This window comes from Camelus bactrianus, chromosome 4, assembly GCF_048773025.1.
Source record: "Camelus bactrianus isolate YW-2024 breed Bactrian camel chromosome 4, ASM4877302v1, whole genome shotgun sequence".
NCBI classification, from domain to species: domain Eukaryota; kingdom Metazoa; phylum Chordata; class Mammalia; order Artiodactyla; family Camelidae; genus Camelus; species Camelus bactrianus.
Window position 1 is genome coordinate 75,025,107 of NC_133542.1, and position 140,694 is coordinate 75,165,800.

The 140,694-nt window shown below is 57.5% G+C and overlaps 2 protein-coding genes and 1 non-coding gene across 11 annotated transcripts; 1 reads left to right on the top strand and 2 right to left on the bottom strand.

The window, feature by feature from the left end:
• Positions 1-9,499: 9,499 nt before the first annotated feature.
• LOC123617122 (U2 spliceosomal RNA) lies at positions 9,500-9,689 on the top strand. Its single transcript, XR_006725200.1, has one exon. It is a non-coding gene; the product is annotated as a U2 spliceosomal RNA (small nuclear RNA).
• Positions 9,690-14,604: 4,915 nt separating this feature from the next.
• NACC2 (NACC family member 2) lies at positions 14,605-81,035 on the bottom strand. 7 transcript variants are annotated; one of them, XM_074362512.1, is made up of 7 exons: positions 80,265-80,795; positions 44,848-45,276; positions 44,325-44,481; positions 23,543-23,707; positions 21,511-21,616; positions 21,092-21,189; positions 14,605-19,674 (listed from the first exon to the last, which is right to left on the bottom strand). In XM_074362512.1, exons 2-7 carry the CDS (start codon positions 45,211-45,213, stop codon positions 19,169-19,171), a joined length of 1,398 nt encoding a protein of 465 aa, XP_074218613.1. In that variant the 5' UTR covers positions 45,214-45,276; positions 80,265-80,795; the 3' UTR covers positions 14,605-19,168. The 7 variants fall into 7 exon arrangements, with proteins under 7 accessions (XP_074218613.1, XP_074218608.1, XP_074218611.1 ...); XM_074362507.1 differs by adding an exon at positions 56,781-57,055 and having other exon boundaries at positions 44,325-45,276; positions 80,265-80,794; XM_074362510.1 differs by lacking the exon at positions 80,265-80,795 and adding an exon at positions 80,829-81,035 and having other exon boundaries at positions 44,325-45,276.
• A 14,571-nt stretch (positions 81,036-95,606) lies between these two features.
• On the bottom strand, positions 95,607-99,605 carry TMEM250 (transmembrane protein 250). Of its 3 annotated transcripts, XM_074362514.1 has the most exons (3): positions 99,272-99,605; positions 98,413-98,604; positions 95,607-97,881 (listed from the first exon to the last, which is right to left on the bottom strand). In XM_074362514.1, exon 3 carries the CDS (start codon positions 97,774-97,776, stop codon positions 97,357-97,359), a length of 420 nt encoding a protein of 139 aa, XP_074218615.1. In that variant the 5' UTR covers positions 97,777-97,881; positions 98,413-98,604; positions 99,272-99,605; the 3' UTR covers positions 95,607-97,356. The 3 variants fall into 3 exon arrangements, with proteins under 3 accessions (XP_074218615.1, XP_074218614.1, XP_010954226.1); XM_074362513.1 differs by lacking the exon at positions 98,413-98,604; XM_010955924.3 differs by lacking the exons at positions 98,413-98,604; positions 99,272-99,605 and adding an exon at positions 99,000-99,252.
• Positions 99,606-140,694: the final 41,089 nt, after the last annotated feature.

Sequence of the window (140,694 nt, forward strand, 5' to 3'; positions counted from 1 at the left end):
CTGCCCTTCACTGCTCCCCACAGAGGCCTCTCCATTGCTCTGCCTGGTGGATGGTGGGTGGGTGCCCCTTGCCTGCCTGCCTCCCATGCTGGGGGAGGGCCGGAGGGGCCTCGATCTTCCTGAGTGTTTGGGCCAATTGTGTGTGTGTGTGTGTCCAGCCGTAAAGAGGCTCTGCCGCCCCCAGATCACCTGGGACCCGAGGAGCCCATCTGGGCACTGGCCTTGGGATGGGACCCCCGGGAGGATCCCTGGGCAGCCTGGAGGGTCGGGGGACTCCAGCACAGGGCGGGGATGAAGTGGCACAGAGCAGGAGGGAGAGAAAGAAGGGGGGGTCTAGGCTCCAGCCTGCCTTCCCCTCCTGGCCTGCTTCCTAACCTGCAGTAGGTCAGCAGCGCCCCCTCCCCTGGCAGGTGTCCTTGTTCTCAAAAGACAGGCTGCAGCTTCTCAGTCCTTTAGAGGACTGGGCCCCACCCCCTGCCCCAGATCCCCATGGACCCGGAGGAAACCTGAACCCCCACAGGAGACACCAGGGAAGTGGGGAGGCGGCCCCTTCAGGGAGAACTCGGAGGGTGCGGGGGGTCCCCAGCACTGGTGTATGGGAGGCCTGGGGGTTGGGGAGCCCCTATAAGCAAAGACAGGTGGCTGTGGGTGACTGGGAGGATTTACTGGGTCAGAGCCCCGGCTCCCCTCCCGGCACAGAGAGAGCACTCAGAAAATGATCGCTGCTCTTCCTGTGGTCATTATTATTATTTCTTTAATTAGAAAAAAAAGAAATCATAGACACAGGCAGTTGCTGCGTGACTAGTGCTGCTGTGCACACGTTGGGAGGGGGTCAGGGTGGAGTCCGAAGAGCCCAGCACTGCATCTCCATCTCCGCCTCCACTGAGGAGGTGGATGGGCAGCCCCCTCCCCTCCCCTCCCCTCCCCTCCCCTTCCTTTCCCCCTCCCCCTCCCCTCCCCTCTTTTCCCCACTCCCCCTCCCCTCCCTGCCCGAAGGTCAGGCCATCAGGTCCCTGTCCTGTTGGATGCTCCCCTACAACTGCAGGACAGAACCCTGTATAACCTCTTCCTTTGGCTTCCCAGTTTCGGGGTGCCCCCTGTATGCTGGGGACCCCTCTGTGGTGTGCTTCTAGCTGGACAGAGACCCCCCTTCATCTTGCACTTTCAAGTGGGGGGTCGGGGGGGCAGGGGACCAGCATCTGTGCAGGTGCCTCCTTTCCCACTGGCCTCTGCTGGGTCCCATCACCCTTGTGACTTTGTCGGTCCCCGTACCCCAAAAAAAGCAGGCAAGATGACTTCGGCTTTTGTCACCAGGAACCGGACTTCCCAGGCAGGCAGCAGCATCCCCACCTTTACAAAGGAGAGGAGCCTCTGAAGGGCTAGTCCTGGGCCTGCGGGGGGCAGGGTGCCCCGGAACAGCGCTGTGCCCGGCCCAGGGCTGGACAGCCGCAGACAGGTCCAAATCACGAGTTCATGTAAACCATGCTGAGAGCCGTCAAGGAGAGATCCTCCATCCCACCTGGGGATGTGACCAATCGGGGATGGGACGCCTGCCTGGCCTGCAGGTGGAGCAGGGCAGCCAGGGCAGAGGGTCTAGCGTGGGCAAAGGCCCTACAGCAGAGAAGAAGAGGGGCCAGAGCATGAGAGCAAGGGGCTGGGACAGCACAGAGCCAGGGGGTTGCCAGATAAAATACAGAATACCTGGTTAAAGTTGAATTTTGAACAATGACTTTTTTTAAGTGTAAGTACGTCCCCAAATTGCATGGGACACACTTATTTCTTGTGAATGTGAAATTCAGTTTTAATAAGGTGTTATGTTTTGTTTGATAAATCTGGCCACCTAGCCAGGGAAGACAGACACTCAGGGCGCCCACCTGGCTGCAGGGCAGATCCCCGGTGCACACCGTGCCCCTGCCCTGGGGGTAGACACCAAGGGCAGCCGCCTCTCTCCCGGCTCTCCCACACCCTCACCCCACGGTCCTTTCCTGGAGGTGACTGTGCGGTGAGAGGCAAAGGCTGAGCCAACCGGCCCCTTTCGCGGAGGAAACACAGGGCCTCCCTCCCTGTCCCTGGAGGCCCTGTTCCAGGTACCAGGAGGCCAGGTGGGTCCTATGCCCTCGGCCTCTCGCCCAGCCCTGCTGGGCACCTGCTGGACAATGGGCCACACACAGGTTCCCACCTCACCAGCCCACCCGCGGAGGCCACTCTGCTCCCCCTGAATGCGGGTGAAAAACGTTTGCTTTTAGGGCCAATGGACTGATTATTAATAGCGCAGCTGCCAGTTACAGGAACTGCAGCGAGGGGTGTTAATCTGCCCGAGGTTGGGAGAGCTGGTTTCCTGCAGTCTGGAGACCAGAGGGCCCCTCCCTTCTGTCTCAGGAGGGACAAAGTGACCAGATTTATTGCGGCCACGAGAGATCATCATGCACTTAGCAGTTTCCAGCCCCTGATTTGAGGGGAAGTGGGGGGCTCTGGGGGCTGAGGGGGCAGTGAGGGACCCCCATACTCCCAGAATCGCCCCTGGGTGGGCAGGATTCAGGAGGAGGAGGAGCGGGGAGCCTGGGAGGCCAGAGCTGGGGGGTGCACAGCACCCCTCCCCCAACTATCCTGGCTCAGAGAGCTTTTTTCACCAGGCTCTGGCGTCCACCTCCAGTCCCCTGCAGGTCCCCTCCCAGGCCCATCTCCTCCCTGGCACTGCGTGTCCCTCTCTCCCTTTCCCTCCCCTCTTTCCCTCCCCCTCACCTCCCCCTGGCCCCAGGCAGCCATGCAGAGTGGCCTCTCCTCTCTGAGCCTCAGTTTCCTCTCCTGCAGCGTGAACACAGTAGGAACACCGTCTGGAGGATTCTGTGACATCCGCCAGGCCGGCGAAGGTAGCTCCTGGCCCCGACGGGCTAGAGCATGGGGGCTGTGGTCAGCTCTGGAGGAAGGCAGGGGGACAGGGCTTTGGAAACTGAAGTCCGTGCAGGGAGGCAGGTGGGCACGGGAGGCTGGGACGGGAGAGCCATGCCTGCCCGCAGCGCACACCCCGAGCCATCCCTGCAATTAACACTGCAAGTGATCAGACGAGGTACGGCTGGACCTCAATACCCAGAGAATCATCAATGGGTCTTTAATTTCCATACAATAACTGTCTTATTAAATCTAAATTTAATGTGCTTTTGGAGTCCTTAATTGAAAGTGTTACTGCACCGCCATCTGCTCCACTCTCCAAGTACAACTGCGGGGAGCACGTGACTCAGAGCAGCGTCAGAAACCAGGTGCTGGGACTGACAGCACAACTCTCACTCCTGGAGGTGGGCCCCTCCTCCCGCCAGGCTGGCCAGCAGGGCTCTCTCCGGGTGGCACAGCCCCAGAGCTGGCCGAGGAGCCCGACCGACTGGGGAGGGGGACGTTGCAGGCCGGGCACTCACAGCTCTGGGAGCTCCGGATCTCGCCAGGGCTGAGGCTCACTCGGCCACCTGCTCAGAGCAGCTGGCCCTGGGCCCATCCTTGCTTATGCTGTGCCTCTGCTCCGACATCCTTCAGAGCCGCTCTGGGACACTGCCATCAGGAAGGCTTTCCTGACCCCTGACCGCTGCCCAGAGCGCCCAGGGGCCTCTGCCCCTCCCTGTCACACGTGCCAAGGTGTCCCTGGAACTCGTTATGGGTGCCTGTGGGCACTGGACTCAGCCCTGGGGCAGGTCTTGGCTTCTCTTCCAATTGTCCATTACGGTTTGGACCGCTCCATTAAAGGGACAAGGCACTCACTTCCCAGGTGGCTGAGGGGCCGAGGGGGATGGGAGCATCTTCCTCTCACTGACTGGGGAGCTGGGGTTCACAGGCAGATGACTGAGTTAGGAGTCGGGGAGGTGGCGGGTGGGGCGTCCACTGGCTCTGAGGTCCCTCCTTTCCCTTCCCCTGCTGCTTGGCTGCCTCACCCCCCAGTTTTCCTGAAGTTGTCCTGGAAGCCCCCCAACCCAGCCCAGGTCATCCGTAGTCTGGAAGGGGGCCAGGTAGCCCCTCCTGGGTCCAGGGTGCCTTGGGTGGGTTCTGTGCTGCGGCACATGCCTCCTTCCCAGCTCTCCTGTGCCAAGTGTCCCCACGTGGGCGAGTCACCCTCAGCCATATTTCGGCACAAGCAGGAGCAGACCGGACACGAGCACAATTAGGGCAGAAGTGCTTGTCGCCGCCTCCGGGATGCCCATCTGGGGAGTAAAGTGACCCGCTTGCTGCTCCCTCTGCTCACAGCGCAGGGACCCTGGGGCCAGCAGGACCCCCACCTGCAAGCCCCCACCCGCATGAGTGAGGCACCCCACCTGCACAGTGGGCCGCTCTGCGCCCAGTTTCCTGTCTCCCCTCCACTACTCACTGGCCATTTTGTTTTTTCCCAAAATCATGGTAAAACACTAAACATACAGTTTACCATTTTAACCACTGTAAGCTGAACAACTCAGTGGCATTAAGCACACTCCTATGATGCTGTGCAATCAACACCACTGACTCGTGCCAGAACCTTCCCCCTCAAAGAGACCCTGTACCCATTCAGCAGCCACCCCCCATTGCTCCCTCCCTCCCCTGGCCCCTGACGACCCTCCACCTGCCTTTGCCTATTCAGGTCACTTCATATAGAGGGAGTCATAGTCTCTTGTGTCCAGCTTCCTTCACTCGGCATCGTGTGGTCCAGGTTCCCCCACGTGGTAACGTGAGTCTGCATTTCATTTCTTTTTATGGTTGAATCATATTCCGTCATGCGGATGGACCACATCTTGTTTATCCTCTGTCTGTTGATGCTCATGTGGGTGGTTTCTACTTTTGGCTGCTGTGAATATGTGGCAGTGAGCAAGGGTGTGCGATTTGGTTTAAACATCTGTCTTCAAGCCCTTGGGGTGTAAGCCTGGGAGTGGAATTGCTGGGTCAGGTGGTGATTCTATGTCCGGCTTTTCGAGGAACCGCCAGACTGTTTCGTGCCGCAGCTGCACCTGCTGTGCGCTGCTCTCCCGTTCTTAAACGGGCTGTGCCGGTGCTCCTGGGAACCCTGCGTTCTCGGGTCAGCCAATGAAGCCATAACAGTCGGAGTCCTGTCTGGGGGCCCCTGCAAGGCACCAGCTGCTGAGTTTGCTGCACGGAACAGTTACTCTATCAGTACTGAATGGAGAGGTGATTTCTGATTTCCATGACATCCTAGCAAGACAGAAACTGTTATCTCTATTTTATGAAATCTCACATAAGTGACTTCGAAAGTCCTCCGGAGGGTGGAGCTGGGAGCTGGTCACAGGCCCACCGGCTTCCCGAGTGCAGGGCCAAAGTGCATCTGCATGCAGGTTGTTCACTGGACCAGGGTGTCCAGCAAGGGGATGGAAGGAAGGGGTGACCCTCCAGTCCCCATTCTGCTCCCCCACTGTGCACAGCAGAGGCCCTGCGAGGGCTGGTGGAGGCCTGGGTAGGTCCTTGGCGACAGAGGGGGATGCCCACACTGTGCCAGGACCATCCAGGGAGCTCTGGGCTGCCCCACTGCTGCACATCAGTGACATGGGTACAATCCACTTCTGTTGCAGGAGTAGGCGGAGGCTAGAGGCAGACCTGCCTCCCTGACCAGGGCCCGAGAGGACCTGGACCCCCAGACTGGTCCAGCAGCCCAGAGGAATCACTGGGAGAAGGCAGCACAGACAAGTGCCAACCTCCATGTGGGGGTGAAGGCTGAAGTCCAGACCCTCCATGTTCCCACTCTCAGCAGAAGGGGACCGGGGAGAGGCCGCTATGATCATGCTCTGACATCGTGCCGCTCGCCTGGTGGACATCACCCCTCCTCCCTCAACAGCTTCAAGGTGGGACTTACTGCTCCATTTATAGAAGAGGAGACCGAGGTTCAGAGTGGCCAGGCTAAGGCGCACAGAGCATAAGTCCAGGGTCCTTGCCTTCACAAGGCTTGTCTCCGATGTTACTTGTCCCTCATGTAATTGGCTGTGGCTGCTGGACCCAGCTTTCCCTGGATACTTGGTACAGAATCACCTGCTGAAATGCTCCAGGGCTCCAAGTGTGTGTCTGCTGGGAGCTGAGTGTTTGCTCCGCCTGAGAACCCACCTGGCCAGCATTCATCGAGTTAATGCTATATACCAGGTGCCAGTGGGCTTTTTGTGACCATGGCCCCTTCAAGTCCCCCAAACCCTGTGAGGCAGCACCAGCATGACCCCATCTTATGGAGGAGAAAACTGAGGCGGCCAAGCACTTACCAAGGCCAGGCAGGGAGTAAGCAGCAGGGACCCCTCCTGCTGGCCCATGGGGTGGGGGCAGGGCAGGGGTGCTCTGGGGAGGCCCCAGCCACGCCCCCGCCCCCAGGATTGCAGGCGTTTCCTCAGAAAGTTTCTGGTGTTGTGCGGAGCTGGGTTCTGCCTGGAGCGCAGCCTCATCACTGACTGCTCTCTAATCAAATTGATTTCCATTCCAATGAGCCCTGCCTGCCGCCTCCATTCCAGGAACCCTATTTTGAACACAGATGTATAATCAAACGACAAAAAGCAGAGGGCACTGTGGACCTCTCTGCCAATCGAATAAAAGCTAAATGGCCCGAGCTTTTAGGCCTAATCACTTCTGTGTTCCCGCTTGGGGTGGGTCTGCAGCAGAGCCAGGCGGATCCCCCGCCCGGGCTTATCTGCATTTCAGCGCCGGACGGTGGGTCGGTGGGGCTGCAGTGATTTGATTTTCCTCGCAGCCAGGCTGCCTTGCCAAGGCCAACACCCGCTTTGCTCTGCTCCCTTCCGCACCGTCCAGCTCCCCTCCAGAGGGGGCTCCACCACTCGGTCTTGGAGGCATCACTCTGGGCCCAGGACTGGCAGCCTGCTTCCCTGGCATGTCCCTGGCAAATGGCGTGGACGCAGAACCTGGACCCCCGCTGAGGCCAGGGCGCTGCAGGTGCTCCAGTTCGGGCTGCCTTGGGGTCTACAGGAGCCGTTGATGGGGTGGGGAGGGGGAGTCCCATAGCCACCTGACTGCCCATGCCCCGCGTGGACACAGACCACAGCACCTGGCTCTGTTCCCCTCTGCAGCCCCCAGGACCCCTGCAGCCCCTCCCTGAGCCCACAGGGACCCTTATCAGCAACACCCACTGCCGCCCCCCCCCCCCCCCGTGTCCTGGGGATGGAGGATCCAGCTTCTCCCTCCTTCTCTGCCCTCCCACCTCCCACCTCCCCCAACCCTCTCCCAGCCCCATGCCCCTGTGGGGCCTTCATTTCACAAACCCCCCACCCCCTATTCCCACATAGCTGGGCAAACCAGTTCTGGAGCCCCTCCCGGAGGGTCGGAGTCCGTTTGGCCCAGGGCACTCCCACCTGCCCAGCTCCCCACCCTGGTGCCCCTTCATCCTTGTGGTGCTGGCGCCCTGAGACAGCCCCTCTGTGGGCCTCTACAGGGCAGAGCAGGTGTTCAAGGGCGTGGGCCTCCTTCCCACCCCGCTGGCCAGCTGTGAGCTGTGGCCGCGGCCCTCTGCAGGCCTCAGGCTCCTGTCCACGTGGTGTAATGGGGGCTGTGACCGCAGGTCATCGCTTCCTTGTCAGGGATGGGGTGCCTCATGGAGCTGGGGCCCTTCTGGAACTGATGAGGGCCCTGGCTGCTGAGTGGCAGAGGGCTCAGAGGGCTCCGGCCCCTCTCCTCCCCCTGCCCCACCGGAAGGAGCTCTCAGGGGCCATGGTTTGTAATGGATGTGGTGTTGCCCTCAATGCATTACCACTGATCGCAGTTGGTTCCTCTTGACTCTCAGCTGAGGCCCCAGGCTCCATTCCAGGGATTCAGCTCCCATCCTAGAAGCTGAAGGCAGAACAGGGGCAGGAGCCCGTGCGGGCTCCCATCTGAGAGCGAGCTGCCCGGGAACCTGCCCCTGCACACTGGGACACAGAGGGGCTATGTCCCTTCCAATTCCAGGTCCAGCCGCCCTCCCTGGCCCTCAGCCCTGACCCTGCGCTCTCGTCTGTCCTGCCCTGCAGTGGACAGATGGCTCATGCCTCCCAAGCGCCCTGCAGAGCCTCCACTGGTGGCTCAGCTGGCAGTGACACCAAGATGGGCTTAGAGCAGTCCTGCTCCAGGGCCAGCCAGCCCTCCCTCCCCTGCCACCTTTGTCCCCAACCAGACGGGCAGCTCCGGGTCTACGGAACCAGTTCTAGTGCAGCCACTTAACTGAGGCAGTGGGGCGCCAGCCCCACGGTAAGTCCTGCTCCCCATAGTCAGCAGCCGGTGGGAGACCCTTCCCCAGGGGAGGGGCCTTGGGGTGCCTGGCCCTCCCTCCCACCTGAAGGGGCCTCCAGCTCCACAGACGGGGACAGCCAGATTCTGAGTCCAGGAGAAAGCCTCAAGGCACGTTTCTGCCTCCTGGGTCGAGGAGGACTGCAAGGCTGTGGACAGAAAAGTTCAGAGGCTCTGTTTGGCCATAACCACCCCTCCTCCACCCCCACAGAGGACACAGCGGGCTGGGGCTTTACAGGAAGGCTCCTCAGATGCACACGGACAGGGTAACCCCGGGTCAGAAAATGGGGAAAGACCTGAGAGATGCTTCACTAAGGAGGAGACACCGGCGAGCTTTGTAGGAAGCAGAGTGTGATTTTCTGCCTATGGATCTGACGAAAGTTGAAACCACTCCTGCACGCTGGCGTCTGTAAGAAGGGTGGATACCTCCCCTCGGAGCACCCGGGAGCCGAGCCACGAGGAGCCAGCAAGGATGCGTGGACCACAGCAAGAGTCTGGACCACTGCTGGGGACCCGGAACGCCAGACAGCGCGCTGTCGTGGGCGCCAAGCGTTGTAGACCCGTGGGCCACCTGACATGTCGAGCCTGCACTTGGCATCCACTCCATGCCCCATCTGCGCATCTAGACCCGCATATTCTCTGATTCTCTGCACGTGGGGCTAAATGATGAGTCGGAGTCTGTCCACCAGAATACATGAGGTTAGAATGCAGAGTCCCAGGCCCACCGTAGCCCACAGAACCACAACCTGCATTTTACCAAGGTGCCCAGGGGATCTGAGGCACAGCTGAGTTTGGGAAGCATGATCTAGCCCACCCTTTTGCTGGACATGTACGGGAAACTGAGGGACAAAAAGGTGGCATCGCACAGGTGTTTTACATTCAGTTTGGGGCACTTCCCACCGTGCCAGGCTGTCTTTCACAGAGGAAGTGGGGCTGCTGGGTGGGCAAAGCTGCAGTTGATGGGGGCTGCGTTAGGGAGGGAGTGGGCACCAGGGAGACCTCGAGGAGTGGGGAAGGGAGAGGATTCCAGGGCGCTGACTAAGCAGGGCTGTTGTGTGGAGCCCTGATGTGCAAATACCTGGGCACTGGGACACAGGGCTCTCTCCAAACCCACACAGGCTACCTGGAAGGAGGCTTCCAGAAAGGGAGCGGCTTGGGGCTTCCCTCAGCTATCTGTTACAGAAAGGAGCCCCTGCCCTTCCCCAGGTTGGTGGCTCACCCTGGTCGTCCCCCCAGCCCCAGCCCACCGTCAGCATGAATCTTGGTCTGGCTTCTAAAATGGCGTTCAATCGCTTCTTGGCCTTTTGGTGAGATCGAGCGTAGTGTTTGTTCTTATCAGTTTAATAACTGCTACGTCACCTATCCCAGGACAATCTATTAAATGGATTTTGGGAGCAGGGAGTTGGAATAGGAGCTTGTTCCATCCATGTCACACATCGACCTGGTATTGCAGAATGTCCAAGAACAGTGCACCTTCTCGGGGAATAAAGCCGACTTTTAAAAAATAAAAATAAATAAAATGGTATTCAAGGCTGACTGACTTGGCCGATCTGGCCTCGGTGCACTTGGAACCCCTCGGGGTGAGGCCAAGGCTGAGCCAGGCTGTCTGCCCCGACCCATGTTTCGCCAACCCCACGTGGGTGCCCAGGGCAGGTGACTTCAGCTCTGGGCTCTTGCCCCCACACAGGTATCCCGGGTGAGTCAGGTTGTAATGGGGACTCTTGTCCCAGCTGCTCTCCTCTTTCTCAGGAGCCCTCAGTCACCTCAGAGGGCAGGCAGGGGCCTCCCCTTGCAGTTGGCACCAGGCCGTCCACACCCTGGTCTGACAAGAGACGCAGATGGGCAGGTGGCGCTTGGTGGTAGGAGGAACCAGACCACCCCTCTGCTGGTCCCCTCTGAGCCTATCCAACCTGCCAACCTGGGGATGCTCCCTCCGCTGGGCCAGGGGTGCTGTCCAGAGCAGGGTCAGTGAGGTCAGTGCCTGGTTCAAATCCTGGCTCTGCCCCCTTCCAGCTGTGCCCAAGTGACTTCCTTAACTCCTCTGAGCCTCTATTTCCCCGTCTGAAAAATGGGGCTAGAATTGGACCACCTCACAAGACTGTGGTGGGACCTCAATGAGGCCCCGATGGGCAGCAGGCCGGCAGGGTCAGCTGGGGTCAAACTCGGCCCCCTACCCCTACAAGGCCCCAGGCAATGCTGCCTCCAGTCAGGGGACCAGAAGACATGAGGACAGGGGGTCGAATGCAGGGCGTCCTTAAGTGCTGTCCCTCCCCCACCCTCCCCATCCCCCCTCGGGTTCCTGGTCCTGGCCGCCTCTGCGTCCATGTTTCTGTGGATGTCGGTCATAGAACAATCCCTTCGCAGCCAAAGTGAATTCCCAGAGCCTGAGCACAGCAGCCTTTATGTTTTGGGCGGGCGGTGAGGCTCCGGGCCTCAGGGCTCAGAGGTTCCGGACACCCTGCCCTCTGTCTGGGGTCGGGGCCCAGAGACAGGCAGGCACGTGCCCCCTCACAGCCTTGGCACCGATGCAGACCTGGAGCCCAGGCCTCGTCCAGTCCAGAGTCTTCAATGGGACATCACTGGGGATGGAGGACTGGGACTTGGGAAAGGGGTGTGGCTGGGGAAGAGGAAGGGGATGGATGGTTGAGCAGCAGCGGTCTCACTGTGCAGGGAGCGCTGCACTAAAGCCCAGGGTGTTTGGGGGCCTCCAAGCGGCTGAGTACCTCAGGTCAGGAAGTGCCCCCCCAGCCATGAGCTGTGCCCAGGCCCCTGGGCCAAGGGGAGGAGGGGGCGCTGGACACTGACAGCTCAGGGAGGACACCCAGACCACCGGGCCTCTGGAGGTCAAGTCCCCCATGCCTGCCTTGGGACTGTCCCCTGGGGGAATGCCCAAGGAATCTCACCTAGGGGCCTGCTTTGAACACTTGCCACTAGGGGTGCCCTCCTCTCTCTCCCTCCCAAGTGCAGCCCCCCAGCTGGGGGCCATGACTGCCTTCTTGAGGGGAACCCCTGCCCCTGCTCCAGGGTAAGGGCTGCCTGAGGGCCTAAGGGTGGTGAGGGTCACAGAGCTGGATGCCCAGAGCAGGCGGCTTGTCAGCAGGCATAGCCTGTATGGGGCACCTGTGCGGGGCTCCGTGGAACTTCCTTCGCCCTGGATGAGCTGCCTCCTAGTGCCCCGACCTCCCTGCAACGGGCCAGTTCTGTCCAGAAGCTGCTCAACCACAGGGAGGCCAGAGGGGCAAATGTGGGGGGCTCCTCCCCAGGGCTGCTCTGTCCTCACCTGAAGGAACCACACCTGGGCCAGCCCCTCCCTCACACAGGAATGGAACCTGAGCCCAGAGCTGGCAGGCCCTAGGCCACCCACCCAGCTGGGGGCAGTCCTCCCGGGCCCTGGTCACGGCCCCTGATGGAGAACCAGGCTGCCTTTCCTGGAAATCGGGGCCTCTGCACCCCTCCCTGCGACGCAATGCGCCATCCATCTCCCAGCCCCGCCTGCCTGTCTGCAGCTGTTAGTCAATTATGGTCCCAGGAGGCTGGGACCAGCTTCCCCTTCTCAGCTCGGTGAGGCCTGCGTCCCGAGGGAGGGGAGGGCAGGGCACTCAATCTGGACTAGACCCCCAGCGCCTCGGATGCTGCCTGGGCTAGAACATGCACACTCCAGGCCCCCCCCCCCGCCACCGCCACCCCTCTCTCTCTGGGGCCTGGAATCACAGACTTGTGGCTGATCCCTGCCTCTACGAGGGAGCCTGGGGAGGGGAGGCTGGGCAGGACCTCAGGTGGAGGGGAGCATTCCCACCCCAGCCGCCACCAAAGGGCCTCCCTTGGCCTCCACCAGTGGCCCACCCCTCCCCACAGGCCCTAGGGGAAGGACAGCCCTGGGCAGAGGTCCCTGTCCAGGAGCAACCCCCACCCCCATGACAGCCCCCTCAGGCCCCCTCCCAGCTCCAACCCTTGCTGGTGGCCACAGACGCCCCAGGGAAGTGGGGCCCAAGGAGGGAGATGGCCTCGTGGTCGGTCAGGGTCTCACTCTGTCACAGCGAGAGTTCTGTCGACACAATGTCACCACATCCACCTTCTCTCATCCCTTATCCCCGTGTGCCCAGGCCTGGGTGGGACCACAGGTGGCTGAAAGGCCTGGGAGCTGGGTGCCCCCGGACAGCACAGGGAGGCACTGCCTCCTCCTCCCCTGTCCACCCTCCCTTCCCAGCCCAGGGCCCTAACCTGCTCCCACCTGCCACCCCTCTTTCCCTCTACGGATGAAGACCCCGCAGCAGTCCCTTGACGAGCGTCCGCGTCCACTTCCCCGCTTCCAAGTGCAGCCTCCTGGCCAGCCCTCTTGACTGAACGGACGTGGCACGGCCGTGACTGACCCACCCAAGCTTCCTCGGCAACAGCAGATGGACCAGGACCCCCTCTCAGCTGGGCTCAGCGAGGGGTGGGGGGCAGTTGGAGACCCCCCAGAAGCCTCAGTCTCCCCTCTAGGGAGCAGAGATGCCCATCCATGGGGATGCAAAGGACACACCACTGAGGGCTCGTGCATCATGGGGAGGAGCTGGAGGATGGTGGTCACCCCTCCGGCCGGGCCCTCACCCCGCCCCTGCCTCAGCCGTGCACAGGCCGGCGGGAGCCCTCCCCCGCCCAGGCTCAGGACCCCACCCCCACCCGGGCTCTGACCCTTTGTTCCGGAGGACAAAGGGCTCAGGGCTGAGCCTCCGGGTCCTGCTGACTCCGCACCCCCTCCCGGAACCGGACAAAGGGGTGGGATGCAAAAGTTCTGATGCCTCAGCCAGTTTCCGTGGTGGCTGCAAGGGCAGGGAGGCTGCTGAAGGACGGAGGCGGAGGGGACAGAGCCAGGCTGGCAGGTGCCCGGATCCCTCCTCCTTGGAAACTAGGAGACTCACACGGAGAAGGGGCTGGACTGGGCTTGTCCCAGGGGAGCCAGCAGGACACTCCCCATCCCCTCCCACTCCTGAGCCTTCAGGTCTCCCTGCTGTGGGGGCTCGGGCATGCCTGAGTGGGGTCACTGGGAGGCTTATGAGGGGGTCTGGGGCCTCCCAGAGGTGCGGCCTGTGGCCCAGAGGCCAGGTGTCTCCACCAGCCTGGGGCAGGGGTGGCCTGGAATCCACCCATCCAGCAGGGCTGATGCCCTGGGCGGGAAGGGGAAGGGGCCTGCATAGACCGAGTTGGTGGGTGAGCTGGGCTGAGGGCAGCAGGGAGCAGCTCTTGAGAAAAGACTCAGGCCCTCACCCATCAGGGCTGGGCAGTGGGATGGGGCCAGGCTCCTGGGGCGTTTCTGGAGTGACAGTGTGATGTCTTTGTGGGAGGGGCCAGGCTCAAGGTGACTCCAAACCAGCACCCCCACTGCTGCAGGGGGCCCATTGGAAACCATGTCCACCCATTCTAGACTTTGTGCCTGCTCCATGCTGGCCATGGCTCGGGGGCCCCTCCTGGGGATGGTGCCCGAAGCAGACCTACAGACCCCGCCCCCGGGGAGGCCAGATAAACAAGTGAGCAAGTGAACCCATCACAAGCTTGGGAGGGGCAGCTGCTGCGAAGGCCGAGAAAGGGGGTGGGGCTGGGAGTACTTCTAGAAGCAGGTCAGCAGTGGCCCTTCTGGACAAGACCCTAGCAGGACAGAAGGAGGAGGGAGCTGCCACCCAGGTGTCTGAGTGTGGGAACCTCACGTGAGGGCCGAGGCCGGACCCATGTCTGCAGGACACACTGACGCAAAGCCTCGCCGCCGCCGTCACTGGGGCCCAGGGAAGCCCAGCGGGGGAGCAGAGCTGGAGACAGCCACCAGGCCTGGATCCGAGAACCCTAGCCCTGGGCTGGCCTGGGGGGACAGTTCCAGAGATGGTCAGTCGGTCAGAAGATGTAGTGGACTGGCCTGGCCCTGGGGGTTTCCACTCAGGCCAGCCAGTAGGCCCCACCGACTTGCAATTCTGCTCACCTGGAGGCAGCCCTGGCTCAGGAGGAGGTGGGGGGAGGGGAGGGGGCGGCAGCACATCCGGCGGGTGGCAGACAGGTGAGCCAGGTGAGGTGGGTGCCCCAGTTTGCAGACAATAAAAATAGAAAGTGAGCCCCCCCCCACCAGTTCACATGGAACTCAGGGCCCTCCCCCAAGCACAGCACCCCTCAGGACATCCTGCCCACGAGTCCCTTTCCCTTGTAAGATATTGGGGGAGGGAGAGGTAAGTGGGCTAGGTGTGGACAGTAGGCAGCAAGCCGGGGATGGCCCGTCCCCCCAGCCAGGGCTCCTGGGTCCTGAGGGTGTCCCGGGATGGTTGGTCACCCTGCCCCCAACAGCCCTCCCGCCTCCCCCGCCCCCCTCCCCACCGCCCGCTTCTCAGAGTCGCCCCCCAACCCCACTGGCCCAGCAAAACGTAGGCAAGCTGGGTTTGAACTGACTTTATTATTCTGTAAATGTGAATTTTACAAAGCGCTTTACAACGAACAATCACATCCTTTTGTTTGTTTGTAACGGATTTCCACCTCCTGAAACTGGCTCTGAGCACTGGAAGCCCCTCGGTTTCCTGGTCGCTGGCGGATTCTGTGGTCTGAGTTACGATACGGTGTCAGCCGTGGCTAAAAAGCGACAGTCTGGACTCTGCCGAGTAGCAGCAAAAGGAGAGGGAGGCGCAGGAAGAGCAAACAGAGGCTTCCTCCTTCTTCAACCGAAAAAAAAAAAAAGAAAAGAAAAAAGAGAAAAAAAGGTAGCCTCTTCTGTGGCTGAAATTAAACTCAGTGTTACTGTGAAAAGAGCCTCTTTTATTACAGCACAGGGACAGTTCGTTTATTTATTCATGTTTAACAGTCGTGAGTTACAGTACTACTTAACTCCTCCACAGACACTTTACGACAACCGTCTCCTTTTTAAAAGTCTCTTTTTTCCAAACACTCCGTCCGAAGGATGAACGGTCTATTTGCACCCAGTGCCATCCAAATGTTCAAGTCAAAAATATTTAGACGTTTTATACGTAGTTCTTATTTTTTTTTGTCTGCTAAAAATAGTATTGCAAGTTTTGGCTTCTTTTGACATAAAAATTACAATCATGTGCAAAACACTAACAATGAAGCGACTGATCAGAATTCAAGCAGGTTGTCCAATCTGAATGCTTTCGATTCTGCATAATTTTCCTTTTCACTTTTCTCCCCCAAATAAACAAAAGACAAACAAACACACAAAACCCAGAAACCCTTGCCAGATTAGAAACCTCTGGTTCCGAGCCCCGCCGGTCTCCGGCCCCCAGCAGGGCCGGGCTCGGAGCGGGCTGGCTGGCGTCACCGATCTGTGCAGCAGCAGCGTTCTGAAACAGTAGTTAAAGCTCAAGATGGCTATGAACTCTCAGTTCTGTGTTTAGGATTTACTGCTGGCAGAGGCAAACAGGTTTTCTCTGAGTTTTCAGTTGGTTAATGGGCCATAGGCCTTTTTCTACTTGCAGCAAGACATTGCCATAAAAAGAACCCGTTAGAGGGGAATCTAAGCACTAAATGGCTGGGGTGGCACGCACGGGGTCAGTGCCAGAAGGTTCCGGCCATTTAAGGGGGACAGGTCAGGGCCAGGCACACCAGAGTCCCCCCAGACCATGGAGCAGGCTCCGTGGGCCGGCCTGCCCCTGCCCCTCCCGGGCCCAGCCTCTGCATCCCTCCCTCCCATCCCTAAACACAATCACTGCCAAGGAATCAGTTTTCACAGAGGAGAAACACACCCAGCTCCCAGAGCCCCGGCAACAGGACAGCGGGCTATGGCCACAGGCTGCACACCCAGAGGCCTCTCCCCTGGTCTCTCGTCCACATTCAGGGGCAAGGTAAGACAATCGAGTCAAATGCAAAGTGAAGCAACCACAGAGAACTCTGGGCGAGACCAGACACAGTGCAGAAAGACAGGATTCAAGTACCGAGGCGCGCCGGCCGGGCGGCCCCCAAACTCACAGTATCTGTCACATCTCCCGGGCCCTCCTCCTGGACCTTTGCACTCGTCCCAGCTACCTCCTGCCGCACACCCCGTCCTGCTGGGGAGGGCAGGAGAGGGCGAGCGGCTGCTGCAGCCGCCGGGACGCGGCCCAGCCCTTCTTTCCTCGAAAGGCGCTGATAGGACTTAGCTCTATATAGACTAAGTAGTATATGCGTATTGCTAACAGCCAAGCTTAGGGATAAAGGTGCACACATCTTACAAGTACTGAGTGGCTCGTCTCTCGGTCTACAGGGTCTGGGTGAGTCAGGACCACGCTCACAGGACAGGAATTAGTTGTCTTGTAAACAGAGGGGGGGAGGGTTCGGTTCTCTGAATTGGATTTCCTTGGGAAAAATGATTAAAAGATGCTAAGGCACTCTGGAAGGCCGCTCCGAGCCCAGGCCCGCCGCCGCCTGCCCCGCGGAACATTCAGGACGCGGAGGGAGCGCCCCGGCAGATAGAATCAACAGCCATGCCCGTCTGCAAACGCTCCCCACCCACGTCCACCGCGGGACACATTAGTGCAAAAGGCTCGGCCTGGCCCACCCGGGGCGCAGGGAGAGCGCAGAACCATTCACATTTGATTATTATTAAAGTTTCACCTACAGCTCTTGCCTTCCTTACCCAGAACAACAGAACAGACGGCGATTATAAAACAAGTAAAGGACAGAGGTCACGGGGACATTGTGCTGGCCTGAGCGGAGAGGGGGGTGTCAGGCCTTCTCCGGAGGCCACCGCCTCCTCTGCCCGCTGAACCCCTCCCAGCCTGGCCTCGGGTCGGGGCGTGCCCATGTCTGAGGGAGGAAAGGGGAGAGCGAGCCCTTCTGTCAACAGCCGGATGGGCGGCCAGCTCCTGGAGGTCCCCAGGGGTGGTCAGACAAAAGTGCAAATGCGAGGCAGGGGCAGATGAGCTGATCCGGAGGGGAGATGGTGGGGTCAGGGCGGCCTCACCACCACCAGTGCCCCGCCCCACCCCCTGAGGACCTGGGGGGCGTGGCCCCCTCCCAACTCCAGGAGGGCTTGGTCCTGGTCCTTCCTGGGCTGTGGGCCGGGCTGTGCCCACTCCAACCCCACCTGGGCCTGAGACGGAGCAGGCCTCCTCCCAGAGAGAGGGCCGCCTCTGGGCCAGGTGGGGGGTTCACAGCCCCAGCAGGAAGGAGCTGTGGCTCCTGCGGGCCGGGACCCCAGGGCCTGGCCTTCCCTGTGCCTGGGCAGGGAGGGGAGGGTAGTGGGGCTGATTAGCCCCCAGGTGCCCATCCAGGGCCCCCTGCCCTGGTCTGGAAGCCATGAGAGCTTTCTGGAGGACAGGCATGCATATGCCTGGCTGGAAGGCACCCCTACTCCTACCCCACCCCTACCCGAGGTCTCCCAAGGGCCCGCCATACGGGAGGGTGGCAGTCAGCAGGACGAGGAGCCTGGGTGGGAAAGCACCCAAGCCTTTGCACAGGCTGTCCCAGGCTGGGACCCGCGGGGGGCCAGGCGCCCCCTCAGCTTTGCAGGTCAGGGGGGCCAAGCCACATCTGTCGGGCAAGGGGGCAGGAGGAAGCAGCAGGGGGTGAGGGGTGCCTCTGGCCACACCTGGAGGCTGCCTGGGACTTGGGGGAAGGCAGCCTCTGAACAAATGGACACCAACACTTGGGACAGCCTGTGCCCCTTCCCCAAAGACATCAATTAAATGCCACAGTGAGCATTCCAGCCTCAAAGCAACAACTCCTACACCCCACCCCATGCATTCCCAGCCTTCTGCACCTGTACCCCACCCCAGCTCCACGCCCACCCACCCACTGCCTCAGAGGCAGGCACACCCCAAGGCTCAGAGCACGTATGGGGGAGCCCAGCACTGAGGGGGCCTTGCTCCAGCCCCAGCCTGGACTCCAGCTCCCGCCAAACAGGGCCCCACCCCTTCCTCCATTGCACACCCCGATGCACCTCCCTGGGACCCCTGCCCCCAAAGGGAGGTGAATGGGACCTGGCCCAGGGCTGGGGTGCGAATAGGGGACATGGTAGACAGATGGACCCAACCCTATGCCATAGTGGGTTGGGGCAGGGACACCCAATCTTCCCCAATTTTTTTGCTCTTTTGGGTTGGAAAGTTTCCAAACCATATATGAAATAGATCTGAGTTAAGACGAAAATGAATAAACAAACACAAACCCAACGTGGCTGAGGGCTGCGTGGGCTGCACCAGGGGCGGTGGCCCCACCCCACAGGATGGTGGACGGCCAGGCAGGTGGCCAGGTGGGAGCCAGTGGGTGCTCAGTCCCAGGTGGACATAGGGTCTGTGGAGCTGCAGGGGTGGGGCAGACCCCACGGGCGTGGGGCAGGAGAACAGATACAGCCAAGAACACTTTGTCCACGTGCAGTGACTAGCAGGACCCACCACCGTGCCATCACCACTGTTCCCTGCACACGGGCTCACACACGCTCACACACGCTCACACACTCCCACACACGCACCCACATCCCACACAGTGGACACGGCAGGCCTGGCTCCGGAGTCTCAGAAGGGAAAACGAGGAGTTTGGCCCCTGGGGGCCCAGCCCTGGCCCGTGGCCCCAGAGAGGTGAGGGGGTCCCATGGGTAAGGAACAAGGGTCCCGAGACACATGCTCCCACAACAAGGCCCCTGGCTTCGTCCCGGGCGGGCGGAGGGAGCAGGAGGGGCGGGAGGCCGGCGGCGCTGAGTCCCAGGCCAGGCGGCCTCTCGCCCCCTCCCCACGACGGGGAGGGGAAGCTACAACTTGGAGACTAACCTCTCGAATATCAAAAAGGAGCCCCGGGACCTTTCTCACAACTAGGTCGCCAGTGGCCTAATCGTTTACAGTATAACGAATGCATTTGTTTCCTTCATAAATTTTAAATACAAGCAGAATAAAAATCACATTTTTTTCAGGCAACAGTAGCAGTCCAGTAGGTAAGTGGCTTGATCACATTTGTCTGTATTAGTAACGCATGCAAGCAGCTTCAGTACCAGCTCCGCGCCGGGTCCTGGCCTTGTCGTCGCCTACAAGGTCCCCGAGTACGGGCCCTCCTGTCTTCTGGCCGCGGCCGGCGTCGCGGGCCGGCTGGTGCTGGCGCTGCCCTGCTCGAAGGGCTGCGGGGGGCTCTGGCCGTCGGCGGGCAGTGGCTCGGGCGCAGCCACCTCCTGGATGACAGAGCCGGCCCCGTCCGCCTCCTCGCCGGCTTCGAAGGCGGGGTTGGTGGAGGCGCTCAGGTCGACGTTCACGGCGTCAGTTCTCAGAGCCACGATGGTGGCTGCGTCACCCCGCCGCTCAGCGTAGATGCGCTGCTCGAACACCTGCGCCGCGGCGGGCGGGAACTCGGGGTCCAGGGGTGTGCTAGCGGCCGAGGCGCCCATGACCGTGCGGTACATCTCCACGCCCTCAGGGAGCATGGACTTGATCTTGGGCAGCCAGCGCTTCCGGACGCGGCGGGCGTTGGTGCACATGTCTGCGGCAATCACGTTCATCTCGCTCTCCTTGAAGCTGGGCGCGAAGTTCTGACAGTATACTGCGAGGACAGGGTGCGGGGAGGCGGCGTGAGTGGCCACCCACCTGCAGGAGTCCCACGATGCTGACCCGCTTCCTCCCAAGGGGCCCCAGGACTAAGATGTCCTGGACAAGCTGGAGGTCAGAGCGCTTCTGGGCCAGAGCGGCCACTGCTGGGCCGGTGTGGGGGTAAGGGGACCTCCAGAGTCTCCTCCACCGCTCCCCTCTGGCAAGGAAGACCACGTGGCCACCCAGGCCTCTCTCGGGTCAACTTTAAGACCAACGGTCACCTTTCTCACTGTGGGTTCTGGAGGCCCCACCCTGCTGCTTTGGGACGGTCTCTGGCTGGGATGCTCAGAGCACATGGGGCACAGGCTGTGGTCCAGCAGGAGCACAGAGGGCCTGGGGCTCTGGCCCCTCCTGACCACTGGTTGGCTGTGTGACCTTGGGCAGGCCTCCATCTCTGGGCCTCACTTTCCCACTCTGTCCCACCCACCTTGTGTTTGAGGGTCTGGTCAGACAAGCCTGATAGCATCCCTGCCCTGGCCGGAGTGGGAACCAGACCAGGACCTGGGCACCCACCTAGCTGTGAGGCTCAGGCCTCTCCCGGCCTGACTGAAGGAAGGCTGGTAAGGAGTGAGGCGGCAGCTGGTGGACACCTGTCCCAGCCTGGGGTTCCCAGCCAGAGACCCTAGCCCAGCAGCAGTGGCACCATCAGCAGCAACGGTAACAAAGCTCCCTCCCTTCCTCTCTCCACCAGGACCTGTGAGGTCCCGGTCTCCAAACAGCAGGGAACCCAGAGGCAGGTCCCCAGAGTGAGCCCCTCACACCATGAGCCCTGCTGTGGGGCAGCATCAGTCACACCCCCTCCCTGCATCTTCCCAGAGCCCCTGCAGGCACCCCCACGCTTCGGGATGCAATCACCGGCTGCAAAGGCCTTTCTTTGCTCTAAAACAGAATTAGTCTCAGGAGTGATTTTTTTTAGGCGAGAAAACTAAGACAGTGCTTTGGGTGCTGACAGCTACCGGAGGACGTGCTCTTGGCCAGTCTGGCCCATGCGTGCCGGGCACCAGCGGCTTCCTCCTCATCTGGGGGCCCGGGGGCGGCGGTCTGCTGCGGAGAGGGACTGGGCTCCGCCCCCACACGCCCAAGAGCGGAGGCAGAAGCAGGCTGAGCAGATGGCAAAGGCTCAAAATAACCCCAAAATGTAAATAAGGGGTTTTGTTCAAAAAGGAAAATTAGATCTATTTCACATATTAAAATAGTTTCGCAGCTGAATTCATCACGCTTGGAAACCTACCAAGAACGTTAACACCTCGCAATCGGCCCCCGCGAGCTGCTCATTTCTCCCCCGGTGCTGCCGCCCAGCCCGCCCCTGGGGGAGGTGCCGCCGTAAAGGCTGAGACCCGACCCCCCGGAGACCCCAGCCCTCTTCTTACGTTTCACAGCGTTTAGGACTCGGCTGTCCAGCGGCTTGCGGCTCGGGTCACTGGTGGAGGAGCGGATGCCCGTACCACAGCTGTTGGCCAGCGTGTTCCTGGTGGACGGACGGGAGGGGAGGCTACATGAGGCCAGAGTGATCACCAGGAATGGGGTCCTGCCTGCATGCCTGCCCACTTCACCCTTAGACTGGTGTTAATTTCCTGGGGGCTGGGGTGTAGGGTGGGGAGCACCCCGCCCCTTAGGGGAAGGAGCCCCCCAACCCGCCATGACACGGAGCCTTCACTTTGGGGGGCCACAAGCCCTCCCCAGATCCAGGTCCTCCAACAGCCGGGGGCTGACAGCAGTGTGAGCTGGGAAGGTGTGGGGCCGTAACGCAGCCTCACCTCAAGGAGGTCCCAGAGGTCTCTGCGCCTACCTGTCAAAGAAGGTGGCGAGCAGGCGCCGCAGCAGGACCTTGTGCTTCACTCCTGCGCACAGGTGGCAGTTCATCAGCTGGCCACGAGTGATGTAGACACCAGAGCCTGCGGCCACCAGACACGGCAGTGAGGTCCCCCACCCAGGGCCACGGCTGCCCCGGGGTCTGTGGGGCCCAGAGAGGCTACTGCAAGGCGAGGGGGGCTGAGTGGGGCCCCAGAGGCCTTCCTGACTTCTAAGAGCAGCCCCTACCCCAAGGCCCTCCCTGCTGCGCTGAGGTTCTGTCACCAGGAGGAGGCAGCCTCGGTCACATGCTTCAAAGGGCTGACCCCAAACTGCCCTCCCCGCCTTGAGGGCACTCCTGGATCTGCCCTGGCTTTGGGAAACACTCATCCCATCTCTCAGCTCCTTTCCAAACACCAAAGAGCCACAGCAGTGATGGGGGAGCTGGAATTATGGAGGTTGGGCTGAAGCTTCCCCAGCTCCAGCACCGACCTCTCCCCGTGGACCTGCGGAGAGGGAAGAGTCAGCCCAGGGCAGAGGTGGGACCAGTGATGCTGTTTACCCTGCAGGAGGCTGGCAAGGCCAGCTCCCCACCCTCTGAGCTCAGGCCGACAAAGGACGGGGACAACAGCCAGCTCCGACCCGTCCCCACCAGAGCCACAGGGAGGCCTCTGTTGACCAGGACGTTGCCCTGGAAAAAGGAGCTCACGCGAGCGTCATCTGGGCCAGCTTGGAGCAGCCATGCTCGAGGAACCTGAAGGGCCCATGCAGAGCTCCCAGGGCACACTGGGTCCGGGAACCTCCACAGTCTCATGTGGGCCTTTCTCTGTGATCTGACTTTTTACAGAGCCATACGGAATCTTCTTATGGGGATACAAGGACCAGGCAGCGTTCCTTTCTTGGGGGGCAGGGCAGAAGGTGCAAGGACCCCAGGGAAGGCTGCCACTCCAGCTTTGGGGGGCCTTCCCCAGCTTAACAATTTGCTCACCCTCCCCACATGAGGCAGGTCTCCAGGGAAGCCCGCAGCCACTGGTCAGGAAGCGCGTGGATGATTCAGGCTGAAGACCACCATCAGGCGTCTGCTCAGCATGACCCCATCATCCCTGGCCACAACATACCAGGTGCCCCAAAGGCCTCACGTCCATCCCTCTCAGGTCCGCAGAACCTCAAACCCAACAGGAGAGCAGCTCACCCTGAACCACACAGGCCAGACAGCCCCTCGCTGGAGGCAAGTCTGTAAAGCGGGGCTTAGCAGGAGGCCTGGGGCAGTGGGGTGCGGCCAGGGAAGGCGCCGCCCGCGCCCCTCCCAACCCCAAACTCTGGCGTACAGACCTCCCTGGGGACCGCCTGGAGCACTGAGGACGAGGGAAGGCACTTCCCCGGCCAGCCTGCGCCCAGGAGGGGCCCGGGTGAACCAAGGGAGGAAGTTGTGGAGGATGAGCGGCTCAGGCCCAGCGGCCCGGGTGCCAGACCCATCAGTTCTCATCTGCCGGTCAAACAGCCTTAAAAACCCACAAGGCGCCGCAGGGCAGAGTGACTCCCAACACTGAGGAAATAAGCATTTCCAACAGGCACCAGCCCTAATGGGCTTTGGACCCCAGTGTGTTGTTTGTTTTTACAGAAGAAATTAGTCCATTTCTGACTGGGAGCTGCCGTCTGGAACCTCTGGTCATTACCACCCCCACAACGTGGCAACTGGACACTTGGGGGGCTGGGGGTGGGCGGGGACACTAGTAAACTGTGCGGGACTTGGCTTTATCTGCGACCTAAATTGAAACACAATCGTGATTGCAGCCCCTGCCAATCAGAAGTACGACCAGCCCAGGGGATTCAATTAAAATGCTAAATTAATTCAATTGAATAACTCCTCTTAATGACACATTCTTCTAAAAGGAAATTAGAGGAAATTTAAGATGTTCTTTTTTTTTTTTTTTTGACTGATTGGTGATGAGTACATTGTTCATAGCTCAGAAGAAAAGCTAAATGGGAGGACATTTGCATACAACGGACAGGGTCGGGCGAAGCCTCACCTGCCACCAGCTCCAGCTTCTCGCCAGGGTCCCCCTCAGAGTAGAGCTTGGGGTGGCAGCGGTACCCAATCTGGCTGATGAGGCTGGCGGGCAGGGCCACGAGGTCGCGGCGGATGAGGACGCAGGAGCGGCTCTCCAGCGGCACTGGCTCCGGCTTCTCTTGCACTGTGAACACAGAGCGCACCCGATGAGGGGTGTCCCAGCCGAGCCCCGGCAGGGACAAAGGAGAACGGCTCTCCTGCCCACCCAGACCTGGCCGGGTCAGACCCGCTCCCTGCCCACCTGGTGCAGCCCTCTGCAGAGAGGAATGGCATGAACGTGGGAGCAGAGAAAGCAGGTGAGGGAAACCCACCCAGGCTGGTGCCCACCAGGCAGAGGCCTGCAGGGCAAGCAGGAATAAAGCTCAGGGCTGGGGGTAGGGCTGGAAGGGGCAGCACATTTCAGGGCGCTGGACAGAGGACGGCCCGGCTGGAGCAGGGCGGAGGCTGGGAGGGGAACAGACTTCGTACTGTCACCCCCTCCCCCGGCCTGTTTTCTCACAGCAGCCCCCGTTCCACAGGTGGGGGGACAGCCCCTCTGTGAGCGGGCCCTTCCCCAGAGGCTGCACCATGTACTCCCGGCCAAGAGCAGCTCCATAAATATTTGCCCGCAGTAAAGCCAGGCGGTGGCAGAGCCTCAGGGCAGACACCATGTCTCCGAGGGCCGGCTCCAGCCCTCCGGGCTGTCTGGGAATGTCCCTGACAAACCACTGCTGGGGGGACATTTGGGGACCCCTGAGTGTACCCAAACCTGCAGTTGTGATGGGGTGCTGGGCTCAGGGAGTGGGGGAGGCCCCCTCTGATGTCCCCATGCCACACGTGGGCACAGGAATGGCACACAGGACATCGGGCAGATGACTGGCCCACCTGGAGCCTCCTACCCATCCATGCACCCACTGGCGGGGGAGCTGAGGACTGCCCCTGGCCTGCAGGGAGTGCCCAGCCCCCAGGGGGTCCAGCAGGCAGCCAGGCAGGGTGAGGCCAGAAGCCACATAGAGGCCCCCATGGTGGACAGGACCCAACCTCACCAGGCTCCACACACCAAGACCCTTCAAGCAGGCCCCCAGTTCCTGCCCTGCACCTTCCCTGCATTTCCCTGCCACCCCCTCCTCATTTTCTTGCCGAGGATCCAGCCGCCCCTGGCAGTGTCGCATGACCGCTGGCCACTGCAGGGTCGGCGAGAGGCCTGCACAGAGCAAGGCTCCCTGCAGATCCACTTCCTCACCAGCCCTGCAGCCTCCCCCTTCAGGCTCGCCCGCTTCACCCTGTGGCCTGCACTCAAGGCCGTCCCGCCCAGACAGAGGGCAGGGGCCCTGCCTCCCTCATCTGTGTCCCCAGCACACGGGAGACTCTGCGTCACCTCCCAGGAGGGCCACCTGCTCCCGACTGCTGCTGCCATTGAGAAATCACAGCTGCCCCAGGGTGGGCCCCCGCCCACCTGGCTGGGCAGCAGGGCTTGAGGTGAAGGCCCAGGGCCTGTCTCCACCTCGCCCACCCAGCCACAGGGTGCCCAGGCGGGGTCTGCAGGCTGGAAGGGCCCCAGCTGCTCGGATGGCCTCCCAGGGCTGGGTTTTCCTTGCTGAGGACACCGGCGCACGTCAGAAGACTTAATGACCCCTAGGCGGGAGGGCGGCTTGTAAAACCTCCCAGGGCTCAAAAACCCAGAGGTCGAGGCCAAGTTGGAAGCTGCTCCTCCCTCAGGCTCAGGGCAGTGGCTCTGCTGGGAAGAGACCCAAGGCCACTCAGAGATGGTCAGAGGCAGGTGCACCTGGCCCCTCGGGCTGGCTGGTGTCCTATCCTCTCTTTACTGTGACACCCCCTGAGGGGTCACAGGGAAATTCAGCAGAGGCACCTGAGCCTGGGAGTAGGGGAGGCCAGGTAGGACCTGGAAGCCACGTGAGGGTTGTTGTAAATGGGCCTCAGGAGGGAGGGTGGCAAGGAAGGGTCCCCAGTCCCAGACTTCCAGAACTGGGGACAGTGTGAGCGTGAATTAGTCCCAAGTTATCTTTGCACCAAGCTCTCGTGGAATAAGGGTCAGGGTTGCCCAGCCCCTGGACGGTGAGCATCCCCAAACCACAGGATGGTCAGTTCCAGTCCTGAGGGTGGGCTGGGGGTGCCGAGACCCACCTGCTGCTCTAGCCTCTCCCCATCCCCCATCAGGGACCCCCAGGCCACCCTCCACCCTGTCTTCTCGGGGTTCAGCCCCTCCTGGGTTGGCACTCGCCAGTGTGCCCAGGATGTGGGTGGCACCCTGTGACTTCCGTTGCCTGCAGCCAAATTCCGGACGAAGGAGGCAGATTTCCCAAGTGAGCAGAGCCCCGGGGGTGGGGGGGGGCTGCAGCACCGATCAGGGCAGCCATCAAGAAGGGTGGCCCCTCTGGGGTCAGGGAGCATTTCCACCCAGCACTCTGAGGAAGGCTGGTGGGGTAAGATCAGCAGAGAGCGGGCAGACTCTTCCAGACCCGGAATTACCCAGGGGCTCAGGGAGCACAGGAAAAAACAACCAGGGTGGTATTTTAAAACATAATTGCCCGGCTGCCCCCCCACCCCCCAGCCTGCTGTGACTACGCAGACTCGGAGAGCGGAGCGCCAACGCTGGCGCCATGGCATTTACAGAAAGTGTGCTCACCAGCATAAATGATCCCCATCCACAACTCCTCGTCCCGCCATGCTTCTCCAAACAGCAGCAGTTGTTTGCGCTCCACGAGCACGGCCCCCCCCCCCCCCCAGCCCCAGCCTGGCTCCCCGAGAGCCAGAGGCTGTCAGATCCAGAACAACCGAAGGAGCCTCTTCTATTTCTGCTGTGCCACGTGCCGGGTCCTGCGCCAGCTAAAAATACCCTGAACAGCGTGGCTCATCTGGAAAGGTGCTCTGAATGGATCCACGCACCCCTGCCCCTTCCCAGCCCCAAATGCCCCCTGCGGCCAGAGCTGAGCTTCCAGTGCTCCTCCTTCTAGGGAACAGGTGCCGAGTGACAAGGAGGTTCTGGAAGCCCAGAGTGACTTGCAGCGGGCCACAGTGACAGTCCCTCGAGTGTCCCTGGTGGCCTCTGGGCGGGTCACTCCAGTGCCTGATGGCAAGGGTGGCGGGAGGCCCCCCGCTGGGCTGTGGGCAGGGGCGCGACAGCCTGCAGAGACTCTGGGGGTCCCACTGAGGTCCCCCTCCCCCTCGGAGGCCTCCTGATGCCCCAGGACCGTCACTGAGGCCGAGTGGTCACCTGTACCCCCAATGGTCCCAATTATAACCAGCAATGTTGGTTTCCAGGATCGAGAGCTCCAAACATTTAGGCATGTGAAGTCTGGAGAGAAGCACATGAAAGCAATTAGCTGTTTGTATCAGGAAGTGAGTAATCGCTCTGCATGTAGGAAAGGTGAGTCACGGTCACAAAGGTCTCGACAGAACGATCTAGAGCAGCAGCTAATCTGGGCAAATGGGCAGCAGAGATTGAGGGCAAGCAGACAGCTTCCCTGGGACCACAGGGGCCCAGGAAAACGTGAGTGTGTTCACGGGGTGTGGAGTGGGCCCTGCAGGGGATCCGACCGGGGACCAAGAAGGGTCCCTGTTGTGCCTTCAAGGCCCTGCTGCATCCAGCTGGTGACACTCCTGACCCACGGCGGAGGGACATCACGCCAAGTGAGGTGAGCCCAGCACAGAAGGACACAGTCTGCAGGACCCACTCACAGGATGTCCCTGGAGGAGTCAGACCCACAGAGACAGGAAGTGGACAGGGGCCGGGGGCTGGGGGAGTGGTTGAGGGGAGTGTTCAGTGGGGACAGAGCTTCAGTTGGGGATGATGAGAAAGTCCTGGCGGTGTTGGCTGCACAACAATGTGAATGTGCCTGATGCCTCTGAGCTGTGTCCTTAAAAGTGGTTTTAACGGTAAATCTTACATTATGCATATTCTACTACAAAAAAAAAGTTGTGTTTTGTTTTTTTTTTTAAAGAATGAATGGAAGGAGGGAAACCAGGAGAGTCACGCTGGCCTCAGCCCTTGAACTTTCGCAACCTCCTGACTGGGAATCTGAAGAAAGTACTGGACCCTCTCCCCAGGCAAAACACCAAGATGCCTGCCCCCGGGGGTGTTGTCCGTCCGGGAGGCCCCACGGGATGAACCTTGTTCCCACCCGCAAATGCACAGAGTTTGTCCTGGGGAATCACCACCAGAGACAGCCAGGCAGCCCCCACCCTCAGAAGCCCCCAGTGTGGGTGGCCATCAGCAGTGACCGAGCCACCCTGGTACAGCCGTAGTGGGGCTCCGTGGAGGCTGGGCAGGCGGTGGGGTGGACAGAGAAGGTGACGCCCGGTCTGCAGAAATGTATGCCATTTGTTAAGATGGTGGAGTAAGAAAACAAACCCTTACTCCTTAATTATATAGAAAAATACAACTGAAACAAAATGGCAAGGAAAAGGCTGCCACACAGTGCCTGATGCCGGCTTCCTACGAGGCACAGTGACCGCACCTGCCGGGCGCAGACTCACGTGGTTGTGCTTGGCAGGCCCGCGACAAAGGTGCCCACGTTCTCTAGGAGGAGGGGAACGGTACCGAGTTGTGGGTCATACACAGGCACAGCCGAGCTGAACTTCGTGCCTTATACAGAGAGGAACATGAACGAGACACAGACCGGGGTGTAAAACATAAAACTACAAAACCTCCACGAGAAAATCTGTGATCTCAGGTTCAGCTAAAAGCTCAGCCGTGACCTCAAAAGCACAGCGCCTAAATAAACTGGACTTCACCCAGACGAAACCTCCCTGTCTGTGAAAGATGAGAAGACAAGCCAGCACCGGCCGTGGAGGGATCTGCGAACACTGCATCTGGCAGAGCTTTGTGCTGAATATCTGCGGAGGACTCTCAAACTCAACAGAAGGAAGGTAAACAGCCCAGTTTTCAAAATGGGCAAAAGATCTGAACAGACACCTCACCATGAAAAGACACCCAACAGCATGAGCCACTGGAAGACTTTGATAAACTGGGGGTTCGAGATCTGCAGATACTCACTACTACATGTAAAATAGAGAAAAAACGAGGTCCTACTGTGCAGCCCAGGGACCTGTATTCAGTATCCTGTAGTAACCTGTAATGGAAAAGAGTCGGAAAAGGAATATATAAACGTACGTGTATAGTGAATCGCTATGCTGTCCACCAGAAGTTAACGTTGTAAACCAACTATATTCAATTGAAAATGTAAAATAAAATTAAAAAAGAAACATACGAATTAGAACCACGCGGAGACACGACTGCTCATTGACTAGGACGTTCAGTGCAGGACCCCGAGCCCAGCAGACGTGGGGGACGCGGGGCCAAGGGAACTATGCAAAACGGCCGGAAACTGCATGGCCGTCGTCACAGTCAGACACACACTTGGTGGACGGGCCAGCAGCTCCACCTCTAGGTGTTTATCCAGAAGTGAGAAATGAGGGCTGGCCTCACGGAAGCCTGAGCATATCCACACCGGCTCTAGTCACAAATGCCCCAGGCTGCAAACACCCAAATCCCGCATCAGCTGAAGAGATGGCTGGGTTGCCACCCACACCACGGGTCACTCCAGGACCACAGGAAGGCACAAAGCACTGATGCACAACGTGGGTGGACCCCAGGGTCACGGCGCGCAGTGGAAGGAGCCAGTGTCATGAGGTTTCCTCCTGGGGGGCTCCACATGCAGGATGGGCTCCCAAGACACAGCCCTGGGGACAGAGAACAGTTCCAGGGCTGCAGTGGACGGGGCGGGGTGACTATGGAGCAGCGCGGTTGGGCCCTGGGGGTTGACGGAGCTGTTCTGTGCAGTGGGCACTCACACCACACCACTCCGAGCCCAGGCGGCCACCCAGCCCTCCCCAGTCCCCTTCTGCTCAGACCGGGTGGCATCTACTCACAACAGACACACCGCAGGCGATGAACTCCCTCAGCAAGAACGATTCCAAAAGCTGCATTTTAAAAAGTTGCATTAAAAATAAAGTTGCCTGGACTTGCAGGGCCAGACCCGAGAGAGGGACCGGCCGCTGTGGGGCTGGGCAGGGAAGGCAGCAGGGCTGAGGGTGTGCAGAGACTGGAGGGGCCACGGCCCGGGAACTGGCCCCTAGGCCTGACTTCCCAGCTTCCCTTCGATGTATGTGCTGACCACTAAGCAGCACATGTGCAGGCCCAGATGCAGAAAGCTCCAGCCAAGAAATGAAAACACAACCTCAGCCGAGAATGCGGTGTCTCACCTATGGGTCAAACACTGCACTTCGGGGCCTGCCAAGGAGGCGGTGCTGTGGGCAACACCAGGCTTTACGCCGAGACCCAGAAACAACCTCGGCCTGGGAGCAGGGCAGCCAGGAGCAGCCGGCCTGACTTAGCCCAGGAGGTCACATCCCTGCTGGACAAACTGAACAGCTTCTCACACGACCTCTGACAACAGCTCCCAGACCCTCTTTGGAACAGAGCTTCCAAAATGTCTTCACACAATGTCCAGTATTCAATAAAAAATTACCAGGAATAGGAGGAAGCAGAGCCAAGGGATTTAAGAACAACAACAAAAAAAAAGCCCACAATTTACAAAAAGACATTAGGGCAACCTGCGACAGAGAACAGGCAGACACCATCTTTCAAATAACAGCTCAATTCGTGTGAGAAATGTACAAGATGGATAATTTCACCAGAAAACCAGAATCAATAAAAACAATCAAATCCTAGGTAATATGACTGGCTTAAGAGGAAATTAAACAGAGCAGAGGAGAAGATTCGTGAACTGGAAAGTAACTCAATACAAAATATCCAGATTCAAGCAAGAGAAGAAAAAAGAAACAGAAAAGTCAGAAAACAGAACAAAAGTCACTGGGAACCAGCGGGAGGAGGTGAAACCACAACCTGTGTGTAAGGGGAGCCCCCGGGGGAGGAGGGAGGGCGTGTGGGAGGCTACGACGCCCGAGGTTCCAAGCTGATCAGAGACCTGAAGCCTGGTGAAGAGCGGGCTCCCAGACGAGAGGGCGAGGGTAAGGCAGGGAGACACAAGAGCGCTGGAGAAAATAATATGCAGATAAATGTAAACACGGCTATTTAAAATGGCGACAAAAGGGCTGGGACAGCTAGAAATGTGCACAGAACTAAAATACCCACACTCAGCACGACGGGGGTGGGGCACAAAGGAGGAAAAAGTGACGGAGGACTTCGTACAGGGTAGGGGGCGTTGAAGGGATGCTGTGAGTCAATGAATGTTGAAATCTCTAACCCTTAAGAGAACAGTATACAAACTTACAACAGGCATGGGAAGGGAAATAAACAGAATAAAATGCTTGATTAAACAGAAAGGGGGGAGATAGAAACAGAAAATCAGAGGGGACAGAGGGAAAATAGTGACGATGGCAGATGAAAGAAACCCTAAGACCTCAGTAATTACATGAAAGGTAAGTGGACTACACACTCCAATTAAAAATTTAGACTGTGTGAAAAGACACCTGCACCCCAGTGTTCATAGCAGCACTATGTACAATAGCCAAGACACGGAACCAACCTAAATGTCCATCGACAGATGACTGGATAAAGAAGTAGTGGTATATATACACATACAGTGGAATACTACTCAGCCATAAAAAAGAATGAAATAATGCCATCTGCAACAACATGGATGGACCTAGAGATCATCATTCTAAGTGAAATAAGCCAGAAAGGGAAAGAAAAAAATCATATGATATCACTCATATGTGGAATCTTAAAAAAAAAAAAAAGGACACTATGAACTCATCTACAAAACAGAAACAGACTTGCACACTTAGTAAACAATCTTTTGGTTACTGGGGGAAGAGGGTGGGAGGGGATAAATTTGTGTTTGAGATTTACAAATGTTAGCCACTATATATAAAACAGATTTTTTAAAAAGTTTCTTTTGTATAGCATAGGGAACTATGTTCAATATCTTGTAATAACCTTTAACGGAAAAATATATGAAAACGAATATATGTATGTATATGCATAACTGGGACACTGTGCTGTACACCAGAGGTTGACACACTGTAACTGACTGTACTTTAATAAAAAAAAATAAAAATTGGGGTCAGTTATAATTTCTATTCTCAAAAGAGAATAAATAAAATTCACTGTAATTATAAAAAAAAAATTAAGATTGGATAAAGGAACAAAACCCAAGAGACGACCTTAAACAAAAGGACAAAGAAAGTTTGAAAGGAAAAGATGCAAAAAAAAGATGCAGCATGAGGACACCGCGCAGGAGGGTGCTGGGGCAGCGCCGCGGACGCGAGACCACGCCGACCTCCACACGCGGACTTCGCAGCGCTGCCGACTGCTTCGCGGTGCTAAGAGCACCAGTCGACAGGAAGATGAAACAGCAGGCACCCAATCAAAACCTCATAACAGCTGGCGGAACTGAAAGGAGACACGGCGAATCTGCAAGCACGCTTGGAGATTTTTATATCCCATCTCTTTAGCGATACAAGAAGATGAAAACAAATCTGAAAGAGTTTGCAAGATTTGCCTTGACTATAGGTGCCGCTTACTAGGCTGAACAGTGCAATTTTCCCCCAGTGCACACGGAACATTTGCTGGGGGGCACAGTCCGTCTCACCAAACGTCAGGGCAGCGAAGTGGTCTGAGTATAGCCTGTGACCACGGGAAATTTAATTTAGAAGTTATCACAAAAAAGTGACCAGAAAATGTAAAACATGTTTGGAAATTTAAGCAATACACCACTACATAACCCAAAGGTTAAGGGGAAAAAAAAGTCACTAAAGCATTATGAAATATGTTTAACTGAATGATGATGAAAATACGACATATCAAAATGTGTTGGACAGAATTAAGCTATGCTGACTGGGGAATGAAACGGGCAGCTCTAAGTCCATATAGTTTAATTAATTAATTAACTAAATTAATTAATTTTGAGGGGGAAGTAATTAGGTTTTTATTTACTCCCCCAAGTGCATGTATTTTAAAAGGCTGAGAAATCAGTGATCTAATGATTGATGACAAAAATTAGGAAAAGAATAGCAAGTTAACTCAAAGAAAGCAGAAATAAATTGAAGTTAAAACATATGTTTAAGCACAGTTGACCCTTAAGCAAGGTGAGGGTTAGGGGTGCCAACCCTGCACAGTCGAAAGTCCACATGTAACTTTCGAGCCCCCCAAAGGAAACCTCAGCTACTAACCAGAGGTCGTCAACCAGAAGCCTCACTGATTATAAGTCAGTGAACACACGTTTTGTATGTTATTTTGTATTTATACTATCTTCTTATGATCAAGTAAGGTACAGAAAAAATTGGGGGTGGGGGGAAGGTCCAACTTCAGCGGTAGAGTGTGCGTCCAGCATGCACGAGGTCCTGGGTTCAATCCCAGGGAGGGCACCCCTGCGGAGCCAGGGGCTCCGAGCTCAGGGTCTGGCCAGAGGCAGACTGCTAGACACCAGGCACTCTACCCACCTCCAGGAGGTGGGCACTGAGGAGGGCGTCACAGCTCCGGAGATCCCCCCACCCCTAAAAAAGGGGCCAAAAAAGTTAGGAAGCCGAATCCAGAGGTCTGCAAAAAGAACACAACATCACAACGAGGCTGAACTCATTCCAGGAATGCAAGGTTTTTTAATATTCGAAAAAGCAGTTTATAACATTAACAGAGCAGAAGAGGAAAACTATATGACCACGTAAATATTTAGAGAAAAGCTTTAGTTAACATGCAACACTTATTTACGAAAAAAAAAACAAAACCTCTTAACCTAGGAAAAGAAATTCCCTTAATGTGATAGGGTATCACAAAAAGCCGAGAGCAGATATCCTACTTAGAGATGAAATATTGGAAGCGTTTCCTGAGTTTGGAAAGGAAACAAAGATGAATAGGAAGCTCTGGCCAGGATAGTTGGGCAAGAAAGTAAATAAAAAGGTTAAGGATAGAAATAAAGAAATAAAACTGTCACTCTTAGCAGATGACATGACTGTACACAGATAAAGTCCAAAAGAATCTGCAGATAAACTATTAGAATAAACAAGTGAACTTAGCTAGATAGCCAGATTTTTAAAAAAATAATCAAATTTGTTTCTATATACTAGCAACAAACAATAAAAAAAAAGAAACTAAATGTCATGTAGATTAAAACAAAAAGTGAATTTCAAGGAATAAATCTAGCAAAAGATGGGCAGAAAACTACAAAATATTTACAAGAAAAACTGAAAAACACGTAAATAAATGGAGAGATACACCCAATCTTGCAGGCATCAGTTCACCGCAGACTGACCCACAGAGTCAATGAAATCCCAACCAACTTCCAGCAGAAATTGTTGTGTGGCATATGACAGACTGATTCTGAAAGGCATATACAAAAAAAGTAGCCAAAGCAAAGCAGCAGTAAGGAACAAAAACCTGGAAGATTTACACTACATACAAACTAAGAGCATGAGTAGTGGCACAGGGATGAGCAAAGAGACTGAAGGAGCAAAACGGAGTTCAGACAGAATTCACACATTTTACAGACGTCTGGGGTACATCCCAGGGGACACCGCGGTGCAGTCGTGGAAAAGATGGTCTTCTCAATAAAAAGGGGTAGATCACCTGGAAAGTTATACAGGGAAAAAGTAAAACTTGAGCGCCATATCACACCACATCAAAATAAATCAATTCCAGATGTACTATGAGAGCCTTCATAAGAAAACAGGAGAGTCAGAATCTCGACTGTCCGAGGAGAAAAGCAGATGCAGGGAAGACAGGAAGCTGGGAGAAGTCTAGGACGTTGCATTTGATTTAAATTTAAATATATCAATTCCAAGAGATTTATAGATATTAAATACTACATATAAAACAGATAAACAGCAAGTTTCTCTTGTATGCACAGGGAACTCTATTCAATATTTTGTAGTAACCTATAATGAAAAAGAATAGGAAAAGGAATATATGTAAGTACACGTAGGACTGAAACATTAGACTGTGCACCAGAAATTGACATAACATTGTAAACTGATTATAATTCACTTAAAACAATTTTTTTTAATCAATTCTGAGCTCTGACTACTAAAAGGGTATAAAAAAGGACACCCCAGTAGCAATAAGCAAACCTCGCACCAAGATCTTGGTTACTAAACACCATTCCCCACTGAAAGGGAAACGGGCACACTCCACAGCTGGGAACATGAAGTCTAAGATGCGCCTGGGACGTTCTGCCAAACAATACAATACGAAAAATGCTTAAAAAACCCCACAACTCTACACTAACACTAAATAAATAAGAACAATAAGTGAAGGAATACAATGAATAGGAGGGGATGGGGGGTGCCCTTCCCTAAAAGACCGCCAACTGATAAACACAGGCGCTACAGAACTCTGAGGCTAGATCACCACTTTGCAATCGTCAGAGCAGCAATCAATCCAACGAGAGCCATCAATAAGTACTGAAAGGGAAGCACGGATCTTCTCTCACAGCGACTCACCTGGCAGGGGTCACCTGAACCAACTGATGTAAGGGACCGCCATCAACGCTGGCCCAGACCGGGGCCGTGTGCCTCCTTCCACTGCTTCTGCAGAAGCCCAGCAGAGACGCACACCACGTACCTGGTCGTGAGGCGAGGCCTGGCAGACCCAAACGGGGGCACCTTCTACAAAAAAACAGCCCGGGTTCTTCTAAGAGGGAAGTGTCACGAAGGAGAAAGGCTGAGAATCTATTCCAGGATAAAGGGACTACAGAAAATAAGCTCAAATGCAATGTGTGACTGAGCCGAAAACTGGATCAGAAAACACCCAACACAGGTACAAAGGACACTATTGAGACAACTGGAGAAATCTGAGCACTGATTTATGGAGGACTGTGTCAGGATTGACTTTCCTGAGTTTTGAACACTGTTTGAACTCTTGTTTAGGTAAGAGAATGTCCTGTTTGTAAGCAATGCTCAATATTTTGGGATGAAAAAGCGTAATATCTGCAAGTTGCTCCCAAATGTTTCAGGAAAAAAAAGATGACACCTATAAAGAGAAAAACAATGCTAAATCAAATGTGGCCAATTCTTCCAGCTAGGGAGTCTCAGGGAAAGGTACACAGGAGTACTTTGGACTTACCTTGAAACATTTCTGTAAATTTAAAATGATTTCAAATCAGAAAAATTTTAAAGGATACACAGAGGAACATCACAATGATCCTGAGGTAAAGGAAGATTTCTTTAAACAAGACATGAAAATTGCTATTGATAAGGAGAAAAAAACCTAATCAATGCATCAAAATTATATTAAAAATGAAAAGGCAAGTTGCCGAGTAGGAGAAGATATTTATGACACATACAACTGATAGAAGAGGCCTCTTCAGTGTATACAGAGCTCGTGAAAAGTTACGAGAAAAGGACAGATCACTCACTCTACAAAAGTGTGGAACAGAAGATTCAACGGGGTGTTTCACAAGGAGCCAACCCAGTTGCTAAGACTATGAAAAAGTGTTCAAAATCACCCCTCGTTGTGGAAACTTAACACCATGATAAGAGACTCAGGACAACAGACCGCAGGTGCTCAATATGCACAACGTCCAGCATCTGCTAAGAAATTAACAGATAATGTGGAGAATCACAAAAAGGTGCCCCTAAGGAGGAGAAAAGTCAGTAGGTATTACCAGACCAAGAAATGACAAAGGGGATGGCATCAGCAGGCAAAGACTTTAAGCCATATATAAAACATGATCAGAACTTTAAAGTAATGTGAAGGCAGGAACTCAGTGAGGGGAGAAACGGAACCTGCAAATAAGAACAGAACGGAAACACAAAGGTCAGTGACTGTGAAGAGTCTGCCATGGAAATGAGTCCATCTAAAGCCTAAACAAGAAAAAGGCCAAAAACTAGTAAGTAAATAAAGCCTCGAGACCTCAGGGACAAAGCATGATCAGCTGGAGTTGTACGGGAAGGAAGGGGCACAAAGATATCTGAAGAAATAGTGGTATAAATGCACACGTCTAAAAAGCTCCACAAACTCTAAGCAGAATTAACAAAGGAAACCACACAGAAGCCCATGGTCATCAAATCGATGAAAACCAGAGAAAAGCAGGCTGGAAAGAAAAGATACAGCTCATGCCAAGGAGCTCAGAGAAGAATGACTATGACTTCCTGAGGGAAAAAAAAAAGCATTTCAGAAGACAAGAGAACGACATCTACTGAAAGCAGTAAAGTGACAGTCAGTCTAGAATTCTATACCCAGCAGAAGTATCCTTCAAAAACGAAGGTTGAGGGAGGGTAGAGCTCAGTGGGAGAGCTTGTGCTTAGCATGCACGAGGTCCTGGGTTCAATCCCCAGCAGCTCCAGTAAAAATAAATGAATAAATAAACCTAATCTCCCCTCCCAATGAAGGTGACAATTGTACAATGAAAACTGATTAATTTTATTGTACATAAGTTATACTTCAATAAGGCAGATTTTTAAAAAAGTGGTATCAAGACCTCTTTGTAATTTTCCAGAGTTCATTCATCCCTAGGATGGTAAGAAATATTAAACGAAATTCTTCAAGCTGAAGAAAAATGATACCATTTGGAAACTCCAATCTATACGAAGTCTGAAGAACCAGACAAGATAAATATGTGGGTAAATATAATACAGTTTTTTGGTATTTTCAATTTCTTCAAAAGAAAATTAAATATCCATTTGAAAAAAATTAGAAACTTGATCTGTATCTCACAACTTACACAAAAATTAACTGAAAATGGGCCACAGACTAAACATAAAACCCAAAGCCATAAAACATAGGGGAAAAAAGTTCTTACAATCTTCTTAGGTAAAGACTCAAATATAATGTGAAAAGCATGAGCTGTAAGAGAAATGACTGATCATTTAACTCAAGATTTTAAAATATCAATGAAAGACACTATTAAGAGAAAGAAGAGATAAATTACAGTCTGAGAGAAAATGTTTATAAATCACATATCCAACACAGGACTTTTATCTAAAATATATAAAGAACACAATACTCAACAACACTCCATATTCAAGCCACCCAATAGAAAGAGAGCAGAGGACTCAAAGAGGGACTTGATCAGAGCAGATGTACAGATGGCAAAGAAATACACAAGGATGTTCCACATCCTTAGACATCATAAGACACTGGAAAAATACAAATTAAAGTCTCAATGAGGTATCACTACAAACCGTGAGAATGGCTTTTTTTTTTTTTAAGACAAAACCAAGTGCCAGCAAAAAACAACCAAAAGGTCCCCTGACTGGCAAATGGATAAACCCACTGTGGTACAGACACACAGTGGAACACTACTCAGCAGTCAGAAAGAACGAACCACAAATTCACACAACACTAATGACCCTCAAATGCATTCTGACTCAAAGGGCCACATACTGTATGATCCGACCAATATGACAGAAAACAGACCAGCAGTTGCAGGAGTTTTGGGGGAGGGGGAAAAAGGGGCTGCACGAGGGATGGTGAAGTGTAGGAGTAAAACTGCTCTGTATTTTGATCATGGAAGTGATCATATGACTATATGCATTTGTTTAAACTCAGAGAACAATATACCCAAAAAAGTAAGTTCTACTCTATTTAAATTTTAAGTGACTAAAAATGGAAAAGAGATAATTGGCTATTTCAAGTAAAAATAGTAACATAAGGTTTACAGCCTATGAAGAAGTGAAATATTTAACAACAATTGCACAAAGGACTAGAGCAGGGAAAATGAAAACACAGTTTTGAGAGTCTGAGATCCACGGAGGGGGCGATATACCTGAGAAGTTTGATGGGGTAAGTTATATTCACGAGTCAGCTCCAGACAATGGAAGCATGGGTGGAGGTGGGAGTCAGGGGGTCCTAACTGCTAGGTCAACAGTGGATCTAAAGAAGAACTCTGGAAAAATTCAATCAAAAAGTACTAGAAAAGAGGAAAAAAGAAAATATGACAAATAATACACAAATAGTGAGGTGACAGATCTGAATCTAACTCCATTGAAAATTACATTAAACGTAAATAGTCTAAAGACTCCCAACAAAAGATAATCAGACTGTATAAAAAAGCAGATCTCAACCATGTGATACCTGTAAGAAACGCACTTTAAGGGGGAGGGTACAGCTCAAGTGGCAGAGCTCGTGCTTAGCATGCATAAGGTTCTGGGTTCAATCCCCAGTGCCTCCTCTAAAAAATAAATAAATATGTAAACCTAATTACCCCCTCCCCAAATTTTTTTAAATGCACTTTAAGACACAGATGGGTTAATAGTAAGAAGATGAAAAGAGCCAACACCAGGCAAATACTAAATATGAGAGCTGGCACAGCTATATTAATACCTACATAGATCAGAAATGGATACATTCCATGAAAGATACAAATTACCATGGCTCCAACAAGATGAAGGGGAAATCTGAATAGTTCTACACCTAAACTAACGGAAGACGTAATTAAAAACCTTCCCACAATGAACAAAAACAACAAAACTGCAGGCCCAAGTGGCTTCACTGGTGAATGAAACACTTAAGAAAGAAATAACATCAAACATATACAAATGCTTTCAGAAAATAAAGGAGAAAGGACAATAAAGTTAGCACATCCTCCTACCACAACCAAAGACACTACAGGGAAACTACAGATAATTAACCTTCACGAACTTAAGAAAGTTATTCCTTAAGAAAGAAATTCCCTAAAAAAGTATCAGCAAATTGAATCCAACAATAGGTAAAACTATAAAAAATAATGACAAGTCGGGTTTACCCTAAGAATGCAAGGGGTGGTTCAACATTTAAAAATTAACTGATGCAATATAACACATCAGTAAAACTAAGGAGAAAACCAACAAAATATATCATTGGATATAAATAATATAATAATCATTTCAATAGATGAACAAAAATACAGCCCCACTTGCACACGGACGTCACGGCAGCGAGATGACAGAAGCCCAACACCACTGCAACTAGTGGCATGTCCACAGCGTGGGAGATTACTCAGCAACCAAGAGGACCAAGGACCCACACTGAGAACCTCAGGGATGAATCAATCTCAAGATACAGTAAATGAAAAAAGTCAAAAATAAAAGACTCTGCCACAAACAATAAATGCTGGAGAGGGTGTGGAGAAAAGGGAACCCTCCTACACTGTTGGTGGGAATGTAATTTGGGGCAGCCACTATGGAAGACAATATGGAGGCTCCTTAAAAAACTAAAAATAGTTACCATATAATCCAGCACATATCCAGAGAAAACTCTAATACAAAAAGATATATGCACCCCTATGTTCAAAGCAGTACTATTTACAACAGCCAGCACATGGAAGCAACCTAAATGTCCATTGACAAATGACTGGATAAAGAAGACGTATATTTATATAATGGAATACTACTCAGCCATAAAAAAAGAATGAAATAATGCCATTTGCAGCAACATGGATGGACCTGCAGATTGTCATTCTAAGTGAAGTAAGTCAGACAGAGAAAGACAAATATCATACGATATCACATGTGTGGAGTCTCCAAAATGATACAAATGAACTTATTCACAAAACAAACTTACAGACACAGAAAATAAACTTATGGTTACCAAAGGAAAAAGGAGGGGAGGGATAAATCAGGAGTTTGAGATTAGCAGATACAAACTACTAAATGCAAAATAGATACACAACAAGGTCCTACTGTAGAGCACAGGGAACTATATTCAATAGCTTGTAGTAACCTATAATAAAAAGAATATGAAAAACAATATACACACACACATAAGTATAACTGAATCACTATGCTGTGCACCTGAAACTAACACAACATTGTAAATCAACTACACTTCAATTAAAAAAAAAAAAAGAAGACTCCATTCTTTGTGATTCCATTTACGGAGACTCCAGAAAAGGAAAAAACCACAGTGACAGGAAGCAGGTGGGTGACTGCTGGGGCCAGGGGTGGGTAGCGGGGAAGGACCTCGGGAGACATTTGAGGGGAATAAACTGTTGTGTATCTTGACGGTGACTGTGGTACTTAACTGATTACAACGACCTAACTCGTCATCTATATACTTAAAATCAGTCCATTTTATTCTGTGTAAACACTTCAATAAACAACAAAGAGGGGGAGAAAAAAAGGCAGGGTCTGTCCCGCGTCCAGGCGTAGGGACAATGGGCACATCCGGGGAAGGAGCAGGACCACCCGGGGCCACCACACATGCTGGCCACCAGCTCTCGGGCCACCAGCCATGCCCTGGCACACCAACTAGGCCCCAGTGGAGGTCCCCTCCTGGGAAAGGGTTCACACGGAAGCTGGCGTCTCCCACAGGGAGCCACGGCTGCGTGCGTGATTCAACATCTGCCCCGTGAGGGGAGCGGGCTGGGAAGGCTGGCCAGGCCTGGAAGCCAGAAGGTGGTCAGAACCACAGAGGACAGGGGAGGGGTTCCAGGTGGGTGTCGGAGCCTCCCTCGCCATGCCCTGTGCTGGCTTAGTCCCCCCACCCCACAGCCTCCCTCCCAGGGGCCAGGGGCAGCCTGCCCTGACGCTGACTGCCCAGCCATGATTCAGTACTGGTTCAGGGTCCAGTTTGTGTCTGTCTGTCTCCACTTAGTGGGGGGACCCATCCTGGCCACCACTGCTCACAGCCTGCAGGGACCGATGTGCCCAAGGAGCATAAAGGAGCCGAGACTGGGGAGCAGACCCTGTATGGCCCCCGTGCCTCCCCACCCCAGAACCAACACTGACCCCTACGGCCCGCACTGCCCTGGAGCTCCCTGCCTAGCAGCTGACATGCTCGCGGGGAGCCCCCTGCGAGGTGGGATGAGTCTGACCCGGCCCCATCAACACCCCCACGTTAGGGCCTCCCCGGTGCCACCACTCCTAACAGCAACAAATCAGAAACATCCCTGCGTCCTTCGTCCTTCGAGGGAAGGGGGTAGCTCAACCATCATCCTCCACCTATGGATAAGGATGCAGGTCGTGGAAGGAGGGAGGAGACATGGGACAGGGCGGGGGGCCGCTGCTGGGGGAGCCATCAGGAGTCCATTCACTTCACCTGTGGTGTTTAAGCCCTTAATTTCCACAACAAGAGGCCTGCTATGTAGGAGCTGCTGATGGCTCTTCCCTGGGGTGGGGATGCCCAGCCACAAGGCCCTGCACACAGGGTGCTGGTCAAAAGACCTCTGAAGGTCACTCAGGCTGACTCTCCCTTGGCAGGTGGGGAGACTGAAGCCAGAAAGAAGAAAGGGCTCCCACGTCCCTGAGGCCCCAGAACTTCACCTTAGAACATTCCGGATGCCACCAGCTCAGAGAGCTCTGCCTGACTCTCATCCAGGCCCCAGGCCACCAGCTGCCCAGGGGGTGTGAGGATGTTCCCGACCAGGCCAGGCCAGTGCACAGAAGGAGCCTGGGGTATGGGGAGCCGGCGCCCAAGGAACCACCAGCCTTTGGGGTTGGGCCCCTCTCTGCCTGCTGTGCCCCCATGGTCCCTCCCCCACAACCCTCTTCCCAGCGCGCCCGGCACCCGGTGATGCCAGTGACGTCACTGCCAATAACCTAGATTTTAACCAAGAAATTGCACACCCTGTCCCTGCCCCACTTATGGGCTCACCGAGGAGAAAACCAGACTGGACCACCCCAGGCCAGCTGGAGGCATACCGCTTGCATGCCCCCTGCCCCCTCCAGTCTCCCAGCTCCCACCATCCTGACCCACCTCCAACAGCCCTGGATGGGTGGGGAAGGGCTCTGAGGGCCGAGGAGTACAGGAACACCGGCCTTGGCCTCAGTAGGACTGAGTATGTTGTCTGACTTGAGGGGAGGGCTGGTGAGACGGTCTCGCCATGGTGAAGGCAGTGGGGCAGCTCGGCTTCCCAAGCCCTACCATGGGCTGCCCACAGCCACTGCCCCCTGGCTCCTTAGAAAATCCAAGGACGCAGGCAGGCCACGACTGTCCTGTGAGGAGGGGGTCCAGGCCCATGCAGCTGGAAGGGCAGGTGCCCACCGACCAGCTACTGCAGTGCTCCCTCACCAGCAATCCCAGTGCCCTGTCCTGTTTCTCAGTGACTCAGACACATCGAGGCCTGAGGCCACACTGGTGGGCAGGGGGCTGTGCAGGGAGGGTGCTAGGGAGCCGTCTGAATTAGGGTCCTCTCGTGGTTCCGAGGTACACCTCTACAGGCCACTGGGCCCTCAGTAGATCCGCTGTGACCCCTCCACAGAGCCCTGTCCAGCTGCCGGCATGGGGCTTCCACAGAGACTGCGTGGTCTACCCTGGCCCCACGCAGCCTGCTTCCTCAGGGAAGGGGCTTGGGAGCCACCCAGGGCCCTCTGGCCCAGTCTTGGTTCTAAGGATCTTCCCCCTACTCTGGTAGCTGTCAGCTGGGAAGTGGAGACAGAGAAGGAAACAGCACACGGGCAGTTCCCAGGGGTCTTGGCAAGGCCTGACCCACACCAGAGCTTGCAGTTTTCCCACTAAGAGAAGAAACCTAGTCCAGATGGAAGTGGTCTTGGTGTCAGTGTCCTGCAGAATTCATGTAAGTATGACAATATGCATTAAAGACAATGAGTTCTAGGGAAAACCAAGGCAGGCCTAGGGCCCCAGGGGGAGCTCTCGGGGGCAGTGCCTCTCCCACAGCTCTGAGAGGGACCCAGGTTGTCCAGACCAGAGGCCGAGACCCAGCCATCCAGTCCTCAGCCACTAAGGGGGCCGGGGGGTCCCAAGGGCCCAAGCTAACCAGTGCTCCTGGCTCCCTCCGCCCTTGCCCCCGGCACTAAGTCTGCACGAGTGTCTGCCTGGAGGTTGCGGAGCAGAATGAGGAGGAAGAGGTGGGGAGCAGCATCTGCCCTGTCAGGGCACTAGGACATGGGAAGTCTCAGGGGAGGAAAGGGTCCCCACACTGCCCTGTGGGGCCTCAGCACGGGCACGTCACTTCCCACTGGCACCACGTATCTAGTCCAGCCCACCGGACACAGGCCCTGCATGCAGATCAGGGCAGGAAGCGGGCCCAGGCACACAGCCAGTTTTCCGGGAACACAGAAGGCTGGAGACACCGATCCGGGGCCTCAGCTACAGGACCCTCCACCCAGCAAACTCTGAACGGCCTCCAGGGACAGTGGCACAGCCTACAGGCAACACCAGGTTTCTCAAATCAGAGCACTTTGGGCTTATAGCTCCCAAAGGCAGGAGTCCCCTCTAGTCTCAGAACAAGTTGAGGGGCAGCTCATTCAATTCAACAGGCACTGTCTGGCCTGTCCTTTGGTGCTGGGCCCAGGAAGATGGCCATGAATGGGACAGGTCCAAGGGAAACTCTGAACTCACTGAGAGTCAGAGAGAAGGCAAAAGCACTTGGGTAGAGAGAGGGCTGAGGTCAAAGGTAATGGAGATGGCCTGCTGGGGCACTTCAGACAGGGACACTGAGGTCTCGAGCAGGCGAGTGACCAGCCTGGGTCACACAGTACCCTGTGAGACCTCAGGCAGATCCCTGGTCCACTGAGGCCCTCAGTCTCTTCACCTGTCCAGTGAAAGAAACATGCTACACTGCAGCTGGACACCTTCCCATGGTCTCTCATCTCATCCAGGATCAAGTTTAAAGTCCTTCACTAAGGCCCTGCAAGACAGACCTAGGTCCTGCTCCCGCTTCAGGTCTCAGATGCTGCCAGCTCATCCAGTCCAGTTGGGGACTCTCCCCTGCACACCTCTGGCACAGGGGCCTCCCCGAGCTGTCCTGGCCCCAGGACATGCCCATCTTACTGCCAGGCTATGCGTGCCACCAGATAAGGCCAGGGTTGCCTCGGTGCCCACCCAGGGCCTGAGGTCCACCCGGGCCTGCTGGCGGGCGGCTGCAGCAGTGGCGTGGGGCCAGGCCCCCACTGTGCGTTACCTGCATAGCTGCCCGTGGCCTTGATGTACATCTGGCCGTACTGCTCCTCCACCATGGTGTCGTAGGCCTCATCATCCTCCTCATCCTCCTCGTTGTGGTAGGAGGTGGGGCTGTCGGTGGTGGGCAGGCTGCTGGCCCCCGGACTGGTCCGCTCCCCCTGGGAGTAGGGCACCTGCTGGATGCTGGGGATGAGGGTGGCCAGGCTGGGCACCCCATAGTAGGAGACCCGGGGCAACTTGAGAGGGGCCGTGCCCGCCGCAACCGCAGGACCCACCGCCGCCGTCCCGCCGTCCCGGGGCCCCGTCTCTAGCGGGCGCTTGGGGGCCAGGCCCGGGCCGGCGGCTAGCGGCAGCTCCATGGCTTCATGCTTCACGCGGGTCAGCAGCGGGATGGGGACGGAGGGGGACACGACGTATGGGGGGGCGGTGGCAGCGGCCGGCTGCAGCTGGTTGCAGGGACTCTGGGGCTCAGAGCTGGCGTCCTCGATCATGGCGGTCTGCGAGTCGCAGTGGGGCGAGCTCACCTTGAACATGAGGTCTGTGCCGCGCTCCACGATGTGCTGGATCTGCAGAAAGCCGGCTGTGTACATGACCACGAGCTGCTCGCTGGCCGCCATGGTCAGCCTGCCCGTGTAGCAGAAGGACAGGATCTGCTGGAAGCAGGCGGGCGGCACGGTTCCCGGCAGCTCGAAGGCGCTCTTGCTGTTGCCGCTGAACAGGTCGCGGAAGTAGAGGCTGCTGGCGGCCAGGACGGCCCGGTGGGCCTTGAAGGCCTGGCCCTTGACCACAATGGACACATCGCAGTAGAGGCCCAGCAGGCGCTGCTCGTTGAGGCAGCCGAGCACGGTGTTCCCGAAGTTGGGGATCTCGATGTGCAGCGTCTGCGACATGGCGGGCAGGCACCGTAGGCTCGCCTCAGACTCTCAGCGCGGGAGCAGCCGAGCGGGGCACATCTGCAGAAGAGGGCAGGAGGCACTGTGGTCAGGTTCCTGGACGGCCCCTCGAAGGGCCGAGCTCCGCACCACCCCCGCTCTGCCCCGAGCGCCCTGTGCCCTCCTCTCGGGTACCCCAGACTTCCTCCAGCTAACACAAGCCAGACCAGGTCTCGTAGCCGACCTCACCTACAGTGGGACCCTGGCTGGACCAACAGTGCTGTACAGGACGCCAGATGCTCTGAGCCAAGTTCCCAACCAAGGGATGCCCCCCACGCCACCCTGGGCTGCTCCCAGAGGCCGCCCCGGAGAGAGCGTGAGCCCCGGGGGGGCCGGGAGACACCCAGTCCTAGCAGAATAAGAGAGGCCTACACAGGCGGCAGATGGGCCATGAGGTCCGGAGTGGGGCAGTTCAACCGCGGCGCTCAGAGGGGTGACGGCGGCGGGCCCGTGTCTGCACAACTCTTCTCCCAGGAAAAAGTTAGTGGCAAAGGGGCCCCTGGCTGCCTTTCCCCTGGGAGGGGCCAGAGCCCTGAGCATGGGGCAGGGCACCATAGGGCTGCCTCGTGGGGGGTCTGTGGAAGCTTTGGTTTCGGTTTGCGTTTCAGCCACGCAGCGGCCAGCCAGCAAGGGAATTCCGCCCGCCAGGCTTAGAAGCTGCCCCCTCAGTCCCCTGGAGAGTCAGCGGGGTGGGGGTGCCCAGGGAAGTGAGCTGAAGCTGGGAGAACTCGGCGGCTCCGCCACCTCTGCTCCCTCTCCCGGCAGAGACCTCGGGCCAGAGGGGTCTCTGAGTCCTGACCGGCTCCCGGGCTCCCGGGCTCCCGTCAGGGACCGGCTGCCAGACCAGGAGTTGGGAGCCTGTCGCAGCCCCACCTGCACGTACTCCTGGCCCCCAGCTTCCAACGCTGGCCAATCCCTGCTGGCTTGTTCCCAGCCCAGGTGACCACAGGGGTCGTGGGGAGATGGGGGAGGGCCCGGCAAGGGCTCAGATGCTGCCGGGATGCCACCAGCCCCCAGGGGCTAGGAACGGGGCTCCAGTGCTGTGGATCTGCTGCCGGGCTCGGAGGAGGGGTCCGGGATGGAGGGGCCAGAGAAGGCGCTGGCCCAACTCCGCGCAGCCTGTGGCCGTACAAAGGGCCGCTCTGTCCCGCGGGAGGAAAGTGCAGGCGGCCGCAGTGGCGCCGGGCGGCCAGCGGAGGGAGGGCGGAGCACTGGACCGGCCGGCAGGAGTTGGGCAGGTGGGCGGCCGCTTAGGGGAGGGCCTGCAGCGACCCCGCTGCGGAGAAGTTGCCAGCCTGGCCGGTGGTACCAGCCAGCGGGGGAGACCTACCTTTGGCCGCTGCCGCCGTGGCCCCGGCACTGCCCGCTCAGCCTGGCAGGGGCAGGCTTGCCCGCACACCGGCCGCCCGCAGCCGCCAGCTGCTCGGAGAATGCAGCAAACGGAGCGGGAGCCCTTGGGGTGGGGAGGGCGCGAGGAGCCGGGAGAGGAGGAGGAGGAGGAGGAGGAGGAGGAGGAGGAGGAGGAGGAGGAGGAGGAGGAGGAGGGCAGAGAGAGAGTCTCGGAGCTGGGCTCGGCCGCGGCTCAGCTGCACCCAGCCCGGCTCTCTGGGGCAGCGCACAGCATCTAAATGAAGAGGCCGGATGCAGACGGACATTCAGGCAGCTCTCGGGAATGAATAGCCGCCTTTGATTTGGGAGCCGAAGTAAATGCCAGCTCCCAGCCCCAGCTTTAAAAACAGTGGAGTGTTGGTGCCAGAGGAATGCGCGGCTCCGGGTGTTGGTACAAGACAGACTTTTGATGACTCACTGCAATGCAAACAAAGATGGCAGAAATACTGTACTGTACGTGGAGAGACGCTTCGTGGTGCCACGGCAACTGAGACAGCCTGGAAATTTATAGTGCAGTTTTGCATATGAATTACCCAGCAAACTGCCACCCTGCCATCCAGTACAGCCCGAGTGTCAAAGCATTTAAACTATTCCAAACAGTCTGCAGGGCTGGCAGAGCTGCCTAACTCCTCTAGGGCGGAAGGGGGGTGACGATGATGGGGGAGGGAGGCCAGCAGGTCAGGGCAGGCAGGGCAGAAGCTGGGTAAGGGAGGGGAGCCCAGAAGGGGAGGAAAAGGAAAGAGATGAGAAGATGAGGCAGAAGAAGGAGAGAGCAAGGGGCCAGGGAGGAGGAGGCCCAGAGACAGATAGGGGGGCAGAGGCCCGGCGCCCCCACCCCAGTGCCCCCCTTCTCCACCCCCTCCTTGGGGTTCTAGAGCAGCAGGCCCAACTAGTCCAGCCCCAACACCCCACTCCCAGTCTCCCAGGTGGTCACCCTGGCCCCCAACCCCTCGGCCGGGGCAGCTCTCTTAAAGAAGTGTAACTTTGTGATGGTAACTGTTCCAACTGGGGCCAAGCAACCAGGGGCCCCTGATGCACCAGCCCCAGAGGTGGCAGCAGAGGCTACTCCCCAGGCTAGCCGTGCTGCTGGGCTGCGCGCGCGGGGCCCGCAGTGTCCACCCTCTGCTGAGACTTTCCTGGGCAGGGGCGGCCAGTCCTGCTCCAGAGGACGCACCTCCTTCGAGGCTCAAGTCACGGCCCACTGGATTGCATGGGCCCTGGGGCAAACCACTGGCCTGCCCAGCCTCAGCTTCCCAGCCTGCCACCAACTGTGGCAGCTGCAAGAAGGGACAGGGATCAGGCTGGAGATGGCCAAGTTAGGGTCTCCTGTAGTGTGAATTAGCCCTGGCACTGCAGCAGGGAGGAGGCCAGGGCGACAGGCAGCACCCCTCCCGCCGGCCCCTCCAAGGCATCCGGAGAGAAAGGAGGAGCCACCTGACACGTCCTCATCCACACACCACGGCCCAGCTTCCAAGACCAGATAGACGCCGCTGAACGGGGGGCAGGAAGAAGTCCACGTGCGGAGAAGAGGCCGCATGCCTCCACGCGGGCTGACGGCAGCTCGTGGAGGGACGGCGAGCTAGGCCTGCGTTCAGAGTGTGAACAGAAACGGTCCCGCCTGGAGCTCTGGGGACCCAGGACCGTCAGGGCGAGGAGAGCAGGGCTCAGCCGGACCTCCTCCCGCTTGAGACCCACACTGGCAGCGCCGTCTCACCGCTAGCCGGGTGTCGCGTCCTGGCTCGGCTGCTGGGTGAAGGAGTGTGTCCAGACCTTAGGCCCCTCCTCATCTGTGCCTGACAGATCGTCCAGTGCAGTCGAGCCCAGAGCGGAGGCTGGGTGAGCGGGCCCTACCCCATCACGCTCCCAGGCCACAGGGCCTTGTCCTCATCGCCCCTGGGAAGCTGTACAGGGCCACAGGCAGCTTGGCCAGAAGGGGCTGTGTGGTCCTGGTGGTCTCTCTTTCCTGGGGCCTAGGAGAAGCCAACTGGCCCCCAGATGAGGGGGCTGGGGCCTTGGGGTGGGGGTTTCAGGCACAGCCCCACCTGCCCACCCAGCCACAAAGGGGAACAGACTGGGCACAGGCAAAGCTGACGTGGGGAAACGGAGGGACACTCAGAGCCAAAGGACAGCAGGACCCATGATGGGTAGGGAAGGGCAGGAGCCAACCCCAGCCTGGGAGCAGGACTCAGACCCCAAGGAACCCAGGACACAGCCCTCCCCTGCCCATGACATGAGCTGCCCCCTCCTCTGTGCCGCACCCTGGCCCTCCCCGGAACGGAGCTGCCTGCTTCACTGCCACTTCCTCAGGGAAGCCCACCACCCAGGTGCTACTCATGAGCTTACGGGCTGCCTGATGCCTGGTGGGCATTTAACCCCATGCTGGGCTCGGCTGGGGAGGGCCGCAAGAGAGGCGCTGTGCTGCCCAGAAACACGCACAGCACAGCAGGGAGGGCCCTCCCAATGGCCCCCTCCCCAGACCCACAGCCCCCACCACCGGGAGCCTCCCGGAGAGAGGTGGGGTCTCCTGAGCCAAATGGGGGCTCTTGTGCCACAAGAGGGGTGACCCAGCCTGCCTGGGGTGGGCAGAGGCACACAAAGAGGGTCCCCATTGCCCTGGGCTGGGCAGGGAGTGGGCAGGTTCTGACCGAGACTGGGGGACAGCGCGAGGCCTGCAGAGCTGCCCTTCCAAGGGCGCATCCTGGGTTCCACTGGGCGGGTCCTACAAAGGACTCTGGGACTCGCGTATCAATGGGGGTCGGGTTTACCCTCCAATGGGGACAGCAAGGGTCCAGGGAGACAGTGTCAGGAAAGAGCCCGGCTGGAGCCTGGTACATGCTACACCTGTAAGCTGCACCTCAGTGGCGCTACCTGCTGTGACCTGGGCGGGAGGGTAGTGGTCCAGGTGGGCATCTCCATCGGGCCGCAGCCCACCTAGGCCCCCATCTGCCCTTTAGGGACCTGTGCCCCAGGGCTGGGGCCCGACCACTCGCCCAGAGAGGGGACCAACCTCCTCCCCTTGGAGGTGATGAGGCCGTCTGGTCCCCAGCGATGGGGACCACCAGCCCTGTTGCTGCTGTGTCCTCAAGCCACCTGTGCGGGTGAGCCTGCGCCCCATGGCCCAGCCTGGGAGAGCCCAGCGCCAGCTGGTTTCAGGCTGCTAGGCTGGAGCAAGAACAAAGCTGAACTTCAGGAGAAAAGAAAAAAAAATAAAGGTTTGGTTTACACACCCAGGGCCATGAAAGCAGGCCCAGCCGAGGGCTGACCCTTGGGCAGAGGCCCGAGAGGAGAGGGGCCAGGGGCCTGCGGGGACCACAGGGGCGGCCTCCTCGCCCTTGCCTGCCCAGCCCCACACCACCACCTCCTCCTTCTGTGTCTCAGCTTCCCCACCCCCTGCTACCCAAGCAACACCACCTGCTCTGTCTCCTCCACAGCAAGATTCGCATGCCTGTCCGCTTCCGGAAGGTTCTGAAGGGCCGGACGGAATGTCAGAGATCCCTATCAGTGTTCATCCCAGCCATCCTCAAAGCCACTGCAGCACAGAACCCTTCCGTTCATAATGCCCTTCAGAATGGAACCCACTTTGGGAAACCCTGTGGAGTCCAGCCCCTGCAGCTATGCCAGCCTTGGGCGGTGGCAGGGGGTTGGGGGGCGCTGCACACAGACTCCAAGGCCTCCCCCGGAATAAAGGGCAGGGTCTCTTCTCTGTGGACCTGCTCTCGGGACGGCTCGGATTCAGGCCCCGGGATTATGGATGGTCAACCAGAGCCCCTCCCAGCCCCCTACAGGCAGCGCAGCACGAAGTGGGGCAAGAGACGGGCTGGACGAGAAGCCTGTGGGGGGACGTGCATGCACGCAGGGGCCGGGGGGGCCAGGTCCCACAGAAGCCCAGCCAGGGCCAGCCCGGCAGCTCCCCGTTCCCCCTGCACCCAGCCTAGACCCCAAAGAGTTTCCAGTGGCACCCCAGGGTGGAGGAATGCAGTGTTTAATTTCTGCAGGATCACTACCAGCAAGGGAAAGAGAGGCGAGATAAATTAAATTAAATACAATTATTTTGCAGGATTTAATTTTACCCATCTAATAAGAGGTCTGGACCTCGGCAAATGCACGGCCATTAAACACAGCCACAGCAGGGGAGGCGGGGGGCAGGTGTGCCAGGAAACATTCTGGCAGGAGCAAAAGCAGCCCCTGTCACCACCTGCCTCCCCTGACCCGAGCTGGGGACACACCCCCATGGCAGCCCCACCATCTCAGGGTCTCAAGAGAAGCCAGCCTGGCAACAAGGACACTGCCTAAGAGGCAAGGCACTCCAGTGGCCTCATCCCCCAGGTTACTCTGAGTCAGCACTAACACACGTGGGCACGTCGGGGTGTCAGGAGTACCGCCTAGGCTGCTGCATGGGAGGCTGCAGGGAAAGAGTGAGGGGGGCAGGGTGGGGAGCGGCTCACGCTGGCCAGTGGCCTGCAGAGCAACTGCCTTGCCTTCCAATTTCAGCGCAGGCTCTGGTTACCTGGGCCTGAGGAGGGAGCTCCCTTGCACCCTGCTCCTGGGTAACGCTCTGGTTGGCTGTAGAGCTCTGCTCCTCTGAGGGGCAAGGGGGATGCAGCCCAGGGGTTCAGGTACCTGTTTGAAGCAAGGCCACCGGGCTCTGAGAAGCCAGGTCCCCGGAGAGCTGGGCGACGCACCAACCCATCTGAGCCTCAGGTTTGCATTAAACTTACAATACATCACAAAACCATGGCTGGGCCACCACGGGGCCTCGATGCTCATGGAAGGACATAGGCGGGTGGGAGCAGGGCTCCGGGGTAGGGCCTCAGCCCCAGGAGCCCCTCTCCATGGTCCCCACTTTTGCGCTCACCTCCCAGCCCCACCCCCTCCAGGTGGGGTGGAGGCTGAGGCACCCAGAGGGCAAGCTTCCTGCTGCTCAGGCCTCGGGCAGGACTGCACCCGGGCACCACCCTCCCCAGCTTCCTGCTTTCAACACCCATCATCCTGGGCAACCTAGGTCATCAAGGGGGTGGGGACTGACCCTGCTGGACACAGGCACCGAGGCCTGGACTTGCCCTGGGCCCTCAGGACTCTGCTGCGGAGATGAGAATTCCATCTCAGCCTCTGTGCTTGGCTGTCCTGGAGTCGCCTGTGCCCAGGGAAGGGGGCACTCAGGCCTCTGAAACCTCAGGATCACATGGTCACCGGGTGCCACCCCACCTCTGGGACAGCCCCCCCCCCCCCAGGCTCAGTGTGCTCCCGCCTGACAGGCAGAGGCCAGAGGCCTCCTGTGTTCAGCCAGGCTCCTGGGCAGCCTCCACCCTAGACCACAGTCTGGACCGGCATCAAGCATAAAAGCCGGTTTTAACTGCACTAACAAATGTTTGCCTGGAAGCTTTTTTTTTTTTTTTTTTTTTTTTTTTCCCAAACAGAGAAGGGCAGCCTGCCAGAGTCCGCAAATTCAAAAATGTGCTTATCAGTCCTTCCTCTGCCGTCCTAAGGAGAGAGTCACAGATGCAGGACTGGTCCCCGGGGAGATACGAGCCCACATGGAGGGTCCCTGCTGGCCCTCCAGACGGCACCCCTAGGCCCCAGCGCCCCAGGGCACCGGGCAGGGCACTGGGCGGGTCACCATCAGCCCCACCGGCCCCACCGGCCCCCAGGACCATGGGGGCTGGGCAGGGGCTGGTCTATCAGATAGGATGGCGGGCCTAGTGTCATATGGCTCATGGCCTTGGCAGTGAGCTCTGACAAGGGTCCAGTCTAGGGGTCTGCGTGGCCCAGCTGAGGCCACATCCAGGGGTACAATGCAGCCTATGACTCCTTCAGACACGCCACTACCCACCAGTCCCGACTACCTGCCACCAACACACCAGCCTCCAACCCTCCACTCAAATATTTAAATTTTAGTGCTGATCGGGTGTCGGGAGCCAAAGAAACAGAGCAGGAACCTAAAGATACAACAGGGGTTGGCCCAACGGGAGGGGAGTCGCCCCCATGAGCCCACCCACCCATCCTGTGCCCGGCCAAGTCCACAAGTCCACAGACTAGTCACACAGCGGTTCCAGAAGGTTTGCAAAGAATTAACGAGTGTTTTGAACAGAGCCGACAATCTCTCTCACCCATATTTGTAATTTAAATAACGAAAGCTTGAAGAGTGTGCCCCTCGGGCTCAGTTTAATAACTTAAAAAGCCAGATCCGCGCTTGCAGACGCGCCCTCCTCCCCTCTCCCAGGCGGAGGCAGGGTCCCCCGCACCCCAGGCTGGGGGCAGGCCGGGGCACAGGGGCCCGGCGCTGAGAGCAGGAGCTCCCCAGGCTCAGCCGCTGGCCCCAGACTCCCCTCCTCGGCCCCCCCCCGCCCCCATCTCCCTTGGCGGGCCTGGGGGGCTCCGAGTGGGGGCGCGTGCCAGGCCAGCCGGTCACCCAACTCATTCAAGACAGCGACTCTGCACACACTCCCATATTTAATATTCATAGCTCTCCTCATCTGCATATCACGCCATAAATAGTCAAGGTAAGACACAAAGCTCCCCTGCATTTCTAATTATGCTCAAAAATCTGATGCAAATCAGACCGGCACAGAAATACTAAATCAGCCGCGGGGGGTAGGGGGGACAGTTACCCCGAGACAGGGCCACAGCACACCAGTCCCACCTCCACGCTCCCCCAAGGTGGCTGCTGGTGGCGTGGCCCAGGACCCCTGGCCTGGAGCTGGGCAGTGGGGCCCAGGCCACTCCTTAGTCAGCCTCACCTACCTTGGCCATGAAAAGAGACAGGTGTGGGGCAGGGGATAAGCCCACAGCATCTCAAGGACCACGTCACCCCCTCCCCAGGGGCTGGCCCGCCTGTCCCACTTTCTCCCGAGGGGTCCCGGCACAGGGTCTCCCTACCTGCCCCCCCACCGAGGACACCCAGCCACCCACCCCACACAGAGGCCATGCTCCCAGGCTCCACCTGCCTCCACATTTAACCCTCTGGACACTCTGGTCCAGCTCTCCCAAACAATCTGACTCCACGGCAGAGGAGAATCACAGAAGATGTGCCCCCACCCTCCGGGGCAACACCCCATCCTGGGGAGGGGATCTGGCAGGCCCCAGCCACTGAAGGGCCGTGGGGACAGGACTGGCAGTGACAGCAGCCCACCTGCATGGGCAGGAGAGGCCTCTGGGCCCAGTCCTCCTGTCTGCGTGGAGACGCTCTGCAGGGGCTACAGGATGGAAGGTTCTGTGCCATTCAGAGCCCAGTAGAGAACCAGCCCACACGGTGGGCACAGGGGGACATCCAGAACCCCCACGGGTGGCACTGACACAGCCCTCAAGGTCCCTGTTGGCTGAGTTGCACTTGGAACCTGGAGGCAAGGCTGCCCGGGGAGCCTAAGAGGCATGCAGGCCACAGCAGGTGACCCACCCTAGCTCGGCCTGGCCTCCGTCAGAGCAGGCATCTGCCTCCTTCCCTCACACAGACCCCAACACCCAACCCTTCCAGGGCAGCCCTGAGCACCAGAACTCATACACCTGGCCCCGCCCTGGCCCTGGCCCTCCAGATGCAGCCTGGGGGCGGGGCACCTGGACTGGCACACCCCTGCCCATCCTGGGGTGCAGAGACAGGGCTGCCTGAGGGGCCCACGGGAGACACAGACCAGAGTGACACTGGGGTCACCCCACTCTGCCTTTAGAGAGAGACGCAGAGATGTGCCTGTTGCCCGCATCTGCCTGGCATCTTGCCCAGACCTATTTTCAAGCCCATTTACTAGAAATCCCACAAATTAAAGGAAATACGGATAATGCAGTAAGAATCCTGCGGGCCAAATAAAAGCTACACATAATCGTCCTCACGCTCCTGCGTGAGGATCTTAACCACAAACCAGGATCTCCCCAAAGCGCCTGTGCAGCAGGCGTGCCGTGTGTGGAGGAGGAAGGTCCGGCGCTCACCCTGGGATCCGAGGCACGAGGCACAAGGCACGGGCCACGGCTGACAGCGGGGCCATAAAAGGCAAGTACTGATATGAAAAATAAAGTCCGTAAACACAATCACCCAACTTTATGGCCTGGGAAGACCGATGACCTGCAGCCACCAGCAGCACAGCGGGGGTGTGTTTTTTGCCAGGAGGTGGGGCCAGGCTGCAGGCAGGAGCCCCTGCCCCTCCTGGAGCAGCTCCTCTGAGGGACAGGCCGGGCCTGGGGTCCCCACTCCCAGCACCTGGAAACGACCACAGATCCACTGCTTTGACCCCCATCCCGTGTTTCATGTGGTTCCCAAGAGAAGCTGGGGTGGGGGGTACAGAGCCCCAGACCTTCCAGAAAGGGAGGCCCAGGGAGAGGACTAGCCAGCTGGGTTTGCCCAGGAATGAGGGCACTCGGCGGGTACACCAAGAAAGGCCAGGAGCCCCAGGACAAGCTGCTGGCTGAGGTGAGGGGTTGAAAAGCCTGGTGTGTGGTTCCTGAGGATCAGGCCCAGGCCTGCTGATCTCCAAAGCCAAGGGCCCACCCCATAGGCTCACAGGCTCGCCAATGCCCCAAAGGTGTAGTCAGAGGACAAAATGGTCACTATTACCCCAATATTTGTGGGTAAAAAGCACCAAAGATGCAGCTGGGTGGGCACCAAGCCCCTGCAGACCCTCAGGAGCCCTGGGGCACTCCCTGCTTGTTCCACCTGCCAGGGACTCGATATCCAGGTATTTTTCTACCCAGGGACCCAGCTATCCAGCCACCCCTTCACCAGAACCTCCCCCTCTGCATCCTGGAAGCCCACCAGCCCCAGCCAGCCCCTGCCACGCCAGGCGCCCGGAGGGACTGTGGGGGCTGGGGGGCTCTGCACAGGGGGAAGGGGACCCAGAAAGGGCAAGGCGGGTACATGTGTATTTGTATGAGAGAGAGAGAGAGGGAGAGTGACGTCCCTGGATCCCCTGGCCTGAGGTCACATTGTTCATCTGCGCCATCACAGGGTGGGGACAAGGCCCACCAGTCCCACCACATTCTAGGATGGAACAGACCCTCCCCTCAGGGGCTGGGAAGGCGGGTCAGCTCCTCTCCGGGCCTGCTCCGAAGATGGCCCTGGAACCCCCTGGAGGCTGGGGAGCTGCAGGCATGAGCTCACATCCTGCCAGACGCAGGGTAGTCTCCTGCTGTCTGGCTGTGGCTGGGGGTAGGAGGTCCTCCCGAAAAGCCAGGCACACTGGAATGGGTCACGCGCCCCCCCCAGCCACTTGGCCAAGGCTTACGCTCAAGGGGCCTGGTTTCAGGGCCAGCCCTTCTCACCAGGGGGCCCTGGCCATTGAGGGATCACCTGGGAATTCAACCTGCAGGAGAAAGGCAGCAGAGAGAAGGGCGGAGCCCCCGGCGCACATGCTGCAGCAAGTCCGCCCTGGCCCCCTGACCCGGATACCCACATCACCCGGTCAGAAAAGGCCCTGCTCAGCCTGTGACAGGCTGGCAGGCGGGGCAGGGGAGCAAGTTCACAAAACACACGAACATCAATTCTAGGTGGACTGTAGACTCTTCAGAGAATTATCAAAAAAACTCGGAAATAAAGCAAAATGTTGACTGCTTGACACCCCTTACCATCACAGGGGCCACCGTGGGACTATTCAAGGACAGGGACCACCACCGTCTGGGAGGACTGCCCTTCTGCTCACACTCCGCCCAGGCTCTGTCAAGCCAATGTGCAAACTCACATTCATTCTTTAATGTTTATTTTTTTTTTGTCCAGAAAAGATGTGAAGATCTCTCTCTATAGAAAAGACACCCCCAGTATAGTATAGGGAACTATATTCAATATGCTGTAATAACTTTTAATGAAAAAGAGTATGAAAATGAATATATACACACACACACACACGACTCGGACATTATGCTGTACACCAGAAACTGACACACTGCAACTGACTATACGTCAATTAAAAAAAAAGACACCCCCAAAGGTTACAAGTTCTGCCCTGCTGGACACTAGCTGGTTTGGGGTTGCGCCTGGCAGGTCCAGGATCACTCCATGGGTGCCCTCCCCACCAGCTCCCCCGCCACCAGCTCCCCCCACCACCAGCTCCTTCACACTGAAGTCGACTGGTCCTCAACACGCACTCTCTGCATCTGTATGAGGGCCCTGTTTACAAACTTTAAACAACTACACTTGACAGGTGCCCAGATGAACTCACCAGCAGAAGCAGGTCAAGATGGTTACCGGCAAAGTCCGTCAGTCTGTCTGTATCCTGTCTAATTTGTGATCTGGGACATGTCCCTTTTCTGTGGCGAGGACCAGGACCACCAGGTTGGCCTCGGCGATGCTGTCCAGAGCGCCGGGGGGGGGGGGGCGGGCGCTGACTTTCCAGTCTGACCACGGGGAGGCTCTGCAGGGTGGCTGAGTGGTCTAGTCTGTCCCTGCTGGCCTTCTGTTTGTCTGTTTGTCAGGCAAGGAAATAGCACATGTCCCCTGCAAAGGAAAACATCTCTTAGAGACTGGAAGAAAAGCTATTTCCTGTGTTTATTTCTGACCCCCACCTGAAGCTGCAGGTTCCCTGTGCATCTAGACTCACAGAAGAACTCACAGATTCAAAGCAGCCCTTCCCTCACACCGAGGGCGGAATTTCTCCCTACCTCTGAAGTGTATTCACGAATTACAGACTCTTAAAGAGCTGTGTCCTCACCAGCTAACAAATAATAAGCAATTTTATTAACCTAATATTTTCAGAATTCCCGGAACGTAATGAAACATAATTTCCAATATTTTAAGTGAGCTAGCATTTAAGGGGGAGGGGACCCTTTTCAGAGAAACCATTATCTTAAAAAGCACTTCCATCTACTATCCTAAATTCCCACAAGCAAGAGGACTCCTTCACAGATCAGATTGCTTTGATAACGGGTTAAAAAGACAACAGGGTATATTTTCCCTAATTTACAAATCCAGCATCTATTTTATTTTCAAAATCTGGATGTGTTTCCTCATGAGGAAAGTAGTTAATCTGGATTTCTTTAACTCCATATACTGTTTCAAGCAGAGGGGCTAGCATCACTTTTACATGGTGCTCAAGAGTATGAAAAATATAAAACTATCAAGTCAACTATACTGAAGAACCCTGAGAAGCTGACAGCAAAGTGAATAGTGTCAGACTTCCATCCCAGGAATATGGGGTCCTGGAATGCTGGAGTGCTGCTTTAAAACCCCTGTCAAATAGAAACAACAACAGCAACAAAAATACAAAACAAAAAACCTCCGTCAGATAATTCTAACATCTGTCATCTAAAAATGCGTAACACATGAACAGCACATAAAAACACTCAGCACAAAAAAACACTCAGCAAACTAGGAAAGGGGGGAATTCCTCAATCTGATAAAGGACACATGTGATAAATCCACAACAAGGCAAGGATGCCCACACCATACAAGTTCTAAGTCTGAGTGAGGAAAATTCGGCAAGGAAATGAAATACAAGACATATTGTTGGAAAGGAAAAAGTAAAACTATCTCTATTCATAGATGACATGATCTTGAACAAAGAAAATTCTAAGGAATCAACCCAAAGACTGTTAGAACTAAGAAACAAGTTCAGCAAGGTTGCAGGACATGAGATCAATATACAAACAAAAACAAAAGAAATCAAAAAAACCCCAACACAAATAAAAAGAAAAAAAAATCAATATACAAAAATCAATTGTATTTCTATACACCTACAATGAACAATCCAAAAATGAAATTCAGTAAGAAATTCCATTTAAAATGATATCAAAAAAGCATTAAGTACTTAGGAATAAATTTAACAAAATTAGTGTAAAACTTGACACTCTGAAAACTGCAAAACTGTTGAAAGAAACCAAAGATCTAAATAAATGGAAAGACACCCATGTTCATGGGTTAGATCTAATATTGTTAAGATGAGAATACTCCCCAAATTGACCTACAGAGGCAATGCAACCCCTAGTCTAAATCCCAGCTGACATCTTTGTGGAAACTGATAAACCTATTCTAAAATTAATCTGGAAACACAAGGGACCCAGAATAGCCAAAACAATACTGAAAAGGTGGAACAAAGTTAGAGCACTCATATCTCCCAATTTCAAAACTTGCTACAAAGCTACAGTAATCAAGAGAGTATGGTGTTGGCATAACGAAAGTCATATAGATCAATGGAACAGAACTGAGAGTCCAGAAATAAATCCATGTGTCTCTGGTCAATTGATATTTCAATAAAGATGCCAAGAGCATCCAATGGGTAAAAAACTGTGTTTCAAAATATGGTGAGTCATATGTAAAAGTCATATGTCACATGTAAAAGAATGAAATTGGACCCTTACCTCACACCATATACAAAACTTAAAATGAATCAAAGACTTAAATGCAAGAGCTAAAACTGTAAAACACTTACAGAAAATACAGGGGTAAATCTTTGTGACCTTGGAATAGGCAATGGATGCTTAGATATGGCAACAAGTGCACAAGAAATAAAAGAAAAAATGTAGGTCTATAAATTAGACTTCATCGAAATTTAAAAGCTGTGCTTCAGAAGATACCATCAGGAAAGTGAAAAGACAAAGAATGGGAAGGAGTATCTGTAAACCACATTTCTGGCAGTTAACCAACAAAGATACAGAGAACTAAACATTGACTGACAGGATCTAATCAGAATTTACAGGACCTTGTACTCCAAAACAACAGGATACACATTCTTTTCAAGTTCCTATGAAACTTACACCAAGACAGGCAGTGTCTTGGGCCAGGAAACAAACCTGGTGACATGTAAAAGAACTAAAATCACACTGAGTGTGTTCTCCAGCCACAATGGGATCAAACTGGAAATCAATAACAGCAAAGTAGCAGAGAGAGCGCCAAACACTTGGAAAGAAACAACAGACCCCTAAGTCATCCATGTGTCAGAGAGGAAGTCTTAAGGAAATCGAATTGAACGGAAATGAAAGTACAACAGATCAAAACTTGGGGGACACCACTTGAGAGCTGAGAGGAGAACTTACAGTTTATGTCCTAGAAAGAAGGGAAAGTTTCAAGTAATCTAAGTTCTCACCTAGAAATAGAACAAAATAAACCCAAAAGACGCCAAAGGAAGAAATACTGGTAAGAGCAGAAGTCAATGAAACTGCAAACAAGAAAGCAATAGGAGGGAAAATCAGTGAAACAAAGAGCTGGTTCTCTGAGAAGATTCATCAAATTGACAAACATCTAGCAAGACTGACCAAAGAAGAGGGAGAGAGAAAGAGAACAGACAAATTATTTATCAACATCAGGAATGTAACGGGAGCATCACTACAGACCTTGCAGATGTCAAAAGGATAACAAGGCAGTAACAGAGACGACTTTTACACGTAAACTCGACAATCTAAATTAAATGAGCCGGTTCCTGGCAGGGGAGGGAAAGCACCCACCACTCACCCAGTACGAAACAGAACACTCGAACAGCTTTGTAACTGTTAGGGAAACCAGATACGTATTCTTAAAACTTCTCAGAAAAGACATCCCTGAGCCAAGACGGTTTCCCTGGAGAACTCTACCAAACATTTAAGGAAGAATTGGCACCATGTATGCACAATCTTTTCCAGAAAACAGAAGAGAATGGGACATTTTCCAATTCATTTTATGATTTATCCTGATACCCAAACCAGACAAAGATGGTACAAAAAAAGAGAAAACTACAGACCAGACATAGATGCAAAAATCCTGGACAAAATATTAACAAACAGATTTCAGCAATAAAAAGAATTAGATCATGACCCAGCGGGATTTATTCCTGGGATGCAAGGCTGGTTCAACATTCTAAAATCAATGAAATCACATGAAAATATCATTCAGTGCATAAGAAAGATACGACAACATTCGACATCTATCCGTGATAAAAACTCTCCGAGAACCTCCTCAACTTAACACAGAAATCTTGTAGTTAATGCTTTCACCTCAAGACGGGGAACACGGCAAGGATGTCCACTCACCACTCTTACTCAGCACAGTGCAAGGAGGCAAGAAAATGCACACAGATTGGGAGGAAGAAATGAAGCTGTCCCATCTGCAGCTGACGGGGTTGTCTATGTTGATGACCCCAGAGAATCTATGAAAGTCTCCTAGAACAAATGAGTGAGTTTATCAAGATCACAGGATACCAGGTAAGTTGTATTTCTATGTACTAGCAACTACTAAACTTAGAAATATAATGTCATCTACAGTCACTCAAAAAAATACACCTACCTGTAAATACAACAAAATGTGCAAAGATTTATATGCTGAAAACTACAACTTACTGATGAACGAAACCTAGGTCTAAATAAATGGAGAGACATACCATGTTCAGGGATTGAAAGACTCAACACAGCAAAGATGTTAGTCCTCCCCAAACTGATATACAGGTTGAGACAATTCCTTTCAAAATTCCAGCAAGAATTTTTTTGGTAGACATAGACAAGATTATTCTAAAATTTATAGGGAAAGGCAACGGAACTAGAATAGCTAAGGCCATTTTGGAAAAGAAATTACATGGGAGGAAGCAGCCTCCCTGATTTCAACACTTATTCTACAGACATAGTAATTAAGAAGGGGGACAGTCTGGCCAACAGACAGAACAGAGAAGCCCCCAATCAGACCCACAAACACGCCCAGCTTCTTACAAGGATGCAGAGCCACCAGTGGAGGACAGACAGCATCTTCAACAAGTGGGGCCGGAACAGCAGCACATTTTGAGGGAGAAAAAATGACCCTTGACCTAAACCTCGCACCATATACAAAAATTAACCGGGAATGCATCAAGAACCTAATATAGAACCTAAAAACTAGGAAAAAGCAAAAAGTATCTTTGGGACCAGGGCTACGCAAACAACTCTTCCATAAGGAAAAACTGACAAACCTGACTACCTTATTCAAATTCAAAACTTCTCTTGGCAAGAGGTAAGAGGCGGGTGAACAGACAGGATACAGACAGGGAGGAAACAATTGCAAACTACACATCTGACTGGGGACTAGTATCTCTAAAGAAGCCCTGATCACAACAGCAGAAAAAACTAGAAACTGGTTCCAGTCCTGAAGACATCTCACGAAAGAGGACTCACGGACGGGAAATTAGCACATGAAAGACGTCCACCAGCTTCTGTCGTCCCGGAAATGCAAATTACTACTTCGAGATACCTACATACCTATCGGAATGGCTGAGACATAACAGTGACAACACCAAACGCTGCTGAGGATGGAGGGGAAGGACCACTTACAGAGACAGAGACCAGCGAAGTGGCCGTCAGAGCCTGAAGGTGGGGGGACAGCACCCTGAAGGGCAGCCCGAGGGGTCCCCGTAAAGGGTGCACTGCATCTCTCAGTATCGTCTTTCTTAATAACAGCTTTATCAAGATGCAGTTCATTTACTGTAACATTCACCCATTTCAAGTGTCTTCACTCCCTTCTGGGGTCAAGGACTATCCCATCACAGGGATGTACCCCTTTGTCTTGTCCATCCATTCTGTACTGTTCACAACAGCACACAAATCTCTAATTATCTCAAAATACAAAGTTGAAAAAAAAAGCAACTGTTTGGTGTATCAACCGAAAATATCCAAAATCCTTTCACCGTAACACCCTATACTAATATGAAATTTATGAGTTAATAATGTTTCAATAGCTGGAAAATTTCTAACTATAGGATCAAAACACTGATCAGTAGCTGAGCTTTAAAACACATACTCTGCTTATTTGCATCCACCATAGAATTCAGGAACACCACCCGGCCACATTAACGAGCTGTGAGAGGCGCGTGTGTGCATGTGTGTGCATACGGGGGGGGGAGGACCTTGTCAGGTGTGCTCTGGGTTTGCCCAACATGCTGAGACGCTGGTGTAAGACAAGCAGGCCCTCCTCACCTGCCCCGTCACCTGCAGTCCTCTTTATCAGAGAGAAGTGAGTGACGCAAGTTAAAGGTACAACTAATAAAATGGGGCTACTAGTCGAAGCATGACTTGCAGACCACAGCACTTCGAAGGGTGTGCTTCTGTTATCACAGAGAGAAGAGGCATTCTGCCCGAAAGTGAAACGTCTGGGTGTCCCAGGGCGTGAAGGGGACTAGGATGGAGACGGAACACCGGGGGAGGCTTGCAGACAGTAATCTTTATTTCCCTGGGTTTATAATACCAGGATACAACGAGTTTGGTAAAAGTCCACAAAGTGTTAAAATTTGGGCAAAATTTGCTTGGTTTTGATGGGCTCATTCATAAGATAATTTTTTTTAAAAGTGCTTACGAACCCTTTACTATCTTTACTATTACATATACTCTTGTCAAACGAGAACCTGGTGTCCTGTTAAAACAGCCACTGGTGCTGGTGTGCAGACACCCCAAGATGAAGTGATGAAAGGTCTTGACCCCTGCCCCGACTTTTTAAAATTAACATTCTTCACTCCCAAACCAGCTAGGCTTCCCTATAAAGGTGTTACTGATTTCTAAGATTTTTTTTTTAATGTACTGTCCCTTAGATGAACAGCCAGCCAGGCTAAAACCACTCATCGATCTGCTTAATCGAATACCCACACCCCTTCTGACAACGACACTGATTTGATCCTCCCCAAATCAGACCCTGAAACCCGTGAAGTTGGACTTTACATCTGACTGCTCTCTGCAGTTTCCCAGAGCGCCCGCAGCCAATCATAAACATTTGTTTCCAGCTTATGATTCTGGGAATGCTGGATTTATACGCTATGTCCTGTATTTCTCAGCTCCCTGGTCCGCTGCCCAGGAAGACATGCCCGACCCAGAGCCAGTCTTCCTGGGTTACGGTGGGACCGTCCGGTGCTGGTGCCGTTCGGGGGACCAGAACTCTCATGTGCTCCATCCAGGAGCGCCACCTTGGTTTCCATCCTCACTGGCCATCCATGTTCTTACTCTGGTGAAACAGCGAACAAATCCCCCCACTACGGCTCCCGTCAGTGCCCGTGCAGGAAGTGACGTCCTCCAGGGTGGCACTGTCAGCTTCCCTGTGAAAGGAACCAGTTCCACCTGGTCATCAACCGGTGGCTTCGGCTCCCTGGAAGCGGCAGGCCGGAGTCGGGGCGTCCACAAGGAAGGGCGCACTGCCCGCCGTCACCCCCCCCCAGGAGGCGCCCTGCGCAGGCTCGCCCCTTAGACAGCTGCTGCCCCCTGAGGGAAGGGGCCGGGTCTCCAGATGTCTTTAGGCCCATGAAGTGACGGGCTGCTGACCAAGGTCCCCGCTGGGCACGACACGCGAGCTCTAACCCTGGCGATGGTCTTGGAGCACTGGGGGAGAAGAGCCTTCCCCCCCTTCCCGACGCAGCGCGAGCCCTCCATGCGGTGGCCTCGCTGTTGCAAACGACGCAAAACATTCTGTACACTGCGTGCCTTCTCCCCGAGGCCTCCGAATTCAGAAACAAATACTTTTCCAGAGTCTCTTTACCTTTCATGGCAATGTAGCTATTGGCAGCGGTTCCATGGGAATCTGGCCTCTTTTATTCCCTGACGGAGCTGGACAAGCTGACCGTGCAGCCGAGCCGGAACCTGGGGCCACCGCTGGCGGGACCCAGGGACACAAATGGGCTCCCAGGCTCCAGGGCGGGGGGTGGGGGACACAATCAGTGGAGCAAAAACCCCCTCAGCAGGAACCGAGGTTATTTCTCCTTGGAAATACAGACACAGGCTCACTCTAGCAGCTGCCGGGAGCCTGGCCGCTCTGGAGTGGCCGGCCCAGCCCCACAGGGCTGCCCTTACTGTGGCGGGGGATGAATCAGAACACAGCAAAACCCGCTTCTAAAAACTATACTGGAAATGACGACCACACAGGGATGCTGAACGATGCTCAAAAACTTGGAAATATGGTAAAGAGTGACTGCCCTTCCCATGTCACAGGAGAGAGCAGCCAACAAGGCCACCAGGGTTGTTTCATTCTCTCAGGAGACCTGTTTGGTCTGCTACTGATGATACCCCAGAATGTCACATGTTAACTTTTTTGTTTGCTTGTTTTTAACGGAGGAACTGGGGATTGAACCCAGGACCTCATGTATGCTAAGCAGGCACTCTACCAGTGGGCTATTACCCTCCCCCCTCTAACTCTTAAACCAGGTTGTGCCCAAAAAAGATGCAAATAGTGATTTCTGTCCAGTAGCAAGGAGAACCCCAAACGGTCTGGTGTTCTTGCCTGTGGGACATTCAGCAATTGTGTAACTAACTGAACAGTCTGAGTGCAACATTCTTTCTTCACTGACTATAAATATTCAGTTCCTCAAATGCTCTCTGAGCAGCTTTCCTGCTCAGACCATGAAATATTACTCAGTCTTAAAAAAGAGAGGAATCCTAACACAGGCTACAACACGGATGAACCTGGAAGACATTACGTTCCATGAAATGAGCCCGACACAAGGCAAATCCTGTAGGAATCCACCCCTGGAGGGGCCTGGAAGAGTCAGACTCATGGAGACAGAAAGCAGGACAATGGGGGCCAGGGGCTGGTGGGGGTGGACCGTAAGTGTTTAATGGGGACAGAGTTTCAGCTTGAGAAGATGGAAAAGTTCTGGAGACAGATGTGGTGGTGACGGTCGCACAACAATGCGAATGTACTTAATGCCACACTGAATTATGCACTTAAAACAATTGAGATTGTAAATTCTATGCTATGTACACTTTACTCCAATTAAAAAAAAATGTTTTTAAGTTATACTTATCAGACCTATATGTGCAAAGCACAAGAATCAAGCTTCAAGAACAAAAGAGGGTCTCCAACAGGTCACAAACAGCCCTAACCATAAAAGAAATTGTTGACAAACTGTATTTCATTAAAATGGAGAATTCAAAAAGTCTACCATTAAGAGTGAGAAGACCACAGGCGGAGGTGTCAGCAAGGCCCGTAAAACAAAGGCCCTGCGGCAGAATGGCTAAAGAATCCTCTAAGCCAGTCGAGAAAAGGAGGCTCAAAAGGGGGAAGGAGGAAAAGCCTGGAACAGGTGTTCACAGATACGGTACCAACAAGGCAACAAGCCCGTGGAGGCAGACAGGGCACCCGTCACCAGGGGGTGCAGATGCGGGCAGGGTCTGCGCGTGGGGTCAGCGGCACGCACCTGGGTCCCGGCGCCTCCCCGCTCCCCGAGGCACCTGGAACCTCTCTAGCAGAGGGCCTTCGTAATAGCCCCAAAGTGGCAAGGACCCACAGGCCACAACAGATTAGATGCTGAAACAGTGGAAAAGCCCGCTGCAACAGAGGCCACCCACCCTCCAGGCATGTGCCCCATGGGATGCACTGGAAGGTCTCAGCGCTGAGCGGAAGCTGGGCCCACTCTGCTCGCTTGTCAAGAACAGTAAACTCTTCCCGGTGCAAGAGGGCGGGGGGCCTGGGCGCCGGGCCTTCACCCTCACCGGTACCCTGAGCGCGCAGGTGTGCTGGCTGTGTGACGACAAGTGAGGCCGTGTACAGAAGACCTGTGCACTTTTCTGTAGGTTGCATGGCAAGTGTGCTTAAAATATCCACTTATACGATAAAAAGAAGGTGAGTGGAAGCAACTGGAGAACTGAACGAGGAATTTAAATATTGGTTTGTGCTTTGTTACATGAAGGTCTGCTTTTTAAAAGAGAAAAATCAGACAGATATGATCACTCTATTAATAAGTTTTTGATCATAAAAGTTTTAAGATTGCATATATAAAATCCATGTACAGATTTTTAAAAATACAGTGTATAAGGGGATACAATGCTCACCCACAGACACTTCGTCCACAGGCCCAAGGCCCAGGGCCCCCGCAACCCCTCCAGGACCTTCACTCCCCTAAGCCTAGAATCCAGAAAACCTCAGGCCCTTTGACCTCAGAATCCATGAAGAGTGTGTGTGTGTGTCAGAGGGGTAAGTCCCTGAATAATCCCAGGTCTTATGTAGCGCTTTTAATTTACGTTCAAGAGAGATACCATTACCCCATTTTACAGATGGGGAAACAGAGGCTCCGAGCAAGGGAAGGAACTTGCTCACTGGCCTGGGAACTGGAACCTGGGTCTTGAGAGTGGACATAGGCCTCTTCATCCACAGACAGGACTCTAGGACAAAATGCTCCCGCACCAAAAGCAGACACCAGAGAGAGAGCAGGACAAAGGCTCAGGCTCAGGGCCATGGGCATTGGCCACAATGGGCTGTGCAAAGCCCAGAGGAAAGAGCCACCAAGATGGGTGGGGTGGGTGGGATCACGAGTCCTTGGGGCCAGAGCACAGCCCACTGCCAGGTCCCCTCTGCATCCTCCGGGGAGGAGGCCCTGGGGGTCCCTGCGAGCATCAGGGAAGCTGTGGGGGAGGCTGGGGGCCAGCACTGGGGAGGACCACTTCCCAGGAAGCCCGGAGAGCCAGATGTCACCGCCACCATCAGCCATCACTGTCACTGCATGCTGCAGCCGTACCTCTCTGATTCCCAACGGCTCCCCGGGGAGCACTGAAGGTAAATACGTTAATTTGACTTCAATCATGGCTTTTTAAAACAAAGTGCACACTCTATTAGTTTAGGGCGCGGAACCTGAAAACTACTCATGCATGATTCTGAGCACCCCGTCCTGGCCAAGGGGGCCTCAAACATAAGGGGGCCGGGGGGCCAAGAGGGAGGCCCACCCACTGGCTCCCAAAACCTGAGCTGCAGTGGGTACATGAGCCTCGGAGGCCGAGCCAGTGATGTTGCCCTTCAGTGTCTAGGCAGAGGGCACTCCCTGCCAGCAAGGGGCCCACCTCGGGGGCAGGGCAGAGGGAGCAGGGCCTGCAGACCCTGGGCTGCCCAGGGACCCATGGGAGGGCCCGGGTCCCTCATTCCTCAGTCCACGGCATGGTCCTGGAGGCAGGACTAAGCCCCTGGCCTGGGGGACCCCAGGCCTGCCTCTGCTTGCCTCGGTTGCCGGAGGAGTAAGGTGACTCAGTGGCCCGTGGCTGGCAGCGAGGGAGGGGTCCAGTCCACTCACAATGGACTGGAAAAGTCTTCAGGCCGCTTGGGGCCAAGAACCCTCCCTCCCTCTCCTGCCCAGTGGGGCTCTTTACAGGGACCCCACGTGTCGGCCCACTGAGTGGGGTCTGAGAAAGGGTTGTCAACGCTGCAGTCAGTGTGTAGAGTGCCCCAGCCCAGGACTGTGTGGGACCAGCCAACACAGGACACTGTGGCACCCTTGCTCTTTTTTTCGGGGGGTGGTGGCTCAGGTCAGGGTCTCCTCTCTCCCAGGGAAGGCGCACCCCAATATCTCAAGCAGAAGGGGCTCAGGGAGAAGATGCTAGCCAGACACATGAGTGGGTGGCCTGTGGGTGACGCAGACTTGGTCCCTGCCTGGGACCGGCCAAGCTGGCCTCAAGCACCTGGGTGTCACACACTTCCAGAAGGTGCCCTTTGGGGCGATGGGGCAGAAGTCAGTGAGAGGTAAACAGACCAGTTTCCAGCACCAGCGTTAAGCTGACTTTAAATTCAAGAATAAGCAACCATGCTGCTGTGCTGTGAGCCGCCATGATGACAGCACTTACGGGCCCAGGCAGCCCGCGGAAGCCCCGCTGGGCTCTGCACACAAGCAGCCGCCACCTTAGCCCCCGGAGGCCCGGTCTCCGCGTCAGCCTGGGTGGGAGGCAGCTCTGCTCCCGGCTGCCTGGGGACCACCGGCCCCTCCTTGTGCCCTCCAGGAGGCCCGGGGATGAAGGGAGGTGAGGGAGGAGGTGATCTGGAACACCACAGCTCAAGGCCAAGGACCTTCAATAGTGTCAGGGAAGAGAAACGGTTTGTCCATATGTGTTTGCATGTTCCGGAACCAATGACAGACACGGGAAAGAGTTCCCAAGGAGAGAGACCAAACCAGATTCAGAACCAGGACGGCCTTTGGGCCACCTTCCACTCAGGCCACTGGAAACCCAAAGGGAAGGGCGGCTGGGTGGACATAGGCCAGCCAGCTCCCCAGGGGCTGAACTTGGCCCATCTAGTTAGCCAACGCCCTGCAAACATCACTCCTCAGGCAACCCAGGCCAGGCGAGGCTGAGGCCAGGGCCACAGGCCAGCCCCGGCACCTCCTCCCAGCCAGGATGGGAGGGCAGCTCCCCTGCACGGTGCTGTCCAGGGAGGCAGTGCCCAGCGCCTGCTTCCACTGCGGCTCTAACGAATTCCCTCGTGAGGTTTCTTGGAAATCAGTGGCTGCAGTGTAATCACAGCTGCCGGGGCTCTGAACAAGCTCGCTCGGGGGCTCCGTGCGGTTATAATTATTACGAAACCGCAGTTAAGAAACAGCGAGGAGGAACCGATACCTTCAGGAATACCCAAGAGCCGGTGGAGGGGCGACCCCGCCCTCACCCCACCCCACCCAGCACCCACTGCCCCTGCCCGCTGATCCCTCATGGCCCCACCTCCGACCCAGCTCTGTCTCCTCGGATGCACCTGGCCCAGGTAGCCACCGCTGCCCACAGGCTCCCATTGTCTTTGCCCCACCCCGACCCACCCAGGGACCCCAGGAAAAGCACCAGTGGGCACACCCGGCTCCGCTCTGGGACACCCACCCCTCCAGCCCGTGTTTCCTGTCGTGAAATGAGCATGGTGTGGGGCACTCTCCACTCCTGATCACGGGCGTCTGCCTCCTTCCCTTCGCCCCATGAGGAAAGACCGACACTGTCACCCACAAGCCACTGATTTCATTTTGCTAACTTTACCCTCCTGTGTGGACCACTTACTGACTAGGACTTTGTGGTGCCTGCCTCAGTCCTGTAACCATCTGGAGCCGAAGGAGTGGTCCCCTGTGTTTCTCGGCTGCGGTAACTCCTACTGCATGAGGTTCACAGGCTGACATGAAAGCAGCCAGCCTGATCCCCCATGCCCGTTCCGAAGGAGAACTCCATGCGGGCAAACAGCCTTTCTGGCACTGGGCTGGAAACCTCAAGACCCTCTTCCTCCGCTGCAGAAATGAAGCCATCCCGCCAGACTGGAGGCGTGGCTGCCCCCTCCCTGGCCCCCCACCCCAGAGAGGAGCCAGAGGTCAAGCAGCTGGGCTGGGGGTTTCAAAGGAGCCTGGACAGGCCGTCGGAGGGCTGGGGGCCCAACCCAAGATCGGGGGGCATGGGGACAGCACTGCTGTTCTTTCCAAGACCCAGGCGGGGGTGGGGGTGCAGCTACGGAGAAGAGAGAATGGAGGCAGGTGGACCATCTGGCCTTCACCTCTCTGCTGAGGTGAACAAGGGCCCCCAACATTCACGTCCACCTGGGACCACAGAATGTGACCCCAAGTCAAACAACAGTCTCTGCAGATGCAATCAATCCAGTCAAGATGAGGTCTCGCTGGATTTAGGGGGGCCCTGAAGCCAATGACTGGGGTCCTAAGAGGGAAATCCGGACACGGAGGAGAGGCCGAGTGGCCACGAGCCAGGGAGCCGGGAGAGGCAGGAAGGAGCCGGGCCCCGCGCCACCTTGACTGGGGACGTCTTTCCCAGGACAGGGAGCGCGAACCTCTGCTGTTCAGACAGTCTGCCATGCTTTGTTTCAACGGCCCGTGGACACTCACAACCCGGCCCCACAGACACTGACCTTGACCCAGGGTCCACAGGAACACATCTGCTCAGACTCAAGACAACCTCCGCCAAGAACCAGCATGACTTGGGGGCAGCTCCAGGTCAGGGGGATGGAGGAGACGCCATAGGCCATCTCCCTAGGGCTCGTTGTGGGGAGGAGGGGACACTAGACTGGGGTGTACCTCCTATTGTGGGGGTCGTTGCAGAACCCCACAGCCCAGAGCAAGAGCGGGCCAGGGGCAATGACCAGAGTTTCTCCATGGGGGACCCTGGAGGGACGGGGCTGCGTCTAGCCCGGATGGGACCACCCCCCTTCCAAAAGCAGTCGGTGCCGCTGTGACCTGACATCACTCACCACTCAGGAGCCTCCATGCTGTGGGGAAGGTGTAGCGGTAGAGCGCATGCTTAGTATACACAAGATCCTAGGTTAAGTCCCCAGCACCTCCTCTAAAAATAAATAAACAGGTAAACCTAATGCCCGCCACCGCCCCTCCCAAAAAAAAGAGCCTCCATGCTAGGATTACTTTGGAAACACACACACCAGGCAAGTTCCCCAGAGTGACCAGACACAAAATTTGCCACGTCACTTCCAGCCGGCAAGGACAGTGGCATGGCCAAAGCACCACTGCCGCGGACACCCCGCCAGACCAGGGGCATTCTGCAAAACTGGCCTGGGCTCCAAGCTTAAGGTCACGAGAGTCAAGGAAAGACCCCAGAACTTTCCAGACCGAAGGAGCCTAAGACTGGGACACGCCCATGTTCACACAGCGCCATTCACAAAGCCAACCGTGGAGACAACCATGTATCCGTGGACAGGAAGGGTAAACCCAACGCGGTCCATCCACGTGGTGGAGCAGAGCTCAGCCTTAGAAAGGAAGCAAGTCCCGACACAAGCCACAGCAGAGCCTTGAGGGCATCGTGCTGAGTGAAGCCAGACACGAGACAAGTCCTGTGCGATCCCACTCAGGGGAGGCCCCAGAGGCGCCAAACCCACAGAGACAGAAAGCAGGTGGTGCGGTCAGGGGCTGGGGCAAGGGGCAGGGAGTGTGTTTAATGGGTACAGGGGTTCCTTTTTTGTCTGGGAAGATGAGAAAAGTTCTGGAGGCGGATGGTGGGGATGTCTGCACAATAACGTGAGTGTACTTAATGCTCCTGATCCATACACTTAAAAGTCGTGAAGATAGTGGGTTTTATATATAACTAGAATTTTTTTTTAGTTAAAATTTAAAAGCAGACCAGACAGGTGCCTGGGCCACGGACTCTACAGGGCCGTTTAGTTGTAAAGGACACAGGGGGAGAGCTGGTGGGCCGGGAAGCCCTTGTTTCGGTGGGTCACATGGGGGCACGCAGGGGTCGCTCACCCTCAAACGGTCCTGGAAGAAGTTGTAGTTGGTACTTGCAGTTTCTCTGTAAGTTTAATACTGCTCCTCTTTTACCTTTTCCTTCATCAGGACCAGTGCTGGGCAGAGGGTGGGGGCTCCTCGACCCGACTTGACACCTGTCACCATGCCCCCATCCCAGAGAAGGGGTGCCTGGTCCTGGGGAACACCTGTCCCCTGAGGTCCCTCCCAAGTCCCAGCCAGATGTTCTAAAATCTTCAGCACAACTCTGAACGTGGCCAGGACCCCCGTGGGCCTTCTGAGTTTGTGGAGCAGAAGCACATTGCCTGACTTCTTAGGAGAGAAGCCCACCCTGGGAGCTGGGGGATGGGGGCTGAGGGTGGGACAGAGGAGTACCCCAAACTTTTCAGAGGCCCCCCAGCACAGCCGGGGGGGCTGCCTCCCAAGGATGCCTGGTGGCGGGACCTTCTACCTGCCTGGGTTATTGGGAATGTGACGAGAGCCCGGGCAAAGCTGCCTGGCAGCCTCCCAGGCCCTCAGGCCCTCAGGACCCTGGCCGGCCGGGCAGTCATCTGCGCTGGTATAAAGTTGGGGCTGTTCAGCTTGGAGGATGGGGCAGGAAGAGGTGAGGAGAACCCAGGGACCCCACCCCTCCACCAAGAGAGGCCCCTAGGCCCACCCCACACCCTGCCAACACACCTGCTCTCAAACCCGCCACGGCCACCTGGTCTCATGGTCCAGGTCTGGGATTGGCGGGGCCTGGAAGTCTGGGTTTGTTTGGACCCCAAGGGCACAGCCCTTGGCTCCCCACCCCACCGCCTGGACATGGTGGTCCATCCCCAGTCCCGTCCCAGGGTCCCCTCCTCCCACAGCATCTCTGCTCTTCATTCCTCTGCCTCGACTTCTCTGTTATTTCATCCACATGTCATGAACTTATCTTCATTCTCGGGGAGGAAGAGATGCCAGGAAAGAGGAATAGGACGGCCAAGGCAGCCGGAGCGTGTGCAGTAGTTTGGGGTCCAGGCCCACGACTCTGCTGAGAACCCCCTCCCTCTCCTTTCCAGGCCATTTCCTGTGACAAGGACTAAACTGGGTTACAACAATTAACACAAATTCTGCCTCCTGTCCCCAAACTTATGTAACAGCAGACACTTGGTCTCAGGAAAACCCTCCTCTGTCAGTGGCCCCATTTCCGGCCCTCGACCCCTGGCTTAGCTTCTGAACCAAAGGTCCTTCCAGACCTGCCAACCTGTGCTGGCCCCTCATGCCCACCGTCCAGGTGCTCGTGTCCGAGTGTCTGGCTGCTGACCCTCCTGGGGAAGCACCGGGCTGAGCCACATGACGGCCCCTCCGCCCGGGCACTAAAGGGTTTCTGCACCCACCCTGCCACACAGCGTTGACTACGGTCCCCTCCTCCTAAAGTTACGCCCACCCAGAACCTCAGAATGTGACCTTGTTGGAAATAGGGTTTTTGCAGGTATAATTAGTTAAGGCCCTTGAGATGAGATCTCTCTGGATTTAGGGTGGGCTCCACACCCAATGACTGGTGTCCTTATGAGAAGAGGGAAATCTGGAGGCAGAGATGGGAAGGGGGCATCTCCAGGCCTAGGATCACCTGCACCACCAGAAGCTGTTGGAGGCACGATGCTCTCCTGCCTCCAGAAGGAACCTAGCTGCCCACCCTTGACTTTGGACCTCCGGCCTCCAGACTGTGAGAGTAAACTTCTGTTGCGTTAAGCCCCCAGTTTGTGGTCATTTGTTACCCAACCCCAGGAAACTGATCCCACCCACCGCCACTCACCCCCTTCACACTCCAGGGTGACCATGAGACCCACATCCCCTTCCAGCCTGTGGTCTCCAGAGGGAAACAATGTCACTGCCCCCTCCTAGAGCTGGGAGACCCCACGGGGAACCCCCAGAGCAGTGTTCACAAAACAGGGGGAGGCACCTCAGACTCCCGGAGTGGTAGGTGCGAGTGGGCAGTCAGGGCCACCACGTCAATTGAACCCCAGCCCGCCACTCTCCCCGGGGGCTGCCCAGCTGTGGTGCTGAGTCAGTCAATAGGAAGGTCTGTGCACCCGAGGGGCCCCATCTGTGACCTCAGTCCCTTCAGGACTGACAAATGCTTAGGACTCATGAGTCCCCGGGTCCAGTTGCTGCCAGAGCCTGTCACAGTCCACCGTAGCCGCTTAGCTGATTGCCGTGACCACAGCCACCTCATTAAGGCCCGCACGTTCCCGCCAGGACCTGTCACAGAGGCAACACTCACTCAACAAGCATCACAGAGCCCAGCGGAAAGCCTGCAGGACAGGAGAGCCCAGCTTTCACCCTGCCCCGGGGCCTCCACTGGGTCCGTCCTGCCCCACTGCTCCCCGCGTCCCCCCACGATGCCCCGCTGCAGACGAGGGGTGAGGCTGGTGTGGAGGAAGGGCACAGACTCGGCCCAGGGTCCTGACACAGCCAGGGACGGATGGCGGGTGGGCCCAGGATGGAGGAGTATCGCCCTCGGAGGGACCAGCCCCCGCCACACACCCTACTCGCATCCCGCGAGGTTTCCCGGAGGAGCCAGTGGGCAATTTGCATAATATTCTTTGCAAGTTAATATCAGCCTCTGATAATGATCTCGGCATAGCGTGGAGCGCTGAGGCGGCTGCTACAACACTAAGTAATCATATTTTAAATTATGTTTCCCTTTATAGAAAGGTGTTGCAAAAACACACAGACATGAAATCTGTCTGTTGCAGCCCCCTGCCAACCACCTGACCAGCTTCCCAGCACCAGGGCTGTGACTGCAGCACCCGGGGCCGAGAAAGCCCAGCAGGTCGGACCTGGGCACCACCGGCCACAGGCCCGCCATGCCCCCCCCCGCCCGCCCAAGGGAGTCTTCCCAGCAGGGACACCTCCCAGATCTGAACCACTGGCTCAGCCACCGTCAAGGGTGAGTCCGTGCAGAGCTCATGGAGGACCTAGGACCCACGCTCGCCCAGGGGCCCATCTGCCCTGGGGGTAAGCCAGGGGGCTCCTTATTCCCGCAGCCCCCAGCCCCGGCCTCATGCTGGAGACCCCAGTGCCCACGACACCAGACTTCCACGCGCCACATCTCCTGAGAACTCAAAACCAAAACCGTCAGCTCCTGCGGAACTTCCTGGTTGCACAGCACCCCGGCTGGGGGCACCCCAGTCACCCTCACACAGCACCTGAGCTCGGGGACCCTCCCCAGGAAGGTAAGCTCACCCACAACCCTCATACACCCACACCCCGACTGTGGCCATGACACACCCTCCCATCATGGGTGACCCGGGGCCGCTGCAGATACAGGGCCCACATGGACAAGGCACAGCCCTAGTAGACGGAGCGACTGGTCACCACAGGGAGGAGGCAGGCCACACACAGCCCGGGAGTGGCCCACGGCCCTCTCCGAAGCTAGGACCGGCCCCCTCTGAAATGAAGACCCTCTCTGCGTTTCTTTTCTCGTTGGAGGAGCCAGGGCCACTGCTCACTATTTCCTTAAAAGCTTTTCTTTTTTATTTAAAAAAAAATCCAATTATAGCACAAATCTCTCAGCAGGGGTCAGTGTGGAATAAGAATAGCCAAAGTTAATGGACATGACACAGGCAAGATTAATGCCTAAAGGGTTTCAAAAGTTGTATGATGCAGATTTCATTAACATTTTAATTGTAATGTATCTTTTTAATCTTCTCTCACCCTAATAGCTTTATATCCAAAAAAAAAAAAAAAGAAAAAGAAAAAAAAACTGCTGACAACAACAAAAAGTATCAATACACAAAATTTAACAAAGGCGTTTAGCAGTGCAATGGAAACTAAATTAAATGAGCAAAAGTATGTTAACGTCGTAATTTTTAAGAGCACAACAGCTGGAATGCAGCAGAGGCGGCTCCTTCTCCCTTCTTGGCAGAGACAGGGATGGGCGAACTGGCAGGGAAGCCCCACAGGGACCCAGGACTACATCCTTCCTCCTGACCCAGAGGCACAGGGAGCAGCCCCGGCAGGCCCTGCCCCCTCCCCCTTAGCCAGCAGTGTCCAGGAGGTGGAGGGAGGGAGGCCCTCTTCCAGAAAATGCCAGCCATCAGGGCGGAAGCCCCTAGCACCTTGGGGATGGGGAGTAGACATCTAGAAATGTCATCATAATAAAGGGGTACTTTGTGGGGCACAGGCTGGGGTTGCAAATGAGCTGGCATCCCACCCCTAGACCCCAGGTGGCTCTGGCCAACAGGACAGTCACTCATTATGGCCTCTAACTTTCAAAAATGGTGTCTCCAGAAATACACTTGGCCCTGACTACCGAGGGCCCAGGAGATTTTTATTTTCAATCAACAAACACTCCAAGAGCACCAAGCCTGTGCCTGCTGCTGTATGATGCTTTGTGCCAAATCCAGCTCCCCTCAGCACCCCCACTCAGGGACCCACTGGCTGGGCCTGGTGTTGGGCCTGGGACACAGCCCGGCAGCCAGGCTCACTGCTCACCCCAATGACTATATATGGGCACTTTCAGGCCCCTATGGTCCCCGCCCCCGGCCCTGTCTGCTTCCCAGGCACACAGGCAGTCACTGGGCGGGGCCCAGGAGCTCCCAGCCCACCCATGGCCATGTGCCCTCCTGGATGCCAGGGCCCAGGGCCAAGGGGGAGGGGAAGATTCCTTCAGAGAGACCCAGAGCCAGCCTCTCCTCCCATAGGACCAGAGACAGACACCTCCATCCTCCCTGGAGACAGAGAAGCAGCCTCCCCTTCCTTAAAGGGGCATGAACCCATCACTGGCTCTGGCCCACTTCCAAGGAGGGGGCATCTCCAGAGCACCCCACGCCAGGCCTGCTCACCTTCAGTCTCCCAGCATCAAATAAAGAAGCTACTGTGTGGCATCACAACATACAGGCCAGGGCAGGGCTCAGAGAGGGTAAGTTACTCATCCAAGGTCACACAGCCTTGGACTGGATGTGACCTGAGAGAGAGACCTGCTCTCAAGTCCTGCTCCTAACTGCCCCCTTGCCCAGACCCAGGCCCAGCCAGCAGAAGCTGGGGGCAGGCCCCAGAGAGCACAGGGTAACATCAGGTTTCCTCTCCACTCCTCCTGCTCAGACAGGCTCCCAGGCCCGGGCAGGGGTGAATGTCCCTGCCGTCCTTGTCCTCGTGGAGGCTGCCCCAACTCTGAGGATGCCAACCACAAAGGTGGCCACCAGAGAGCCCCGCTCCAAAGTTCACATCCCAAACACCCCTACACCTGCCCCACCACAAGCCTGTGCTGAGACCCTCTCCCTGTGGACGCTGCTTCCAAAACCTGAACTTTAAATGACAAAGGCCAGAGGCCAGGGCAGAGGAAGCCCAGCTCCCAGTGAGCAAGCAGCTGCAGGTGACACAGTGAGGGAGTCCCGGCCAGGGCCAGCCGGGAAGCATATTTTGCAAATGATCTCATCGAGAGAGGCCGGGTGAGAGCAAGGATTTGCTAAAAGAGAAACAGAGGTCGCCAGGATCCTGCGTGCTCAGGAGGCAGGGCAGGGGGAGTGGCGCCTCGGCCTTGCTGAACAGAATGCCTCCCCCAGCCAGCTCCCTGGGCCCCTGGAGCCCAGGTCTCAGGCGGGGGAGGATGTAACCTTCCAGGCACAACCGCGAAGCCTCAGGACACAAGGAAAGAGAGAGGAAACAGGTGTGGAGGGGCAGAAAGGGCAGAGGACACCCAGGCCTTGCCCAGGGGTCATGGTGTGAGGGGGTCACACATACCTCTGACGTGGGGTGCAGACATGAGCAGAGCCACCTAGAAGTACCCAAGCGCCAGGCAGCTCACCTTGGGGAGGACCAAGAGGCACCTGGGAAAGCATGCCATTCACGAATGAGGTACTTGGAGAGGCCAGGGAAGGGCCCAGAACCGGCTGGGCTGTGCTCTCTGCAGACCCTGCAGGCAGGCGGGCCTCGCTGGGGGCCAGTGAGGGGCTCTGGAGCCCTTGGCTCTACACCCAGCCAGACTTTATAAGGTCTGGGACTGGGGATGGCTGTGGGCAGCCCTGCTCACCAGAAGCAGCTCTGGGCCCAGAGGGTCTGGTGGCCCCTGTCCCGGTGCAGAGAAATACCCTCAACTGGACCACACCAGAGCCACTACTGCCCTCCTTCAAAAGACCTGGCCCAGGACACCCGCAGGGACACTGGCCACGAGAATGGGCCAGGCCCTGGCCAGCTAACACTACCCTGGGCAGGAACGCGGCCTACCTGGTCCCAAGTGCCCAGCCCTGGTCAAACTCCCCAAGTATGCCTGTTACATGAAGGGCCTTAGCGGGCCCTGGTTCTCAGGAGAGACACACTGGGGAAAATCAGGAGTGAGGGGCCAGGACTTGGACTACAGTCCACACTCAAACGGTTCCACAGACGTTGGCCACATGCCCCCAGCCAGGGCAGCTCATTCCACCCACTTCGGCCCCGCAGGACAACAGAGGCCAGGGAAGGACCAGGTCAGAGAGGAGCCCAGAGAAGAGAGAACAGGGTCAGCTGGAAGGGAACAGACAGGGGGTGGGCTGCAGAGGAGGCACGGACTGGACCTGCTGCTGCGAGGTGGAGAGAATGAGGCCGCCGGTGGCTGAGGCTTCTGACCCTACCGGTGGCAAGTACCCCAAACTGCAGCAGGAGGCTAGGAGGGAACCAGGCCCCCTGCAGCCCATCCCGGCTCTGCATTCCGGGGAGCACAAACCTCAAAGGAAGGGGTATGGGGTGGAGCCCTAGAAACATCCTCGAAATGGTCAAAGCCACAGTGCTTACCTTTTGTCCCAGGAGGGGTACCAGGCCCACCCCAGCCCAGCTTGCAAGACAGGCACGCGGAGTCCTAGAGGCAAGGGTGCCAGAGGAACCCAGGCTGTGAATGCCAGCTCAGCACTCACCATCACCATCGTCCCTCTCAGATAAATAATGCATCTCATGTTTTAGTTGGAAAACAGGGAGGTTGTAAGGATTCTGTTAGAAGTCATCCAGAGGCCTACCTCCCAGAGAGAGCCCCTCTGAGTGTCCCAGCACCCCCACGACAAATAACCTAGAGGTAGTCCTGGTCAGCCAGTGGTGGCCTCGTGTTCCAGTGTCAGTTACAGCACAAGCATTTCCTCATCATCAAAGAGTCTGCAGAAGACTAAATGGCTGCAGAGCAGAGGCTGGCCGAAGCCAGCTCACGGAGTCAGCACGGTATCAGACACCACGTCTAGCACCGACCCTGCTTGGGTGTGACCACTGAGAACAGATCTCCAGCCACTGAGAGGTGACAAGTGATATCTTGTTCTACTTCTGTGCCCCTTCCAACCAGCTCGCCAAAAGAACGGGGGGCCAACCCCCGTGGGTCTTGCCTCCTCCTGTTTCCTTCACTCAGGCCCCAGCAGAGGTACCACCCAACTATGGAATGACCAACGGGAAAATGCCAGCGGGCCTCCTGGGAGGGATGGGCAGCACAGAGGGCTGTGGGAAGAAGGCGGAAGGTAGTTTGTTAGAAGACAGCGGAGGCTGTGGGGGCTGCTCGACCTTTCACCAACTCCTTCCCACCGAGCCTTGTTTCCTCATCTCTAAAATGGAGCCAATAGTTTAAGATACTTCTCCTGGGGTCCTTGGGGGGTTTAAACAACACTCACATGGAGTGCTGAGAATCACCTGTGTCCAGAACCACAGAGCGTCCTTTGTCATCAGGACAAACTGGAGGGAGCACAAGAGGGAAGCAGAGCAGAAGGGAGGGGATGGGAAGGGAGACCTGGAGAGAGACCCAGAGCAGACCAGACCAGCCAGGCACAGCGGTGTGCATTCAGGGTGCTCAGAAGACCAGCTCTACCAGCTGGCGAGTGCACGACGCATGCCTCCCCACCAGCCCCCCCACCATCTAGCACAGGCTCCACTAGAACCCGCAGCCAGGGGACACGCAGCTGGGTGCCCAACGGGGCAAGAAATCCCACTAGAAAGAAAGAGCCCAACGTTTCAGATCCAGGCTTGGAAGAAGAGGAGGAAGAGGATTCCACTCACAGTGGCAATGCCTGTGAGCCCAGATCCAGGACCTACCTACCGCAAACCCACAGGTTTAAACGGCACCAGGAGTCAGTTGGCACTCACCGGTCCCAAGACCAAACTTCGGAAGAGCTCGGAAGAGCCCGGAAGAGAGGACCCGGAGGTGACCTCTGACCTCATGACCCCCCACACTATGCGGGCAGACGTCAGAAGGGCTTGGGACCCCTGCCCTGCCCATAGGAGGGTGGGCAGCCGGCTCAGAGCTCACCTGGAGAGCTTCCTGGAGAAGGGGCTCGGGGCCCTAAGACCTCAGCTCCGTAGGGACACGGCAGCGGGGGACAGGTGGGAGCCCCCTCCCAGTGCAGCCCGCCCCCAGGTAGGGTGAGCACAGGGAGGCCGGGAGGCAGTGACGCCCGCGAAGGGGGCCCACCCGGAGCGGGAGGGCGAGGAAGGAGAGGCGCAGGGCCAGGCTGATGCGCAGCCGCGCGGCCAGCCTCGGACCCCGGGCCTGGAGGGAGGGGCGTGTCCCCGGGGCCCCAGCCCCGGGCCGAGCCCGTGCGGGCTTCCCCACCCCGGAGGGCTGGGCTCCGTCCGCCCGGTCGGGGGAGGCCGAGTGTCCCGAGCGCCCGAGAAGCCCGGCGGGAGAGGAGGCGCCCGGAGCCGGGGTACCCGCTCGGTGGGGCGGGGTGCGGCCCGGCCCGGCCCGGCCCGGACGAGCGCCTCCCCAGGCCAGGGCGCCGCCGGCCACCTCCGGGGGCGGCGCGCGGCGCGAACTTGGGCACTGCGGCAGGCGAGGGCGGGCGCGCCGCGGAGTTCGCGGGAAGTGCGGCGGCGGGGCCCGCGGGCGGCGCGAAGTTGGGGTACCTGCGGGCGCCGGCCCGGTCCGGCCTGCGGCAGGAAGTGCTCCGGCGGCCCGGCGCTCCGGCTCACATGGACTTTCTCCGGCCGCGCCCAGCACCGGGCCGCACCGCGGCGGGCGGGGCGCGCGGGGGAGGCGCCGCGGGCCGTTTAAAGGGACAGCGCGCCGGCCGCGCGCGCGCGCACTCGCTGCCCCGGGGCGCGCCGCCCCGCCGCCAGGTGGGCGCCCGGGTAGGGGAGGGGGATCCCCGGCAGGGGATCAAGCTCCGCGCCCCCTCCCCGAACTCCTGCTGTGCGACTCTGCGCCGGGCACTGAGCTGGGGCCGGACGCGGGAAGGACCAGAGCGCCGACCCGCACCCTCTCCTGCCCTCCGGGCCCGGCGCGGAACCGAAAGGCCCCTGAGCCCCAGGTCCTGGGGTGGCCCCTCCCCGCGGCGGCCGCGCTTGCACGGGGCAGCCTCCGGGATGTGGCGCCAAGTGGGGCCGCCGGCGGGAGCGGGTGCGGGGCCTCCGCTGCCACTGACACTCGGCGGCCTGAAAGCGGGGTTGCGGGAGTGCCCTTGGGCGAACCGCGGGTCGCCGGCGCCTCCTGCGCGGAGCCTGGGAACTGCGAGCTGCGTCTACACGGCCGGTCGGGTCTGCTTTCAGGCCCGGCGTGATCTGGGCGCACTGGCCGTTGGTAACTCCCACCATCCACCCACAGTGGCTCCTCGTTTGCTCTAGGCCACCCTCCTGTGGACAGAGCTGAGGTTTTAAAACTAATGCGCAGAAATGAAACCAGCCACAGATCCGAGAGGCCCAACAAACGTCCCCCTCAGTCACCCCCACCTTATTCTGGGGGCCTGGGGTCAGAGCAGGCCGCAGTGATCCTCCAAGGCCAGAGACGGCCTGGCTCCTGAACCCCACAAGGGTCCTTGCAGGAAAATGAGGGTGGTGCCAGGACAGTGGTCCTGAGCATAGGGTCACCAGGAGGAGGGGGTTGATGTGAAGAACAAGATGACCACCCCTCCCCCAGCACATTCTGGGCCCCTTTGAGGGGTCAGAGGCTGGGGCTAAAGCCCTGCAGGACAGTTAGCCAAGGTCATTCCTAGGACAGTGGTCAGAAGCTTGGTCTAAGTACTCCTGACCTCAGTCGCAGGCTAGCTCCTGGACCTTGGTGGTAAACTGACCCCTGACCCCAAGTTGAGGGTCTACACAGAAAACATCCCCCCCACCAGCTCACTCCTGCTTTGCCCTCTCGGGGATGGGTGTGAACCCTCAAGGACTCTCTGGGTACAACCCTGGAATCCCACTTAGACCTAAACTGCTTCCCAGGTCCCGCACCCCTCAGCCCAGCCCTCTCCCAAGCCGGCAGGACAGTCTGGCTGTCCTGAGGGGACTCTACCACTCAGAGGCACAGTCACGTGGCTTGGCATGCGATCCTGGCCCAGGAGGTGCGCCAGAGACTGACAGGTAAACTGCCGGCACCGGCTCAGCACAGGGACTAGCTGAGGCTCTGGGGTGGTGGGGGGCGGGGGAGGGGGTGGGAGGCCAGGCCCTGGCCTAGGGCAGCTCTGAAGCCCCAGGATTGGTGCCGGCTCCTAAGTGTCATCTCCCATCTCAGCAGTGCAGACTCCTCCGGGGCCCTGGGAAACTGCAGCTTCTACAAATGACAGCTGGGAGCAGGGCTGGACATTTCTAGCTGCTTCCAGCTGAGGGGTCCAGGTACAGGGAGCTATCCACCAGGCTCCAAGGTCCTCCCATGCCCAGGGCTAGGGTCACGGGGTGGATGGGACCCACAGTGGGTCTGAAGGTGTGCCCGCCTCCCTAGCTCCAGGGCGAGACTGGGCGGGGTGGCAGCCGTTCTGCGCGCTCCGAGGAGCCTGGTCGGCTGAGGAGGGGCTCCCATGTTGGCATTCTGTTGGTTTTCATCACTTGTATTTTCTAAATATTAAAGAGATTCTTCCTTCCTTAAGGAAGGACATTTGGAAAGCACTACAAAGTTTTTAGAAGACAACAGATAAGTGGAAACTGGTCCCCAAGGATAATGGGCTTCAGTGCAGCTCCTGCGCGAACGTGTGGGCGTGTCTGTAAGCCACGCTGGACGTTTCTGTTGCTAACGCCGAGCCCCTGCTAAAATCCAGGTCTGTGCTGTGGGTTCTGTGCGCGTTATCTCACTTAGCTTTCACAACAGTTTATAAAGTTGACTCTCTGTTTATTCCCGTCTTACTGGTGAGAAAAATGCAGCTTAGGAAGAAAAGGCAACTAGCTTGGGGTCACTCACTGCGGGTCCCCCAGCAGGCAGGGCAGGGCATGGTCATCCACAGCCCCTCCCTCCATTGGTCATTAGACCTTCTGAAGACGTTGGAAACGATTAGCCTGCTGCTGGCTGATAGGCAAGCGGGGCGGCCACAGTCCCCTCTTGAGGGATCTGATTAGCACTGCAGCCCATCTGAGGTGCCAGTGAAGTTTTTCTCAGCACAGGGAGGCCTGCCCTGGCATCTGGTCCTGCGTTTTCATGGCCTATAGCTTGATTTTCCCCCTTTTGTCTGATGAGCCACCAGGGCAGGGTCTCAGAGTGCACTTGGGAGTAAGGCAAGGATAACCAATACCTTGTCAACTGTCTGTCCTTCCCCAGACAGTGGAAGCGTTGGGTAGCCTGCCAGGTGCTGCTGCGGGGTTCTGCGGGTAGCTGAGTGCTCAGTGGAGGCCTGTTGGAGGAGTGGCTAGGAGGAGCCGGGCCTCCACAGAGGGAGAGCTGGGGGGCCGCCTTCTGCCTCTGGGCTCCCCATGTCCACACCAGTCACCTGAGACCACTGTGCCAGGCACCCAAACTCTGCTCTCTCTACTCTTGTCCTGGGCTCCAAGTAGCAGAGGGGCTCCCACCCTGGGGACTGTGGTCTTCAGGGATGAAGGGACCCCTGAAATCAAATGCAAATGGGCGGGTCTGCACGCACTGTTCTGAGAAGAGGCTACTTCTTCCATCTGAGGCTCGGCTCCAAGGTTTAAGGCCCGTTTAATACACCGAACCCAAGGCTTAGCCAGGTGCTTCCTCGACCCATTCACTTGGGTCCCAGTGTGATGTAATGAAACAGACCCTAACCGTGTCCCAGGACCGCTGCCCCACCTCCTCCACCTAGGCAAATGACGTCTCTTCCTTCTGGAAGCTCCATCCTTCAGCAGCTCAGGCCAACCTTGGATTTTCCATCTCACTTCTGACCCCTTCTCCTTACTCCGCTGCTACTCTCCTGCTCCAAGCCCCTCATCCTCGGGTTCCTGCAGCAGCCCCATAACTGGTCTCCCCATCTGCCCTGCTCTTGCCCCTGCCTGGGTCTGTCACCATGTGGCAGCACAGAGATGCTTCAAAACATGTCAGATCATGTCCCTCCCCTACTCAGGTCCCTCAGTGCCACCCCCCTCCATCTCAGTTCTCAGAACACAAGCCTGGGTTGGGGAGGGTAAGAGCTCAGTGGCAGAGCATGTGCTTAGCAGGTATGAGGTCCTGGGGTCAATCCCCAGTACCTCCACTTAAAAAAAAAAATAAGAACACAAGCCCAAGTCCTTACCTTCCGGAACCTGCTTTGTCACCCACACCCACGCCAACTTGGTCCCTCTCCAGCTCTAGCCATGCTGGCTTCTGCATGGGTCCTCCAAACGCTGGCCTCCTGCTCCAGGGCCTTTGCACCTGCTATTCCCACTGCCTGTGCCTTCTTCCCCCAATGTCTTTGAGGCTTACTTTGTCACTTCTTTTGGGTCTCTGCCCAGATGTCCCTTGACCGTGGGCCTTCCTGACCCTCCCATTTGAAAGAGCCACGTGGGCCATTGCCAGCCGTCTCTCCCTGATCCCACCCGGGTACTAATCCATTCTGACATTCACAGCCCTCGTCTCTCCTACAGGCACAGGTGCCCTGGCCCTGGCCCTGGTGGGTGCCCAGCACAGATCAGATGCCCACAGACATCTGCAGAATATGGGAATCTGAAGGGTGCTGTGCGCTGGCTGACAAGGGGCTGGAACCCTCCACCCTTCCGCCCGAGTTCTGGTGCCACTTTTGTGTCCTCAGAGTGTCCCTGGTGCCCAGTCAGTAGGAAGGGAGGCATCAGGCAGGGGCCCAGCCTTGGCCACGACTGCTGGGCTGAGAAGAGATTCCTGCATCATGACCGGCAGAGCAAGAAGGCGGCGCTTCCCCACAAGGGTCCTGTCGGCCCCTTGGCCTGGGCATCCCAGAGAGCAAAGGGAGGTTAGTCTGCCTCCTGGCTCGACTCTCACCTGTAGGACACAGAAGAGCCCGGGGCGGGGGCATGGCCGGCGTTTGCCTTCTCAGGAGAAAGCCCCCTGTCTGAGGAGCTGTTTACGGGGGCAGAGAGAACACCTGACTTAGGTCTAACCCCTCCCTTGGATGCGGCTCCCATGTGGGGGCTTCCCGGGCCTTCGTGGGGAGGAGCCCGGGGAGGGCTCTCCTGCAAGTGTCAGAGCGTCTGTGTTCTCACCAGGGACACATTCAGTGAAGACCCCCCCTCAGGCCAAGCGGCTGTCAGGAAAGCGGTGAGGCTCCCTTTCCGGCTCGGAGAGGGGCCCTGGCCGCCCTGTTAGGGGCCGCGTGCCAGCAGCCCACAAAGCACCTCTTTGTTAGCGCCCTGATCCGTGCCAACCAGGCCATCCACCCGCGGTCAGGCTTTGAGCAGGGCGCCTGCCCTCCCCCAGACTCACAGAAGTCAGGCTCTCCATTTTAGTTGGGTTTCTGCCCACCCTGCTCAGGGTTCACTGAGGCCACCCCCTCTTTTAATGCTGGAACAGTCCTGATCCAATCCTCTGCCCCCAGAAAGTCAACCAGGGCCCCACGGTGGCACCACTGAGGCTTTGAGGGGATGGGGGTACTGCTCACCCTCCCGGCCATTCTGGGCCATGACAGCCCAGGGACCTCACCAGCCGGCCACCCCAGGGCCCGGGCCACCATCCAGCCAAAGCCTGGCACAGATTGTCAGACCAGGCACCTTGGACCAGCGCTGAGAACCACCCCTCAGACCTCCAGCCTGCCCCTCCAAGGAAGCCATCTCTGCTTTTGTTACTGGTGGAGTGTGGAGATCCCGCTTACCAGCAGGGGTATGATACAGGAAGGTGCTGGCTGGGGCTTGAGTCTGAAGGGTGCCCCCTCCCCCGCTTCCGCAGATCCCCCAACAAAGGGACTGGCAGCCCGACCTCCTGGAGACAGGCACCCATGGCCGCTCATAGGCCCTCCAGGCCCCTTGGCTGTCCCCACTGCCATTTCTATTTTTACGACAGCTATTCTGGAGAATCGGTAAGACCCCCAGGAAGGGCTGCCCCCCCCCAGGAGTCCCTCCGACATCCTGCCCAGGGCTGTGCTGGGCTGCAGGGCACTTCTGTGGTCACTTTTGGCTCCTTTTTGTGTCATTGCTGAGCTCACCCTGAAGCCAGGCTTGGCCCACAGGCCCCAGCAGCTCCTGGCTCTGCCTGCCAGGTGCCCCTGTTGCCCCCTGCAAGGCCTGCGTCGGGGGCATCCACCCACACCAGAACTAGGACCAAGCTTGTCCTGCAGTGAATGTGTGGACAGACTCCCTGGTTCCAGCCCCAGCCCTCCAGGCCTGCCCACGTTCCCCTGTGGGGGGTGAAGTGGGCAACTGGACCCTGTATGGTGGGGGTGGGGGTGGGAGTCTTAAACTTAAACTTCTGCCTTCGATAGAAAAGTCTGGCTGTCCTGCTGACATGGGAACTGGGGACAAGGGTGATGCCCAAGGACGAGGTGCAGGGAGGGAGGGGGAGGGACAGCGGAGAGAAGGACTGTCTGGGGCCTCGCTCAGTGTCCCTTTGTGCTCAGTGACTTTGCACCAGGCCCGAGTGGCTGCCTTCTGCCCACTCCCCAGTTTGGTCCTCTCCCCACCCACCTCCACTGTCCTAGGAGCACCGAGGCTGCCTGTCTGTGCTGGCCATTCTCACTGCCCACTGCCACAGGGCCTTTGCACCTGCAATTCCCCTGCCTGAGACACCTTCCGTCCTGCATTGGCAAGTGAACTCTGGTTGGTTCATCCTTCAGGCCTGGGTAGTCCACCTGGGTCCTCAGGGAAGCCATCCTGACCCTCCAAGCTGGCACTCACAGTGCTGGGCCCCCTCCTTGCAGCCCTACGTACAGCTGAACTTCACTTGTGAGCACATGGCTTACTCAGCCCCCTAGGACAAGGAGACAGGGCTTGCTCAGAGGGCACAGCGGAGGCTCCAACAGCCTGGGAAGGCTGCAGGTGAGGCCCGCTCCCCACGATTGGAGGTGGGGGGTGTTGGCGAGCAGGCCAGCACACCCACCTCCACAGACCAGAAAGACATCAGGTCCTCCTGGCACTCCAGCTTTGTGCCAGGCCTGGTACTCGGCCCCAGGAATCTGTGGAGAACGAGGCAGGTGAAGGCTGCTGTCCTGTAGCTGTGGTCCTATTAGGGGAGACAGACAGTCAAAAAACCCCAAAATACCATGGACCAAAAAATGCCATGCACACAGTGAGATACCACATGATCCATTAGGCTGGCTAGAATAAAAAACAAAAAGTAACCAGTGCTGGGGAGGACATGGGGAAACTGGAATCCTCCTGCAACGCTGGCGGAAGTTGAAATAGTGCAGCCAAAACATAGGATCACCATGTGACCAGTACCCTCCCCCCCGGGTGTACACCCCAAAGAACTGAAAGCAGAGTCTTGAAGGGATGTGGGCACCTGTGCTCACTCACAGCAGCCAAAATGTGACAACAGCCCAGGTGTCTGCAAAGGGATAAACAAAATGTAGCGTGTGCTTACAATGGAGTATTGTTCAGCCTTAAAAAGGAAGTCCCGACACAGGCTACATGGATGAATCTTGAAGACATTGTGCTGAGTGACATAAGCCAGACACAAAGGACAGATCCTGTAGGATCCACTTGTAGGACAGCCTTAGAGGAGTCAAATCCATAGAGAGGAAGTAGATGGGGGGGGGGGGCTGGGGGAGGGGATGGAGGTTACTGGGCACAAGATTCAGTTTGGGAAGATGAGAAAGTCCTGGAGACGGATGTGGTGATGGTTGCACAACAATGTGAATGTGCTTAGTGCCTCTGAACTGTGCACTTAGAAGTGGTTAAGATGGTACCTTTTATGTGATGCATATTTTCCACAAGAAAAAACAAAGTGCCCTGTGGGGCACTGAGAGGAGGAGGCTGCCAGCCGAGGGGGGACCTGAGGGATGAGCAGGGGACAGGTATCTTGATGTCACAGGAACAGGCTCCCAGTGGGGAGGGGCCACGTGCAGGGCTGGTCAGCAGGGCCTGGATTTGCCTTGTTCTGCCCCTGGTGAGTGGTGATGGGGTCTCCTGGCTGCTGGGCAGAGGAGAATGTTCTATGAGAACCGCTGGACCTCTCCTGAGGGTCCAGGGAGGGTTGAGGGACACGGACTAGATCTGGAGGGGGACCGAGGGGTTGGGGGTGCAGCGCTCAGCCTGTTGTCAGACAGGTGGCCTATGGTGGCCCTTTCCTTAGGTGGGGATGGGGGAGAACATTCTTGGGGATCAGCTGGGTGGAAATGACAAGTGGCCGTTTCTGCTCCAGTGTCAAGGCCCTGGGGGGTCAGAAGCTTGGGAAGGAGGACCCCGCTGTCACCTGTGGTCACATGGTCTCTCCTGGTCTTTTGTTCTATTTTGTTTTGTTTTATTTTATTTTATTTTATTTTTAATGGAGGTGCTGGGGATTGAACCCAGGACCTTGTGCATGCTAAGCACGTGCTCTACCACTGAGCTCTACCCTCCCCCTCAACCTGGTCTTTTCTTAACCTCTCGGCGTCTGGCCACACAGCTGGCCTTCCCTCCTCCTCCGAACGCCCTTTCGTGCTTCTGGAGTCGGACTGCTGTCCTAGGGTTCCCACTCCCTGCGCCTCCTCTGCCTCCCACCCATGCCCGGAGACCCGAATCGCAGTGTGGGGTCCCGGGTGACAGGCGTGCTGGCATCTGTAGGATGCGTCCTTGGGCCAGGCCTGGCCTGCCCTCCCTGCTGCAGGACCAGGACCCCTGCCTAAGACTCACAGGCCCTGCCGGCTCTGGGCCCAGGGTACGTGGGAGCGGACACGAGGATAGGTGGGGGAAGCTCTGACAGCTCAGACCCCAGGCTCCAAGGCACACTGTCCCCGGCCAGCAACGCGGGGTCTGGGGTCTTCATGTGAGGCGGCAACTGACTCAGCAGGGGCCTCCACCCGAGGCCGGCAGCGAGTGCCGGGCCCCTCTGATTTGGATCTGGGTCTGGTCCTATGAGGAAAACCAGGTGCTCGGGGTCTGAAGGCACCACGGGACTAAAACCCATTCCTTCTCCTGGGGTGGTGGGGTCCACACAGTGAACTGAGGGGAGGCCCACAGGGCACAGCTGTCAGCAGAGCCTCCCCACCGGGCAAGGGCCGGGCCCATCCCCAGGTGCCCATGGGTCAGCCCTCATCTGGCCCCCTTTCCCAGGTGGTACCCTCGGGACTGAATGTGGTGACAACTGTCCACACCCAGGGTGCTTGGGGCCACAGGGGTGACGGAATCCAGCCATGCCCTGTTGCCACTGCATCACCTGGTCATCTTTCTTTTGCCCTGGGAAGTTCCAGGCGAGGACCTGGTGGCTCAGATCCAGGTGAGGTGCTCAGCCTGGGTGAGCCAGGTGGGCCTTTTTGCCACCAGATACGGCCTTAGCTCAGGCCTGGGCTTCATGCTAATGGACAAGACGCCATCCATCGCTGGTCCCAAAACCCCTGGAGCCCAAGCCTCACCAGGAGCTTGCACCTCAGGGCCGTGGATCTGACGGGGTTCAGGAGGTGAACCCTCTGGGCACTTCGGTGCAGGAAGAGTCCATCAAGGACAAGGCACCTACAAAATCAAGCGAAGGGCCAGGAAGGAGGTGGGCTTCCAGGGATGTGCCCCAGAACAATCCAGAACACCTTGCAAGGGGCCAGCGGACAGATGCAGGCTCCTTGTCAGGCGAGTTCGGATCCTTTGCACAGAGGAAAACTGGGTGAGTATTTTGGTTTCTTGTCAGAGGCTGCAAACCCGTGGCCCTCTCTGTGCATGAATTAGGGCAGCGCCGTTTTGGTTTCTGTCTGCCTCCCCTCAGTTTAAATTGGATGCTCCAATCTTCTTCCACTTTTGTCCTAAATTTCCCTCTAACATTTAGTGCAGCTGCTTAACAGCTGCCTTCTCCTGAGAAGGCAGAGGGTCGGGCGGCTGCAGTGACTCGCCTCCTCCCAGGAGGGTCGGCAGGGTCTGGCCGAGTCATTCCAGGGTAAGCATGGCAGCTGGGGGGATGGTCAGTGCCTCTGTGGGATGCAGGTAAAAGCCAGACGTGCTTCCCGGAGAGGAAGCCACAGGACGCAGACAGGACTTGGAAAGAGGCTTCAGCAGCTAGAGACACCCAGGTGAGATAAGTAGAAGGACTTCCAGGGGCCAGGTCCTAAACAGTGGGGCCGCCTTTCCAGGAATAACTCAGCAAAAGGCAAGCACCTATGCCTGTGGGCACTTCTGAATGGAGACATCCCGCCCGAGGGACCCAGCTTACGGAGGCCTTGAATGACCTTGGACACACTCGTTCAGAAAGTGAGTGAGGAAGTCCTACTGAGTACCAGCCCTGGGGACACAAGGGATATGTTATAGACTCAATATGGATCCCCCAAATTCTTACGTTAAATCCTAATCACCAGGTGAAGGTATAAGGGGGCGGGGTCTTTGGAAGGTGATTAGGTCATGAGGGTTTCTCATTCAAGAATAGGATTTCTGATCTTATGAGAGAGCTCCCAGGAGCTCCGCCCCTGCCAACTGCTGTGAGGTGCAGAGATGACAGTGTCCGGGGGCCGGGGAGCTGCCCCCACCGGACACCGAATCCGCTGACACCAGCAGCCTGGGCTCCGGCCTCCAGGACTGCAAGAAGCAGATGCTGGTAGTTCCTGAGCCACCAGGTCTGTGATGTTGTTACAGCAGCGGGAAGGGCGGAGACAGGACCCTGTTCACTCATTCATTCAACTGTGCGCAGAGTGCGAGGAGTTCTCCGCGAGAAGGCCTAGCGTCCTACAGCCAGTCCCCATGCGACGTGTCCCTGAGGTCAAGACCAGGGCCATCTGATCTGCCCTCAGGCAGGGCCTGCAGCCTTGGCCCCTGGTTTCTGGTGCCTTCCTCCGGAGAAGGGGGCCAGGAGAGCCCCCGCCCACGGGGGCAGCCTGCTGCACCCTCCTCTCCGCAGCTCCCACCCCAGGAGGAATGCTGGCTTTGGGCTCACTCCTCGGAGCCCTCTCCCTCCCCTTCTGGGAAGAGTCACATCCAGCAGCCTGTCCACTCTGGGCGGTGAGTCCAGATTCCCCTGGGCTTCCTCTCCCTTATCTCGTGGGAGGAACTGGTCATGGACAGAAGCAACACCCTCCTCTCCTTCTGCCCCCGCCCTGCTCAGGGGCCAGGAACAAGGCCCTTCCTCTTGTGAACCAGCTCGGCCAGTGACCGGCTGACCCCATGCGGGAAGCAGCAGAGCACATGGAGCGAGTACTCCAGCCTTCCAGCTTTGTACAGCCAGCTGTCTTCTCGGCAGGAACCCAGGGATAACAGCCATCAGGGGCCTCACGTTCCCAGGGGGCCCGAGCCCTGACGTCCCCTCAAGGGCACCTAGGGGCCCTGGGCGCAAGGGGTGGTAGGGTCAGGACCTGTCCACCTGCTCTGCTCAGAATCTGGATGAAGAGGGCAGGACTGAGGACACACACAGGCACACACATGCGAGCGCACACACAGGCACGTGCACACACATGCACGCACCCCCAGCCGCACAGCAAGGGTCAAACAGGGCAGCGCCCTCTCTGAAATGCACCTCGGGACCCGACGACGCTCGGGGCGCCACCCCGGGGGATGGATGAGGGAGGATAATCGCGTTCATTAGAGCGCTTTTCTGCACTGAGGGATCCGGGAAAAACACACAGGGTTATCACGGTACAATTTGAAACACATGCAAATAATTCATGTGACCATTAAGTCACAGAGTTGCTGCAAAGGATGAATTCACACTTAACACCCAGATTTATAGCATGGAAGGACTGCCCGTGCCCCGGGCAGCAGAAGCCCCTCGGTTCTGAAAAGCAGATGCTACAGGTGGGCTTCGGGGGCAGCCCAGACCTGAAGAGCAGGGGCCCCTGGGCTAGCGGGAGTGGGGGTGCTCCAGCCTGAGGGAGGCCCAGAACAGCCAGCCATGGTGACAGCGCAGCAAGGGCCGAGGGGCCGACACCTGCTGGTGCCCTGTGGAAAGGACTAGAAATCCCTTCTCTGGTCACATGAAGGGCAGCCGGTGGTCAGAGTGGGCTGCAGCATTCCTACCAGCGGGGGCTCCAGGGTCAAGGATGGGTGTCCCCTGGGCCCCAGGTCGTGTGTGGGGACTCCCCACATACCCAGCTGTGCTTGGCCCTGGGGCCAGACCATCTGTCTTCCAGGCCTCAGACATCCACTCACCGCCTGTCTGAGGACAGCCTACCCCTTCTGGGTCCACTGGCAAGGAAAGGGCCCACAGCCCCGCCTGATGTCACCCGTCCCTCAGCACAGGGACACACCTCCTCTGGGGGCCACTTCTTCTGTGACATGACCACCACCCTGGACTGACTGATTCCAAATGAATATTCACGCAACATTTCAGCAAGGACTAGTCATTAATATTCAAAAAAGCAGAATGGAGCCTGGTCCCCACTGTAACAAATCAGGGTGACTACACAGCTGATGGGAACATGGCCTGGACCTTTCGGACACACCCATCAGCCTCCGGAGCTTTGGTCTGAAGACACCCTCCAACTGACCAGCCAACCGTGGGCACGTGGGTGGGGGCAGGATGAGCTGTGGGGTGGCTGCCCCAAGCCCCGCCCACTCTGACAGCGGCCCTCCCTCCCACCCTCCAAGCTCCTCCCTGTCTTCCCGCTGCTGCCCTACGCCTTCCGTGGCCCTCCCTGTCCTGGGATTACTGAGGAAGGGCTCACATCTCCCATCACGCCTGCTCACGGGAAACACTTGAAGAACAGAGCCGGCCCCTTCCTGCCTTGGGGAGTCCTCCTGCCTCAGAGTCCACCGGGGGCCTGTCATTCTGGGTCCTCAGGGGTCCTGGCTCATGCCCTCCCCCTACTGGCCCGGGCTGCTCCCAGCAGCTGGTTAGTTCCCAGTGGTGGCAGTGCCCGCGCCTTTCAGCCTGTCCCCGCCCAGAACAGCCTCCAGCCCAGGGTGGCAGGGGACCAGCCAGAGGTGGAGGAACTCTGCCCGACCTGGGCTCCTGGGCAACCGCATGCGGCTGGGGTGGTGTGCCCCCCATCTCCGGCTTTGGACGAGCTGACTTGCAGGCCCTGTGGTGGCCGCACCCTCCTGTGGGCCTCTTCTGCATGAGGCTGTGGATGTGACTGCATCCATCAGGCGCAGTGCGGGCCACACAGTGAGAGCCACAGCAACCCTGCCAGAGGCCCCGTGTGACACAGCTGCCAGCCTGCCCGGGCATGCTGCCCGGCGGGGGCTGGGGGAGGGGCGGGCCCAGGAGCGCTGAATCAGCTGCTCCCGCTTGGCGCTGTCCCTTCCCCGGCAAGGATGCTGGTGGTGGTGGTGGTGGGGGGGGGCTCCTTTTCTGGGGAGCTGTCAGAGTGCTGGGGATTTTCGGGAAAGTTGCGTGGAGCTTGGTGCAAGCCAGGCTCCTGGGGACAGAGGAAGGGCCTTCCCGGAAGACAGGGCCCTTTCCAAACAGAACCAAAAAGGGAGAAGAGAGACGGCCTGTGAGGAGGGAAGGAAGCATGTTCCCTCCCTCCCCGAACGTGCTGACTCAGCACCAAGCGCCTGCCACACTCTCTCGTCCAATCAGGCTCTGGAAGGGACAGGGACCTCTCAAGGTCAGGGAACATCAATATCCCGGGCGAGTCCCAGTGGACGGCCCTTCCTCTGCAGCGGCGCTGGGGGTCACGCTCTGGTCCAGAGCGGGGCCTCACCTGCCCCGGCCATGCTCCAGGTGACGGCTGCCTCCCTCCCCCTCGGCTGTCCACCCAGAGGGTCAGGGAGGTGGGACGACACAGGGGTCTGAGCCGCAGCCAGGAGCGGCTGCCGGCTGCTGGGACAAAGAGGGCACGCTCCGAGGGCGCCTCGTCCGCCACGCCCACCTCGCCCGGGGCCTGGACAGAACCTAGGCTTCCTCAAATAAGCCCCTGGTTTCTAGAAATTCCCCTTCTTGCCGAAGCCTCCTTCCCACCGGCTAGATCCCCAGCAGAGGGACGGGCTGGAACCCAAGCCTGGCTCCGTGGGCGTGGCCTCAGGGAGGCCGTGGTTTGGGCTTTTTCTCCCACAAGCACCCCCAACACCTGGTGCGAAGGAAGCCAGGACTCAGCGACTCAGCCCCAGTTCTTTGTTGGAGGGAACCGCCTCTCTTTCCCTCCCTCCTCTCCTCCTTCTTTCCTCCTTCCCCTCCCTCCCTCCCATGGTCTGGCTTCTGCCCCAGGCTTGACCTCCTGTCTCGAACGCCTGCTGCCCTCTAGACACTTTCCTGCCCAGGGAGCACCCTCCCTCAAATCTGATCATCCTCTTCCCAAGCCGCTAGCCTCCCGGGGCCCCCTCTGAGTCTCCCACGCCTGGGCAGTTGCTGACCGCTGCTGCCGCCCAGGTCTCCCCTGGGCACTGCTCCTCCGCCCTCCCTTGGCCAGCCTCCCCTGTGGTCACTGTGTCTGCCCGCCCTCCCCCACCCACCGACTCCCAAGCCAAGGCGCACTGTCGTCACCACTGCCATCCAGGTGCTATCTCCCCTCCCAGTAGAGGCACAGCTGGACTGGCGTTGCTGCTGGGGTCCCTGGGCTGCAGACACAGCCAGCTCCCCAAGTGCAGCGCTGTTTGGGCCCAGGAGACCCAGCTCTGGACGGCGCCCAAAATGGTAACTAGAGCCCAGTCTCAACAGAACCGGGCTGCGCTAGCCACCCCCACGCAGCCCACCTTCCTGCGGCTGGCCTGCTCCGCGTGTCCTCTTCGAGAGTGGTGACCGTCACCCAGGGGGCGCTGGGTTAATTCAGCCCAGAGGATGGGAGTCCAGCAGGAAGCTTGCCCCCAGCAGCACCTCAGCTCTCAGGGGCTCGTGGCACTGGAAACCCCACTACCACCTGGCATGTACCATCCACTGTCCAGCAGGGTGATCTGGAGCCCTGGGGGGCTGTCTGATCCGACTTCAGCTGTGCGGCCACAGCAGCCCTGGCTCCCATGCCAGGGGCCCTCCGGGGCTGGTGGCTCCCACACGGGACAGCAAAGAACCACCTCATCACACACAAATCGTGCTGGACAGAGCTGGTCCAGAGAGCCACCGAAGAGACACTCCATCTTGCCTGAAACAAGGGGAGGCCAGGAGAGGCGGCCTGTGGAAACGCAGAAGGCGGGCGTCCTGGAGGTCCAGCACAGTGAGAGGGCAAGTCGGGGACGGTGCTGGCCGCTGCCGCCCACTCCCAGGGAAGCTGGCGCGCCTCTGAACGCCACTGCTTGTGCGCCCAGATCTGTTCCCCAGCATCGCCCAGCGACAGAGACACAAAGACCCTGGGCCCAGCCTAGGTCTGGGGGTTGAGGCCCGGCCGGGCTTTGTCAAACAAACTGCCCCTCCCTAGGGTCCTTTTCTGGGCCAAGGCTCTTGTAAGGGTTTTACCAACTCTGCCATTAAAATCCAAACCCCAAAGGCTCAGATGGTTTTCTTCTGAAACATCTAGTTCCATGAAATTCCAGACAGCAAAAGGCTGCCCTGTCACGGAACCCACAGCTCCCCTTTCAGTGGCACTTTCTGGCCCCCAGGCTGCATGCGGGGACATCAGCCTCATCAAGTGGGAAGAAGCCTTTGCGAGTGAGACAGAGTGTCCCCTGCACAGGAGCCAGGGACGCCTTGACAGAATAAAGACACCAGGTAACGACGAGTCTCACCTCTGAAACTGCTTTTTGGTGAAGAACGAACCGTAACTTTGGTTTTCTGCCAGTTAATTCTCCTGCGCACCAGTCTCTTCTCTGAAACCGAGTGCACCCTGTATGCACAGGCCAAGTCCTCCCGCCATTCGGCATGTGAGGGCATCGCCTGTCATGAGGACGAGACACGCTCGCCCGTGGGTTGAATCCAGCCCTCACGGACCTCACCAGGGCCCCTCAGCCAGCGCCGACACATTCTCGCTGCCACCCCAGCCAATTCTCCGGACAGGCTCCGGCAGTGGGACCCCCTGGCCTCAAGGTCAGGGTGGGCCCCCTCCCCCAATAGCCCATCACACCAGTCCCTCCTCCAGCACAGCAGATGACTGCTTTTAAAAGTCCATGGTTTTACTTGTGAAAAATGGCCTCTGTGAAAGAAGGAATAAACTTTTTGAGCTTGAAGCAATCACTCCATCAAGATGTTAAAAAAATAAGTTTAATGCAGGTGGCTCATTTCATAAAGAATTTCACAGGCACTCAAGACACCGAGCAGCTTTGTGTCCGCACGGCCACAACCCCTCCACCCCAGCCCTGTGGACACGTGCCCACCTCACAGGGGGCCTCGGAGGATCTGAGTAATGTGAGTCAATTAACACAAAACAAAGCTTTTAGGAAACAGCATGATTTAGTGCAAAAGATTCTCTGCAGCTCCGAGAAGTGGGGTCCACGTGAGCTGGCTCCAGGCGACTCAGACAGGCCCACCCCAGCCTCCTCCTCCGAGCAGTGGATGACTGACGGACACAAGCTGGCTGCGCGCTAAAGAGCACAGTTTACAGCCAGGTGTTTTTCGCTTTCTCTCCCTGATTTGGGTTTCCTTCCAGTGGCACACAGCTGTCCCGACAGCTCCCCAGGCTGCAGGGCTGCCTGGCCAGGCCGGGTTGAGGGGACCCCTGCCCGTGCCCAGGGGTGTGGGAACACAACTTGGGGTGACACAGCATCGGCCTGTCACCCCAGTGTGGGGCCCTTCATCCCACATGTCCCTCTGCTGTCCCAGCACAATCTTCAGAGTGCCTCTCACCTGCCTGCAAGGCCCACAGCCGCCTTGTCCCTGTCTGACAGAGAAGGCCAGGGTGGGCCACCTGGGTGAGATGCTGGCCCCCTGGTCTACAACCAAAAGCCCCCCGGACCAGGGCTCCTTCCTGGCCCACATTCATGCCTGCCTTTCACTCCCAGCTGTTCTAACTGCTGCCGGGGGCAGGAACAAAGGGGCAGCAGAGCCCCTCCATCGGAGGTCTGGCCCTGGTGTACCCCTGACTCCAACAGCAGCTTCTCTGCACTTGCGCCTCCTCTGACTCTGCTCCCAACACACACGACTCAATCCTGGATGCTCCCTTAAGGGAAGGGACTGAAAGCAGCCCCCAAAAGCCAGAAAGAAACTGAGGTGCCTCTTCAGAAATCCACATGTGAAGAGATGACAGCATCCAGCCAACATCCTCAACAGACCTGGCCAGGAGGACGACTGGTCCGCCTGGACCCTCCCCTGGGCTGGCCCCTGATCCAGGAACCTGCCAAGCAGACCAAGGTGACCCTGAAGCCCAGCCTGGCACTCAGGACCCCACCGCCTCACAGGGTGACAGATAGAGAAGAGTCTGTGGCTTGAACCCAGACTTGAGTGGCCCAGGGCAGAGTGAGCAGCTTCATGGCAGTGTAGTGCATCAGCTGGGGGAGCCTGACACTTCCCTAAGGCTGGGGCAGGGGTCGGGAGTGCACCCGAGGAGGCTGTGTGGCCAGGAGAACCACCCTCCAGACTTGCACCTGGGCAGCACACCCCTCCCCGGGGCCTCCCACACCACTGGTGACACCAGTGTCCTGGAGAGGGGACAGGGACGCAGGCCCTCCAAGTGTAGACTGGACCCATGGGCCGCACCACACAGCATATCTTGGAAAAGTGCGGGCTAAAACCACAAGCAGGTAGCCCGGGGGACACTGGACCTAAAGCACATACAGAAGGTTCCAGGCAAAAATCAACAGGAGGGAGGGCGCCAGTGTCCCCTTCACAGAAAAGTCTCAGCCCTTTCCTCTCAGGGGCCAGACCCAGGCTGGCGGTGGGTCATGTCCGCGGGAGGGAGTGGAATGGGCCCGGACCCACTTGGCCAAGAAGACCACGCAGCAGGGACATTGACACCGGGTCACAATGATCCACCCCAGAGCCAGGCCCGGGCCCTCACATGTCCACGAAGACCATGAAGCACCAGCCCAGTCCCCCGACCAGCAGCATGGTCACGTGGATGCCGTGGATGAGCAGCTCATTCAGGAAGCGGAAGTCCACGCGCCGGCGGCCGAGCAGCAGCAGCAGCACCGACAGCTTGAGCTGGAAGCGCAGCAGGACACGCACACCCAGGTACTGCAGGCAGAAGAGGGCGGCCAGCGCGCCCCACAGCGCGGCCGTGAAGAGGCTGCAGCTGAAGTACAGCAGGAAGCGGATGAAGCCGTAGAGCCAGCGCGCCCGAATGTACACGTCGAAATTGTTGTACTTGGTGCGGGCCAGGCGGGAGGTGCGCGCTGGTCCACAGGCTGCGTGCAGGCAGGTGGTGTGCGGGCCGTGGAAGGAGCGCACCCGCCGGGGGATGGGCATGACCGGCATCGGCGCTAGCTTGCGGCGGTGGCAGCGTCCAGGCGGCGGTCAGCATAGGCGTCATGGGCACCTGGGCCTGAGAGTCTGAGGCTGAGCCCCGGGGGAGGCTTGGGCCTGCAGGGAGAGCGACAAGGGGAGGAGCCAGGTCATCCTGGGACACCAGGGGCTACAGGGAAACCGAGTCTGGGACTCGGGATCTGCTCACACACCTTCCCCCCTCTCACACCTGGGGTTATTCTTTTTTCACAAATGCTACTGAGGATGCTCCAAAAGGTCCCACAATCATGTGAGAACCAAACTGAGAAGAAGGGCCAGGAGAGTGGCCACAAGTCCCCGGAGGCAGTCCATGCCAAAACCGATGAGGAAGGGCCAAGAGAAACCTTGGCTATCCTCAGCCACCCCCAGACTTGGCGAGACTCCCCTTCACTGGACTCACCGTCTGCCTTCTATCTGGAATGCCCATTCCTGGCTGCTCTATCCAAGGTGATTAAGTCCCTGAGTGGCAACCCACTACAGGATCACAGGAGGGAGAGGGAGCCCACAGGGCAGACAGAGCAGTTCTCTTCAGCAACTTGACAGGCCAAGTGCTGGAGACCAGAGAGCTGCGGTAGGGGGCAGGCAACAAGTACAGAGCTCTGGGCTCACCTGCAGGGCCTGAACCCTGGTGCTGTCATCCACGGAGTGACCTTGGGCAGATCACCTCCCCCTGAGATCGTCCCTGCTCTGCAAAACGGACACTGGGCACCCAGGGGTGCTGTGAGAAGCTGGTGTTACAGGGCAAGAGCTGCCTGAGGATGACTGCTGATGGCCGGCGGTATCATCACAGGGGATGGGGCCCTGTGGACGGAACCACCACAGGGAAGGAGAAACACAAGTGGCTCTTTCATTTTGCCTAGCAACTGCCATTATAGCCTAAATGATTCGTGGGTGGAGATATAGAACTGGAAATACAGGACGTGTATAATCAAAGCAGCAAAGTTGGTTACAGGCTCCAGGGAGACACTGCCTGAGACATCTGCCTCCGATCACATGGCTTTTAGCCTGGGGGCCTACTGAGGGACTTCTGCTCGCTCCCGCTCCAGCCGCAGGTCGCAGCAAACGGCCGCCCACGTGCAGCTCCGGCCAGAGGTGCAGGCCGGGCAGGTCCACCCTCCCCTTCGCACAGGCCCAGCCCTTCCTGCAGACTTCGGCCAGAACCCGATCTGACAGCAGCTGCTCCATCCAGGCTTCACCTGGTCAGCCCGCCAGCCCCCGGGAATGGCATTCAGACGTCGTTGCTCCCTTCAAGCTGCAGGATCGCAGCCGGCGGCTAGTAGTCGTTCGCCATCCTCCCATCACCACCTGGCCGCAGGCAACGCGTCTACGCCACGGGCTTCCAGGTCGGGGGCGCCGGTGCGGCACCAAAGCGCTCACCTCTGGGGGTGCCGAGCTCCCGGCCCCGACCCCAGAGGCAGGACCGACCCGCGGCCCCCCGCGCCCCGCCCGGGCACCCCTGCCCGCTCACCGGGTGCCCTCTCCGCGCCGGCGTCCCGAGCCGCCCGGCCCCCTGTCCCTCGGGGCTGCGGGAGCAGGGCGGAAGCATGCTGCCGACGGAGCGGCCAGGACACTCACGCGTCCCTGGCCCGGGCCGCCCCGACCGGCCGGGGGCTCCCGCGCCCGGCGGCCGGCCGCGTTTGGCCCAGCGTGGGAGCCGTAGCGCCGTCCCTCTGCGGCCACCGTAGGACTTTCTTCACGCCCCCTCCGCCTGCGCCGACACCGAGAGCGCCTCCCTTCCCCCAGCTCGGCGCCGACCCTGAGCACCCAGAACTCGGCGCTTCCCAAGGGCGGGGGTGCGTGCGTGCGTGCGTGCGAGGGCGGCGCACCGCCCATGACGTTAATGCCAGACGACACCGCCCCTCCTACGCCACTGGCCCGCGGCCTGTCCTGCGCATGCGCAGATAGTGCATCTAAGCCGCGCAGCCTCTGCGCATGCGGCGCTGCGCCCGAAGCGGTTGAAAGTGCGCAGGCGCGCGCCCTCTGTGGTGCTACGCCAGCGTCTGGAGAGCACCTGCAGTTGGCCCCGGGACCCGCGCGGCCCAGCGTGTCTGCCGCCCCGCGGGTCGGGAGCGGGTTGGCTGACACACCCCATAAACGTAGGCATCCCCAAATGTAGGGAGTTGGGGGCTGGCCGGCTGACAACCCACAGACACCAAGGTCCCCAAATGCTGAGGTCTGGGGCAGGCTCGGGCACACCATCCGTGGACACACGTCCTCAAATGTAGAGAGTCAGGGTGGGATGGCTGGCAGCCGCAGAGACCTGGGGTTGCCTTTCCCAGGAGAAAAGAGTTCCGTGTAGACGTGTTTCAATATTTTAATCCGACCAGGTCAGGGTAAGGCAAACACCTGACGCTCCTTGGATGTGGTTGGCAAGTTCCATCAGCCGGAATTTTACCACGTTCGGAGAACCTGCTAGTTGCACACACGAAGTGGCTGGTTCTGTCCGCCAAGTGTCGGGGTGCCGGTCTTGTTCGCTGTTTTTGCTACTGGGTGTTCTGATAGAGACCAGCTTCTCGGACATTCTTTACAGCGAACAGCGGGCCGTGCCTTGCTCCTGGCTGACCCGCGGGTCCGAGAGCCTCTTCACCTGCAGGAGCCCCTGACTGCCAGCACGTCACCTCCCCACGCAAGTCCTAACCCTAGCCTGTCCACACCTCCCGGTCATGTAGGAAGGGGCCCGATGCTTGGTGGTCCTGGCCTTTCAACTGCTACCCTGCTAGTGAGGAGGGCTTAGCAGGATCGTGGTGGAGAGGGGAGGAAGGGGCAAAAAGATCTGAGGCTCAGAGAGTTTCTTTTTAAGTTTCCAGAGCAGCAGGAGAGGATGAGAGAGAAGAGAGATATTTTAAGAAATGTTTCTTAAAATGCATCTTCTCTGCGGGCTGGAATTCCACAGCGGCCCCCTGCTCTGCACCCCACCCGAGGGTGGTGGTTTTCCTTCCCAGCCCTGAGTCTAGCCCTGTCCCCTTGAGATACCCTATGGGGGCCCCCCTCAGTCTGTGAGGAGGTCCCTTTGCTCTTATCCCTGACTTGTACCTTCACAATTGCTTTTGCTCCACCAAGTGAGCTTCTACTCACCCTTCAAGACCTCAGTCGATACCCCCTCCTCTGGGAAGCCTCCTCCAACTGTGTGCTATCCCTTCTCTGGCCCCACTACCCCCCTCCAAGGGGGGAATTCTGACTGCTCTCTACCCTGCTCTTCCTCCACCTCAAAAGCTGCAAAGATCCATTTATGGACCAGTCTCTCCCACTAGCTAAGTTTACTTACCGTGACCCATACAGTAAGATGTATTTTTACGTTATAATTTAGTCTACACATGCACATGTTTAAACAACTCCAGAAGCTTCACTAAACAATAGTTAGAAACAATACTTCTCCTGACCACGCGCTCCGATACGTTCTGTTGTTTCATTCGGTAGAAGTGCTAAGTGCCACCCACTTGCAGCCTGGCAACCACCGGGTCAGGAGCCCCGAGGACAAGGATGAGGCTGTGTCCTCAGGGCCAGCTCGGTGGCAGGGCAGGGGAGACCCCTGGCAGGTGCTGTGTTTGCAGGCTTGCCCTGGTGTGGGGGTCCAGCGGGGGAGTCCCGTCACACTCTCCATCCTCCCAAGCACCCCTCTCCCATCTGCCCCGGGCCTTCCTGCGGGTGTCCGAGCTGTGGGCAGTGGTCTGGCGCCACCTCCTGGGATGGGACAGTGCCGCAAGCCAGCCGCCAGGATACTGCGTGAGCCCTCACAACAGGCATGTTGTGTGTGCTGTGGGGGCAGGAAGCCTCCGTCAGCAGGGATTCTAGAGAAAGCCCCAGCCCCCTCTGAGTCACGCACTCTGTGAAGTGCGGAGGGGCCCGAGCAGAGCCCCCCAGTGTTCAGCGACCTCGTGGTCCTGATAAACAGCTATGCAGTCACCTCACCATCAAGAGGCGGACTCCAGTCCCCTCCCCTCGGCTCTGGGCTGCCTTGGAGACCAGATCCTGAGGCCCAGGTGACACCTCATGCTATCTGGGTCGCTCACCGACTTGAGTCTTCTAAGCTGAGCCCCCAGATGGCACAGGGCAGAGCAGCCCTCTCTGGGCCCTGTCCACATCCCTGGTCATGTCACTCGTCCCGTGAGCGGAACAAGATGCTTGCTGTCGTATGGTACCAGGTTTGGGGCAGCCTGTTACATGCCTGAGTGCTTTGGGTGAACGTGCCATTTCAGATCCTTACAACCACCTTCAAGGTAAACAGTCTCACCTCCACTTTGCAGATGGGAAAAGAGGTTTTTGCTCGGGTGAGGCCTGATTCCAAAACCCAGGGTGAATCCACCACTCTTGGCTAATGTGAGGCATGCGTGCTGCACCACCTAATCCAGATTCCCTGCAGGACATCACTGGTTGATTTGGTACCCCGTGGCAGACTTCACTAGTTGATCCAGCACGATGGTAAAATCCCCAGTCATCTTCCCAATGGCCATGTCCCTGCTAGTCCTGGGTTACAGAATTCCAGCCTATTTGTGGGGGCAGCATGCCCTGCTAACAGCTCACAGCATCTCCCATCCCTGATGTGACTCCTCTATTGTCCCCAGGAACCCAGGGAGGGTGCCCCTTCCTCAGGGTGGACTCTGGGCCGGTGTCCTGACGGCCACCTGCCAGTGTGTCACAAGGGCCAGTTGGGCACCCAGAGGTTACCATGGAAACAGCGGACTGCATTTATGGAGGGCAGTGCAATGAGGTAGTCAGAGTGTGTGCCCCAGACCCAGCTGGCCTGGTTTGGCTCTTCCTCCACCACTTTCTAGCTGTGGCAAAGGTCCTCTGTTCTCTGGGTCCGCTAGTGCCTCCTGGGTGGTTGGAGAGAGGGGGCGTGGCCTCGCATCCCACCTCTGCCTCCCCTCCTCCCAATTCCCCCAGCTGGCTGACTCTCCTCCATCTTTCCAAGTCCAAAGTTGACATGAGCTGGTCACTCAGTCTCAGAGTGGTCGTGCCTGGGCAGGGAGGCCTCCCACCACCCGCCCCCCAGTCCCACCTGTCTGGAGCGGAAGCTCCTGTTCCCAGCTGCAGCCCTGGAGCCTGGCACACAGCAGGGTCTGGGACTGCTTGACTAGTTGGTTGGTTAAGTGCCTGGCCTGGGCTGGGCATTAAAAACTGGAGGCCCAGGCTTCGGAGGGAAGCAGGCTTCAGGCTGGACTGCCCAGTGCCGTCACGGGCATTAGCTCTCCCTGCTCCCCTCTGGGCCCCCCATGTGCCCAGTGTAGGGGTAAAGGGTGCTAAAAGGCTGCGCTGGATGCTGGGGCAGCACGCAGATCCCCGGCTGTGGGCCTGGGAGTGACCCTGGGGACTGTGCCAGGTGGCTAGATTATAGTTTATAGATGACAGATTTGCCCTGATTTCAGAAGTGTGTTGGTCCCCCGACTCCCCCAGGTTCTGCAGTGGGATAAGCTATGTAACCTTCCTAAGTGTCCAGCCTCCAGCTGTGAGGGGGACATCACATCCCAGCGGCCGTGAGCCAGGACCTCATGACGTGGAGCCCTCAGGCAGGGCCGGGGCGGGATGCGTGTTCGGTAAACACTGATGTGGACTGAGCTCCCGGCCAGGGACCCAGCCTCCCACCATGGGAAGGAGGAGTCCCACAGCCATCTTCCTGGTGGCCCTCACCTCATCCCAGTGGCAGGGCCATGGCTGTTCCATGCACGTGCCCTTCTAAACCTGAGACGCAGGCCGCGAAGGGGGCCGGGGAGGCTGACGTTCAAGGTTAGCGGCCCCACCGGCTCAGCCCCTTCCCGCGCCCCCGTGCCCAGCCCCAACCCAGGTTGTATTTTCTCTTGTGCTAATTTCACAAAAGACATAGCTCAGGCTCCTGTTGATTGAACAGTTTTGTGCTGACAGGAGTGAAGATTTGTGGTGGGGTTTATCATCACCCCAGAGTGTGGGCGATTTGTCTGGCTCCAAGGAGCCCGGCGGGACAGATATGTTTTATGGCAAGCTTGGAAGACAAACATAGGCATTTATATGTCACTTGTTGCCATATAAATGCTAACTTGTACTTCTTTCAAAACTTTTAATGAATTGTATACATCCGGGAGATTTATAGGGTGACCGGAATGGCTCAAAATGTTACTTTTAACATATTTGTCACTTTGGCGATGGCACCAAAAAAATCTGGGAGATATTGCACTCAGAAATAAATCATACCTAGATGCATCTTAAAAGAGGTTTATTTTGGTCGTTAATGGTTGATGGGCCTCCCCCTCCCAGTGCAGGATTTAAAGTTAAATTATGCAAAATCAAAAACAAACCTTAGACTACTTAATCAAACATGCATAAAACTGTCAGGCCCAAATAAATTCTCTCAATTAACTTGCTTCAGATTGTGATTGCATTCGCTAATTTAATCAGTCCCAGAATAATCTGGAGGCCCGGAAATGATGAATGGCTGTGTGTACACGCGGCAGGCAGTGGGGGCAGAGCCAGAGTGTAGTGGGACAGGGAGGGCAGGGACCACACCTGTTTCCACCAAGCAGCCCTTTTCCTTCCCTCTCATGGGGGTGGAGTCCGTCAGCTCGAATCCACATTGATGTGCTGTCCTGGGAAGGCAGCAGCCTTCACATGTGTCACCTGGGAGTCACCACCTGGAACCAGTTCCACTCTGGTGTTGCTTGGCTCTGGAAGGCCTGGTGCTCACAGCAGCGTGGATGCCAGCTCCCTCCGGGTCTTTGCCAGAGGACAGGAACTGTGCTGCGGATGGTTCTGTGCCCACCGACATCTCCCCCTGAGCCTGTCCGTTCCTACCTCTGATTCTTGATTAATGAGAGTTTTGACTTACACTGCCTTTTGGCTTTTTGAGGGGGATGAGGAGTAGGGAGCAGTGACAGGCAGACAGGCCAGGATGAACTTGTGCCCCAGGCCTGGGCCTGCAGTGGGGGGAGGTGGTCCCTGCTCAAGGGACCCACCAAGGTGGGCACAGAAGTGAACTGGCCGAGCGAGCCCTGTGGTGGGGACCCGGGCAGTCCCATTTCCCTGTCACTGCTTCCCATCCGACAGAGGCTGTGCACCCTCTGGGACCTCCCAGACTGGAACAAATCACCAAAGAGATGTGCACGAGGCTTTGTGCTTTAAGAAGGGAACAGAAGCTTTGTGGAATGTTTGGTTTCTTTTTGTAAAACCTGGTGAGTCAATTTCAACCAGAACGAAAATCTGCTTATTGGACAATTCTAACAGACAAGAAAGGGAAAATACAGAGAGAGACTGAGAGACAGGGATGGAGAGAGGAGGCTGGGTGCAGCTGGTCCAGGCGATCAGGGATGGGTTGGATCACTCTGTGTTTCGGTCCAAGCTCCTGACTGCTGCTGGTATCTCGGGACCCCAGCTTGGGACCCCCACCTCACCGCCAGGGCCCCTCTTTACCCCTCTCCCCACATTTTGGCGGAGGGCCTCTGTTAAGCCATCAGCACGCACTCCGCCTCCCCTGTTTGCCCAGCCGCCCTGTGGAGCCCTCTTGGGAATGAGCCCCCACTCAGTCCTGGGAGACAAGAGGACAAACTTCGTTCCCTGGTGTCTGTTCTCTGCCCGGCAAAGTTCTCTAATATTATATTTCATTGTTAAAAGAGGGATTCTGCGGTGTCTCTGTGTTTGCATTCTGCTCTCCCACACTCGGCCTTCCGTGAGGAATATTTTCCACGTCGGTGGACACTCTTCACAAGTCTGGCATCTAAGGCCACGTGCATTCCGGTGCACGACGTCCCGTCATCACCGCATCATTCCTCTCCACTGGACTCGAGTGCTGGTGCCAGTTGCTGAACACCCCAGTATGTAAACCTGTGTGCATACACGTTTCATATTCCCTTGGGATGAATCGCTGAAGCCAGTAACTTTTCAAGGCCCCTGACATTTGCTGTGGCTGGACCCCCGCTGTCCCCACTGCAGCAGAGGCTCGAGGTTCAGGGCTCGGGGTTACTGCCTGAGGTTCAACCATCTCCACCCCTCACCTGCTCTCCCTGGTACAGACTGAGTCTCCTGAGAACGGCTAGCCTGTCCTGCCAACCAAATCCTGCCTCCTGCCATTTCCAAAATAAGCCGCAAGGGACGTCCATGTTGCAGAGAAAGAAAGCTGTGAGCTGCTCCTTCCTGGGGCTCTGGAGCGGCTCTGCAAGGAAGGGCCTGAGGGGCCCCCATCTGTAGAAGCGCAGAGGGTGGTGGTCCAGGACACAGCAAAAAGGACACTTACTTGGAACACAGTGTCCAGGCTCAGGATGGCCTCAGCCAGCAAATGTACTGAAGGCCACTGGGGCAGAAGAACAGCCTGTCCCCCGAGCTGTCAGCCCACCAGAGCGCCAATCTCAGTAAATAAAGGTGGTGACGCTGGAAAGCATCATGCTCAGTGAGCTCCGCACGGAGGACAAGCACTGTGTGCGTCCACTGGTAAGGGCCCTGGAGGTGTCGGACCCACAGAGGCAGGATGGTGGGGGCCAGGGGCTGGGGCAGGGGAAGGTGTCAATGTTTAGTGGGGACAGAAAGGAGTTTCAGTTTCGGATAATGAGAAAGTCCTGGAGATGGATGGTGGTGATGGTTGCACAACGATGTGACTGCACTCCTAAAAGTGGTTATGATGGTAAATTTTATGTTATGTATATTTTACTACAATAGAAAGAAAAAAGGAGGGAGGTACAAACATATATTCCTAAATGTTTGAATTTGGGTAAAAACACTGAAAGAGTAAAAAGGTTGGGGTCCAGGGGGAGGGGCTCTCTCCACGTGGACAGTAGGGTGTGCACCTGATGTCCCAGCTGATGGACGTGGCTTTTGTCCGCAGACCTCAGCCCTCATACAAGCCCCCGGGGGGGGGGGGTGGTCTTGTGCAGATGTCCACCGAGTTTGCACGTGTACCTTCTGCGTCAGTGCCTTTCAAGCGGACCTGCCCTCTCCCTCCATCACACCCTACAGCCTTCCAGATGCTTCCAGCAGGTCCTCCTGCACCTGCCCCACTGCTGACCCACAGGTGCGAGTTTGAGCTCTTTCGGAGGTGCTCTGGGATATGCGGGTTAGTGGCGGGAGATAAACTAAGCGGAACCTGGGGAGGGACAGAAGTGAGGTCAGCGTGTGCCCCAGAGGCAGGCCAATGCTGAGGGACCCCGGCCCGGCCAGCTTCCTGGCTGGCAGAGGCCAGCAGCCCCAGCTTGGGCAGCAGTCCCCCAGCTGGTATCCCCCTGGGGTCCCCAGCTCTTTGGAGCAAGGCCCCTGGACTTGGATGCTCCAGCGTGGGTGCATCGTGAGCAGTAAAGGGTACTGGGAGCTGCTCTACTGACCCTCAGAGAAGGACAGCGGACACTGTGTGCCCCCAACACAGAAACTGCTGCAGTCCAGCAATAGCCCAGCCTCAGCAATGCTCTTGTGTCCTGGGGATGGTGCCCCCCACAAAGGGATGCTCCCCACCCCACTTACCAAGCAGTGACCCTTTCAGGCAGGGGTGCTGAGGCCAGACCGCCCTTGGGACTCCTACATCCTGGCTGCATCTCTGGGGTCTGGCCACCCCTGGGTCTAGCTTCCTCCTGTGTGTGAGGGTGGGATGGGGGCAGGGACAGGAGTGCATTAGCTCTCATCAATGCTGGGTTGACATCAGGGCAGACCAAGGCCCCTCCCTTCCATCTCCTCCGACCTATGTCCTAGGGCCCTGAGAGCCCCGCTGTCAGCTCCTGGAAGCACTAACAGTCTGAGGCCCAGGACTCAGGTGCTGGATCGAGCCAGCCCTGAAGGTGGCCCCAAACTGGCTCTTCTGCACCCATGTTGTGTGTTGCTGCTGCTCAGGCTGTTTAGCGGGGGCCCCCGGTGGTCTGGGTCTGGAGGAACGGCCTACCCTCCATCCTCCCTGCTAGCTCTCACGAGTGGTAAGGGCTGGTGGGGCAGGTTCTCTGCCCTACATGGGGACAGTCACAGCATTCAGCACTCACTCCTGGGCAGTGACCCACTGTGTTTCATAGACCTAAGACTGCACGGACTGCAGGCCCACCAGTGTTTACAACTGGGGGAGGAAGAAAAAATATTGCCAAACACTGACTCCCCGCCCTCGTGGACAGGAGGAGGCAGAAGCTTCCGAGGCGTCGTCACGGACAGGTGCGCATCTTAAAGGAGCAGGTGCGCATCTCGGCGCCTGCACAGTAAGGCATCTCAGCACCCTCTGCTGTGGGTGACGGAAGGACTAGCCCAGGGCAGAAGCGGGATCCTGGACGGTCCCAGCGGCGTCCCGGCTCCGCGGCCTGGCTGGGCCTGGCTGGTGCGCGCGGCGGCCGGCAGGGGGCGCCCCCGGGCCGGGATGCGCTCGGGCCGCCGCCGCGTCTCCCCGGGCCGGTGGGAGGTCTCCCCGAGACTGCGCGGAGGCGGACGGCTGGAGTGCCCGGGGCACCTCGGCGCGTCCCTGCTCACCATGGGGCATCCCCGGTCACCCCCGCGCACCCGGGCACCCTGGCGCATCCCGCGGTGGGCCGGTCGCCCGCGCTGTCTGGGCCAGTTTCCTCCTGGGGCAGCTGAGGGTGAAACGGGCCGCGCTGTCGCTGGGCCCTGGCTCTGGGGCGTCAGCAAGACTGGGGGTGCCGTGCTGCGGGTCGCGGGGAAGCCCCGCGGGGAGCCCAGGCTTCCCTGGAGCATCTTGGGTGCCCTATTTTTGTATGTGAGCGAAGCGCTGATCCCGGGAGGAACTTGTACTCCCAGTGCATGGGGACCCGAGAGCAGAGCAGGTGGGGGACACACCGTAGCGTGGGCAGCGCCCAGCGGAGGGCTGTGCGTCCTGACCCACCCACTTCCAGGGTCCCAGACCCCCGAACTGACCTCACAGGGCAGATCCCACTCCCTAGAGAGGCGCGTGGGGTCAGCGAGGGGTCTGGAACCCGCGCTCTGTCCAGCAACGCTAGGGGGCGGCTTCTCCCTTCCCACTGGCTCCTTGGGACCCCCTGGTTCTCTGGCTCCGCCGGGGTGGGGGTGGGGTGGTACTGAGTGGGGGTGGCAGTGGCGGTGGCAGTGGCAGTGGCTCTGCAGCCTCCCCTCCACCAGCACTGAGACGTCCTGCACCCCAGTGGTCTTCCTCCTGAAACAGGATTAGCCCTCATCAGGTGGGGTGTGCAGGGGGCTGCAGGTTTTCCTGCAGGAACTCACAGGGTGGGGGATAAGCCCCCAACACAGGCATCTGCCTGTGTATAGAGAGAAAGAGAGAGACAGAGACGGAGAGAGAGATGCACATACAGAGGGAAGAGGTGGGTAAGAAAATGGAAGTGCTGAGGTTAAGAAGCCTGACTGTGGACAGAGATCTAGGATGAGGGAGGCTGGCGCCAGACACCTGCCAAGGAGACAGCAGGGGGCATCAGGGGTCATGGGTCCAGCAGGACCTTCAGGATTCACACTCTTCAGATGAGGAGACGTGGGTTCGGGGTAAAGGAACGCATACTCTCAAGATGGGCAGCCAGGTGGGGGACTGACCGCCGGCCTTGGCACACATTTCCCAATGGCCGTGCTAAGACTCCGTGTGGAGGACACACACCTGGGAGGCGTGGTTTAGCCATGTCCTTCTGGTGGCCAGATGGGAACTGCAGTGGCCCCTCCATGGGCTGCTCAGACTCCTAGACAGAATCACTGCCACGCTGAGCTGTTTCGTTGTCAAATGCTAAATTGAGGAGCCAGGGCAGCAAAAACTGTAGGGCATGAGGCAAGGCACCTGATCGGCTCTCTGTCAAGGGCTCGGGGAGAGTCTACAGGAGACAGTCACTCAGCGCTGAGCAGCCAGCTCTGCGGTCAGCGGCCACAGGGCAGGGTTACCTGTGTGCCTGTGTGTCCAGTGGCTCTCCCAGGATGCTCCTGTCCGGCCCGCCTCCCTCACTGCTGTCCCCCTCACTCCTGGTGTCCAGTAGACATCTATCAAATGCGTGAATGATTCCATGAATGAACAAATGCCTTCCTACATGAATCAGCTTGCTGCCCTGGGAGGCAGGACGGGAGGCGGGCGGCCCCACTTGGCTGTCTGAGCCGTAGGTAGACACTTGCGCCCACCCCTCCCACCTTGGGGCCATTTATCTGCAGACTGGGTCCCCCCAGGAGACAGAGCTCAGCAAGGGCTCCCATCTGATCAGCCACAGAACACTCCCCACTTCATGCCAACTCCAGTTAACAGTGGGGGACTGCCACCCCTGGCGGGGTCATGCCATGGTGGCCCTGGCCGGACACAGGCAGAGGGACATGGTGCTGTATTAGCATTGCAGCAAGGTCCCCTGACTGTTGATATCAGCACTTCAGGGTTATTTATGAATTCATCTATTTGCCGGGACAAGCCTTTCTGCATTCGGTTGCCATGGTGGCCTTAAAGCCGGTATCTTATTAATTCTGCATGTTATGAAATAAATTTAGATCAGACAATCACAGTGAAGGTTCTTTTTTTTTATTATGCATTTTAGTTCTTGACACCTGGGGTAGGACGTTTCCAGCACACAGCATCACATGGACACACATCCATCAGATTCTGGGCGCCTGGGCAGGGTGTGGAGACGCTCAAAGCCCTCAGCCTGAGACTGGGGAGGGGGCAGGGCGTTTCAGGGGCGAGGGGGGCCTGGGAGGGCCCAAGTGGCCTCAGAAGCTCCTGAAGGGACCCCACAGAGGGATGGGCTGTGACAACAAGGAGGGAGGCCGGGTTCCCTCTGGGGCTTTTCAGCAAAAGCTCTGGCCAGGCCTGGCGTTTGCTTCTGCCGGCCGCTAAGGCCCTGGGCTCAGGGCCAGGAGGGCGTGAGCGGCCCAGATGGGCAGGTGAGGTGAGAGGGCGGAGGAAGGCCCAGCCCGGGGCTCTGCAGGGGGCTGCGGGCCGAGAGAACCAGCCTGGACACAGAGCCCAGGGCTGGGCACTGCCTTGGCCACCTTTGCCCCAGGGAGCCAGTGAGACCCCTGGAGACGCAGCCATGGTAAGAGGAGGTGGTCAGAGCTCGGCTGAGGGGTGCTGGTGCCCTGGGCCAAGTAGCGGGGCCAAAGCTTGCTGTGTGACCTCGAGCTGTGCCGGCTCTTGGGGGCCTCCGCTCCCTCTGTCAAATGGCTGGGCTTCAGCAGGGTCTTTCCAGCCGGGCCAAGAGGTCTTGACCCTCTGCCAGGCCTGGTGCTTTGGCACAGGGACACAGTCCTCTGTCCAGGGTGCTGGAGCCCAGCTGCCTGGTGCCCTGTCGCACCTGCTGTCCTGAAACCAGCCCTCACCCCGCCACCCCTACAGGCCGGTGGCCCACCCACCCCTTGCCCGCCAGCCCCATCACGGTCTCCTCAGATGCTCCTGGCCCCCCAGGGCCTGATCAGGACATCGACAGAGCTGCGCTCACCATTTAATTAAGCTTAGTTTAATTAAAAACCTGGGGTTCGTTATTAGACTTGGTAATTGATTTAATTTGCTGTGGAATTCAAGTGCCAAACTCCTCTATCCCGTGAACTCCCAAATTCTGGGGGGTGGAGTCAGATGGACAAAAAGGAAAAGCTTTTTGAAGTGGGAGGTTGGCTCCCAGAGCTCTGTACACTGCCTCCCCTCCCCCACTGCCCCTCCCCCACCATCCTTCCCCCACTGTCCCCCCATCTCCCTCTCCTCCCACTCCTTTTCCCACCCCTAAGACATGCCTTAGGCTTTGTAGGTTGAAAATTGTCCCCTGAGCTGGGGCCCAAGTGCCCACAGTGGCTCAGGCCTCTGTTGGTGCCTCCAGCCCAGGGGGTGGATGGGGTCTCCATGGGAGGTCCCAGAAGACAAGGACATGTGCTTTGACTCAGTGGGCCCCTGGGGGGACACTGCCCTTTGTCTTCCCCCAGAGCACGAGCGTGTAGTGGGCCTGTCCTACCAGGACCCCTCCCGCCACAGTCCCCACCGAGGGCGTAGTGCCAGGCGGTGGCTGCACTGAGCTCCATAGCCCAGGGGAGCAGGGAAGGGGCCAAAACCTGGGGTTTGCAGCAGAAAACTCATCACTCATTGTTCAAGAGAGAACGCTGTCACTCTTAGCCGGAGGTGTGGGCCTCAATGTCACTTGGAAGATTAAACTCCTGGACTGTCTAGGGCAGGGTGGGGGCGCGGTCTTTCCTTATGAAGCACCTCGAAAGGACTGGCCCCCCACTGCGGCTGTGGCCCTGCCCCCAGCCTGAATCCTGGCCAAAATTTATTATGCCTGTTTCACATCGTAATGCGGACTGGCTGTGCTGTGTCCTGTACATATTGATTTTGCTCTATTTTACTGGTTTTAACTTAATGACTAGAAACCCCAAACAAATAAAATTTCCTTTAAAAACTCAGGGAGATCAATGAGTGAGGGCCAGAATCACTATTCTATGAGCCGAGGGGACGGTCCCCTGGGCAGCCCCGGCGTCATCGCTCACAGCCAGAGGTTCCCCAGGGAGGGAGTCCTGGGGTGACGGCAGGGCGTGCGTGCCTGGGACCTACCCGCTTTCCTCGTAAAGCCAGAGACCCCCCCCTACCCCCGCACAGTGGAGCCGTTGGAAAGCCTGTCTCCGGGTTGTAAAACTGGAAAAATCTAAACTTGTTATTCATGTTTCCACAAGTCCCAGGTGGCTTCCACCCTTGGTGACCTTGGAAGCTGACCAGGTACCAAGTATAGAGATGGCCCAGGCCAGGCCAGGTCACAGACGCCCAGGGAGGCGATGGCTCCTTCTGAGTGTGGTTCGCCTGAGAGGCTGCTGGGCAGGGTCTGTGGAAGGGGCTGTCGGTGGCCCAGGAAGGCCCCCTGGTGACGTTTCCCTTGGGGACAAGCAGGGTGGGACCTTGTGTTTGCCTCTGCTGGAACCCATCGCCCAGCAAGCACCCCGGCCCTGGGTGCAGATGTGGGTGCGGGACGCCTCCCAGAAGTGCCCCGCCAGAGGGTCCCACCCTCCCTTGCTGGGGCTGAGGGAGGAGGTGGGTGGCAGCCCTGTGGCCCATGGGTGAGGCCCCCTGCTCCCCTCACCTGGTCTAGAGGACACCCCATGCTCACTTGGAGGCTGCCGCCTGGTCCAGCTGCCTTTCTGACCCGAGGGTCTCCAGTCCATGTTAGGAAGGGGAGCCTGAGGCAGGGCCCTGGACTGCGCTCTGCCCCTTCCCGTGAGACCTGGAGCACGTCCACCCCACCCAGGGCTCCAGGCTCGTGGGTGCTCACTTCTGCAGATCCGTGTCCTCAGAGTTGATGCGTGAGTGACCCAGCGCAGGGACGGGCACGGAGGCGGGAGAGAAGCCCAGCGCAGGAGGCAGCCCCACCCGCCACTGCCTCCCAGATCGGCCCCAGCACTGTGGTGGGGGGCACTGACAGGAACCCCACTCTGTACGGAGGTCGCTGAGCCAGGCCTGTCCCTCCAAACGCTCGGGCCCAGGAAGGCACCTCCTCGTCCCTCCACAGTGCTCAGTCCCAGGGGTCTGGGTCAAGGAGGGGCAGGAGTCTTGGGGCAGGCTCCCACCCCCACTGCACATGAACATCTCTTGGGGAGGTTTTGACCCAGCTGGTACCAGTTACCAGGAAATCAGAGTCAGGAGGGAGTGTGCGGAACCAGGTGGCACCCTCTAACCCTAACCCTAGCCCCCAGGGCAATTCCCCACAGGAGGGCCAGGAGCCCAGCCCATCCTCCGAGTGCCCTGGGAGGTGAGTTCAGACAAACCGCTGGTTTCTACCTGGGGACACGGAGCCTGTCTGAGTGCAGGCTCTGTCCCAGGGCTTGGTGGGAGTGCCTCGCTCCGCAGAGGTCTACACACTTCTGAAGCCCCCACCCACCCAGGGAGGGCAGTTCCCAGATGCCCCTGGGTCATGGGGTCACGGGTCTCCTCTGGGGCAGGCTCATGGAGGAGGTTTCTGGACTAACAGGGGTGTTACTCCCCACCTCAGCTCCACTGTCTAGGGGCCTTGCTTTGAGGAAGATGGGGTGGCAGGGCCACGTGGGAGACGCCCACCCTGGGAGACGCTGGAAAGCTTAACCTGCCCACCCCGACCTCCAAAACATCGGCATCGCCGCCACAAGCACGTTCACTGGGTTAGAAGGTCACTGTCCAGACGCCCCATCACAGAGCAGGAGGATGTCCAGGGATGGTCCTTTCCCTTCTTTCTCCCGTGTGCAGGTGGCCTGCCTAGGGGCTCAGAGCCATGCGAGCGCCCGCTCTGACCGTACAGAGCAGAGCAGGCAGGTGGCTTCAGCTCCCAGACCAGACTCCCCATCTGCAAAACGGGCTGGGCCTTCATACGGAGGCCTTGGTGACAGTGAGGACTCCACAGGGCGGCACCTTAAAATGCTGGTCCTTAAAACACACCTGGTCCTCAGGACGAGGCGACGAGCTTTAGAAACGGTAATAATGGAAGATGGGAGGGGTCTTGTTTGTTCACCTCTGCGAGAGGGTTTGGGAGACCATGGCCCCATGAGACAGACGGGGACACTGAGGCCTGCGGAGGTATGTGGCTGGGCCCGGTGGAGGTGGGCTGGGATGTGGACAATGCGGGTGCATATCGTGGTCCTAAGTACCTGGGACATCTGGTCCAGGATCAAGATCAGCAGAAATATCAACCAGGGGATGTCCTTGGAAGTCCAGTAACTTAGGGACAACTAAGGAACATTTCTGTAATGAGGAAATTGTTGACTTGGGTCTGGTGGGGAGGTGGCGTGCATGCTCGGGGGTCACCCTTCTCAGGCGCTGGGGGCCTTCTCAGGGCGTGGGCAGGGCTGCGGCCGCTGCTGGGCAGATCCTGCGGGGCCCAGAGTCTGAGGTGTCCCCCCCTGGTTGGGCCGGGCTTGGGGGCAGCGGGGAAGGCAGGGGTGCCATGGCAGGCTCCAGGCCGAGCCTGTTCTGGGCAGGACTCAGGAGTCTTGAGGCCAAGACTGCAGAGGCTTGACACCGACTTGTTTATTCCTGTCTGCCCATCTGGGGACCCCTCCCCCTCCCCCTCCAGCTCCTCCTCATCCCTAAAGCAAGGGGTGTGCCTGGCTTTGGGGGCTCTCCCCTTTCCTCTCCACAAGCATCACTCCTAGACCCAGTAGCCGAGTCTGGAAAGTTGGGATGATGTTGAGTTGTGAGGATGAAATGGAATGAAAAGAGGGGAAGGGGCTGGGGTGCCAGCTCGTTCTGTCCTGAGAGCAGCCACTTTGGGGTGAAGGCTCCCCCTGTGCGTCTCCACGTTAGACTCTGAGGGGTCTGAGAGAGCAAAGCTCTCCCTGGGGACCAGAGGTCAGCAACCTCCCCATGGCCCCAGGGGCCTGGCTGCCTCTCCTGCCCTCGGTCCCCAGGCACCACATCACCCTGCAAGTGTCCTGTGATCACCCACGTGGCCCCTCTGGCCCAGGCCTGCATTCCTGGTCTCCCACCCACTCCAGTGTTGTCCGGCCTTAGCAGGAAGGACGCTGCCCTGTAGATCTGCCAGTTGCTGCTTCTGCGGCCGGAATTCAGGCCTTGGACAGGATGGGCCATTCCTCTTTCCCACCTCCAGGGTGGGGCAAGGAAGGAACTTCCCAGCCAGGCCTGGAAGAGCTCCCTGACATCCCGGAGCCAGCCCAGAGGTGGCAGGTCGCCTTCACGGAAGGGAGTGTGCACATACATGCGGTGTGTGCATCAGCACGAGTGCACACACGTGTGCAAGCAAACCTGTGCACGCATGACTTGCTGTGTGCTCCCAAGACACGAGCAAGTACGTGTGTGTTGTGCTCGGGGCACGAGTGTATGTGTGATACGTTTGCCCATGTGCACACACGGTGGTATTTGTGTGTGACAGGTGTGTCTGTTCACGCGTTGGGGGTGTGAGTGCGTGTACTCATGAGTGCCCGTCCGAGCCCGGGCACCCGGCAGACCCCCTTGTGGACCAACACCCCTGCCCCAGGCAAATCCCGAGTTGTGGATGGAGCGCCACCCCGTCCCTGCCGAGGGGGCGGGGCGGGGCAGGAAGTGGCCACGGCCCAGCGCCACGCCTTCTGCAAAGTCAGTTTAATCTGATGCTGCCACCTGGGTGAAACCCTCGCCTGCCAGATGTTCCCAGGGGCAACTGCTAATGCCGGCCATCAATTATGCAAGGGGAGGGATCCCTCCTTTCTTAAAAAAGCAGCAGCAGCGGTGGAGAAGCACTCAGGTTACCTGGTCTGCAGGTGCCCACGTGAGAGGAGAGGCGCAGCCCCGGGCAGGCCTGGAAGGGCTTCCTAGGGGCCTGGGCGAGCGCCTTCCTGCCTGTGTCTCTTTCATCTCTCTATCCTCACAACATCTTTCCCAGGGGGCCCCTGGCGGGGGCCCCTGGCGGGGGCCACGCAACAGAGGATTTCTTCTCTCCGCTTGGCTTGGCTGTGCTCCCCTGGGGCCGCGTATCTTGGGGGGATGTGGTTAGGGTGGCTTTGTGGTCGCGGAGGCTGGGTCCTCTGTGCCTGGGAGTCCTGGGTGTGTGGCCAGGCCTCGGTCCTGCGGGAATCAGCCAGCGGCAGGTGGGGGTGCGTGCAGAGCACGCCCATTCTCTGCCTAGGCTGAAAACGCCTTGCAGTGATCAGACCTGAGATTCAGGCCGGGAAGGCCTGCTAGTGGTCGGCCCAGCCCCACATCCTCCATGGAGAAAGGGGCAGGGAGCTGCCCGTCACCCAGGGCCCGTGGCAGGGCGGGGAGAAGGAGAGCCCCAGAGCCTGGACTACCAAGGACACCCACAGACCTTGGGACACAGGCACCGTGGCCACAGCAGTGGGACCTGGGGAGACGCCCACGTCGGGATCCACGTGGGTTCTTTGTGCTGCAGACCAAGGTCTGAGATCTCATCTTAGAGTCAAACTTGAGAGGCCAGAACTCCCCCTCCAGTTTCACAGAGTGAGAGGGTGCGGCCTGGGGAGGGGAGGTGGTGCCCTCAGGGCCAGAGCAGCGGGCCCAGGTTCAAGCCCAGGTCTCTAGCGCTCCAGCCCCGAGCTGACTAGGCTGCTAGGCTGCCTTGGGGTAGCCCTCACTCGGTGGTCTCCAACCCTGAGTGGAAGGTGCTGACCTGGGTCCATTTCACAGATGAGGAAACTGAGGCCCAAGGGCTGGGGTTGTGGTCACCCAATCAGGGCCACCTGGCATGTGAGGAGCAGGCTGGGATCCAAGCCCACTGCCCACCGGAGCAGCCCAGCACCTGGCTGTCTTGGGCACCTGCAGCCAACACAGGCCCCCACACCCCAGAGGAGACTACCCGCACTGCCCCCTACCTGCCCATCACCAAAGCACAGCCGGGGCAAAAGGACACTCGTCCTGCTCATTGTGTGTCTGATAGCAAGACATCTGATCGGGCCGGTCGGGCCTCATCAATACCTGTTTGCTGGGGCCTCTCCAAGTCACCTGAATTATGCACGAGGCCCAGCCACGTGGGTGGCAGATGGAGGCCCATGCAGTAACCAGAGCCCGGGGCAGGCGGGCAGTCCGGGGCGGCATGCAGGCTGCTCTTGCCCCAGGGACTGGCCGTGAGGGTGGAAGTGGGCAGTCTGGCCCCAGGAACGCCCTCTTTGAGCCCCTTGTTCTTGCTGTGTGGGTCCTGGCGGGCAGCTGGGGGCCTTGTCCTCGTGGGGCTTGGACGGGGACGCGCGCGCTGACAGGGCAGGCGCATGACCCAGCCTAGGAGATTGTGTGGGAGGCGGGGTGTGCAGCCGAGGCCCGGGCTCTCAGGAGAGGTGCAGACGCAAGCCGGGCAGCCCCAGCTGAGCTGCAGCAGGGGACGCAGGGCCTGGGTGAGGCTGGGACCAGGGATTCACACCCAGCTGTCCCTGGAGCCTGGCAAGGCCTGTCTTCCATCGAAACCCCAAAGTCGTGAAAGTTCCTCCTGTGGCAGGAGTGGAGGCATTGCCCAGGGGATGGGAGGGGAGGTGGGTGTGCCAAGAGGGTGGCATCCTCGCCCCCAGGGTCTGGGGCCAGAGCACTGAAGGTGTGTAGGGCAGAGATGTGGGGAGACTCCTGCCGGTGATGGGGCCTCCCGGATCACAGGGCTCAGAACTTTCCCACGACTCCTGTTTCTCCCCAACCCAAGGTGGCCTTTCTGGTCCTCATGTCTGTTGAAATGGCAGCACTGAGAGGTCTGGAGGACTCACCAGGTGTCTCTCGGCCTCCTCCCACCCCTGGCCCCCAGACTGGCCCTCCCACTCCCCTCCCTAGCGTGGGAGGGACTTCCAGACCCAGTATGCCCCCCGAAGAGCCCAGCCCCCCAGCCCCAGGGCCAGCGATGCCAGAGCCCTCCCCCGAGCACCCCTGGTCCCCTGGGTGGGTGGGGGAGCCATGCGAGTGTCTCTCCAAACAATGATTTATTTCAGAATTAAGTGTATTACAGCGAGAACTTGCCAGTTCCGTCCTGCCAGCGTGCATAGGAAATCTGGCTAATTAAATATATTATGCAATGTAGCCTTGATTGTTGGGAGTGAATCAGTTTAATTACGGTGAGAATCACGCATCATAATTAACGTTCTGGCTCTAAATCAAAGACAGGCACTTTCTTGCCCCATATTCTGGCATGGGAGACACAGAGGGGCTCCCGTGAGACCCAGGACGCAGGGCACTCCCCTCTGCCCGGCCTACCTGCAAGTTCCCTTTTGGGGAGATGGGGCCTCAGACAGCCAGGTGGCTTTGTCCTCCCCCTAGGCCAGTGAGCAGGGCTCTGGGTCCAGCTCTGCCCCTGCCTAAAGGGGACTAGTCCGTAAAATGGGGAAACAAGCCCGTGGGGCTGGTGGTAGGGTCAGCGAGACGCACAGGCGGCCCAGCTCTGGGACAGGGTCTGCTGGGGTCTGAGCCCAGGGAGCCAGGCTCTGCTCTCCACAAAGTCCTGGCCTCACAGAGCCCACCCTCCAGATGGGGAGACAGACAAGCAAAATACATAACTGGGGAGCGGCCAGGGTGTGGTGACAGAGGGCAGCAAGCCAGGGTGCTGGTCCCGTCGGCCACCAGGCAGTGGCCTGTGAGCCGATTCCTGAGTGGCAGGAAGGAACTGGCCACATGAGGCCCTGGGGGAGGGGGAGCGGCAGGTGCAAAGGCCCTGAGGTGGGGCCAGGAGGCACCCGGGGAGGCCCGGCTGAGGAGATCCTGGCCGCTCTGGGCCATCTGCTGTCTGCCCGCCTGCCTCGCCCTCCCCCACCAGCACCCGCCCAGCAGACAGGGCACCGAGAGTGGCCGGGTAGAGGTTGGCCACGTCTTTAGAGCCCTCGTTCCAGGCATGTCCCAACTTTCTCACATCGTTTACTCCTCCTGAAGCAGCTGCACACTGGTTTGGGGGCCACGCAGGGGGGGAGGGAGGAGCCATGACCCCAGATGAGCCCTCTGGGGTCTGCTCTGGCTTGGGACCCACGGCTGATGGGTCCTGACCTGTCTCTGCCATGGAGCTGGAGGGTGGCGGTACCTCGGCAAAGGCTCTGGTCCCCCACCCCCTGCTCCCCAGCCTAAATCCCACTGCCTCAGGGCCATCCTGGTGGGTCCTGAAGACCCCCTCCGTCTCCCGGAGGCCCTCGGGAAGCCACTGGATGGGCGGGGTCTGTTCTGTGTGTTCAGGATCGGATGCCGGATCTATCTCAGGCAGGAGCCCTGCCTGTGAGACCCAGGACACAGAAGGATGTGAGCGCAGGGGTGGAAATGAGCTGTTCAGGGATGTGCATGGGCCCCAGGGGAGCCCCCCATCCCATTCTGGGGACTTCCTGGGGTCTGGGGCTTGAATTCCTGTCACGTTCACCTGCCAGTCTGATGGGGGGGGCCACAGGCCACGAGAGGGACTAGCGTCAGGGACCTGCCTTCCTAAGCCAGGTGGAGGGGCTGGTGGGCCCGACCCCGCTGGGGGTCCTGCAGCAGGACCTCTGGACGTTCTCAAGGTCAGGGCCAATGGCTGACAGGACCAGGCCCCCCAGCGGATGGCAGGGGTCAGGGGCCGGGGGCGTCAGACAGCCGTGTCCAGGAGAATGCCCAAGCAGCTGAAGGGCAGAGCACAGGGGGCAGCCCCGCAGCCTCCTGGCTCCACTTTAATTTCATGTCCCTGATGAAACAGCGGGACCAGTCGGCTGGCCGTTTAGCAAGGTGCCCCCATTTGCATACTTAGAAGATGCCGCCGGCGGTGGGGGCAGGCTGGGGGCGGGAAAACGCGCTCCAGGCTGATTGAAGTCAGGCTCGCTCTGGCTAAAGAGAATTTAATTTCCAAGTGCACACTCAGAATAGATTGCGGCCGTGGCCGCCCGCTTACGCCTGTGCGCCCAGAGTAGCTGCGGAGAGTATCTCTGGGAGGCGATGAGTCTCTGCCCGGTGTCACTTCCCTTCAGCATCTCTGTCCAGCCTCTGGCTTTAGCTGGAGTTCCTATTGATTTCTTAAATGCTAGGGGTCTCCCCGCCATCTGGAGAAAGGGGAGTTTACTCCCCGTGAAGGTGACGGATGGACCGTCCCCTGGCTCTCCATTTCCCAAAGAACCTGGGGTGCAAGGGTCCCCCCACCTTATTCAGCTGGAAGCCCCACGGCACACCCCTCACCCCAGGGCCTGTGGAGGAGCCTGGACCCTGAGAGGTTGGGGTAGAGTGGACCCTGCCCCCTGGGCCCTCAGACTCCTGGCCCGTCCTCCACGGGGCCAAAGCCACACTACACCTCACTGCGTCGGGGCTCAGCAAGTCTGGGTGAGGGGGTGCTCCCCTGGGGGTTGGGGCAGCTGCACTCTGCTGTAGCCCCCGTCACCGGGCCGCGCGGCAGTGCCGTCCCCGGAGATGCATCAGCAGGTGATCATGACCGCATGCAGCCCCGAGGGAGTACTGAGGGGGCTACCCCAGGGGGACACCTGGGCCCAGGCTCTGAGCAACCCAGGTCGCTCTCACAGCCCTGCAGACACAGCTCTGCCATCCTTCAGTCCTGAGGGGGACTGGAGTCAGCACAGCGCCTTCCTCCTCCAGGAGGTGCCCCACCTGGGACTGGGGTCTGGGCTCAGGGCCCTGTCTGCCCGAGGGGAAGAGGGGCACAGGCTCCGCCAACGCTCCAGGTCCGGACTGGAGCACAGGCCTCGACTCCCAGCCAGACTGTGACAGGACTCAGGGCCCCCTGCTGCCCCCTCCTCGAAGGGCTGCTTGGTAGGTGGCAGAGTGACGTCCCTGAGACACTGCAGCAAAGAGGGCCACCGGGGCTCTGTCACCTGCCAGCCTTGGGACTTTGAGCAGATCACTGCATCTGTAGACTGAGTGTAAGAGCGGCCCCTGCCTCGTAGGCGCAGTGATTAAATGAGCAATTACATGGTAAACGTTTGCTGCAGAGCCCACACAGCGAGGCTGCGTTGGCAGTTCTGGCTCTGACTGCAGCTAGTTCACATCCCCACGTGGACTGGAGCCGGGAGCTCCTCCCTCCTGGGACCAGTTTAAGTAGCTGGATTTCAGTTTCCCCAGAACTCAGCCCACGACAAGGAGGGAGCAAGCCAGCCCCTCCCCTCCTGCCTCTCACCCTCTGTGGACCTGGTGGGTGGGAGCTGGGACAGCAGACCGGGCCCTTCGGACCCCTCTAGGGTCAGCTGGGGACCCAGAGGGGGGAATGGGACCTTCCATGGGATACAGAGGGTGAGGAGGTGGCCCATCTGAGCCGCATTCCAGGCCCTGGAGTTCTGTCCTGGTTTCCACTCCTGGGCCCTTGGGCTGGCTAATGTCAAGGCCAGGGCCCTGGCCGCCAGAGGGGACTGAGCAGGTGGCTGTGAAGGAGTGGACAGCACCTCTGGGAGGCCTCTGTTCGGATGTCCCGCGTGTTACTCTTTGTGCCCCAGAAGCTCCAAGAAAGAGCCATTAAGCAAACACTGGGGTCTCCACTGCCTGGATTGTCAGCAAGTCATTTAAAACGACACGACGCATAGCAGGGTTTCACCAACACAGGGAACACCTTGCGCTAAACACTTAACCACAACCAAGAAAAGGCAAGTCCACAGCTGAATGCTGAGTGGCCTTGGCCCGAGAAGACGGGCAGTGGGAGCAGAGCTGCCTCCGGGCCCCGGGCCGGGGCTCTGTCTGTCCTGCCTCTTTGCACCTTTCTGCGTCTCGTAGACTTAGGGCGACGAGCACGTCCGACTCCGACCGCAAGGGGACACGTGGGAAATAAGGTGCAGCAGGCAACAGCCTGGCAGCGCCCCCGAGGGCTAGGCGCAGAACTGGCACGGGGCCCAGCGACCCCACTGCCAGGGGCGTGTGCGCCCAAGGGAACGACCGCTTCCCTCCGCTAACACGCGCACAGAGCCTTCCGCGGCACCGTTCACGACGGCCGAAGGGCGGAAACGTCAGCAGATGATAGATAAACCAAGCGGGGTCCATCCAGAGGAGGGAGCATTGTTCACCCCTCAGACGCGTGCAGCCCTGACCCCCACAACACGCGGGGCCCCGGAGCATCACGGTCCGCGAAGGAAGCCCAGCACAAACGCACACACGTTCACCATCCATTCCTACCGCGTGTCCAGGATGGACATCCACAGAGACCAGCAGCGGATGAGTGGTTGCCAGGGATGGAAATGGAAGGCTGAGGGGCGACAGCTCAAGGGAAAAGGGTCTTTTCTCCTTTCTAAAAATAGATTTTAAGAGCAGTTTTAGGCTCACAGCAGTAAGCAGAAGGTACAGAGCTTTCCCTCATACCCTCTGCCCCTGCGCCCCCACAGTCTCCCCCACTGTCCACGTCCCCCTCAGATGTGGTCCATCTGTTACAGCTGACGGACCTACATCGACACGTCACTGTCACCCAGAGCCGGAATCTGCATGAGGGCTCACACCTGTCCTTGCTCCTTCTGTGGGGTTGGCACACATGTGTAAAGACGTGCATCCACCATTACAGCACCACACAGGGTCGTTTCACTGCCCTTGGAAAGCCCCTCCGTGCTCCGCCTCTTCCCCCCTGCTTCCCCCCACCCATGGCGACCCCTGACTTTTTCACCGTCCCCACAGTTTCGCCTTTCCCAGAATGCCATATCGGTGGATTCACGCAGGGTATAGTCTCCTGGCATCCCAGTCTTACTGAGATGTAATTGACATGTAACCTTGTACGAGTCCAAGGTTACGGCGTGAAGGTTTGATACACGTGTACATTGTGCAGTGACCACCAAGGAAAGCCCAGTTAATCTCCATCAGCTCACGTACAGTTTTTTTTTTCTTGGGATGAGAACTTCTGAGACCCACTCTCTTAGAAGCAGCATGTACCATGTTGGGAACTCTAGTCGCCGTGCGTATATTACGTTCCAGGCCTTGTCTTGTAACTGGAAGTTTGTGCCTTTTGACCACCTTCACCCATCCTAGTCCCTGCCGCTGGCAGACACCAATCTGTTCTGTGTTTCTATGAGTTCAGTTTTTTATATCCCACGTGTAAGTGAGATCATGCAGGATTTGTCCTTCTCTTAACTTATTTCACTTAGCAGAAGGCTCTCGAGGCCCATTCACGTTGTCACAAATGGCAGAATTTCCTATTTTATGGCTGAGTAACATTCCATTTTATATACATACCACATCCGTCTCCGCGCATCCATTGGTGGGCCCGAGCTCTCCCGGCCTTGGCTTGTGTGAATGACACTGTAACGGACACGGGGGTGCAGATGTCTTTTCCGGACAGTGATTTCATTCCCTTCCGATGAATGCAGGCAAACCTCACTTTATTGCACTTCACAGATATTGTGGGGGTTTTTTGTCTTTTGTTTTTTCCCACAAATTGGAGGTTTGTGGAGACCCCACATCGAACAAGCCTATGGGAGCCATTTTTCCAACAGCATTTGCTCACTTTGGGTCTCTGTGTCCCATTTTGATAATTCTCGAAATTTTCAAACTTTTTCATTCTGTGGCCAGTGACCTTTGATGTCACTATTGCAAATATTACAGCTTGCAGAAAGTTTGGATGACAGTTACATTTTTTAGCAATAAAGGATTTTTAAATTAAGGTGTGTGCGTTGTTGTAGGCATAATACTATCACACGCTTAGCAGGCTGCAATCTAGTGCAAAAGTAACTTTTATTTTGTTTTCTGTTTTTGTTCGTTTTGGGGGTGAGATAATTAGCTTTACTTATTTATTTATTTTAACAGAGACACTGGGGACTGAACCCAGCACCTCATGCATGCTAAGCATGCGCTCTACCACTCAGCTATACCCTTCCCCGCTAAACATAACTTTTATTTTTTGTTTTTATTTTTTAACACCTTTGTTGTGATATGGTTCCTGTACAGAAAACTTTATTTCAGACAGACCATTTGATGAATTCTGACAGATGTGAACACCCATGAAACCACCACCCCAATCAAAATAGCTAACATTCCCATCACTCTCCAAGAGGTGCAGTGTTCAAATTCCCAATTTAAACATAACTTTTAGATGCACTGGGAAACCAAACCAACCAACCAACCAAACAAACAGTGTGACTTGCTTTACTGCAGTGGCCTGGATCCGAACCAATGTGTGTCTGTACCCAGGAGTGGGGTTGCTGGATCACACAGTCGTTCTAGTCCTAATCTTTCGAGGAACCTCCATACTGTTTTCCACAGTGGCTGCACCAGTTTTCATTCCCACCAACAGTGCAGCAGGGTTCCCTTTTCTCCACATCCTCCCCAACACATCCGCCTTACCTCTCTCTTAATCACCATTCTAGCAGGTGTGAGGTGGTTTTGCACGTGGTTTTGATTTTCATGAATGTAGCCTTTGCAGATTGGCTCCTTTCAGTTACTAATAGTATTTACAGTTCCTCCATGCCTTTTCATGGCTTGAAGGCTTATTTCTTCTGAACCCTGGATAATATTCCATCACCTAGATGGATCACAGTTTATTTTCCTGTTCACCTCTTGAAGGGCATCTCAGGTGCTTCCCAGTTTTGGCCATTAGGAATAAAGCAGCTATAAACACACGTGGGTGGGTTTTGTGTAGACATAAGTTTCCAGCTCCTTTGGGTAAAAACCAAAGGGTGCAGTTGCTGGGTGAACAGTAAGAGTAGGTTTACTTTTGCAAAAAACTACCAAACTATCTTCAGGGTTTCCTCTTGAGGTGATGAAAATGTTCTGTGGTGATAGTTGCACAAATCTGTGAATCCGCCAAGAACCCCCAAATTGTGCACTTCAGGTGGGTGACTGGTACCACATGGGAATTATGTCTCGAGAAAGTTGGTTTTTTAAAAAAAAAAGCAGCAGCCCCTGCTCATGGCAGATCAGGGAAGCAGAGGATGGATCCGTCCTCCTCCGGGGGCTGGGGCACCCACGGGGGCGGCCGGCCAGATGGCGCGGCCCCCTGGGCTGTCCCCCATGCCTCTGCCCCGCGGGGCCCCAGGGAGCCAGCCGGGCCGTAATCAGTGCTGGTGACAGGCTGAAAGGCCAGATTAAAAGCGCTGAAGGGACCTCCGTGGGTCGAGGTCAATAAATCTTGCTGGCCGCCGCAGCCTCCCTCCCGTTCTGTTCAGCAATCTGTCCGGCCGCCTTTCACAGGCCCAGTTGCTCCCCACCACCTCGGGGGAAGAGCCACAAATCACTGTGACAGACCAATCAACAGGCCGGGAAATTTTTATACACGCTGTCTCTTGAAGGATGACCCTCCCTCAGCAGCACATCAGAATAAATCTCTTCAAAAACTTTCCCCGAGCCACCTCCCCCTCTGTCCCCAAGTGGCTGGTGGCCTTGCCGTCCCCTGCCGGCCGGTCCCACCAGCTCCCCACCCATCCAGCTGGGCCTGCGGCCACCCTGGCCGCCTGGACCGGGGGCTGATGGATGACGGGGACCCCTCTGACCGAGAAGTCTGTCCAACTCCCGGTCACATCAGGCCCTGTGGGTGGACACTGCCAGCCCTCATGGTGGCGGGCCTCCGAACAGGGCCAGAACACCCCATTTCAGCAGGAAAAAAGAAAGCGTTACAAAATAATTCATCGGAAACTTAAAACACTCAGACACCAAGAAATTGCAAATGGGGAAATATGATGGATTGTGGGTGGAAAGAAGGCGACTTCTACAGGCAAAATTGATCCCTTGGAAAATGTTTTTGTCTGCTATGAAAAATGGGCAATATCTTGCCAGGGCTTGGGAGCTATAATCCCGAAAATAATTTGCTTTTGATTCCCGCTTGGCCTCTGCTGCTCCTCGCCCCTCTGCTCGGGAGCCTGGGGCCGGCTGGGCTGGGGGAGCTCCTCTCCCCATCCAGGGGTCCAGAGGAGGCACCACCCCAGGCTCCCTGTCTGCTGGGGGCCTCGCCCACTCTGTGTCAGGAGGGCGACTGAGAAAGGGTCTCTCCTCCGTCGACAGAGCCCAGCCCAGCTGCCCTCAGTGGACTCTCCAGCCCTCCCCTTCAGTATTTCCCCATCAGCTTGTCCCCGCACCAAGAGCTTAGAAAACAAAGCGAAAGAGAGAATCGTCGCCTCCTGCGAGAGCTTGTGGAAACCCCATCTTCTTTCCTTCCTGTGCACCAGTCGCCCGTTCAGTTCGTGGCTAATCTCAGCATGAACCCCTCCCCCTGCAGATGGGGAAACTGAGGCCAAGGGAGGGACATCTGAAAGAATCAGAAGCGGGTGCACCCGCAGGGCGGGGGGCTTGGCCTCGTGGAAGACGTGGCAAAATCCCGGACCCCGGCCCGCAGGAGACAGCCCCCAGAATCCACCGCCTGCCTGCACAGAGCCTCCGTGAGGGACGGAGCTGTGAGCCCTGGGGGCCACCGGGCCAGGGCCATGCCCCCTGAGCACCAGCCCACCTGGAGCTCGTGAGACTGGAGATCCCTGGCTCTGCTCAGGTCCACAGGGTCGGGGTCTCTTGATGGACAAGGCGGCTATCCCACGCTCTCCCATCGAGCCCCTGGCCCGGCACGCCCTGTAAGCATGATGACCTCCCCCCACTGAATGTCTCCTCGGGTCCACGGACATTGGACCAGGGCCAGAGTCGTGGATGAAGGGCTGCCAGGAATGGGGAATGGGGTCCTGAGCAGAACTGCCCACCGCAGCCTCATTCCTGCAGCAGCCACCACGTCTTTAGGGACATGGACAGCTGGCTGTGGAAGGGACCCTAAGCGAGGGGCCCTGGAGCCCCAGCTTCTGCAAGCAGAACCTTGCTGTGGCTGGTAGGGGTCACCAGGTGGCCCAGGGGGCCTTCCCCCTCCCCCAGGTCACCATCATCTTGTGCCTTTCCTCTAGCAGGAGATCCTGTATGCAAGTCATGGGAAAGACGGTCCTGGAGGAAGAGAGAGCCAGAGGGGTGAGCAGCTGCCTTGTGACCCTGCTAAGTCCAGGCCTCTTGCCGCACCAGCTGACCCTGCAGGGGGAACACAGGCGAACTCTGCGCCGGGTCAGTCAGCTCCAGGAAATGCTGTGTCTGCAGAAGTGAAACCCAGGGGCACCCACTCCATTTCACTTTCTGCTTTTGCAGCCAGGAAGCAGAGCCATGTTCCTGCACTGGAGCTGAACGCATGCCCAGCTACAGACCTTCCACAAGCGGTTCACCCACCAAGGTCAAGGGCAAGCCGTATCTTGACCTTTGAGGTCTGGCCAGGCCTGGCCTGGGATTCCTTGATTGACTGACCGAAGCCACCTCATGCCCAACATTATAGAGCCCCCTACACAGGGTCCTGGCAGTGGCAGGGGGAGTCAAACAGCCCCTCCATTTCCCTGGGAAAGAGCAGCCCTCACCGTCAACCTCCCTGGAAGACTAAATTTCCAAGAGCTGGTGCTCCAAGGCCAGCCAACTCTGTGCATGTGTGCCCGGTGCCTCCTCGCACTTTGGGTGGTGCGGGGACGTAGACCCCATCCCCCAGCCCATGATCTGTTTCCATTGCCTTCCGGACAATGGACTGGGCCAGTCTACAGCCTGGTGAGGCCGGCCCTGCACGCACATGCGGGCCTATTCTTCACAAAGCTGATGGTTTCTGTGGCGACTTCTCAGCAGTACATCACCTGCTGGATGCCCTGTGTGATTCTGTCCCTCCTCCTGCCTTTAATGTCCCTTGCCTGGTGGGTGGAATTGAGAAGGCTCTCTCGAAAAGACTAATTCTCGACTTGGCTGAGGTCGTTGATCACAGTTGCTTTCAGATGCCAACTTCCAAGGCGAGGAGGGTGCTCAGAAAGCAGGCTCATCACACGGAAGCTGGGAGCTGGGGGCACCGTGACTCCCCCCACAAAGCTGGCGCCTGGATGACCCCAAGTCTCTGCTGCTCCTGAGGGATCTCAGGCCATGAGTGCCACCCCGGGAGTCCCAGATCTGGGAGGGGGAGGCTGAGGCGGGTGGGGTTGCCTGGCCCCTCACTGGAGCTGGCAGACATCCCACGTGGCCTGGACCCGAGCGAGGGGTGCAGGGCCGTGGGCATGGCCAAGTCACCACGGCCACCAACGCCAGGTCCACTTCATGGGAGCACAGCCCAGCAGGACCCTGACTTAGCCCACACCCCCGCCCCCTCCCCAGAACAGGGCCCTCCTCAATCCACCCCCTGGGGGAGTGGGCTTCTGTACGTGCTCAGCCTCCAGGGCACCCGTGTTTGCTAAAAACTCCTGGTGATTCTGCCTCCGGTAGCTGGGCTGTGACCCCTGCTGGTCTCTGGTCACTCAGAGTAGCCAGAAGATGCGTCCCAGGAGCCAGACACTAAGCTGGGGGTCGGCCCTCAGGGCTCATGTTGGGGGACTCCCTGTCCATCCGAGGCCAGGGTCTGCAGGGTGGGGAGCAGGGCAGGAAACACTGTCGGGCAGGCTGGCTGGAGCCGCAAAAGCCAGAGGGCCTGGTCTGGAGCCCTACTCCCCGTGGGCCTGCAGCTGGGTCTGGGGCTCATGGCTCACCTCTCTGGGCGTCCCTGCGGGAAGGCGGGAGGCTGAGGAGGTCAGCCAGAGCTGGGAGAGAGCAGCCTTGCTCTGCATCCACAGATGGACCCGCTGCCTTGCCAATCGCTTTCCCTGGACGGGCAGGCAGGCAGGCTCCCAGGGCCCGGGGCCAGCTGGTCCAGGCCCCTCACCTCCTCATCACCACCTGGAAGGAGGGGCCGTGGTGGGGCGGGGGGTGCGGGAGGCTGGCAGCCCGCGGCTGATTGTATTAGACAGACTGTTATCGATCCAGCTCCTGCTTATCCCTGGTGCCTCATTTCAATAAACAACAGTTTGAAAGAATTAGCAGGGGACATGGCTCGCTCCCCTCCCCCTTTCTTCTTCACCCTGGGCTTCCTTTGGTTTGTCAGGAATGGAAGATTTATGAGGATTCGAGTAAGATTCTCACGTGTCCCTGGGACACAGGATTGGCTCATCGAGGGCACGGCAGACCCCTTGCTGTTTACCTGCCCTTACACAGGGCAACAGGCATGGGCTGCGGGCATCGGGGACGTGGCAGGGTGACCGGGAGGTGTCACCAATGGCACTGGGTTGGCTTCCGGAGAAACTTTCAGGAGGCGGCGTGGGATGGCAGGAAAGAATAACCCCAGCTACCCACCCACGGTTACCAGGCAGCCCTGGGTAAGCGGTCGTCACATCCCCTGCGCCTTAATTCCTCGTTTGCAGAGGCAGGAGAGATGCTGGATGTGTGTGTGTGTGTGTGTGTGTGCGCGCACGTGCGCGTCTGTGTGTGAACACATGCACTGCCCATACCGTGTTATAACTGTATCATCACATGGTCGACTTTATCTCTTGGTTTTCACCCATTGCAACATTTCCACAAATTATTCAACACTTTGAAAAGTATTTTTTTAATGTCTGCAAATTCCTCAAGGGATCATTTGTAACATAAAACCCTTCGTAGTTTCCCTGACATTTAGACATTTAGACATTTGGGAGGATGCTATTTCATAACTATTACAAATAATATTGTTAAAATTGGCCACGTGGGTTACAGCCCAGTGGTCCCGTCAGCCCACAGTCCTCTTTCCCCAAAGCTGGCATCAGGGCTGCCCCCACATGACCCCCACTTGAAGCCACCTTCCTTCCATCGCTCCCAGCTCCTCTTCTGAATAATTCTCTTCACAGCTTTTCCTCTTTATTGTCTGTCTTTTCTAGAAGGTGAGCTGGATAGAGTCTGTACTTGCTTGATCACCAGCGACAAGAGGAGTGGCTGGGTGGGGAGGGAATAGCTCAGTGGTAGAGCGTGTGCTTAGCGTCCACGAGATCCTGGGTTCAGTCCCCGGTACCTCCATTAAGAAAATAAGAATAAATAAATGAACATAATTACCTCCCCCACCAAAACAAAACAAAACAAAAAAAGAGCACTGTATTAAAAAAAAGAAAGAAAGAAGCAGCGTGCCCAGCACACAGTGATTTTTACTCATTTACTTATTTTTACAGAAGCACAGTCAGTTACAACGTGTCAATTTCTGGTGTATAGCACAGTGTCCCAGTCATGCAGATACGCATATATTCGTCTTCATATTCTTTTTCACTAAAGGTTGATTTTTAAAATCGATTCTGATCATCATTGCCTTTTCCTCTTAAATTTTATTGAGATATAGGTCACATGCTGTACCATTCACCCTTTTAAATTGTACAGTAAATGGATTTTGCTATATTACATGATTAATTTTCTAAATGGTGCTAAAATACATATAGCATGAACATTAGTGTTTTAACTGTCTTTAGGTGCACTGTTGGGGGCGTTAATTACACTCACTATGTTGTGCAACCATCACTATTATTTCGAAAACATTTTCATCACCCTGCCCTCAAAGTCTGTCCCCACTGAGCACTCACTCCCTGCCCCACCCCCAGCCCCTGTAACTGCATTCTACTTTCTGTTGCTCTGAATTTGTCTCTTCTTGGTACATCGTATAAATGGAATCCTACAACATGGGGCCTTTTGTATCTGGCCTGTTTCACTCAGCGTGTCGTTTTCAAGGTTCATGCACTTTGTAGCAGGTGCCAGAATGTCTTTCCTTTTTATGGCCGAACAGCACAATCATTGTCTTTTAATTGGGTGTTTAGGCCATTTACATGTAATGCGATTACTGCTGTTGTTTTCTGTTTCTCCCATTTGCTTTTGCCCGTTTCCCCTCTTTTGGGGCCTTCCTTTGGATTGCTCCATTATTTTCATGATTTCATTCTATACCTTTGTTGGCTTATGAGTCATGACTCGATTCCGTGTTTTCATTGCTTGCTTTACAGATCACACATCTTGAACTCCTCACAATCTACCTTCAGGTGACGCTAAACCCCTGCTTGCATGCGTAGGAACCTCACGACAGGAGATGCCATCACCCTCTCCTGGCCTGCGTGCTGCTGTTCCTACTTTTACATATGGCATAGGTTGTGCCACTTTTCCTGCTCTTTTCTCCTCTGTGTGTTCCATTTTGGGCAGTTTCTCTTGCTATGCCTTCAAGTTCACCGCCCGTCTCTCCTTCTCTGGTGCTTACTCCGCTGTTAATTCCATCCAGTGCTTTTCATGGCTAGAGATTCGATGGCGGTCTTTTTTTATATCATCCATGTTCCTCTGGGACTTCTCAGTCTCCCCTCTACCTTCTAGGAAGACAGGAGAAGGTCAGTAACAGCTGCTTTAACGCCTGTGTCTCCTGACTCTCACATTTGTCATTTCTGAGGCATCGTACCGAATTTTCTTCTCATCCTGGGCCCCGTTTCCCTGCTTCTTTGCACGCCTGGTAGTTTTTGCTTGAATGCCAGGCATTGTGAGTTCTGCCTTGCTGTGTGCTGGGTGTTCTCGCATCCCCGTGTGCAGACCCTCCTGGGCCTTGTGCCGGGTGCGCTTACACTCCTGGGAACGGCTTGCTCCTTCAGAGGCTGGCCTTTGAGCTCCGCTGATTCTGGCAGACGAGAGCACCGTTAGCTCGGGGACACCTGGGCCCCAGTCCTGAGGTGATGCCCTTTGTAGGCCCTGCCTGGCGTCCCGCGTATCACGGAGCCTTCTCACTCCAGCCGGTGGGGACATAAGCCCCTGCCAGGCGTGTGTGAGTTCCAAGGATTACTCTGCGCGTTCCTGCCTGTGGCTCTTTTCTAGTGTTGGATGCTCTCCTCACAGACATGCGTGCTGGTCAGGTCCACTGGGACCCGATGGAGATGCTCCACCGCCCTCTGGGGCTCTCTGCGACACTCCCGCTTTCCACACAGCCCTCACCCCTGCGGTACTGGGGCCTCACCATTCAATTCTGTCCCTCAGCTCCAAGACCGCTGCCCTCTGAGGGTCTCCCTCCCTGTGCTAGGCCCTGCAGCAAGCTGAGGCCATCATAGGGGTCACCTTGCCTGCTTCCCGTCTCTTGGGGGTCACTGTTCTATGTTGCCTGCATTCTAATGTCAGGCGACCATTGTTTCATATAGTTCGTATATTTTGCTGTTGTTTCTTTTCAGCATGAGGGAAATTTCAGGCCCTATTACTCCTTTGTGGTTAGAAGCAAAAGTCCCCTGGTTTAATGAATAGTTCCAGGTGAATAAATGAAGAAGTGAATGAGTGATGCTCCAAGCATGCCTTTGAACAGAAAGCCTTTCTCCTACTTAGGCTGATTACGGTTGCCTCAGCTCCGCGCGGGCTGGGGCGCCCCGCCTGCCTCCAGGCTGCACATCTGGCCCTAGGTGGGCAGGGCTGCTGGCGGTGAATTGACCCCCAAGCGGCAACCAGAAGGTCAGCGGGTAGGGACATCTGTAAGACCCTTGACCCACTTGGCCAGTTGCCCCCCGAGTCCTCATGGAACCATCCCCAAGTGCAGCCTGGACCCCTGTGCTCGAGGTGGGAGGTGGAGAGAGGAGGGGCTCTGGACAGAATAGCCCTTGTTGGTTTCCACCTCAAACCCAGGAGGAGGGGCTGGGCGCCCCTACCGCCACATGCTCATCTGTCCAGGGGGACAACCAGGGTGCCCAGAGAGGCCCCCCCCCGAGGCACCACCGGCTTATAGTGCAGGGTATATGGCCCCCATGGGCCACCTGCATGCATAGGGTCCCAGTCCTGGCTCTTCAGCCCCTGAAAGCCTGCTAGGAGGGTCCAGGAGTCTGGGCTGGGGCAGCTCCTGAGAGAGGGGCCTGGGGACAGGCTGTTTGCAGGCGGGGTGGAGATGGTTTATTTATTTCCTCCTGACATTACAAATGATGGCCTGAGTGTTGCATTATAAAGGAATTATGACTTGAGCTTTTGCGGACCTGCAGATTTCCCGGGTGTGCGCGGGGAGTCGTTGGGGAGTTGAGGAGACTCTGGTCTACTGGAGAGCACCCCAGCTGCTGTCTGGGGACTGACCGCTACCTAGACAGGGGCCTCACTGCACTCTGTCCCTATAGTGGGGCCTGGAGCTCAACTCAGAGCATTTAAGGGGCTGCCTGGGTCACAGCACCCCACTGGGAGTGAGGACAATATTCAAGGGAGAGACGGTCAGTGTGCCCAGTGCAGGAAGGCCAGACAGAGACGGGGGCTGAGGCTGGGTGTGGGCAGTCTCCTCCAAGTACTTCCCCGGCCCCTGACGTGGCCTCCGGGCTCTGGCCCCTCGTGAGGGAATGCCCCAAAGGGCCTCCAGGGCCGGGGAGAGGGGGCCAGCGGGGACAGAGAGAGGTGGCTCATGCAGGGCAGGGCTGCGGCGGTCCTGGGCCCCAGGGAAGGCTGTGTGCAGGGAGCAGGGCTGTGGGGGCTGGGCGGAGAGAGGAGCCGCTGGGTACTGGGCAGAGGGTCCGGTGCCTCTCCACCTGCCCTCCCAGGCAGGCCTTGTGCCCCGGGGTGGGGGTGGTCAGTGGCCATTCTGGATGATGGATCGCAGAGGCTGCCCTGATGCAGCAGATGTGGGGCTGCACTTGGCCTCAATCGCTCCCTGGGGGCCCCGATCGATGGAGGCCCGTGTGCAGCCCAAGCAGCCTGAGATGAATGACTCAGGATTGATTTTCACTTAATTGACAATTTGGCGAACCTGTTTGCAAAATTCCAGATTGGGCCCTAGACAGAGCCTGCAGGTAATAGATGGTGGGGTCAAGCCGCCGAGGCCAGCGTGGCAGCCAGGGGGTAGCAGAGGCCAGCCAGACACTGGGGGGGCATGGTGGGGGGCGGGCACAGCTAGGCCAGGCCTGAGAACCCCTCCATGCCCGCTCCCGGAAGCTCACTGCCTTGGGAGGGGGCGTGTACAAGGCTGGGAGCCCAGCTGCGACGGGGTCTCCTGCTCGGGTTTGGGACCCCCAGAAGCATGGGCGCGGGTCAGAGTGGTCCTGAAAGCAGGTTGAAATCCCCAGGCCAGCATTTGATCCCCGCTCAGCCCCTGTCAGCTGCATTACCAGGGCACTGCTTCTGAGTGTCGCTGACCCTCGGTTTCCTCTTCTGTAAAGTGGAGCCCACTCAGGTCTGCCCATCCGCCCGCAGAGCCCATCTCACCACCTCATCTCTGACCTCCCCTACAGGTGCTCAGCTCCATTCCTGGGACACTCCTGGCTCTACCCACCTTGTGACTTTGGAACTTCACAACTGCTGTTCCCTGGCTGGAATGCCCCTCCCCTGATCTGCACACAGGTGGCTCTGTTGGGTCACCGAAGCCTCAGTGGCGATGTCCCCCAGCCCATGGGGGGGCCTTCCTGCCCATATCTAAATGGCCGCTGGGCACTCTCATCCCACCCTTGGTTTTTTTTTTTAAAGCACTTGTCACCATTTGCAGTATCTCCGGGTGTGTGGGCTTGCTTGCCCCCCTCTGCTGGACCATCAGCCCTACAAGCACAGGGACGCTGCCCATCTGGGGGCTGACTGCCTTCCCTGCTCCGAGGCACACCCGGGAGGCCTCCCCAAGCCTGGGAGCCACACAGCAGGTTGTTACCAGGACGACATGAAAACAGGCCGTGAGCTCACCTCCTCCGCCACCAGCCCCTGAACTCGTCAGCAGGGCCGAGACTTGGGAACTGTAACAGGACCCCTGGGTAATCCCCTGTGGGGGCCACCCAGACAAAAGCCAAATTAAGTGGACCGAATTGCAGTGGGGATGCTGGAAGGCTGGAATTTACCCCAGAGAGTAAACAAAGAATGTCCTCTTCTCAGATGTAGGCTGCGTGGGGTCTGGTTTCCTTCCTGTGCAATTTAATGCCACTCCTGGAACCGTGGATAGTCCTCCCCTCCCCCGGGGCTGGCACTGAAGGTCCTTGGCAGGGCCACGCCGATGGGACATGGAACCTCACCTGCCCGCACCCAGCACCCCCACCTGCCCCTTGCATGTTGGGTGGTCGGGCATGGGGTGGGGTGCCAGGGGGGAGCTCTGGGCTGTGAGGAGGTCCCCTCCTTGCACAGGCAGTGCTCAAGGTGCCCCAGGCTGTTCCCTGGCTCCTGTCCCCTCTACTGCAGTCTTAGAGGCTGTACTGGGGAGGCGGGGGGGGGGGGGCCTCTGGGGAGGTGCTGGCCACTCTGGGGGATCCCGCTGGGCTGGAGGGTGTGGAAGATGAGCAAGGAGGGGCAGCCAGTCTCTGAAGTCAGCTGGTCATGGCCTAGGACCTGGACCCCTGACCCCCAGCCCCAGCAGCTACTCGTAAACTCGAGCGTGTGGCATCACCTCCAGGAGGCTCGGTTTACTCACCTTTCCATGGGGCTGGTGGTCCCATGTCCCTGATTGTTACGAGGACCTGCCAAGATGTCCAGGGTCTCCATTTGGTGCCAGGCAGAATCTGGCTGCTTGGCCAGAAGTGGTGACTGGTGGTGGTGGTAACAGTGTCAGGGGTGGGAAGCCCCCTCGTGCAGGTGAGGCTTTGGGGGATGGGAATGGGACCCCCACACACACTGGCACTGCTGGAAGGGCTGAAGGGAGGACTCCCAGATCAACTCAGGTTGCATCGTCCTGGACTTGCTCCTTAGTGACCAGGTGGCTCCTTGGGGCTTCAGCTTCTGAACTGGCCGAGTGTGTGAGGTGGGCCGGGCCTGGTGTGCGGTGCCCCTCCCGAGGTGGTGGTTGCACGGCAGGGACCGAGTACAGCCTTGGTCCTCCACCCACACCCAGCACGTGAGAGCCGGGTGGGCGGCCAGAGCGAGGGCTCATGGGCTTCCGCAGACAGAGGCTGCCTGAGCCCCTCCAATGACCGGGAGAGGCGGCGAGCACTCCCCACTGGGTTCACTACTGACGCACAAAGGCGTCCACCCCCAACAGTTGCCTCATAGCGCAAACACAGCTAGACATCCACCTCCATCAAGGGCTCCCCACCAGCTGGGCCCTGGGGTGTGCAGGGGACGTTTGGAGGCATCCTTGAGATGGAAACCCTTCACCTGGGAGAGCAGAAAACACTGCTGTTGGCTGGGCCCTGAACCTCTGAGTCCTGTGCCCTCCTGGGTGTTAGGGGCATTGCTCTGGGTCCAGTGTTCAAGCACCTGAGGCCGGGAGTCTCTTAGAGGCCTCTGAGTGTGGCCTCTTCCCTAGCCCTCTAACGGAGGACAGCCACGTCCATCTTCCAGAAGGGCACACGGAGGCCGGGGAGGCCGGCTAGGGCTCGTTCTCAGCCGGTGAGCGGCAGACCCAGGGTCGGTGCAGGTCTGACTGGTTAAGGATCTTGAGATGAGATCGTCCTGGCCCTACATCCAGTGACTGGTGTCCTTATAAGAGAAAAGCAGAGGGAGATTTGAGACCCAGACACACACAGAGGAGAAGCCACCTGAGGACACAGCGGAGACTAGGGTGATGTGGCCACAAGCCAGGGACACCTGGGGCCCCAGCAGCTGGAGGAGGCAGGAAGGACCCTCCCTGGAGCCTCCGGAGGGAGCACGGCCCTGTGACACCTTGATCTCAGACTTCTGGCATCCAGACCCGGGAGCCAATAAGTTTCTGTTGTTTTCAGCCATCTAGTCTGGGACATTAGTTACGGTGGCCCGAGGACACTGACTCACAGCCCCAGGTGTGTGTGACCTCACCCCCCCGCCCACGGCATTGCTCCTGGAACCCAGCTACGCAGGGGTGAGGGGGGCAGTTTTCTGCCCCGCTTATGGCCCCTGGCTGGCTGGGTCTGAGAAGTGGACCGACAAGGATGGGTGAACAGAGGAAAGTGCACAATCTGTTTTGTAAAAGTTTTACATGACACTGAACCTTCGTAAGAAGTGGAGACCCAAAGAAAAAGTGAAGCCGCAGACGCGATGGGGGTGCCGCGGGGGGGGGGGGCGGCGGCGGTGGAGGGGCTGGGAGGGACGTGGGGGGCTGCTCGTTAGAACTCCTCCCGGTGTCCCCTGTCTCTGGAGATGAGGACACGCCTGTCCTCCGGCCGCAGGGAGGGCACCTCTCACACAACCCTTCAGGGGAGAAGACGGCGGAAGGTCAGAGTCATCTTCCTCCCATTTCCACAATTTCCTCAAATGCCTTCAGCTTAAAACATTCATTACATGCAGGTGCCATATTTTGGGGTAATGTGTCCACAAACTCCTGCTGTGTCCCTCATCCAGTGTCCCTGGCCTCAGACCCTTCCGCTTGAACCCAAGGGTCCCCAGTGCACAGCACAGGCCTGGACCATGCACCAGTGACTCCAAGTGGGCTGAGCCACCTGGAAGGGGCCCAGGGGCCGGTGTGGGCAGCTGAGCTAATGTCCATAGGCCTGGGGAAAGGGTCCCAGGGAGCAGGTGGAGAGTGTGCCGGGCACAGAACACAGCAGGTGCAAAGGTCCTGAGGATGAAGATTCAGAAAGGAGTCAGGTCACAGAGGGTGGAGTGGAGATGGGGTGGGGCGAGCGCTGTGGCTAGCCCTGGTGGAGAACGGGAAAGAGGGCCCGTCCCTGGGAGCGTCCAGTTCTCTTTCTCATCTGGTGGCTGCAGGGATATTGCAGCTGCCCCCTGGCTGGACACTGGCTCCCAACTCTGAGCTCCCTGAGGGCGGAAAAGGCCTGTGGGCCCTGGTGGGGGGTAGAGTGAGGTAATAGCTCTGATTGATGCTTAAGGAAGCCTGGGGAGGGGCCTTTCCGGGTCATCCCTCTGGGCAGCCCCTGGATGGCTGGAAGCCCTGGTCAGGAGGCCCCACCGGCCACCCAGGTGGCTGGTCCAGCCTTCCTGCCCACCCTGGATTCACCCAGTCTATCCAGTGAGGCAGATGTGCCCCAGGGCTGACCCATGGGGCCTGAGGATGGACCTCCTTCCTGGGGCTGAGTTCCCCAGGACTTTGGACCCAAGACGCCTCCTGCCCTTGCCCCTTGCCCAGGCCACTTCCTGCCTCATTTTCCTCCCCGAGCTCAGCACAGACACCATCGTTCAGACCCTTGGAGAATTGCAGGCCTCCTCTCCTGCCAGGCCACGGCCTTCCCCTCACCACCCGGTGACCCAGGGATGGCTCCCCGCCCCCTCCCCACCAAAACCTAAATAAAATAAATAGATGGGACTTCCAAGGGGGCATCAGAGGAGGGGGCTCACCGAATGCAATCAGCCAAAAAGGCCTGAGTGCTTCGGAAACGATTTGATTCATCAGCATAATGGCTCTGCAGCCCGAGTCTGAGGAAGCCAGGGGTTAGGGCTTTTGTCTCGGGTGCCAGGGCCTAAGCCCCTTCTCCGGGCAGGAATGCAGGCCCAGCCCAGCGTGGTCGCACCCTGAAACCCAACGCCCTGAGGCCCTGTTGACTTTGGCTCCCGGCAAAGGCCTCAGCTTTTCTCAGCTCTGCAGGATTTTCTTCTGCGGCAAAGCAATTTCTCCAGCACTTTCCCTGAGATCAACTCTTAACCGAGGCCATAAATCTTTTTCTTCCAAAATGCAGACCTCATTCCTTTTGGTTTCTGACACAGATTTGCGGCACATTAGGCGAGCGGGCCCGGAGCAGGGGTTTAAAGTCCTAAATGATTCTGTGAATTGCTTTTGTGGCAAGGTCATCCCCTGGGACAGTACCAGGGCCAGCTCAGACCCTCCTGAGGCTGAAAGTCCATGTCCACCCTCTCAGTCCAAGGGGGCACCGGCCTCCTCCTGCCCAGGGCCAGTGTCCTCAGTGCCACCTCCAATCCTGACCAAAGTGGGCTGGAGGGGAGGGGAGGGGACACTGCTCTCCTCACTGGTTCTAGAAGCTGTTGTTCAAGGGTTCAGTGTTCATGGTCCAGTCTCTTTTGTTCTGAAACATTCAGGGCCATCTGGAGTCCTCGCTGAGTACGTGGTTAGTTGGCCGAGCACCCACTGTCAGCGCCGGCCATGCCCAGTGGGAGCCCAGCCCTCCGACCCTAAGCCTTGGCCCCACTCCCCCAGATGGCTCCACTAGCGGCCAAGGTCACCCAAAAGGTCACACGTGGCCTCGTCCTAAGGTCTCTCTGCAGTTCAGGGCCGGGACAGTACTCTAAAGGGCCCCTCCATCTCCCGGTTTGGGAATGTGGCTGGCGGGGGTGGGAGCAGGGAGCCTGGCCATGTGCCCCTGTCCAGCTGCAACCCTGCCTCTGAGAAGGGCGAAAGCAACTTGCTCTTATTACTGGAGAAATTACTAGAAATTTTAGACCAAGAGCCAAAACAGCCGCCGGTGGCGGAGGATCAGAAGGAATCGGCCACATGTCGGGAGCAAGTCATCGCAGGGGACCCGGCCCTGCCGTGACCATGTCCTGTCTGCCCCACCCAGCCTCCCCGGCCTTCTCCTGGTTCCCCTCTCCCCGGTTTGGGAAGGTGGCTGGCAGGGTTGGAGTGCGGAGCCCCGCCAGGTGCCTCTTCTCAACTGCTTACTTTGGACAAACACGGTGACCTAAAGCAGAGCTGGGAGCACCAACCTTTTCATCAAGAAAGGTTTAATTTATTGGAAGTGCGGAGTCACAAATCATAGGCCCAGAGATTTATCACCTCCAGGAGTGGAATTGACCACAGAGAGACGGCAACGTTCCCGAGCTACACTCACTCCTTTAATAAAGTTGAGAAGGTAAAATATGCTCGTCCTCTCCCGGTGCCGCGGGCAGCAGCCAATGAGTTCACGGAGGGAAGTGACTTACGGCTGCTCGGCACCTCGCTCTGGAGAGACGGAGAGACGCAGCGGGGACCTCCAGGACGTGACGAACGTGTGTGATTTAAGTGGTAACCGCCCATGAGCTGGGACAGGGAAGGTGCTGTCCTGGACGGGGCCCCGGAGGCGCTGGGGATGGGGCCGGGGCTTCCCCAAGCCTCCTGCCTGCCCTGGGCCTGCTCCACCCCTGGAAATGATCTCCTCAGCTCTCGGGGAAGAGCCCCGACTCGGAGGGTCTCCTGCCTGGGGAAGATGATCCCCCTTGGGAGAGAAGCTAATCCCGTGCTGTCCGGCCTTAATCCGCCCCTGCGGAAATGCCCGCTCCCCAAGGCCAGGCCTCCCGGAGATGGGGTGTGTTTCCTGGCAGGGACAGCGTGGGATCTGACTGACCTCTGGGGAGGATCCAGAATCAGATGGGGGCCTGCAATCAAGGGCTCTCACATTGTCTGGCCAGCAACCTCTCCAGCTGCAGCTGGGGAAACTGAGGCCCAGAGGGGACGGGATCTACTCGGCCGCAGGGGAAGTTGAGAGCCCACAGGCAGCCCCCGGAAGTCTCCAACAGACATATAGACCCTCAGAGGAGATTTCCCATGGAGACCGTCTAGGCCCTGGACCTGGCCTCCTGCCCTCCTCCACACCCCCCACAGGGCCTGCCTCTGTGGCGGGAGGGCAGTCTGGCCCCTGTCTGCTGGCCACGTTTGCTTCTTGCCGTGATGTCAGGTGCAACGGTGAACCTCTGTCCTTGGCCTGAGCCTGTTTCTACCAAACAGTGGTGTCCGTCCCGCCCCGTCACCTAACAGTGCTTTTCTTGAGAGTTTATCTAAATAACAATGTATAAGGTGTCCCTTTGCCCTCTGCCCAGCCCAGGACATGTAGGACTTTGAGGGCCCCTAGGGATGGGATGCTAGGTGCCACGAACGTCCATCAGGGAAATCAGAGAAGTGGCTTTGAAGCAGGAGGAGGTGGCGAGGCTGTGGGGAAGCAGGTGTGAGTGGGCCTATGCACGTGTGCATGCATGTGCAGGGGATTTGTGCCAGGCGGGCATGTGTATTGGGGCACACATGCCCATGTGTGCGAGCGTGCATGCGTTCGCCTATGCACGTGTATACGGCGTGTGCATGAGTGGGTAGATGTGGCCGTGCACACATGTGCCTGCTCCGTGGCGAGCAGTGCCATGTGTGAGGAGTGTGGACACCAGCAGGGAAGCTCACCTGCTTGGAAACTTCCTGCATTCACCAG

Coding starts and splice junctions, on each gene's coding strand:
- TMEM250 (XM_074362513.1), bottom strand. CDS start 97,776: ATGCCGGTCATGCCCATCCCCCGGCGGGTGCGCTCCTTCCACGGCCCG.
- NACC2 (XM_074362510.1), bottom strand. CDS start 45,213: ATGTCGCAGACGCTGCACATCGAGATCCCCAACTTCGGGAACACCGTG. Junction 21,190..21,510: donor CTCGCCACCTTCTTTGACAG/GTAGGCGCAGAG, acceptor TCCGTCCACCAG/GAACACGCTGGCCAACAGCT. Junction 19,675..21,091: donor AGTCCTAAACGCTGTGAAAC/GTAAGAAGAGGG, acceptor CTGTCCTCGCAG/TATACTGTCAGAACTTCGCG.